Source organism: Hippocampus bargibanti, linkage group LG02 (genome assembly GCF_051943395.1).
Source record: "Hippocampus bargibanti isolate YZ-2025 linkage group LG02, ASM5194339v1, whole genome shotgun sequence".
NCBI classification, from domain to species: Eukaryota; Metazoa; Chordata; class Actinopteri; order Syngnathiformes; family Syngnathidae; genus Hippocampus; species Hippocampus bargibanti.
Window position 1 is genome coordinate 7,670,405 of NC_142735.1, and position 144,179 is coordinate 7,814,583.

The 144,179-nt window shown below is 41.8% G+C and overlaps 4 protein-coding genes and 1 long non-coding RNA gene across 14 annotated transcripts; 4 read left to right on the top strand and 1 right to left on the bottom strand.

Annotated features, from left to right (window-relative positions):
• The first annotated feature begins 464 nt into the window (after positions 1-464).
• Positions 465-20,804, top strand: LOC148901409 (C-terminal-binding protein 1-like). Of its 3 annotated transcripts, none has more exons than XM_089023259.1 (11): positions 465-574; positions 2,279-2,327; positions 4,459-4,593; positions 11,123-11,277; positions 11,374-11,518; positions 11,603-11,809; positions 11,969-12,183; positions 13,428-13,558; positions 13,649-13,776; positions 14,941-15,058; positions 16,851-20,804. In XM_089023259.1, the coding sequence occupies exons 3-11, from the start codon at positions 4,533-4,535 to the stop codon at positions 17,035-17,037; spliced, it is 1,347 nt and encodes a 448-aa protein (XP_088879385.1). In that variant the 5' UTR covers positions 465-574; positions 2,279-2,327; positions 4,459-4,532; the 3' UTR covers positions 17,038-20,804. The 3 variants fall into 3 exon arrangements, with proteins under 3 accessions (XP_088879385.1, XP_088879394.1, XP_088879402.1); XM_089023268.1 differs by lacking the exon at positions 465-574 and adding an exon at positions 813-931; XM_089023276.1 differs by lacking the exons at positions 465-574; positions 2,279-2,327; positions 4,459-4,593 and adding an exon at positions 6,469-6,520.
• Positions 19,767-22,391, bottom strand: LOC148901410 (uncharacterized). The gene is made up of 2 exons (XR_016118616.1): positions 22,156-22,391; positions 19,767-20,290 (listed from the first exon to the last, which is right to left on the bottom strand). It is a non-coding gene; the product is annotated as an uncharacterized LOC148901410 (long non-coding RNA).
• A 3,896-nt stretch (positions 22,392-26,287) lies between these two features.
• Positions 26,288-51,260, top strand: spon2a (spondin 2a, extracellular matrix protein). 6 transcript variants are annotated; one of them, XM_089023319.1, is made up of 8 exons: positions 32,391-33,246; positions 34,825-35,179; positions 35,794-35,838; positions 40,002-40,230; positions 42,297-42,517; positions 46,779-46,970; positions 48,252-48,423; positions 50,475-51,260. In XM_089023319.1, the coding sequence occupies exons 4-8, from the start codon at positions 40,002-40,004 to the stop codon at positions 50,660-50,662; spliced, it is 1,002 nt and encodes a 333-aa protein (XP_088879445.1). In that variant the 5' UTR covers positions 32,391-33,246; positions 34,825-35,179; positions 35,794-35,838; the 3' UTR covers positions 50,663-51,260. The 6 variants fall into 6 exon arrangements, with proteins under 6 accessions (XP_088879437.1, XP_088879445.1, XP_088879451.1 ...); XM_089023303.1 differs by having other exon boundaries at positions 32,392-33,246; positions 35,794-35,877; XM_089023311.1 differs by lacking the exons at positions 32,391-33,246; positions 34,825-35,179 and adding an exon at positions 26,288-27,114 and having other exon boundaries at positions 35,794-35,877.
• A 6,221-nt stretch (positions 51,261-57,481) lies between these two features.
• Positions 57,482-77,188, top strand: kdm3b (lysine (K)-specific demethylase 3B). Of its 2 annotated transcripts, XR_016118626.1 has the most exons (26): positions 57,482-57,970; positions 61,029-61,184; positions 61,986-62,099; positions 62,189-62,294; positions 62,470-62,594; positions 62,675-62,734; positions 63,114-63,812; positions 67,038-68,241; positions 68,314-68,533; positions 68,633-68,847; positions 69,526-69,678; positions 69,819-69,926; positions 70,012-70,139; positions 70,214-70,511; positions 70,591-70,844; positions 71,038-71,310; positions 71,429-71,600; positions 71,698-71,788; positions 72,084-72,214; positions 72,329-72,448; positions 73,322-73,345; positions 74,536-74,675; positions 74,782-74,958; positions 75,046-75,180; positions 76,171-76,332; positions 76,383-77,188. XR_016118626.1 is itself a non-coding variant. In XM_089023344.1 (25 exons), the coding sequence occupies exons 1-25, from the start codon at positions 57,767-57,769 to the stop codon at positions 76,249-76,251; spliced, it is 5,388 nt and encodes a 1,795-aa protein (XP_088879470.1). In that variant the 5' UTR covers positions 57,482-57,766; the 3' UTR covers positions 76,252-77,188. The 2 variants fall into 2 exon arrangements, 1 of the variants encoding a protein (XP_088879470.1); XM_089023344.1 differs by having other exon boundaries at positions 76,171-77,188.
• A 1,865-nt stretch (positions 77,189-79,053) lies between these two features.
• reep2 (receptor accessory protein 2) lies at positions 79,054-89,640 on the top strand. Of its 2 annotated transcripts, none has more exons than XM_089023371.1 (8): positions 79,054-79,300; positions 81,343-81,415; positions 83,778-83,854; positions 84,550-84,670; positions 84,873-84,986; positions 85,647-85,827; positions 87,043-87,182; positions 88,029-89,640. In XM_089023371.1, the coding sequence occupies exons 1-8, from the start codon at positions 79,269-79,271 to the stop codon at positions 88,095-88,097; spliced, it is 807 nt and encodes a 268-aa protein (XP_088879497.1). In that variant the 5' UTR covers positions 79,054-79,268; the 3' UTR covers positions 88,098-89,640. The 2 variants fall into 2 exon arrangements, with proteins under 2 accessions (XP_088879497.1, XP_088879488.1); XM_089023362.1 differs by having other exon boundaries at positions 79,058-79,300; positions 87,013-87,182.
• Positions 89,641-144,179: the final 54,539 nt, after the last annotated feature.

A 144,179-nucleotide genomic window follows, 5' to 3' on the forward strand; every position in this document is an offset into this window, starting at 1 on the left:
GGCATTAAATAACTTAAAGCCTAAGCTCCCATAATGATAGCCAACAAGGCCAATGTATTCTGTCTTCCTCCATCTCGAATCCAGAAAGTCACACGTATTGTATATAAAATATTGTTGTTGTTTTTTTCAAACTACGAAAAACAGCTAATTTAGATTTTTTTTTTTGTTCCTCGGTTCACAACGTTGGAAAACCCGATGAAACACTTGATAGCTTGACTAATAAATTTCAGTAGACAGTTTTTTTGTTACTTTTGCATCACTCTTTTTCTTTACAAAAGTAGATATACTTCGACTTAAGTACAGATTGTGAGTACATTTGCCACCTCTGGTAGCTCAATGGTAGTTTAATGAAGCTCTGTTCACTTCAATTCTGGGACAAGGTAACCGTTCCGCCATGAGAGGTGAGGGCGCTCCTTCCAGACCACCACCGCTCTTTCTCACTCGCACAATCACGCTCACGCTGCCCCCACCAAACACAGCACTTCCTCTTTTGTGCAATTTCATGGCGATCTGTGGAGAGGGAACCGCCGACGCACGCACGCTGTCTCAGCACTCTCCAAAGAGTTTCTTCGGGGTAAATAACGAGCAGTTTCCTCCAAGATTCGAATACCGGGTACCGCGGTTGTCCTACTCGAATTCAGTCATGTGGGGAATGCTCAGTATGTCTTGAAGAAATGTTGGTTTTGGTTAAAACCCGCCAGCGCCCAACCGAAGCGCCACTCGTTGATAACAAATCGAGCGAATTGGGCTCCCTCCTCGCGCATCTTCTCCCCTCACAGCGGCGCGTTCGTTCACGGCCAATATGCAACTGCTAACTAGCTAGCGTTAGCACTCTCCTGTGTGGTTATGTAAATAGCTTCCTACCATCATTTTTCGCTTAGAAGTCACGTCAACCTTAGATGCTGAACTCATACGAGGTCGCTGCGCTGTGGTACTTCCCATTCAAATATCAACTACTTTGACCCTCGAGATGTTTGTTTTTTTGTGCTAGCTCGCTGTTATGCTATGTCGTGAGTTAGCGCTAGTTCGGAGATGAGGTGACCACGAAATTTATTCATCAAAATGATGTATTTAAAACACGATTACAATCAAACACACATAACTTAAGGAAATAACGTCCATCATTCATTGTATTGTTGGTGTTGATCGACGCTCTGGTAGGCGGTCGAGCTAGCGTTCTCGGCTAATTGGTTAACGGTAACTTGTCTGCTAACAAGGGAACTTTGTCACCGCGGTAGCTTGCAACTTCGTGAAATTCGTTTAAACTTTCCTGGTGCGATATTTCACGCCCAGTGACTTTAGGAGAAACGTGTGACTAAGTTTCAAATTGTTGTCGGGTTTTGTCTGAGGTATGATAAGCTAACTTCGCACTTAACTCTGCACACTTAGACCTACAACATAATACACTTGATATCGCGAGTAACTACGAATTGCGTACAAGATGTGATTTATTGACTATCGGTATCAAACACACGAATAATATCTCAGATTAAATTATATGAGACCAAAATTATTTGGCATCATCTTTTCAAGACGGTTTTAGAGACCAGCATCGTTTTCTAGCGCCAAATATTAAAAAATATGAGTCCTTAAGACTTAAAAATTTCTGCTTAACGTTTCAATACGAAGTCGGCAATCGGAATTTGTCGAAGTATCTTTGTTTATTTAGTTGGAATTTCTAACTTTTCAACTTTTGTTTTTATATTCAAAACATTTGTATTGTTAGAAAACAGTATACAGGCGACGTAATAACGATGAACTCAAAGTAATAGTCGAAAGCCAAGTACTTCAAATTCTATGACAGCAAGACCCAAACACAATTTTCAAATGGTGGTCAGATATCATGAGGTTTCATTTGGCACTGACACATTGACAGATAAACTGAGTTGACAATACACTGACACCTTATGTTGTTAAGATACATGGATGGACCTGAATGCATATGGCACAATTGAGAGACATTTGCAGTTGATAAAATAACATTAGCATTGCAAACAACGGAAACTATCCACCAATATGCACTGAACAACATCTTAAGGGACTTGGCCATTAGTGGGTTCAAAATGCATGCGGTTTTGCAGAAGCATAGAAAAAGGAAGATGTGCTCATGGATTTTGAAAAACAGTCATTGCTTACCTAGAAGCTTTTGAGAGAGTGTCTCAATATATTTTCATGACCTTTTTATATCACCTGCTATTGATAGGCTAGCTAAACACATGCAGTGGTGTCAGAAGCATGAGGTCAATCTAAAGTCTATGTTCGTGTTCTTTGTTTACAGTATAAACTACTTTGACAACTGAACTGTCACAACAGACACTGCGTTTCAGGTGAGTGCTGTCAATATCCCATTTCTTCTATATTTTTAGGTAGCAATTGTTAAGGATCCCTCGTGAATGTTTTGCGGCCAGGATAATTTTTGTTGTTTAACTGTGATCACAAGTTTAGTTCACACCAACATTTTATGCAGAGAAAGGTTGCCTCAAAAACATACAGACAAAATGAAAGAACAGTAATGTGAACTTTACATGAATGTGATTTTTTTCCTTGGGAAATTGCACTTTGAAAGTATCACATTATTAGAATTATCTTGCAATGACAAAAATTAAATAAAATATAAACTCTTGCAAATATTGATTTTATCTGAACATATTTTGCATGTCTGCATCCCAGTTCTAAGGTTTCGTGTTGAGTCTTAGGTCTGACCTTCCTGTGTTGAGTTAGCGTTTTTTGTCCAGTGCTTGTTGAGGTTACTTTGGCTTCCTCCCATATTCCGAACACGTTCATGTTAGTTTAATTGATTACACTAAAGTGTCCAAAGATGTGAACATGAGTATAAGTGGTTGCTTGCCTGGCCTGCAATTCTCTGTAGTTGGACTTCAGCTCTGTCATCACCTGAATGAAGATAAGAGGGGTAAAACCTGTATGAATGGGTATTTTGAACATGGGAGGCAGATAGTTTGATGAGAATGCGGGTATCAGTTTAAAGAAATTGGATGTTGTGATCATACATTAATTTCTAAATCAACGTACTTTTAGAGGAGCTTCATCAGTATGAACAGTATTATGTGATTGCGCAATGTTTGCTCAAATGAAAGAACTGTGGAATTGGCCTCTTTCATCAGGTTTGTTCAAACATCAGCCAAAAGTGTATTTTAAAAGAATTGTGTTGCAACAAATTTGATGAAACCTGTGTTTCAGTTACAATTCCCCTCATGGTGATTCAGAATAATTTCAGGCATGTGCATTCCTGCACACAACCACAAATATCCATCACATTGAATAAAATAGGAAAGACAGGGAATTTTAACGATAAATGTTTTCATCTTCCTGCCGAGTAACAAAACAACCCCGCACACTGGCAATTTTAAAGTGTTGCAGCAGTTAGCATCTTAGTGCTGAAGTGATTTCAATATTATCATTATTGGTAATAATCCATAGTATGCACACAATGCAGTATTTTTTATTAAAGCTAATTCAGGTTGTCCTGGTTAGCCCAACATGGTTGGAATTTGAGACCAATCACGTGGTTTTCAGATGGCGTACCATTATTTTAAAAAAATATTCCTTTGCTTCCATTACAATAAAATTGATGAGGGACTGCACTTACTCAAAATCAAATTACTTGGACTCAGGGTGCAACAAATGTAATGGGGACATCCCCAAAAATAATCATGTTTGACATATATAAAAGACCCCAATGTCAATTGATTTTCTGTCTTCATGCAACTCCTGATAGCTGAAAGTCACAACAACCTCCCAAAAATCTTCTTTCTCGCATACACTAACCCAAACACGGGATAAAACATAGATCAGAGTGTATCAGAAGAGACAACAGCCCCTTCCAGCTTGTCAAACCAAACATTTGACATTGTTGCTATTGTATATAAAAAGCTGACATGATAGAGACATTTTCTCTGTTGTGGACATATCTGCGCTGTAACAGGGTATGGTGGGATATCATCTGAATTGAAGGAATTTCTACGATAACCAAGACAGTTCAACACATTTTCTGTCCTGCACGTTCCGAAAACCAGCTACTCCACAAGTAGTTGAGCACACCAGACGATGACGAGGTCGAGGATCTAATCCTGACGCCAATGCTGTGTCAAAGTGGGTTGTGAAAAGACAATAGCGGATGAAATGTTACAGCCTTGATGTGGGATTGTGCATTACTTTCTTTCGTTAAAGTTAGATAATAATAATAATAATAATAATAATAATAATACATTTAATTTATAAGCGCCTTTCAAAACTCTCAAGGACACTTTACAGTCACAGGATATCATCAAATTTCTCTTCAGAGTATTCCTTGTAATTTTTGTTCTCTTCCTCCCCCGTTCATAGTTTATTTAAAAATATCTAAACATTGCAAATCAAACTGCAGTCACAGAAAAATATTTATATTGGCACATAGTGTCTAATGTTTTGTCTAATGTTTTGTTCATGTTTTGTTTTTAGGTCAACGGGTGTGGAGACCATAAGGAGACTTTTATATTGGTTGTTCGGTGTTCAACATCCAGCCTGCTCAGTCTATGGCTCTGATGGACAAACACAAACAGGTCAAGCGCCAGAGGCTCGACCGCATTTGCGAAGGTGAGTTATGATGAGATTGTCATGATATCACAAAGAGAAACACATTTAGAGAAATAAAAAGCTGCAATCATCAACTGCAGTTTTTTTTTATTACTATATCGTATTATTAATGCTCTTTAGAAATTTTTATTCTTGTTCACGGTGACTATATTCTGTACATATTCTAAAAACAGCTGAGACTTGAAGTGTACACTTTCTTAGCATGTAAGGTCCACTTGCATCGAAGATGGCTCCACAAAAGACTTAAATAAATTTTTGCTTATACAGCAGACACTGCCCAGTTTTGATTCATACTGAAATAAAAAGCAGAGCAGACAAGCAAACTCAAGATTGGATCCTGTGTGTGTTCACAAACCACAGCATTACGGTCATCTTTACACTCTGGTAAAGTTAGAATTACATTTCTGAATTGAAATTCCTTCCTATACTTTGAAACTTTCTGATATTTTATTTGACCTCTCTAGCTATTTATGAGAGCTTTAAATATGTGCTGCACACACACACGCAAGCACGCACACACTCATGCATGCACACACGCACACTCACACACAAATAAAATAAAAGCCGAGTGAAATTCTTGATTAAATATCCCCCAATATAAGAAATGCTGACATTAATAGTTTAAATCAGAAATACACCACAAATTGGCATAATAAAACAGTGAAATATAACCCTTGAAAAGAAATGACTGCCAGATGATGCACCGAAAGTGTTTTTACATGTGACAACGACTGTAACTTTCACCAACAAGTCGGGCTAAACTGAGCTTCTCCCCACCAGACAAAGATCTTTACCTTGCACCTTACCAATTGAAACTTTCCCATGAACAATTGCTTTTGCATCATCCAAGGTGTTACATGAAGAGCACATACATACATTGAGTTTGTTTTTAAGCTTGTTTTTTTTTTTTTTTTAGACAGAAATGCTTTGAGTGAATTTGTGAATACCGATCTGGAGTGGGGGTTCACGGAACAGGATTTGATTGGATTAGTGATTTTTTTTCCTGCTCCCCTTCATGTTAGACTATTGGAAGAGTTTGAAAATGATTAATGAATTCTGGGCTGCAATAGATCACTTTGAAGGACTTGGATTGGATTGGATTTACCTTTATTTGTCTCGCAGTGGAGACATTTATACTTCATTTACATTTGTAACTTCAATGTGACTATTCAATTCGTGCTATGGGCGAAAAAAATCATAACAACTAATTGTTTGAGATGTGCCGGACTACTGACATGTTACCACCAAGCTTGAGCTTAGCCCTAACAAGAAACATAGCGCTGTTTTTACTCTGACGACATCTCCTTGTATTCCTGCATGTGATTGTCTTCTCTGTGTGGTGCGTAACATAATACATAAACATCCGTGTACATTTTTGTTCCCCATATTAATTCGTAATCGGTATAACAAATTAAATACAACTGACACAATATGCAGAACAAGAAGAGAAAGAGAAAGTGTCTGAATTTCTTTTGCTGAAAAGCAATTTTGCTGAAAAGCAATTTTAGTGACAGATGTTGAAGTGTGGTGAAGTCACTCGGACATGACCAAGTTTTTTTTTGTAGTGGTATTTCAAATTTGATGAGAATTGAGACGACATGAATGGCAATTTTAAATGGAGCGAATATTGTGGGAGACAGATGAGAAGGAGAGTGCAAGGTGAAGGGTCACGCCCGCAGCCGTAGGGAAACGGGACAGCTGTCTCTTTAAAAAAACGACAAACCGCCTTCAGGCCTCTGCTATATGCAAATGAAGTTAGTGCTGGTTGGCTGGCCTACAATAGAACCGCCTGTGATTGGGTCACAGATGTTGGGGGGGAGTTCTGGGCGTGGATGACAGCTGAGAGGGAGCTGTGAGGGAAAGTGAAAAGCAATCGAGGGAGGGCGAGGGAGAGAGGAAGAAGGGCTGACAGACTTCATTATGCAAGGTTAGCCCTTGTGCTCATGCGTTTCGATATTTTCAATTGCATTTTGTTAAATCTGGGCTCTGTGTGAGAAGGTTGACGTGTATGATTTAGGGTGTGGCACAGCTAAATATAAAAATAAATGTGTTTCTCAGTGCGCGGTTGCGTTTTTTTTGCAGCTGTTAAGAAGGAACCGAATAACAGTGTGTGTGTATTCATGCGCGCGCCCGTCTGGGTGGAGTACCTTTTCTTACTGCATTATCATCATCTGCTGCCCCTCCCCCTCACCCCTCACTCCAACTACAGCCAGAGGGAGCATGGAAAGGAGAGGGGAGGGGGGAGAGAATGAATGAATGAATGAATCACTGAATGAAATGTATTGTGTGCGGCCATGCTTGCATTTTGTCGGCTCTGCGATGCCAGTGTCATTTACTCAAATTACCCCGTGTTGTGGGCCTGCTTGTGTATTTCCCCAGCAACTTATTCTGAGGCCTTCTTTGTCTTGAAGCCTTTTTGAGTAGTCTTTGTCCTCCCAGTGTGTAACAAGTAAGCCTGTTTGCATTGTCAACCCATCTGCAATACATTTCAGTAAAAATGGGAAGGCCTTGTTTTACTAGTTTTCTGTGTGCTTTCACATCCTTTGGTGATAAATGTCCTACATCACAGGAAATGTGAACATTTGTTTTCCATCCTTTACTACTATCTGTCTTCCTTTCTGTGCACCCTCACTCACCACTACCCATTTTTCAAGTCAATGTTCCGGCTTGCCACACCACCCTTCCTCCTCCTCCCCCTCACAACAGTCACACACAGACACCTGTCAAGCAGCAGAATCAAGATGTTTCCCTAGGGCTCAAGGCAAGTGAGCGACAAAAATTGGCCTTACTGTTTAAGAAGTTCAATTCACTGCTTGTTTTAGAAGCGATACTGTAGTTCAGGTCCTTTGGTTTGCAAAATCTGAAAATTCTTGGCATGATGCTGTTGTCAGAAATTTGTTTGTCTCGTGACAGAGGGAATAGGAGTCTGTGCATAAAAATCAGGTAGAGAAAGTCTTGTACATTGGCGAATTTAGGTCATGACTGAGACACTAATATGAACCCTCTTTTCTGCCTCCATTCTGAGACCCTGCACATTTCTAAACCCCTCCCCCTCATCCCCAGCCGCTGCACTCCCAGTCTCCTCTTCCCATTGCCACCCTACGCTTCTGCCTGGTCACCCTACATAAAGTCAGGCAGGTTAAGTGCTTTGCGTAGGGACCTGTGCACCTTTTTTAATGATAGAAAACCCAATCTACGAACCTAATGCCATTGAAGTTGGGCCGTTTTGAATAAAAATAAAACTTAAGCATTTTCCAATCATGTTTAAACTATAATTAAATACACTACAAAGACATGATATTTAATGTTCAAACTGATCAACTTTATATTGCTTTTCGCAAATAATCATCATGAATTTTGTGCCAGCAACATGTTGCAAAAAGTTGGGACAGTGTCATGTTTATTTCTGGTTTATCACCTCTTCTTTTAACAATTACGACACATTTGGGGACTGAGTACACCCGTTGTTGAAGCTTTGTCGGTGGAATTCTTTCCCATTATTGCTAGATGTAAAGATTCAGCTGTTCAACATTTTGGGGTTACTGTTGTTATGTTTTACACTAAATAATATGCAACAGTGTACGTACCTCCACCTCACAGTCCGGAGGATCAGGGTTTGATTCTGGGCTCTGGCCTTCCTGTGTAGTTTGCATGTTTTTTTGTGCCTCTGTGTGTCCTGCGATTGGCTAGCAACCAGTTCAGGGTGAACCCTGCCGATTGCCCGAAGACAGTTGGAATCGGCTCCAGCACGCCCGCGACCCTCATGAGAAGCGCTTCAGAAAAAACGGATGTACAGTTGCAAGACAGAGTATATGAACCCTTTGGAATTATCTGGATTTCTGCCTAAATTGGTCAGGCCGTCCGTGATCAGTCTCCGACGACCGAGCTGTCTGATGGAAGGAACACACAAAACCGTATGGAGAAAAAAAACGCACAACACGTCAGCATCAAAACCTCAGCATCAAAACCTCAGCATCAAAACCTCAGCATCAAAACCTCATCCCAATTGTGAAGTATGGGTGCGGAGGCCTCATGCTTTGGGGCTGCTTTGCTTACTCACAGCCTGGACAGCTATTATTGAAGAAATAAACGGATTTCTACGTTTACCAAGACATTTAGAAGAACTTAACTTGAAAAACAGCATGCCTTCAACAGAACTAAATATGGCTTCTGGAGTTCAGAGTCCTGGCCTCAACTCCGAAAGAGATACTGTGTCATGACCTCGAGTACGGTTCATCCTAGACATCCCACGGATTTTGCTCAATGGAAACAGTTTTGTAAAGACAAATGCTGGAAAATTCATCCTAACTGTTGTGCAGGTCTGATCTGCAACTGCAGGAAATGTTTGTTTGAGATTCTTACTGCCAAAGGAGGGTTAACAAGTTATTAAATCCACGGGTTCACTTACTTTTTCTACCATGTACAGCGAATGTTTACACGGTGTGTTCAATAAAAATACTTGAACATGTTTCTTATTAATTTTATTGTTATGTTTTACTTGAAGCATGTTTGTCAATTGTGACTTAGATGATCAGATCACATTTCATGACCAATTTATGAATCAATCAAGGTAGTTTCAAAGGGTTCGGATACTTTTTTTTTCAACTATATATATGGATCAATGGATACAATAGCACCCATTTTAATGGCACTCAAGTCAGGACTGCAGGCAGGCCAGTCAAGTCCTTCCACTCTTTTACGGCAAAGACATGCTATTGTAACACACGCAGAATATGGTTTGGCATTGTCTTGCTGAAACCGGTAAGGGCGTCCAAGAAAATACATGGTTGGGGGGCAGCATATGTTTCTGCAAAACCAGTATGGGCCTTTTGGCATTAATGGTTTGTGTTACCCATCCAATTGGCATGAAGACAGTTCCACACTGTCACAGATGTGGATTTGTTAGACTTTAGTACACTCCTCCACTTTGCATCAGTTCATCTTAGATGGGCTCAGGTGTTTATGGCTTTCGCTTTGCATAGTAGAGGTTTAAATTGCACTTGTGGTGCTAAACTGTGTTTATTGACATTGCTTTCCTGAAGTCCTCTGCAATCCTTGTTGTAATGTGTTTTTCATGTTGATGTTCAAAGGTCACAGGCTGGTTTGTTTTTGGCCTGTGTGTGTGTACTGTATATACCGTATTTTCCGGTGTATAAGGCGCACCTCCAATGAATGCTGCATTTTCAAACTGTTTCCATAAATAAGGCGCACTCTGACTATAAGGCGTGCCTTCAGTGAATGAAAAAAGGTTTCCATATACTGTGTGTATGTGTGTGTGTGTGTATATATATATACACCCACACAAACAAAGCCTGTGTGGGAACAATGACTGGAACGTGGGCATTTTGGGACCTTCTTTGCCTCCTTCTTTTTGTAACTATGTGTCAGATCTTCCAGAATACTTCAGTGCTATGCGACATGTTGCAAAACAACATAGTACTACACTGAAGGCTCCCAAATCAAAAGTTCCTGCTTTAGTCTTATATGCGCTCTGCAATGATACTTCTTCCTCCCGCGCATGACATCATCAGCGTAAAACTGCGTAATACTATCTCTTCCTGGTTATAAAATACGAGATTCTTTAGAGGCAGAGTGACAATTGTACTACGGGAAATTGCTTGAGCTGACGTTAGGTTTATTTTGGTTTTGTTAGGTTTTCTTTGTCCCAAAATTCAACTGTGCTCAAATTATTGACGTGACTGCCAATGTTATGTAATCCATGTTAGTTGTTTACATATGTGCGTCTGCAGCATTACTTCCAAAGCAATGATTTGTTGGAATATCCCCAGACGTGGTAGAGCGGACACTTAAGAACCCACAAAAACATTTTGTTTTAGGGTTGGTAGAGGTCTGCATTGTTGAGTCTCATCTGTTAATGTGATCATGAAACAAATTAATTCAGTAGCGGAGAACAATTTGGTCCTCCCTGCAATATAATAAGGGCTATGTCAACATTGTTCATGACCGGAGTTACTTACTCCACTGGCTTGTTTATTCTTTTCGCCCTATTTAGCTACACAAGACAAGGATATTGACAAGGTAGCAATAACCCCTGAGTGTTATATTTTGTCATCTTTATCATACTGCAAATATATAACAATACACAATTGCCACAACATCTTTTTTGTGCAAATCACATAATTGGGTTTTGTATCCAATGGATACCCTCATAATTGCAGTCTGGCATGTACAAATGTATTTATTTGTAGATTTTGTGTATGTGTGTGGGGGGAGGGAGCTATTCTCCCTTATTTGTAGAGGTGGGAATCAATTTGTTTTGGGGGAACTCTCCTGGTACGCTGTGCAGTAAAATGTTTATTGTAGTAAATTGTTTTTGACAGTCAAACTCCAAAAGTATTTGCAGTTGAACATTGGTGCCCTTTAATACAATGGTGCAGAACCTCCTTTTCCTCTGAGCCATGTCAGTTGCTGTGAAGTCCTTCTCCAGCGCTGACTATTTTTATGAGACAGATCAAATGCTGGCGCAATGAACACGTATATTTTATGGTTTTCTTTCTCCTTGGCTCAGGTATCCGACCCCCAATCCTCAACGGGCCTATGCATCCACGGCCACTGGTGGCGCTGTTGGACGGGCGCGACTGCACCGTTGAAATGCCCATCTTGAAAGATGTTGCTACTGTGGCCTTCTGTGATGCCCAGTCTACACAAGAAATTCATGAAAAGGTAAAGAGTGGCAGACATTTAAGTTTTCAAGATTTACTGGTGTCTTTAGGGTTTTCACCTTATAGATATAATTGGATGCTCATTTGCTCTTTGTAGGTGCTGAATGAGGCTGTGGCCGCTCTGCTTTATCACACCATCACTTTGTCAAGAGATGATTTGGAGAAGTTTAAAGGCCTCAGAGTGATTGTCAGAATTGGGTCTGGCTTTGACAATGTTGATGTCAAAGCAGCCGCTGAGCTTGGTGAGATATACAACTGAAAACCAGCTTTGTCGTTTTTCTAATTATCAGAATTAGCAGTTTGCTATGTTCATTTTTTATGTGCAGGCATTGCCGTGTGTAACGTTCCAGCAACCTCAGTGGAGGAGACAGCCGACACTTCGCTATGTTTGATCCTCAACTTGTACAGGCGAGTCACGTGGATGCACCAAGCTCTGCGGGAGGGAACCCGAGCCTCCAGTGTAGAGCAGATTCGAGAAGTGGCAGGTGGTGCTGCTCGTATTCGAGGAGAGACACTCGGCATTATAGGCCTTGGTAAGAGCACAGCTCCCCCTCACCCCCCAAAAAATGCTTTGAATAAGAACGAGCAACCTGAGCTTGGTATATGTGTGAAATTATATGACTATCTTTACAGCTGCTTCAGCTCCTTTTAATGTGACATGCTCTTCTGAAATTATCATTGTGGCTTTCCAGGACGTGTGGGTCAAGCGGTTGCACTGCGCGCCAAGGCTTTTGGGTTTGGCGTCATCTTCTATGACCCTTATTTGCCCGATGGCGTGGAGCGATCCCTGGGCTTGCAGCGCATGGCCACCCTCCAGGACCTGCTCATCCACTCGGACTGCGTATCTCTGCACTGCAGCCTCAATGAGCACAACCACCACCTTATTAATGACTTCACCATCAAACAGGTGAACTCGAAAACTGAAATTATTGGGTCAGCAAGTTTATTGAGTATTAAAGAAATAAGGGTTTGTATTTGTCAAGATACATATGGTGTATAATATTTTTTCTGAAATCAACCGCGTGATATGGGCTGTTCGATCACACTGCCACGATGTCAGAATTAGATTTTCATTGCTGGCAGTAAGTCGGAATCGTTTCCAGTGAGGATTGGACTCCGCCAAGGCTGGTCTTTGTCGCCAATTCTGTTCATAACCTTTGTTGACAGAATTTCTAGGCATAGCCAAAACATGTTGGGCCAACAGCGCCACCAGTCCTCCGCTTTTTTCACATGATGTGGTACTATTGGCTCCCTCAAGCAGGGCTCTCCAACTATCGTTGGAGCATTTCGCAGCTGAGTGTGAAGCGATTGAGATGAGGATCAGCACCTCCAAATCTGAAACAATGGTCCTCAGTCGAAAGCAGTAGCTAGGAATTTGCCCGATGCTTCGAGACAAGCGAAGGTGCAAAAAGAACAAGCAAGGAAACCGGATGATATACAGTATTTACTTTTTTGAGTGAGAAAGGTCTTAAGCAAATATTGTGATGGAAAAATACAAACTAAACGGAAGCTGGACTACATCAAGTGACAAATTCAGCAGAAAAGTCATTTGAATGATGTTGGAATTATGCAAAGATTCAAGATTGATAAAACATTGCGGGAGAGCGCAAACCAGCTGTCGCACTGAAAAAAAATCCATCCCTGGGCAACTTAATTTTCTAATTGACTACAGTATGTTTCACTTGCCATTCAAATGAATGCACCAAGTATTGGATTTCTATCGATTTGATTCTATTCAATGTGTTTTAATATAGCATTATTTTTAATGTTTAAAAACTCTTATCGTAACAATATAACACTTAATTTTTAAAAAAACACTTTTTTCTCACATTTTCATGTGGTGTGCAGGGGGATTTTTTTTCAATGAAAAATGTGCTCTAGTTTGAAAATGATTTAAAAACTAAAATAGAAGGCAAAAAAAAAAAAGGTGTCCCTATGTCCAGATTTGTTTCAGGCTTTTCTAGTAGTATTATCTTTTGTCCAGCCCCATTTCTTGAGTTTTTTTTTTTTCAGTAATTCTGTCGAACCACCAGTCAAAAGCAAAGTGTGATATTCATTGGTGCCAAGTTACCCCAGCACTGATATTGTATTCATGGTTGTGTGAAAATGGTCTGGACTTTGACTGAAGCACTGCTCACTCCTACAATGCAGATGCGCCAGGGAGCTTTCCTGGTGAACACATCAAGAGGCGGGTTAGTGGATGAGAAAGCACTGGCTCAGGCCCTAAAAGAGGGTCGGATACGAGGGGCTGCTTTAGACGTACATGAAAGTGAACCTTTCAGGTAACCAATTAACCAACCATCCTTTACCCTCAGAGAGATGCGTGGCACTCAGTATTAACTCAGTGCTCCTTTTTATCACAACCTTGACAGTTTTTCAACCGGCCCCCTTAAAGATGCCCCCAACTTGATCTGTACTCCACATACATCTTGGTACAGCGAACAGGCCTCGGTGGAGGCTCGAGAGGAAGCAGCTAGGGAAGTGCGCCGTGCTATCACTGGTAAGTAAAGATTTAACGGTAACAGGCTACAGTTACAAAAATATTTCTCTTTTTTCTATTGGATTTTAGCACATCTGATTTCCCCGCTCGCGATAGAATTCCCTGCTTCCCATATAAAGGTTTCCAGAAAAAGCTTAAAAATGTAATTTAAGCCATCTGTTGCGCCAACAATCAATCAGTTTTCCTCCCATAGAAAGGTCTGTAGTTTTGTTTGCATAACAGTAATGCACTTTTCACAGTTGACACCACCATCCACTGTATTTTTCAATGTATAAGGCTCACCGGAGTATAAGGCGCACCCCCAGTAAATGGTGTATTTTCATATATAAGATGCACTGGACTATAAGGCGCACCTTCAATTAATTATTTTTTTTCTTCCAAATATAATATATAAATAGATACGTTTTCCAAATATAAGGCGCTACAGTAGAGGCTGGGGTTACATTTTATATATCCCAGCATGGACCGCACACTACTGGCGTCGGTAACTGCTGTAGTTGCGAGACTTGTTGTGGCTCAATATTACTTCACATATAAGGCACACCTACGCATATATCTTTTAAAGAAAATCAAGGCTTTTGTGCCCACCTTGTACACCGGAAAATACAGTACTTTTTAAGCACTTAATCTGAAAGGCAACACCTGAGCAACTACAACTGCTCTCTTGAAAAGTGAGTGAAACAAGACCTTTATTGGACTTTTATTAAAAGCACTTTAAATTGTACCAAGTGTGTCCTGACTCCCATTCAACACGAATTTGAATGTGATTGGTGAATTGTGAACACATCCGTAGTTATAAAAGTGTGAGCAGACATGTTAACATTCCTCTCCAACATTTCAATTTCCCCGATTTGAGAAAACCTGCTTTATCTTTTATATCCATTGTGTATGCCGTTTCACCCCGGGTACTCCTTTTTAAGTAGAATCAAACATTTATTCCAATGTAATTTATGTTAAACACAAATGGTATACTTTATACAGAAGTGTTGGCATGAGTAATGTGACTCATGTAGTCACACAACTTATTGTTGCCAATACAAGAATAAAGTGCCTATTTTAAAAGGATCCAGAAGATGGGTGCAGCATGCTGCAACTCTCTGCATGGCTGGCACTGCTGCATATTGAGTAAAATGCACCCTGTAAAGTTTGGTTATTGTCTTCTAGGGCGTATCCCGGACAGCCTGAAGAACTGTGTGAATAAAGAGTATCTGATGGCGGCATCTCAGTGGCCTAGCATGGAGGCTGCCACTGTTCACCCTGAACTTAATGGCGCAACCTACAGGTGAGAGAGACAAGTGACTGTGCATGACTAGAATGGGGGGTTTATGGGGGGCGCGCACGGCCACTTTTCAACAAAATGTCAGAATGTATTATTTAAAATAACTTTGATAGTACTCACCGTTAACATGAATGGTTTACCGTTCCTCATGATTGGTAAAAATCCAGCCAAACGATCGGAATGAAAGTCAACTTGCCGGGTCCATAGGCGAAGTTACTGCTAGCTAGTCTGCACACGGCTCATTAGCTTCCACACTTGCTATCTGCAATATACTTCTCGCATAAGTATATTGATGCTAACGTTAACATGGAGCTTGTTAAAATATCAATGACATTCGACTGTTTCATCGATGTTATTGTTTCATTGCAAATTAGAATCATGAATCCTCCGGTGCATTCAAGCTGGAGCATACTCGTCATTTTTTTTTACTCGGGCTCATTTAAAGGGGCGTTTACCTGTTTCAACATGACGGCCAGTATCATCCAATCAAAATTGCGTTTTCCGCCAAACTAAGTCATCCAAACAGTGTCATCCAATCAAAATTGTGATTTCCGCCAACTGCAGCCCCAACAGGAAATGAACAGCGAGAAGTTTTATCGGCGAGCCACATGGAATCATAAAAAGAGCCATATATGGCTCGCGAGCCATAGGTTGCCGACCCCTGATCTAAGTGAATAAGTCATCAGTAGGTCTTATTTTTCCAAACGATTGGCTACTGCTAATGTTTGAAATAAGATGGTGTCTTGAAAACAGATTAATTTGGATGTACAGTGATACCTCAGCTTACGAACTTAATTGGTTCCCAGAAAGTGTGTGTATGGCGAAAAGTTTGTCTGCCAAACATTTATTTCCCATAAGAAACCATTAAAAATGAGAATAATCTGTTCCCAGATACCCATAAAAATAATTTTCTGCTAAATTGGCCTTAAAACTACACAAAATATACCTTATTTTACGTATAATAAATGTGCTATTGTATTGTAATGAAAGAAATAAACTACTGTATAATAGTCGTTTTATTTACCTTTGTGATGGTCGTTGATGTAGACGATAATACCCTCACTCACAATGTCCCCTGCTAGCTGCTTTTCGTTAATCCAAATCAACAGAAGTTTTTCAACCTCTTATATTGCCTGAGACCATTGCTTAGACAACACAGAAACACGCTTAGCCACATGGAGCAATGGTCGATTTAGCGCACATGTACTGGGACGCTAAGTCAAACAAACGCACACCTCGTTCGTGTTTTCCGATGATCTCCTTCTTCTGCTCTACCGTAATTTTCTTTTGTGGCCTCTTCGGCTTAACACTAGCCTTTGGTGGGGTCTTTTTCAGTCCCATAATACCAAAAGTACTCCAGCCGATAACAAACCACGGGCTGACAAAAACTAGTCCGCCAGTCACCGTGATCTCCTTCTTCTCCTCCATCGTAATTTCCTATGTCTTCTTAGGTTTAACACTAGCCTGTGGTGGGGTCTTTTTTGGTCCCATAATAGCAAAGTTCTCCACTCGATAACAAACCTCATCTGCACGGTGGTGACAAAAACTAGTCCGCCAGCCACCGTGGTGCTGTGCGGTTTGGTTTGTCCGCCAAAAACTAGTTTGTATACCAAGATTATATTCTCGCGAATTTAATGTTTGTAAGGCGAAAGGTTCGTGAGCCAAAGCGTTCTTAAACTGAGGTATCACTGTATAAGGATTCTGCTCGCTACTTGCGATATGACACCGTGGACAGAGTGAAGATGACGGAAGGGGCACGTCAAATAAAATAAAATCGATTGAATCTGTGTTCCAGATTTCCTCCAGGTCTCATCAATGTTGCCGCAGCAGGGGGTCTCCCGGGAGCTGGAGCTGGGGTCGAAAGCCTGGTTTCGGGAAACCTGGCCCACGGCATAGCCCCCGTCTCGCAACCACCACACGCCCCTTCCCCGGGGCAGCCAAATAAGGCGGAAGGCGACAGAGACATTCCCTCCGACCAATAGCCCCCCCCCCCTCCTTCCACCTCTCCGCCCCACATACACCCCAGCTGCTCATACTAACAAAGTCCCAAATACCCCACCTCACTCCCTCCCTTTGACTCCCTGATCCAGCCAACACATTCCATCACCTCTGGAAAAGCAGGTTCCAAACCCATCTTCCTCCCAGCATCAGACACATTTCGACCTCCCGCCAAACACCACGATGACCTGATGTAACTCCATGTGGTCTCAATTGACCAGCCCAGACCCCCCGCCCCCACACACACACACATCTCTTCTCATTTCACCGACCCCTTGGCTCCCACTCACTCCCTAACGTCAGCAATAACTTTGTTCTCAAGGATTCAGTGATCGGATTGGAATTTTTCCATAGTTGGCTGTTGTGACTTACGGTGTTAATGTTTAGGAAGAAAAAAACATTTCTGCCATCAAGGCTTTCCAGTTGGCTGCACCCTCAACTGACTGATCAGTTGGGGTGCTCAGGCAGAAAGTGCCCCTTTGTCCATGAAAGGCTCGTGTTTCTGTTTTCGTTGTCTTTTCTTTTCTCTCGCCCGCCCTCCATTTCCTGTCCAACCTTCTTGTGACGGGATCATGTGTACTTCAACATAAACCAAACCCAATTGGTTAAAAGCCTCATCTGCCCATTTTGGCATGGTGTTTAAAATCATGGCCCCAATGATCCGTCTTCCTTTAGGTTGACTGACGTATCCATTTCTACTCAAATCCACCCTGGTTCATGAACTTCTGTCTCATGCCCAAAAGCTGTATTTTGTAGTGCCAATAAGTGTACTCCATCACACACGCGGGGCCTCGCCAGCAGAGGGCACCGCCTCACCACTTTTTTTTTCAATCTGAGCAGGAAAATGGTCGCTATTTTAGCTTTAGTGACGCAATGACACCACCTGACCTAACCAGGTCATGCATCCCACTCCTCCGCGGTCACTGCCGTGGCCACCGGCCCCACACATACTCACGAACCCATTATGCACCCTTCCTTTAAACTTTTGGGGAAAGTCACATTAAATTCCTCAGTTGCAACAAATGGGATGTTATCTTTTGCATGCTAGCTTTGTTCACAACAGTGGTATAGACAAGAATGTGTGTGCGCGTGCCGGTGTGTGTCCCTTCGCGCCGTTTTCTTCCCAAAGGTATAGTCCCGATGAGTAACTCTTTAACGCCGTCGCTCTGGTGTCAAGAAAACACCTTTCTAGTACCTCAGTAACAGATATTGAATGTACCGTGCATACCCTTTTATTTTTGTGTACAGATTTTCTAGATTATTCTTACTGTTCTTTACCAGAAGGGTGATGATATTGTAGCAGTAATGGTAAAATCAACTAAAAAAGAAACAAACAAAAAAATACCCCCCCCCCCCCTACACGGCCCGTTAAACAAAGCGACAAATGGGATTTCTCTCTCTCTCTGTCTCTCTCTTTTTGTCTCTCTGTTACTGAATTCTCAGGCTTGGAAACCAATGCTCGTCTTTTTGCCTTGACCTTTGCCCCTTTTGTCCTCCATCTTACTGGATAATGATTCACGAGGAACAAAGAAAGGTGGTACTTGTGCTCTTGCTAGTTTACGTTCATTAGAAGTAGATGCTTCATTTTTGTTCTTTTTGCATCCCTTTTGTCATTGCCCTGCTGCTCTGTTTGATGTACCTGTGCGATTTTCATTTAAGCGGATAACAGGAAAAAAGTACAAAAAAAGTAAAAATTAGTGGCTATTTCTCCTACTGCTGAGTGTTTTTAGACCCACTAGCCATTTATCTCATGGTCAATGTCCAGTAATGTGCAGTTTTGCCCTCTGGATTACCCCCTTGGCCCATCAGTCTAAGTGACTTGGAGCATGTGATGCTTCGCTCCTCTGTCATGTGATGAGTATATATTTTTAAGAAGATTAACCCCCCCCACCCTCAAACCAAACCCCACCCGCCCACATTCCCCTATAGTTCCGTTGATGAATAATCTTAAATTTTGCTGTTGATGATGATTATATATATTTTTTCATTTCAGCTGTGCACTGTCGTGTATACCAGTTAGTTTTAATGTAGATGACAATTTGTTTTTATGGATAATTGCTGTCTGTGCTCTATCTATCTACATGTTGTACTAAAAAAAAGTATGAAACCTCCCCCTCCTCCTGCTACCCCCAACTCTGTTCCCATGTAATGCCCCCCCCCCCCCCCCCCACCTCACCATGTCCTTTCTCACTGTAGCCGTTGTAGAAAGTCGCCATGGAACCACTCACTGCCTTAATACAGTTGACCACTGAAAGTGAATGACCCCACCACCTCATTAATAAAGAGTAACAAAAAGGCTCCCCAGTCACACAGCAGGCTGAATTCTACAAAGGTGTATTAAGGACACACTGAAAATGAGACAGAAATCTTCAATGACAAGGAACAATTACATTGTTATGGATGAATTAGCAATTTTCCAATAACAAAACAATACTTTTTGCCATGTGTGAAACTGTCATTAGCTCACAGTTGGCTCACAAGTTTTCCGTTGGGTGCATGGCTAGGTCATGCAACTGGCCTTAATTGGATGTTTTTTTTAATAGCAAACTGGATTTTTTTTTTAAATCGTACTTCCTTGAATTTAAATAGGACTTCTACAGACTGTTTTACTCAATTGACCTGTCATATATGGTGAAATCAGATAAACTCAGTGTTTGTTGGAAAATCTGATGATTGAACTAACAACACATAAGAAAAAAATAGTACAAGCACATTAAACTGTACACGCTGATGTTAAATTTTATTGTGAAACTATCGTGACAACAATCATCATAATCATGTTTATGTCCAGTGACAATTGATTTTTACCTCTCATATTATGACATTTATTTGTCACTTCATTCTCATCATACCGGTTTTTTCCCACCTGCCCAGTGTGACTCTAATACTCCTTTGGTGAATTCTATATACACGGTGTTGAAACTTTTTATTTTTGGATCAAAGGCATCATACACATAAATCCCCCCCCCACCCCTTGCTTCTAAAGTCACACCAACTGTGTGTGTTTGTGCTCTAGCTAAAAGATAGAAGCATAGTGTGTGTCTTTGTGGTCACAAAGCTCCAGCTGATATTTCACTCTTGGTTGTTAGAATGCAGCCAACGCCACCCTTCCCCCTCCTCCTCCTCCTTCTCCTCCTAGTCCTGCTACTGCTCGGGGCTTTCGAAGGGTCTTTCACTCTGCTGCCGGAGACCCCAAAAGGGCTGGAGTGCTCGGGGCGCAGCAGACACTGGTGTCATCTGTCCAGAAATCAAAAACAATTGGTCACTTGTTCTCTCTCAGGGTTGAAATGAACACATATCCTTTAGCAATTGTCCTCCTTCCGAATGTAGAACAACCTCATGTGTTTTTAGAAGCCACGAACCTCTTCTCTTGTTCCACACCTCCCTTTTCCTGATCTCTTGTTTTCCTTTTGGCACTGACATGTAACCACCTAGCAAGGAGTGAATGAATGCTCAAAAGTGACTGTGTGCATGTGTTGTTTGATGTTAAGATTGGGAAATGTAATTTTACACGTGTACATGTTTTTGCCCCCTTCTCCCTCTCACCCTCATTTGTGAACTGATTTTTCAACAGACTGCAAAAAAAGGAAAAAAAAAACATCTGTAAACTAGGCTCTTAAGCTTTATTTTTTTGTTTTGTTTACTTTTTTTATTAGAAACAATCCTTTTTGTGATGGTAACACTCAATGATAAACCCAACACCGTATTTTAAATAAAAGTTTAAAAATTAAACCCTTGTTTACAAGTTTAATTTAAAGGCTCACTGTTCAACTGGTTCTTGCTGTGTACGTGGCTTTTCTAGCTCATTTGATCTGAACAGTCTGAGACGGATTGCCAGCATGTTGTCCCCCCACTGATTACACCTTGCTGCTTTTGGACACAGACTTATGTTTACAGACCTTGCTCTAAAAACAAAATAGTTTACCACAGTTTTTATTGAGCATCGCAGGGTGTTGCAGTGCCAAGATGACCACAAGTTTACGAGCACGCGGGGTAAGCGGGAAAGGGGCTTCTGCTTCGGCCCACAGGCTAGATAGTGTCGGGTGAGGGGATTATCAAGCTTAAAATTGTTACCACATGTACATAACCGGAGGCTACCAGTTTAAATAACGGCCCACTAAAACCACAGACTCAATCACAAGGCACCTTTGGTAACTCGCTGGTCGTGTTTTGACACCCACAGATGTAGCAGTTGTTGATTGAGCACATTTTTTATTGTGAATCTATACTATTGATTAAAAAACAAAATCTCTTGAACAGCCCTTGTGTGTGGATATAGAGATATACAGATGCTCCCCTACTTATGAACATTCGAGTTACGAGCAACAGTACATACGAATATTTCTCCGCGTATGTTGAAAAATGTTCGGAATGAGATGCTGCAAGTTAGATTTAGTATTGCACGCCTTCTTCTGAGTAGTATATTTTCCAAAAGTAAGTTAAACAATTTATCTTATTACGTACATACATACATACATACATACATACGTACATTCTCTCTCTCTCTCTCTCTCTCTCTCTCTCTCTCTCTCTCTCTCTCTCTCTCTCTCTCTCTCTCTCTCTCTCTCTCTCTCTCTCTCTCTCTCTCTCTCTCTCTCTCTCTCTCATTCTCTCTAACATGTGTAGTATTCTCTCCAGTTGTACATGTACATACCTTTAGAGAACATATATTTTATTAAATGTTTATTTTTCTGCGATTGGCTGGCAACCAATTCAGTGTCCCCCTGCCTCATGCCCGAAGACAGCTGAAATAGGCTCCAGCACCCCCCCGCGACCCTAATGAGGAATAAGCGGTACGGAAAATGGATGGATAGGTTTATTTTTCAGTACAAACCAATACATGTTACTTATACACGCCTTAAACATACATCCCATACAAAGTATAGCACTGAAACAACGAACAAATTCACCTTTGTATCTAGTCGTAAGTTGGGAAGCATCTGTATATATTATCAGTGTCTGAAACTCATGACAAAAAGTTACCGGTCCCAAGTTGCCTGCCCCATTTTTCACAACTTGAAACACAATAAAATGACTAATCGCAAAAAAAAAAACATTGTTGCAAAGTATTAAGGTTTTTTTTAAATTGAGGATGTACCTACCACAAATGCTCCCTTGCTTAATTGATCGTAAATATCCCTTGCTGATGATTATGCTCCAGTTGTCGCTTGTCCATACACTATTCGGCATGTTGCACAATGCAATGTTTGCCTTGAGTTGTCTGCTACAAGCCACGTGAACTCGTCTCTCCATGATTTTAATGTACATTTACGTTTTTTAGCGTCATAAATTTTGTTAGCTTCTTTTGAATCTTTCTTCCGGGGCTGAGGTTCTGTGAGTCTACTTTGGAAAATGATACACAAATGCACAACCTTATAACGCTCGGGAAAGTCCGGAAGCAGGAAGCAGGCTTCTGATTGGCTGCCGTGCTGAGTATGCAAATTGCCAAACGAACCGAAATTCTGAAATTTCCAAACCGAACGAAGATTTTGAAATCGGAATAAATATCTTTTTTTTTTTTTCTTCTTGAAAAAGTTGTTGGCCACCCGGGCGGAGACGTTTTGCAAGTTGTACGCCCGACGTAAAAGTTGCACGCCCCGGGCGGCCGGGCAGGCATTATTTCAGACACTGATAATAAGCAGATGATTACAAACCATTTTAATTATTAATTTATTAAAATAATGGATAGCATGATGTTCACACTTAGGACTGTGGTTTACTCGTAAGCGTGCTGAACACTTAAGATCGAGTAAACTAACAACAATGTCACACCCATTAGTGATGATATTGCTCTAGCTCATCTTTGGAGTGGAGCTCCATGCTGGCATGGCTGCTTTCAAGTGCCTCGTTGTTGGCCACGAGCGCATGCATGCCGTAGTGGGAAAGGTGTATGAGCCAGGAGAGGAAAAGGAAGAAGAAAAAACAGTCCCCTTTGACCGCCATTTTTTTTTGAAGTTTTAATCATTCCAATTCGGCAAGGGGTGTTTTGAGTTTTTCTTCGCCCTCCTGGTGGTTAAGATCTGCGGATTTTGTTAATATTTGTCAACTGGGGGGCACATGAAGCCCTTTGAAACCTTATGTGACTTATAAGTCAGTAAATGTGACTTGACCAAACTGGAGACCAGGGCTTCCTACAGGTGTGACAATTCCAGGGTACCTTGTTATTGGCTCTGAGTGCATGCAATGTGAGAAAGGTAGAAGTGACGGGAGTGTAAGTGTGTGTGTGTGTGTGTGTGTGTGTGTGTGTGTGTGTGTGTGTGTGTGTGTGTGTGTGTGTGTGTGTGTGTGTGTGTGTGTGTGTGTGTGTGTGTGTGTGTGTGTGTGTATGCTACCTTCACCGCAATCTTACACAACTTCTATTTTTGTACCGTGTGTGAGTATTTTTACTCAATGAAGACCTCGTGTCTGGAGGAGAAAAGCAGACAGATTGCATAAGACCATGCATATATAGGTTTTGGTAGTAGACAGAGGCCCAGGATGCATGCTGTCCTTTAATAAACTGGATTCAGGCCGACTTCAGACGAACACTAGTTGCCTCATTGCTTCCAAAAGTCCCACTAAGGATTGTGCAATACATACTGTGCTGTCAGCTACCATGGCGAGCTGCCAGATTATCTGTATTTATTTGTCCACTTCCACAAGGGATGAGGAATTATGGTGCTGAAAGCCCAGCGGGTTTTAATCGGGTGTGAGATACTGCCAAAGCATTGAAATAGGAGCACAAATCCGTGCACTGCTGCTTGTCTCACTCTTGTACCTTCTCCCCAATAAAAGTCTCATCCCGATTGCGTAACCCTTCTGGTGGCCTGTAACCGAACGGCTCGATGCAGATCAAAGGTCGGATCACTTTTATCGTTGGAAGTTTTTAATGTGGAATATAGCGCTCACTGTTTGGACTGAGGGGAAGAGTAATTGTTCGCATCATAAATTGCGTGCATGTGTGTGTGTTTGTGTGTGTGTGTGTGTGTGTGTGTGTGTGTGTGTGTGTGTGTGTGTGTGTGTGTGTGTGTGTGTGTGTGTGTGTGTGTGTGTGCGCACGCAATTTTTTTTTATACTGGCTGTGTGATGCATTAGTCTCCTGCTAGATGGTCTGACAGACTTGGATGGATTGTCCCACCAGCTTCAAAGCTAAGTGGATGCATTAGCTTGCAATAACTTAAAATAATAGCAGCTACTGAACAACACAGTTGTTAGAACGCTTTCATTCTGCAGCAACTTGATTTACCATGTCACAAATTAATTCGGTGCAGCCTGTAGGTACAGGCTGTTCTGTGTAAACCAGGGGTGTCAAAGTCATTTTTTGCCGCGGGCCACATTGTAGTTATGGTTCCCTCTCGAGGGCCGTTATGAATTTTGGGAACGCATTAGAATGTTTAAATCCCTTCAAACATTACATATAGAGCACAAATCGTTTTCAAATCTGAAGTCAAGAATAATGACTTTTATTGTGGTTGACATCCAAAAATATGAAATTTTAGTCATCATCATGGAATTTAACAAGTTTGATTTGCTTTCGCGGGCCGAAAAAAATGATGTGGCGGGCCGGATTTGGCCCGCGGGCCTTGACTTTGACACCTGTGATGTAAACTGTCGCTTCCATACGCAGCATAGGGAAGTCATTAGAAAGTCGAGTGACACTTCGGCAGAATGAATTCCGCACCACTTTGTCTGGCAATATACAGAAAAACCTCTTAATTAATATGGAGGGACAACAAGATAATGACGTAAACACACTGACAACATAACTAAGGATTGCACTGCAGGTGGAAGGTCTTGAAAGAACCGTGACAATCACCTGACCTTAACCTGATACAGCCTCAATTCTAGCTCCTGCAAAGAGGAGTGAAGGGATACTGAAGGAATACGTCTGTGTAGGCTCTCAGTCGTACAGGATTGGTCAATCAATGAACAGGTTTCTTCAGCCGTCATCTGTACTTCGTCCGACACTTTCAAAGAACTACAGATGACGGCTGAAGAAACCTGTTCATCGATACTGAAGGTAAGTCCTACATTACATCTTTCGGGTAAAACAAACTGACAACAGTCTGCTGAAGTCCTGAAATGAGGATACCCCATTCATGTACAAATATTTCAATTGAATATATAGAATGTATTTGTCGCAGGACAGGAACAAAATCCTCAAAACAGCTAAATGACCCATTTGGCACTGTGATGTCATTTTCAGTCAACAGCAATTTTTTTCCCTTGACTGAAATTCTCCCACCATTAACTCATTCCCTGCCAAACGATGTGCAAAAATGTGTCCACTCCAGTGCCAGGGTTTTTGTCATTGTACCTCAAATTCCAGGAACCACAGAATATTGAGTTTTAGGACTACATAAACATTCAATGTAATGTAAGAAACCTTAATAATAATAATTCATTTAATTTATAAGCGCCTTTCAAAACTCTCAAGGTCACTTTACAGTCACAGGATAAGTTTTTCTGTGGGTGAGCAGCGGCAGCCACACGCACCAGCGTTCACTCAACCCGGAAGTAACTCAAATAGATGGAAAGTTAGCTAGATAGCTAATACATAGCTATCTAGATAGCCGGCCAGGGAGCTGAATAGCGAGGTAAATCTCCTTCTTATCCTTTTTGACTGAAAAAAAACGACCATGTATAGAAAGGCGTTTTTGGGAAGATAATGCCCTCCAACGACGTGCCGGTTGTCACCCGTATTGTAGCAAATTAGTTTCGGCGGGTTTTCAAAGCAAGTGAATATGACGAATATACCATAACACATAAATATTTGACAACTGTGAGCTTGCCTTAGACTCCTTAGACTCTTCCTTCATCAGAAAATATAGGTAATTCCAAAATTATATTGGTCTGGTGTTATATGAGCTTGAAATGAGGGTGTCTGTCCAAAATACATTGCAATACATATACGTATATTGGTTTATATAGGACTTTAACAACAGATTAAGCTGGAACAAAGCGGTAACATGGAAAAGGGGAAATGCTGCCCCCATGTGGAAAGGAATAAAACATTGCCAGAGGCCATGGCCAGCGCTTTTAGGCACCCCAACAAGAAAAAACAAAACCCGGACAAATTTGGGAATGGCGCTCCGTCATATTTTCAATTGCTGAATAAAATCAGGGTGTTAGTTGCGACAGTCAGAGTTTACCATCCATCCATCCATCCATTTTCTGTACTGCTTATTCCTCATTAGGGTAGCGGGGGGGTGCTGGAGCCTTTCTCAGCTGTCTTCGGGCACGAGGCGGGGGACACCCTGAATTGGTTGCCAGCCAATCGCAGGGCACACAAAGACGTACAACAGTCACACCTAGGGACAATATGGAGTGGTCAATCTACCTGCCATGCATGTTTTTGGAGTGTGGGAGGAAATCGGAGGACCCGGAGAAAACCCACGCGAGTCCGGGCAGAACATGCAAACTCCACACAGGGAGGCCGGACCGGGACGCGAACCGGCAATCTCTGCACTGTGAAGCCGGTGTGCTAATCACTGGACTACCGGGCCGCCCAGAGTTTACCACTGCCTTTGTTTTCTGCGGATGGTAAGAATGACGCACTGCAACAATCTCAAAGCAATGGAATGCCCTGAGGAGAGTAGCATCCAGGAATCAGGGGATGTTTCCACTAAATGAAGTTGCTCTGCCAAAGACGCATTTGGAGCACTCGTTCTGTTGTGTTGGCAGTCTATGACGGTAGCAAATCCTTCTATAAATTTGTAATTGCATTTGAATATGTGAACTATCAGTTTACATGACTTTACCTGAAATTCATCTAAAAGGAGTGTGCCTTAGCAGGGGTTTTTTTGGTCCACTTTGAATGGACTGATTTAATTTATTCACCTGGCCCTCACGTTGCAATAATGCTTATACCATCTGCCTCACTGTTAAAATATTCTGTTCTTTGAATCTATGTTGCAACATCTGGATGGAGTACGTCTAATTGCTCTGAATACTCCCATCGTCCAAAGGTGTGAATGGCAGTTTTGTCTCTGTGCCCTGCATTGACTGGCATACACTCAAAAGCCGGACCGCTGAGAGTCTTCACGCGGAGGAAGCACACGCATTGTCCATTATCTCAATTGGTATGTACAATATTCTTCCTCTGCTTTGTGACTCATGTTTCTTGTTAGCTTCTGCCTTCTTGCGTGGTTTTGGAATGAAAAAAAAAAAAAACAAACAAGCTTTTTCATCCATTGATGTGAACTTTAGATTAGATGACCTTCAATGGAGAAATTCACAAATTGCATCATCCATCCGTTTTCTGATCTACTGGTCACAATGTGCATTATAATAATAATAATAATAATAATAATAATAATAATAATAATAATAATAAAATATATAATAATACTATTATTATTATTATTTTTATTATTACTATTATTATTATTATTATTATTATTATTATTATTATTATTATTATTATTATTATTACTGTACTGAAACCCAGCCCAGCCACCTTTGGGCAGTAGGCAAGGTGCACACAGAGACAAAATGCCATTAATGATCACAACAAAGGACCATTTGGGGTGTTCAATCACCCTTCCATACACATTTTTGGAATGTGGGAGGAAAGCGACGTACCCAGAGAAAAAAAAACAAGCATGGGGTGAACACTGAGGCTGACATGCGAACCAGTCGACCACTTGGCCGCATCACTTGAATGAAATACTTTTTCAAGTGCGGTGGAGATGCAAAGAATGAAGTACATACAAGCCCCCACAAAGTATGAATGGATTATATTTTCCTTCAAGTAAACACTTGAACACCTAGTTACTGATTCACACTTGTCAAATAGTGTGGCCAGATGCAATTGACTGCCATCTGTGTTGCCAACTTCACCGAGCCGGGAAGTATGTGCTGTTTGTCAGAAGTTAACACTATTAGCTAAGGCTAATCTCGGCATCCAACCAAGCTCAGTCCAGCAATGCTTGCCCTCTTGACCTTGATAGCGGGGCAGGCAGGGTATTTCCACTGCGGCTTGAAAGTAGCAGATTTTCATTCATCAGAACCGCCAAAACATTGGCAGAGAATCTTGGTTTTGGTTACAGAACGTCCTGCCATCAATCTCCATCATTTGTCAAATTATTGAGCTCAAAAGTTCATTCGACATAAGATATGATTCAGATTGAAATCATTGCACATTAAGTTAAGGGCGAGTGTTCATAGCCAAGCTGCTACTATGTGGCTGTTTAAACTCAAGCATGATAAGTATAATGAAAATAATAAACCCCTTGATTGCTACTTTGGCAGTGTTTTCACTGACTGCTGACATTTAAGTGCAAGAGCAAGTAATGAATTTAAATACCACTGAAAGGCTGCTTGCTGTGCCATACGTGCCAACCAGATGTACAGTGTAATTCTAGATCTGCTCCAGCTCAGTGTCAAAGAACCCCCCCCCCCCCCACCCAAAATGCAATTAAGATTCAACATACTGTACATCCAAGTCTCCACTTTGTGCTGCCATCTCACCATGCTGCCAAACTTACACCCATGAGGCCACAGCTGCTATCATAACATTACATTAGATTGCATCGCACACGTGTGCTCAGCCTTTGCCCAGAAAGTCATTTCCCACAAAGGTAATTGCCGCTATGGTGGGGTTATAAAACTCGCCCATTTCCAAAAACGTTCTTAGTAATGACAAATGCAAAGACTCTAGATTACCACGTCACCATTTTTTTCAATATCCTGCTAGCTTCTCAAACTTTTCTTCCTTCATATTATTATTGTGATTAATTTATGGTGGTCACGTGTTACGGTGGTTTCAGCATGTTGTCCTCACAGTGCATAGATTATGGGTGTGATTCTTGCTGCACTCTTTCTGTGTGGAGTTTGCATGTCCTCCCGGGTCTACATGGGTTTTCTGCGGGTCTCCTCCCAAATTCCAAAAAACATTCATGGCAGGTTGAGCGAACACTCCATATTGTCCCGAGGTGTGAGTGTGAGCATGGATGGTTGTTAGTCTCTGTGTGCCCTGTGATGGGCTGGCAACTGGTTCAAGGTGTCCCCAGCCCCCTGCTTCAAGACAGTTGGGATAGACTCCCCCACCCCTCACGACCCTTGTGAGCATAAAGCAGATTGGAGAATGGATGAATGGATATTCAAAAAGTGAAACTTGTGTAATCATTCATTCATTTTATACAGATTGTTACGTTGCAAGTGTTAATTTATTTTAATTTTGATGAATATATCTGAAAATAACCTTCAATGTCGATATACAGTAAAGTCTCGTTATATCGATATCGGATATATCGATAGTCCCGGTTATATCGATACTATTTCTATGCACGCACGGAGAAAAGTACATGCAAACAGGGTCGGATATATCGATAGTCCCGGTTATATCGATATTTTTTCGGACTCCCTTGAATATCGATATAACGAGACTTTACTGTATGTCCAAAAGGGGTATAGGGATTTAAAGAAAATACATTACATATCATGACATTTTATTTAGACCCATATAATGAAAATTATATTTTCACTTTGAAACTGATTTTGGGCAAGAAGCAAGGTAGACCTGGCACTGTATGTTCATTGAAGTCTAAGAACTCAAATTATCTTGTAGCTTGTCTGCGAATTTTAATGGTTGCTTATTTTTTTTGGGCCCCGACAACTGGGTGTCTGGGGAAAGGCTAAAGAAAACCAAGTGATACTTGTACCACATTGTCACCCAGCTTGACATAATGTCACCTTGCAATGCATTCCATTCCAAGTGACTGCCTCTAAAATGTACCATGTGACTCATATTTTCCATAGAAAACGAATAAAAAAATATACATTTGATGTTAATGTGAAATTATCATCATGGCAAATTACCAAAGTGTAAAAGAAATATGTCACATTTATAAATTGTTTATTTTTTTTGCCTTTTTAAAAATAAACAAGTCATCCAAATATTCAAATACGGTATCTAAAATATTCTTTTTCATAAATCTCTTGATAGTACTGATAAAAAAGGCAAATAAAAAAATCATAAATTGATTCATGTAGTGTTTACCACCCCAAAAAGAATAATTGATTAATGTAGGATTTATCCCCCCTGAGGCATTGTCTTTGCATGTTTTTCAGGCTACATTCTGAAAAAAATAACGCTCAAATATGACCAAAGCTAAGGCACTGCCAGAATTTGAGCTTGCTGTTGACAACACAGCTCTCATAAAACATGTCATGTGGGATGAATGAATGACAGAGAAGTATTGTGAGTTCAAATAGTGTCTCCAGGCTTTAGAGTTGGTTTTCACTGGCTTTCTTTGTCACCTGTCATTCACAGTCAGTTGAGAAGGGCTACCTATCACCCTTGACCCTTAAGTGGACAAGCTGTAGGAAAATAAATATATATGGGCATTGAAAACATGACTTAAAACAGCTTTTTCCCAATATTTATAAAGCCATGCAAATAAATATTTAACATGAAAAAAAGCTGATGGCGCGCTAAGTATATACTTAAATATTGACAGATTCACGGATCTGGTGGAACAGCTTTTGATATGACATTTGCATAAATGGACGAACAAGGACTGTACAGTTGTTATAAATTCCCTATTTTCCGGATTATAAAGCGCATCCTCAGAGAAGGGTGTATTTTCAAACTACAACCACCTTCTGAAGCAAAAATGCTTTAGCATATGTGCTTACATCTAGATTTTATATTTTACACTGCATTCTGTATTGTGTACAGTTCTTTTTCGGAGACATTTATTTTTGTTCATGCCGTACTTTGTTTCTCTTTTCTCCCCCCCACCTCATTCAATTTTGCTGCTGGTGATTACAAAGTTTTTTTTTCTTACTTTATCTAGGTCAGCCAAAATTTATTAAGAGAACACAAATCAGCTTTCTGACAACTTCTTTCACTGCCAAAATGTTTTTCTTGAGACACTAAATACAAAAACAAGCAAAGCGCCAAATTTTCCATTTCTAATCATTGTGCCAAAAAATCCACCTTGCAAAGTAATTTTAAGAGATTATTGAATTGAAACGGTGTTTTATATATTCCAACATGAACCCTGCACTACTTCTTTTACAGGGGGAAATGGAGACTGACAGTAAATACGCTCCCCATTTTACGAACATTCAAGTTACGAATAACGGTACATACAAACATTTTTGCGAGTACAGTATGTCGAAAAATGTTCATAAGGAGATGCTGTAAATTAGATTTTGTATTGCGCACCATTTCCAAGCCGAGCTCGCTTGTTATTGGCTGCGTACTGAGCTTCATGGTTTCAAGGGCTGGATGTTTACGCGACAGACACCAAGGCTGACCAATCACCGGCCAGCCACGCTGAGGTGTGGCCTACGAGTTCAGTCCCTGGTCCGCTGAGCTCGTTTACGATTGGCTGCGTAGAGTATGTGGGCGGGGAGATAATCCCTCTTCCCAGTTGTTGCGGTAGAGCGCAATGCATTGCAAAAAGTAATGGCTAAATTACTTGCCAGCAGCTTCAGTAATAGCTTACTGAAGACCCAATGATATATGTTGTGGCACTACAGTCGGTGGAAATGTTTTTACGTCTGTGTTTTATACCTTCCCGATCAGTGTTTGACTTAAACATACATTTCATACAAAATACAGCACTGAAGCAACTTACGAAGAAATTCACCTTACGAACGACAGTTTGGAATGCACCACGTTCGTAAGGTTGTGAGCATCTGTAGTTGTGAGACTTGTGGCTCAATATAACAGTACTTTACATGTAAGGCACATTTGCGTATAAGGTGCAGGGTCATCAAATCAAGGCTATTGGATTGGATGTACCTTTATGCGGCTCGCAGTGAAGAAATTTACATTTCACAGCAGCAAAGTCATGAAAGGAAGAGGTGCGCCTTATACACCGGAAAATACTGTCCAGTAGTTATGTTAATTTGCATCATTTTCACCAACACAAAGCCTGTTGATCTCTTAAGGCACCAATGAATTTTAATGACTGTCTTAAAACTTCAACAGTTTGACCTTGGAACAAATTCATCCATTTTCTACGATTTCCTATTGGCCAACTTTCTTTAGCTGGCATTCAGGAATGATTTTATTTACCTCAATGGTTCTACTCTATTCTGACATTCTGCCCAGAATGCCTCGAAGGTTTGTGGCACTGAAGCGTTGAAGTAATTGATCAGCGTCAGTTTCCCCTGCAATGCCTCACTGACTTGGCCCGTTTGGCAATGACGCGAGTGCGCCATTGACAGGGAGTGGCCTGAGAACTAGTTTGGACATACAGTATGCCTCATTTGCACGGTTGAGTGTGTGCGTGCGTGCGTGTGTGTGTGTGTGTGTGTGTGTGTGTGTGTGTGTGTGTGTGTGTGTGTGTGTGTGTGTTACATGTACAGTAAATGACCACAGTATTTCAGGTAATCATTACAATCTAAACGCCCTCTCTTTATATACCCGAGGTCACAAAAGAGTTCAGATCATGATTCATTTTGTGTCCCCACACTTGTTTATTTGTACAGTTTCTCATTAAGATGCTGAACTCATTGACATTCATCAAAAACCTAAGCTTGTTTTAACCACCTTTGTATACTGCATGTATTCTTACCTACAGTATTTCATCAAAACATTTCCACGTACGTATTTAGTGTGAGCTTTGACATGATGATGAGTGAGGGGCCGGCCTGTAAGAAAAACCTCTTTTTTAGTTGACCATGTGTGTAGCAGCTGGGGGAACTGTTGACCACACGTCTGACACACGCATGCACACACGCGGTCCTGAGAAAAAGCAGCACTTGAGATGACATCACAGCTGGATCTGCCACATCATTCAAGCTTTTCTTCTCCAATCATTGAACAACTGCTGACTGTATTTTAAATTTCTCCTGCCACAGATCCCTGTGATCCCGACACCTGCACATAAATACACAATGCAGGGGAGTAAGTCCAATGTGGTGGTGATTAACTTGGTTGCAGAGACAGAAAATAGGGCCGAGATGGAGGAGGTATGCGGTGGAGGAGAGGAGTGAGCCTCTTGGAACCTCCTTCCCATACAAGGAAAGGTGGGGGAGAGGAGGGGGAGGAGAAAGCCAGAGAAGGAGGTGGGCGACAGCTGGAGAAAGTGATGAGAGAGCGGACGGGAAGGGAGGAGAGTCTGGGATAAAGCCGCTCAAGGTTGATAAGGTTGCACCAGTGACAGTCTCGGCGAAACGTGGAGCTTGTGTCTTCGCCGGGTTATCCAAGGCAGCAGCGTGACTCTGCCGCTGATTGATAGGAACCAACACGGGTAAGATACACGACTCCAACACCTCCATTCATTCCCTCCACACAGAGACAATTTTGCTCATTTCCTTTAAGGAAGCAATTTGGAAGAAAAAAAACAGCTGCTGCATTTGAAATTCCGCACAAGTGAATGTGCTGTGTTCATGTTGTACTGAAGAGAAAAGTTGCTGGAACAACTGTGCTGGTTTTTGTGTGTATATTTTTGTATATATATATATATATACAGTGGGACCTTGGCTTACGAACTTAATTGGTTCCCAGACAGAGTGTGTAAGGCGAAAAGTGTGTATCCCAAAAATTAATTTCCCATCGGAAACCATTAAAATGAGAATAATCTGATTACAGGTCCCCATAAAACATAGTTTTCTACTTTCTAATTTTCTAAGCCTTAAAACTACACAAAATATACCTTATTTTATGTATAATAACTGTGCTATAGTATTATGATTAAAGAAATAAACTGTATTGTACAATAAAGTCATTTTATTTACCTTTGTGATGGTCGTTAATGGCTTGATGGAATGGAGTGTCCGGTTTCCTCAGCATTAAACACTTGATGAAGAACATAGGCTTCTTTCACCATCTTGAGGAATGATCCCTTGTAGGTGCTTTCTCTGTGATAATTGTACCTAGTTCTTCATCAATTGTGATCTGTTTAGCTGGGTTGATAGCTTTTTGCATCAAGTGTACAGATGACTTGTGCGGGTTATTTGAGGAACCTGATTGATGGGATATCTTAACTGTTTTCTATCCATTTTCTCACTATTCTCACACTCTTACAGTTTTTTTTTGTTTTAAGCTCTGTCATCTCCCATTCGTGTGTGTGTTTTCTCACTCCCTCTCTTTCTGCCTGTCTCTTTAATGTTTAACCCCCCCCCTCACTGCTGGGTTCTTGACCAATCACGTGGCTTTAACCGAAGACTGGGGGCGGGGAATAGAGGACAAAAACAGTGGCCACCATTTTCTTGTTAGGAGAACGGGCTTGTTCGCGAACGACACATCACTCATTGTGGGAGCTCCGTGTGTATCCCGAAAAATAGTTCGTGTGCCAAGGTAAAATTTTCATAAATGTAACATTCGTAAGCCGAAAAGTTCGTAAGCCAAGGGGTTCGTAAACCGGTTTCACTATATATATATATATATATATATATATATATATATATATATATATATATATATATATATATATATATATATATATATATATATAGTAAAGTCTCGTTATATCGATATTCTCTGGAGTCTGAAAAAATATCGATATAACCGGGACTATTGACATATCCGCTCCTACGCGCATGTAATTTTCACCTTGCGTTCATGGAAATAGTATCGTAATAAGCGGTACTATCGATATAACCGATATCGATATAACGAGACTTTACTGTATATATGACATTGTACACACGCACTGTACACACCTGCGTATAAGGTGCAGGGGCATCTTTTGTAGAAAATGAAGGCTTTTGTGTGTGCCTTGTACACCGGAAAATATGGTATATTTCTTTCAATTTTCTTCTGTGCTTAGTTGCAGTGACGTGCGTTGTTTAATTTATTTTTTCATTTGATATTTCCATGATGACAGGTGAGGTACGACCTTACCTGCCTACCCTGACTGCACGCCACTGCTTAGTTGCAACGGAGGCTTTAAAGAGCTGCCATCTTCTCACTCTCCTCTCTGAAGTCTTACCCACTCTGTCATTGTTTCCCTTTCTACGACTTCATGAGACACAGTCAAGTTTAGCTCCAGATTCGTGTGTATTTATCTCTCTGCGGATGTCAGAACTGGCCAACTTGGAGCACATCTGAGGAGGAACGCAGCAAACGACCTTGACATCTCCTTGTTAAAACCCAAGATCTGAGCAGATTTGGCACGTGTGCAAATGTGCTCTAGTGCTCGCATAATTCCCTGCTTTTGTATAAGAGCTGCGGTCATTCAGGTATATTATCTCAGCATGCGTCTGCCGTAATTACACGGTGAGGGGTTCCCATGTGGCGACACGTTTAGCCCTGTGCCACTACCCTTGTTTTTATTGTGTCTTCTGTCTGGGTGGAAAGAGCCCCCAAAAATAACTTTTTGTATCTATGCAAAGGAATTGAGCAGCTTTTAACGTGGAAATGTGAAATAAAAATAAAAATATAAATAATAATATAAAATAAAAAATAAGCATACACCTAAATACGTCCGAGACCGCATCTGGTGCATATATTTTTAGCAGCAGCAGCAGTCATCAATTACTCTATGTCACTCATGTCTGTGTCTTTAATGACAGAGTTTAATGTGGCAGTGTAGATATTAAAGACATATCTTTGAAGTGTGTTACAGTCTGACACTTTTAAAGGCACGATTAAAAGACACCCTGATTCTCATTAATTAGATTGTTATTCCCGCAAATTGCCTGAACAGACTTCCCCTTTGTTTATGAAAAGGACAAATTGCACCGACAATGTTGTGCGTAAGGAATTGCCGGGGTGCATTTATTTCAGACGTGTTTATGATTGATGAGGAAAAACATCCTGACGGCGCTGACCTCCTTTTCCATCCCTAACACAGAACAGACGAAGACAGTGGGTGTTCGAGGAAAACCTCTGACTCCAGGTGGTGAACTTTCATTAACCTCCATCACTCAAAATCCAGGTCAGAACTTGTTTGTTGAGCTTCTCGCTGTCTGAAGCTAACAAAAGCAATGAACCGTTTTTGCAGCCATATTCACACAGTGTTGACTTTACTTCTGATACCCATATTTGTTCCAAAGGCTGACTGGATGAAGAATGTTGCCGCAGGTTCTCAGATCTCAAAGAAGAGCTTATTACTAATTCTTCTCATCCAAACATGACGAAGTGTGTGGTGAAATTGGCATGAGCCCAACTCCCACAGCTGAACAATCTGACAAAAAAACAAACAAAAAGAAAAACAAAGGAGGAGAACAGAGAATAGAGAGTGGACAACAGACTACAAAACACAACATGAGATGCTGTTTGTTCCTTATCCATTTTATATTGCTCCATCAATGCTGTTTTTATGCCCTCATTGTACTCCATGTCACGATTTGCAAGGTTGTGGTGGTGGTGTGGACTCCAAAACGTTTTGTTTCATTAACAGCGGTCAAGATACAAGTTAAAAGAGATGGAGAGCAAAAGTGATCCAACATCTACTTCAAAACAGTTTCATGTGTATTCCGCAAAAGTCACCTTCCGGAGTTAGTTTTACCACTTAGCTTTTCACCATTTATCTTCCACCCGTTGCCATAGAGATGATCATGTGACTGTTTTTTTGCATCTACATCCTGCAAGCATTTTTGCAGCAGGCTCTTAAAACACTCTTGATACACTCGTGACGTGCAGGACTGTTCTCAAGTAAAAAAAAACAAGTGTCAAGACTTGGAGTTTTGCAGCTCCAAGAGCCGAGTAACACAATCTGACCCCTAGAAATAGCCGTTGGGGACAATGTGGACACAGGCGTGCTTGTTTGTGTGCTGACTTCACCAAATTTAACTGAGGGCATTCCACAGCTGCTCCCAGGTTTAGTTATAGTAAGGTAGCTTGCTGAAACGGCACAGCAGGTCGTCGAAGGCCGGCGAGCTCCTGTTTCTCCATCGTATGCATGCACACAGGCAAGCTTAAAACATCTGCTAATAATACAACAAACACATGCGATCGCATTACCAGAACGATGGTTGGACTAGAGGAATGGGATGGCGGGGTGACAGGTTAAAGGAGGGAAAAGACCGGATGACGACGAAAGAAGAACAAGGAGAACATGGGAAGGGACGATGTAGGATAAATGAATGATGCTGGAGTGAATGAACGATGACAGAATGAGTGAAAGGGGAACATTAAATGGTGAGATGGACGGTAGCCGATTCTGAGAAAGTGGCAGGCTGACCATTGGATGGCAGGTTAATCATGGGAACGAATGAATAAATTCCACTAGAAATTAAAGTGTCGAATGACTAATGAGAGAAAAGAAAATGATGAGTGGGTGACCAATGAATGGATAACGGTTGAGAAACGGGCATTGTAGAAGGAACAAAGCAAAAAATAAGATGATGGTACTGTAAGCGGCGAAAATTGGAATTGATCCCATGACAGCTGCACTACACTATGTGAATGCATCCTACATAAAAAAAACAACTTCTTTTTGTTTCCGTTTTCCCCTTAAATGGGTCGCCACAGCAAATCAGTGTCCCTCATCTAACCCTGTTTTGTGCATCCTCTTCTCTCACACAAGCTACCTCCATGTCCTCTTTGACAACATCCATAAACCTCCTCTTGGGCCTTTCTTTCGGTCTCCTGCCTGGCAATTCAAGGCTCAACAGCCTTCTCCCAATATCTTCACTCGCTCTCCTCTGGACATGTCTAAACCATCTCTGTTTGGCCTCTGACCTTTTCTCCAAAGTCTCTAATATGAGTTGTCCCTCTCATGTACTCACTCCTGATCCAATCCAACCTGGTTACTCCTAAAGAAAACCTCAACATCTTCAGCTCTGCTACCTCCAGCTCTGCTTCCTGTATTTTCTTCAGTGGCACTAACTCCAGTCCAATCATCATGGCTGGTCTCCCCACAGTTGTATACACTTTTTCCTTTCAGCTAAGCTGAAACTCTTTTATCACACCTGACATTTTTCTCCAGCCGTTCCAGCCTGCCTGGACACGCTTCTTCACCTATTTTCCACACTTTCTACTGCTCTGGACAGTTAACCCCAACTACTTAAAATCCTCCACCTACTTTATCTCATCTCCCCGTAACCTCACTCTTGTACTTGGGTCCCTCTCAGTCAAACACATATATTCTGTCTTGCTGCGACTGACCTTCATTCCTCTCCTTTTCAGGGCAAACCTCCACATCTGTAGTTTCTCCACCACCTGTTCCCTGCTCTCACGACAGATCACAATGTCATCTGCGAACATCAGCGTCCAAGGAGATTCCTATCTAACATCGTCTGTCAGCCTGTCCATCACCATAGCAAATATGAAGGGGCTCAGAGCTGAAGTCCCGCCTCGACCTTGAATTCCTTCGTCACACCAACAACACACTCCACAGTTGTCTTACAGTCATCGTACATGTCCTGCACCACTCTGACATACTTCTCTGTCACACCGGACTTCCTCATGCATGTCATATGCTTTTTCGCCAAATCTACAGAGACACAATGAGCTCTGTACTTCTCTATCAGCATCCTTAAAGCAAACTCTGCATCTGTCGGACTCTTTTTTTTTGCCATGAAACCATAAACCATAACCATAACCAAAAAAGACCAGAACAACGTGTATAAATTAGGTTTAGAATGTACTTACGTTTTTTAAACTTTCAAATTTCAACTTTCAAACATTGATGCAAAAATGATAGTTTGCACAACAAAGAGTTTTTTTCCCCAAAACAGCATTGGCCCACAGCCATATTACCTTTTTCTGTGTTTGTGTTTTGACTTTTTGAGTTCAGCTAATTTTTCTTTTATACAACAGCATGCTACAATAAGTAATCAGGTCACATTGTCCTGCTGAGGGAATTACTGCAGGTGCATGAAAATAAAGACAAGAGCAATTTGTATGGTTTGCACCCGATGAGAGGATGCATGGTTAACCCAAATATTTAAACATCAAAGACATGTTCCCGTTCTCGCTTGTTAAAGAGAGCCAGTATGAGTCAAGACTTGGCGGCCAGCGCATGACCAGTCGCTGAGGTCAGTAGAGCAGCACAGCAGAGTGGATTTGAGACTATCATTAGGGATGTTGTCTTATTTTGGTATGGCTTTAGCACCATACCACCCCCCCCACACACACACACACAGAACAATGGGCAAAAGACGAATTTAAAAAAGGCAAAGCAGTTCAATCGGTGCACAAGGCTTAGATAAGATGGATGAGGTGTTTTAGGAGCTCATAGAAGCTTTCTGTGTCAAGCCTCGGATTGATTGGCAGCTCTCGGTTACCCAAATTTTCACAATGATATCATCTCTTTATGTGCATGACACTTTTACGAGGTGAATCTCCATGATGATCCCTTCACGAGGTATTCCTGCTATGCGACTTTCAGCTAGTTCCCCCCCACCAGGGGTTGCCGCAGTGAGTCACTGGCATGATTTCTTTGGCACAGTCGTTACAAAGGATTCCCTTAATGACACAACCCACCCTTTTTTGTTTGGGTTGGAAACGACATTCGCTGGGATTCAAACTAGCAGCGTCTGTACTGAAGTCAGCTACATGAACCACAGCACATGCGGTGCCTTTTCTGTGTCATGTTTATAGATACACATTTCAAGATATGACATTTTTACAATTGTGTTTAAGCAACAAAGCAGAGCACAGAAAACAAGAAGATAACCCAAGTAAACATAACCGACCGTTTCAAAATGGTCGTTGGGGCAAAACATTTGTAGCTCCAGCAAGTTGACAATTTGATTGGGATTTGGTCAGTCCCATCTAAGTCGGAAGGAAGCCATCTCACCCATTCCTTTGTTTTTTTGCCCACTATGTCTTAATCACAGTTACATTGAATTCCATTGAAATATGCGTTTCGACTGTGAGCAGGCGACACATGAAGTGAGATGGAAATGTCACATACAGCCACCTTGACCTCATTAATGGCTTAACTCACAGAAAAGGATAAACGGGAGTTAATAAATAGAACATATAAACTAACATTTCTAGGCACTATGAATGTTGTTGTCTTTGCAGGATTTGCCGCATGACCAGAAGCGTGAAGTTGTTCAAAAAACACATTGACCACATGTAACCATTTTACCCATCTGTTTCTCCCAGATGATGTTCTCACAACAATTGAAGAGCGGTTGGCTGAGGCAGCTTCTGGTCGTATTTTTGAAGCTCAGCCTCACTTTTGCTGGTCCTCTGCGTCCACTCAACGGGACCGAATGCAAAGCCAAAGGCCCTGCTTCCTACATTGTGGTATTTACCGGTCACTGGAGCCCACAGGCCTTCCCAAAGCAATATCCATTGTTCAGGCCCCCTGCTCAGTGGTCCAAACTCATAGGTGAGAATATACTCGCATCATAAGAATTTCTCCATCATGAGAATTAAAGGGTCACTTACCTTATCTTATCTTAAAATACTACTTCTTTAGTCTTTGAATCAATCACCTGTCAGTTTTATGGTTTGTGTGACTTTGGTGTTGTGTTTCCTCCCCAACGTTGGTGCCTTGAGATACTAACACATAATTATTTGTTCTATGACAATCAAATCATTTTACTTAACTGAAATGAATGGAAAATGCCATGAATCATTTCCAGCAGTTACATCACCCGAAAACACCCAAAAATGTTATAAATTTAAAGAAAAAATAGTACTTATCATTTCTAAAAACATATGGGTGGTCCAGTGGCTAGAGCGTCAACCTCACGGTGCAGAGTTACCGGGTTCACCCTGCGATTAGCTGGCAATCTGTTTGGTCTGGTGGGTTATTTTACTACTTGCTCGCTTGTGCCAACTGCAAAATCACCACTTTGCTTAATTGAGTTTGTCCTTTTTCAATACAAACCGTCCAGATTACCCATGAGTATTTTTGCTCTCTATGGAGTATCACTTTCGGTCCTTGCTGTCAGCAGGTATTTCAGACACGAGCAATGGCGAGATGTTAATGAGCTAAGTGGTGAGTAGCAGACAGTCCAAATGCTACCAGATGGTTTTCTGTGTTTGTCTAACTGTCTTCTGACTGTCCATGCATATCTATGATATTTTTCAATTACACTCCATCCTTCCACACCCCAATATTTCCACTGACTTACCACAGTGCTGGCGATAAAGAGTGCAGCGGAGGTTTGGCACTAAGGGAGGTGGGGGGGATGATTCTTTAGGCGTGCTCGGGGCAGACCCTATTTTAGGAGCTCGGAGCGGAATGAAAATCAATTGAAGCTAATCTCTAATCTCCCCCATGTCTCAAACAACGAGGGGTGGCAGATGTTTATGCCTGTATGTTTGTGCCAAACCACTGTTGTGCGTCAGTGACTGTGGCGACTGCGGCTTTCTTCAGTTTCAACCACACCAGTCCTACTTTGCCAAAAACTGATGGCCTACTTACTCTATAAAGAAGTACAATCAGTCGCTTTAAATCGAGCTGTAGTGGCAACAGTGTGTTATCTACAGATGGAACAACATGTCATGGTGTTCAGAGATTGGTTTGCGGTTCCTTTACTCACGGGACAAGGACACTTTTCTGGGAGAATGGAGTATTTCAAAGAATGACCAGAGTACGGGATGCCTTAATGTCTTGGTGAGGCTTAAAAAAAACAACACGATAGGTTCTTGAATTTCAAGGTCTTGATGCTTGTGGGAACCTAGTTGGGATGGAAATGCAATTCAGGGCATAAGTAATGACAGAACGGGAAGAAACAGGATCGTGTGTAAAGCGTTCTGGTCACGTTGTGTGTGCTCCTTACTGGGTTTTGTGCATTAATACATGTGTCAAGAGGGTTTAAGTATGACTGTGCGAGCTCGTGTGTGTGTGAGAGAGAGAGACAAAGAGACAGCGAGAGAGCCTTGCAAAATAAGTATGTATAAGGCAGAGCCATCAGAGCATTTGTCAGTGTGTTTCTGGCTAACCTCACTTTGGCCTTCAAACCACGGGTCCAGGAGAGTGCTTCTGCGGTTTACACTAAGGAGCGCCATTTATGCCTCAATATGAATCCCTTCATGGATGACCAGGGCTAAATTCAAGAACATGGAACTTGTGTTTTCGTTGTCTCGGAGGATGACAAAAATCGTCACTAAGCTCATGGCTTGAAGAGGGCTTTTTAGGAATGAAATACATGTGAACCCGTAGTCTAAAACCTCTTGACAGCTAAATCCCATTGGTTTTATCTGTACAAGATGTAGAAATTAGGCAATCATTGGTAGGTATGCATTGAAGCAGTTTTTGGGGAATTATCTTTTTAAATGCAGGAAACTGGAGGCAGTTGTTTGAAATGTCTACAGATTCCCAGAACGGTGGAAATGATCTCAGTGTTTGGCAAAGGCTCTGTGGTCCTTCAATGACATTGGGAAAATTCCAAAGAGTAAGAATTTCACCGCTGTCTTCTTTCTTGTGTGTCTTTCTCACTTCAGCGGTGAGCCATAATCCCCATTTTCGGCTCTGGGAGGAGGGTGCGATGTCTAGTCAAGGAGTGCAGAACTTTGCTGAACTTGGCGTGACGGTGGAGCTGATGAAGTCGGCCAAGGAGGCAAGAAAGAAACGCTTGGTCGGCACCATGTACCGGACGGCCGGCATCCCCAACGGAATCGGGCATAGCTCCACAGAGCTGCTCATGCTGCCCAGGAACTCACTGGTAAACTTGAAGCAACACTCATTCAGACACACACTTAAGACAAAAAGAAAAAAAAAGCATAGCTAAAAAAGAAAAAAAGCACATTTCCTGCCAACAGTCTAGTTCAGCTCGGAACGCTATGGTTTGGAGCCATAAACCTTGATCCTCACTGAGATTTTAGAAGGAAAAGCTAATTCTGGGTCAGCTGTTTAAATAGTGTGACATCATTGCAGTGTGACACAATGTAGCTGGCCTGTAACCCTGACTGAAATCAGCATCCAAATGTCAGAGTTAAACACGTTTCAAGCCCGTTGAGTTGACCAACTCAACTCACTCTAGAAGAAGAATCACTTTCAGTGTCTAATCGGGTATTATCTTACATATTCCAGGACTCGCCTTGTTATTCAAAATTGTTTTTAATATTTTTTTCCCTTCCATTGCTTTTATTGCACTGTAGAATAAGAGGAAGTAGGGCAATAGGCTTGAATTTGTCCAGTCCAGAAGAAAGGCAGTTATATATTGCATGCATAAACACCACCAAAAACAAATACTGCAATTAGCGTGCTAGCAAATGATGGCCTGCCCCACTTAGTTGTAATTGCTTTACCAATTGATGACGTCATCATTTCAACCGATCAGTTCTTGGTCAAATCCTTGTACCAAGATCTCAGACTGCGCCGCAAGAAGTGACAAGAAGTTTACCTGTTTTCAAGTGACTAACCCTTCCATACATTTACGAAAATGAAAAAAAAACATCCAGCCCTCCAGTGAACTGCATTACTGGGCACCAAAAACGCAACCAGTAATTTCCATGACCCAATAAGACTTTTTAACCAGTGTAGCGACAGGCCCCCACACGTATCATCAGCAGACTGGGCTCCGTATGCCTGACGTTTGTCCCACTGAATTCGGTCAAATTGTCAGATGACTTGAGAATAATAGTTATGCTGCATTCATAAGTTTTCCTGACAGTTACATTAAAAGAGAAATACACCTAAGTAATTGCGTGGAAACATTCGGCCATCTGGTGCTGCGAAAGCTTTTGAGGTATAATGCATTTTCTCTGGACTATATTTAGATATGAAGACTGACACCAATCTGATTTTTGGATTAGCAAGAAGAAGGCACAACCACAAATGTACAAAGATTGTGTAATACTTCAAGAAATAGACATGATCCAACTGTGATGGCTCTTTGTGTACACGAGTCTCAAGGCTTCTGTAATGTCCCACTAGGGTGCCAATGTCAGATAGTGTTCCAGCATTCCTAAATAGTTAAAGTACCTGGATTAAGTTGCATGCTGTTTAAGCCACTCATCTCATTGGTGTCACACTTCTAATTGACAGAGGAAACTATTTGTACTCATTGCACATTAAAATAGTCATTCATTCTCCAAACTGCTTTATCCTCACTAGCTTCGCAGGTGTTGCTAGAACCTTTCCCAGCTGTCTGTGTCACAATAACACACTTATTTCTGAATATTATGTCGGACATGTTTTATTATTTACAGTCCCAAGAAAATTAACCCAGGATTATTTTTTTTTTGGGGGGGGGGCATTGTTTATCAGTGATTGTTAGCGTGAATGGTTATTGCATTTTATGCAGTCTGGTGAGTAGTTCACTTTGGGACGATTGCTGAAAATTTGATTTTCCGCATCTGCAGCTATACTGAAAAATAAATTAAACAGGTCAACACAGAAACTCTTGAGTGTCTGGAAATACACTGAATGTACCACTGTTTTCCATTTTCTGTTTTTATTTAACAATTAAAAACTAAAAACTCACTACACACAGGTTTATATTGAAAAAATGTATTTTACTTGTACGTTATAGCCCATGTGGCTCATGAATAAGAGGGACAGTGGTGTTTTGCGTCATAGGTATGAGCCTAGTGACCTACATATTTTTTATTGGTTACTCCACTGCCTGAACTCGAGAGCCTTGAAAACCATAAACAATCTCAAATCTTTTCATCCGTGTACAATATCTGAGGCTCCTTTCAAATGACCAGAAGACGATGTGACGGAAAGGCAATGTCGGGTCAGACAGTTGTATGGTTTGTAGAACATGACAGAATGCGTCTGTTGACAGCTTATTCTGCACTTCAATTTTTGTGCACACATTTTTTTCCAGAGGGTATTCTTTTCCACCACAAATATGTCAAACGCAGACAGTACGACATGTATGTTGTTTTATTTATTATACAAAGCAGACTGATAAGACAACACACTTGCCATTGTGAGTAGCACCCACAGAAAAACTGATCCTGTGATTGTAGAGTGACCTTGAGAGTTTTGAAAGGTGCTTAAAAAAAATGAAATATTATTATTATTATTATTATTATTATTATTGAAATGGCAGAAAGCACGACCCCCTAATATAGGATGGCTTGTATACCCAGCTGGAAGATTTTTCTTGCCGAACAAAAAAAGAGACCTGTGGTGGGACTTTTGACATTGAACCACTGGAGACTGCAGCATAGCTCCTTGGTGATACAGTAAAGTCTCGTTATATCGATATTCAAGGGAGTCCGAAAAAATATCGATATAACCGGGACTATCGATATATCCGATCCTGCGCCGAACTGCATTAAACAAAAGCCGCCAAAAGAGGGCGGCCAAGCGCCATATAAGAAACGGAGCTGGCCATTAGCTCCCTTTTTTTTTGGGTGAGAGATGTTCCCCCAATGTTGCCTCAAAATGGCACATATAATTATTTAATGATTGTAAACATGTATGCTTTAATCTTCAGAACTACAGTGTATTTGAAACATATTCATAACTGGATGTGTAACAAGAAAGCATATTATCCGAATCTGAAGCCATTGTTTGGATTCACAAGCAATGCAAGACGTCTTGGCGTGAAGTCATTTTTATTTGCATTTGAATAAAAAGTGACATCGGCTGTCCTTTAATACACAGTATGGAATGTTAATAATTTTCAAAATCATCGCGCTTCAGCAGACAAAACAAGAAACATTGTTGCAAAAAACGATTGCATTCATATACAGTACAGTGGGCATGTACATAACACAACAGGGAAACTGCAACGCTTACATCTTACTGTATTATGTATACAATTTAAAAAAGTCATCAATCTTCTGCTTCCCATTTTTACCTTTTAACACAAACACTTCAATCTCGTCTGCTACACACGAGCTAGCGTCTGAAAATGAAAATGGCTCTGCTACACGGGTGCTGGGCACGTAACCAAGTCACCTGACCAAGTCGACCAATGGCGCCACTGATGGCGTGACACGTGACAAAGTCACACGGCCAAGTCTACCAATAGCGCGACCGATGGCGTTTCACGTGACAAAGTCACACGGCCAAGTCGACTAATAGCGCGACCGATGGCGGCTCATGTAACCAAGTCGACCAATGGCGCGACCGATGGCGGCTCACGTAACAAGACACGTGACCAAGTTGACCAATGGCGCGACGGATATATCGATATAAACAACAAAAATGGCCGGCGGGGAATGAAAAGGAGCACCGTAATAACCGGATTATCGTAATAACCGGGTATCGTACTAAACGGTACTAATTATACATAAAAAGACTAGAAATGTGCAAGGGAAATGAAAATAGTATCGTAATAAGCGGTACTATCGATATAGCGGATATCGATATCACGAGACTTTATTGTATTTCTGACTGTGAGCAATTGGAGAATCGAGGGATGTAAACAGATGGATTTTTGAAATGCAACAAAGCCACATAGTGCTTGTTGAAGTCATTTCATATCTGGTCCAGTGCCACCAAGTTGTCCAGAGAAAAATGCTATAAATCCATTCAAGAAAAGCTTTGGAGCAGCTTTTTTGCTATTGGTTCGGAAGATTCCTGGGTGTCAACCAGCAATCCCTGACCTTCAGGCCACTTTCCTGGATGAGGTCATAAGCTTAGAGGGGATCATTCACTACACGTGTGCCAGTTGAGTGGGGCATACATGAATGCGTGTGTGTGTGTGTGTGTGTGTGTGTGTGTGTGTGTGTGTGTGTGTGTGTGTGTGTGTGTGCGTGTGCGTGTACTGTATGTGAGGGTTAGGGGGGTAATTATTGTTGGTCTCATTCCAAGTACATAAAGTCAAAATACATTCTTGTACTTGGACAAAAGAGGCCAAACAGTGCCTCCTCCCTTGCCCTTAGACATTTTCAGGCCTCATTGGCAGTGTGAGAGAGCCATTAGTTTCAAGAATTACCCCCTGGTATTCTTTGTTCGAAACATTTGTCAGTACGATGCAGACAAACCTTCAATACCTTCTCGTGATCTTATTGTTTCAGCTGTCTCTGATGGTGAAGATGATCCCTAGCCCTGACTGGTTTGTTGGTGTGGACAGCCTAAACCTTTGTGAGGGCAATCAGTGGAAACAGGACGTGACCATTGACCTGCAGCCTTATGACGCCGGGACAGACAGCGGCTTCACTTTCTCCTCACCCAACTTTCCCACCAGCCCCCCAGAAAACATCTCAAAGGTAAATTGCCGTTTTAGAATTCTTACTCCTACCGGTACTCATTGTGGAATTAAGAGTATATGGAAAGGAATTCCAAGATGGCGCCTGAGTAGGCAGCTGTCAGCAAGTGCTCTTGTCTGTGTTGTTTTGTGTTTTTTTTTTCAATTTGTGTTGTTGTGCGTCGTGTGGATTGTTTTTCAGCATTTTTGGCCACAACATTCATGAAGGAGGAGACTGTGTTGAGAGGTTGCGCCTTTTCGGCAGCGCGAATATGCCTGCACTGATTTTGATTTGGAAGGAATGTCGGTGCCATTTGAATGTCATCACTGGACAGCTCTGGAACGATTGTGCTTTTTTTTTGCGCCTGTAATGGGCAGCATTTTCACGGCTTTGTTCAGCGAAAAGGTCGGTGCTTTTGGACAGTCTGCGGCTGGATGGATACATGGCTCGAAGGCCCGCGTTGAGAAGAAAGGAGCGTCATCGCAGAGCACCGATGCACATGTAGAAATGTCGTGGCTTGGAATTGATGCGGATTTACGTGGGATTGGAGACGTGAGACAGTCTCTTCATCAATGGATGCTACAGCTTCGTGTTTGCTTTCAACATTTAGTTTGTAGTAGACGTGCGCATTTCACCATGACGTGCCTGGTCCGCTGGTGAAAAGGACGTTTTGATTTTCTCTTTCTTCTAGAACTGCTTCATACAACAAACAGGGTGCAGAATGTGCTGAAGATTGAATGACTGTGTCTTTGTGTTGTCTTATTATTATTATTATTATTATTATTATTATTATTATTATTATTATTATTATTATTATTATTATTGTTGTTGTTCTTTTGACTTCAAGTGGCTGTGTTTCTAGAAGCTCCTGTATTTTGTTTTTCTACTTCTTCTTTTCCTTTCCGCTTCCTTCCATAACTTTGCTACTGTGAAATATAATTTTCTCCACTGCGAGACGGACATGGGCTCATCAAATCCACTCCAAAAGGATTGGATTGGATAATGGTCTTTTATTTCACATTGGGAGTTTACTTGTTTTGTTGGCTACTATGCTGTTGTTTCCATTATGTGACAAGATGAGGTCAATGTCTTTCATCACATCGTATGAAAAATACATCACAAAGTAGGATTTCACCACATTTCCCCCTAAAAGTGAAAACTTGGCACCTGACCTGGAGCATTTATAAAAACAATCATAATAAAATGATCCTTCTCCTATAAAAAGGCGGGTCGTTGGACATTTGTTGGCTCTTCCAGTGAATGATGCCTGACTGTATGTTTTTGTTTCTATGTGTCTTTCAGATCACCGCTCAGATGCCAAACCACCCCGCCAACTCCTTTTACTATCCACGCTTGAAAGAACTTCCACCCATTGCCAGCATAAAGATCACGCGACAAAGCAGATCACTTCACCGCCAAGTCCCCATGTCTAATCATATCCTCCCAAACTCCTTCCGTCCTCAGAGATTGTCAGGTGAGGCCCCCAGAGGAGAATTAACTGTGAAAAAAAAACAACCCGATTTTGTGTCACTGTGAAGCACCGGTTAGTAGCTTTCCAATGATGTCATAGTGTTCGCTTTTGATGGACCCTTCCCGACACGTAATAATTCTACAAGGCTACGGAAAATGGATGGATGGATGTTATTGTGTAATTCAAAGTGTCGGAGTATTGAACTGCTTCTAAAAGCTAAAGTGATTTCCATACTTTTTAACCATCTGAAACGATTTTTTAAATGTGAGGGAAAAAATGGAAAGTGTGGGTTTATTACCCTTATGTGTGGTGTACTGGATGACTAAGAGCACACCACACACATAATGATTCGCCGATGATTAAAAGTATACTAATATACAGTATACATACTCCTCCTAACCAGATGTCTGTCTTAGGGAAAAGACAGGCCTGTGAGACGTGTGCACAATTCCACAAGGGCCTTCAGACTACCAGAAAATAAAAAGCAGTAGCGCCGTTGCCAATTTAGCACGAGACTTTGTGACCTTTTACTATCCTCTAGCCAGAATGTTCCCAAAAAGTTGTCATCACTGCCTTTAAATACCTCTTGTTGCACAGATAATGCGTCGGGAGCATCTTTTAGCAGCATCAAATGTCAAGCTTTGCTGACTAGTGTGATCAGAAGAAGGGGCCTATTGTATAGATAAACAGAGTATGCTTATATATTCACATAATGAACGGGTTCAGGACTAAATAATGGGACACAGTGAATGTGACTGCATGATGAGCAATAATCAACTAAATAGCTATGTTTGTCCATGTTTTCCCAGACAGCTTGTCATGGTTCCAAACAAAAGGCTCTCTTATGTGACTATTGGCCATATTTTATAAACCGGGGCAAAGGAAGAAAGACAGTTATCTTTTCTCCCAATCTGAATAGCCCTCATTATGAGCGAGGTTCATTTATTTGTAAACTGCTGACATTCGTAGCATACTCATTTATGCACAATGTATTCCTCGTTATAAAAATCGAGCAACATAGTGATATGTTGTACCACAAAATGGTGGGAGAGCAAACAAAAAGCAATATAAATAAACATTTCCTTGCTTCCGTTGACCACAATGTAACCCTTAGATTCAATCTGAAGTGGAAGCTACACACCTCACTGTTAGTCTGTGGAAAAGTGATTTAATGCATTGATCAGATTAGGAACATGGGAGCGCGTGACTAATGTGCTGCAAGAATTTTCCACTGTTTTTAGGTCAAAAGAAATGTGGTGGCCCTTTTCTGTATACTGTGTGTTGAATAGTTCGGCCATACCATGTGCTTGTTGTCTCTCAAAATAAACTTGAATTTCTATCTTTTCAAATTCAAATTTGATAATTCTAATATTAAAAATGCACAAAATACACCATAGCTCATGCCCAGGCTACTTTTTTTAATATATGTCATTGTTTTAGTTTTATTGAAACCTGCGATTTGAATAACAGGACTTAAAGTTAGATGAATTTCAAATACAGTATATGTATTGCAGCCACATGGCATTTATAGCATGTTGGCACCAAGCACATTGCAATGATTCAACCAAAATGTATTAAAATATACCAAATAATCTTAAAATCATGCACTTATGTCTGAATCAGGATATTTTCTCCCTAGGATCAAAGTATATCCTGATTCAGAGGAGTAGTGCAATTATATTCAAGTACATTCAATTAATAATTCAAGGAAGCAATGTGACTCATGGTTAGCACATATGTACATTATAGTTTAGGTTTGGGGCTCTAAGCTTTGCTTTAGCCTTTCTGTGTGGAATTTGCTTGTTCTTCCCATGCTTGTTTTTTGTTTTGTTTTTTTGTAATGGGCTCCCTGCCACATTCCAGGTTAAATGAATTGAAGACTGTACATTCACTGTTAGTGTGAATGGTTGTTTGTTTATACCAATAACCAATATCAACGGAATTGTTATTCGCCATATGCGTGTTAAAGATTCTCAGGATAATTATAATTTACTGCATATGTGAAATCGTTGAATATTCATTTCATCAACATTTCTGGTTTTCCACGAACATAGTGACTCCACTGGACTGTGAAGTGTCTCTTTGGTCATCATGGGGCTTGTGTCTGGGTCCCTGTTCCAAAGGCGGCATCCGCCATCGCACTCGTTACATCCTTCTACGGCCGGCCAATGCTGGCGTCCCTTGCCCGGAGCTGGAGGAACAAGCTGAGTGCGTACCACACATTTGCATGAAGCGCCAGTAACCCACCAAGCACACACAGGTGCTGGCAGTATTCAACACTGGGACTCATGTTATTACTGCTGGACTTAGAAAACTTTCTGCATTATTGCCTCTGTAATGCAACCGATTTTCCTCACTGTTAAGACTGCATTTAATGTGTTACCTATGATTTTTTTGTGTGCTTCTCCTTTGATATCAAACGTAGCAGACGGTTGGACCAATGGTGAAAGAAAATATGTTTCATATGTGAGTTGAGCAAAAATATAATTAGGTTAACTCCATCAATTCAGTCAAGTACATTTCCCACTGCAGCACTGTTACACAGAGAAAATTATTTTAACTGACTTTAAGAATGAAGGCATTACTGTACAGCATGCATACATGCTGACCACATGCAGAACTTTCAAAAAAAAACAACCTCATCCCTATCTGCTGAACATAATGACCTGAAATATACATGTCTGCAGTGAAAAAAAAAAACCAAATTTGTTTTTAAAACAAGATGCCATTTAAAAAAAAGGGAATACGTATTTATACAATGCTCTTTTTTATTTCAAGTTTTGTATATAATGTATTGTAACTCATGTATTATTCATGACTAAACGTTAAGTGTTTTTCAAAACAAACATATCCCTGTGATTGTCAGTTTGGGTGTTTACACACACACACTGTCTATATACAGTAAAGTCTCGTTGAGAAGGTTTCTTCAGCCGTCATCTGTACAAAAGTGAAGGTTTCGGACGTTTCGCCTCCTATCCAAGAGGCTTCGTCAGCGAACTAAAGTCTGACTGGTCGTATCGGCCCCATTTATATATCCCTAATGTCCAGCCCTGGTGGCGCCGGACACAGCTATGATAGGTCCCTACTCTCAGGTTGGGGGGGGGGGGGCGGGACCCCCCCCTGTGGCCCCACTGATTGTTCCTACATTCCTGACTAACGATTGGCCTATTACACCCACTCCCCCCGGTATCACCTCATCAGCATAACGACCCTCATCAGCATTGCGAAAGTTGCCTAACCTGTTTTGCCTGAGCAGGCTATTGTATGAACGATCCAAATTGAACCTCACACCACCAGACCGGTTTAATGAAGGATTTTGTTGTTTTATAAGAATCGCCTCTTTTACCCCCCTTTCAAACCATCTATGTTCTTTCGCTAAGATTTTAACCTTCACTTTTGTACAGATGACGGCTGAAGAAACCTTCTCATCGATGGACCACTCCTGTACGACTGAGAGCTTACACAGACGTAAAGTCTCGTTATATCGATATCGGATATATCGATAGTCCCGGTTATATCGATACTATTTCTATGCACGCACGGAGAAAATTACATGCAAACAGGGTCGGATATATCGATAGTCCCGGTTATATCGATATTTTTTCGGACTCCCTCGAATATCGATATAACGAGACTTTACTGTAGTATCGATATATATATATATATATATATATATATATATATATATATATATATATATATATATATATATATATATATATATATATATATATGTGTGTGTGTGTGTGTGTGTGTGTGTGTGTGTGTGTGTGTGTGCGTGTGTGCGTATGTGTGTGTGTGTGTGTGTGTGTGTGTGTGTGTGTGTGTGCGTGCGTGTGTGTGTGTGTGTGTGTGTGTGTGTGTGTGTGTGTGTGTGTGTGTGTGTGTGTGTGTGTGTGTGTGTGTACATATCGATACTATATAGAGTCTATATAGTATCGATATGTACACACACACACACACACTGTCTATATAGTATCGACATGTACCCTGTGTATAGGTACTGTATATCCGCTGTACAGGTCCTTTACTCCATTGCGCTGCTGCAAGATTGTGTTTTTGTTTTTAGCGCCGTACAGTGGACGCGTATAATAGGTCAAGTACAATCACCTACATGACACCGTTTTGCAAATTCATTTGAGCTACGACACATGCAAGTAATTTACATGACAAGAAAACTATACAGCCTCAAACATAATAAAACAAAACGTAGATTTACGTATGCAATTAAGATTTCAAACATAAAAAATCCTGACGTGTGAAATTTGAGCCGAGTTAAAAAAGATTTTTTTCCCTGCCATCTAGTGGAGGAACATTCCATTGCCCCCGTCTTTTTTGCTCGAGCCCATCCCAGCTGTCTTCGGGCAGTGAGCGGGGATGAACCCTGAACCGGTTGACAGCCAATTGCAGTGCACTTAGAAACAAAACAACCACCCACACAAGGGACAATTGGGGGTGTTCAATCAGCCTACCATGAATGTTTTTTGAATGTGGGAGGAAACCGGAAGACCTGGAAAAAAACCACAAAGGTGCAGGGCGAGCTACAAAGAGCACACAGGGAGGTTGGACAGGGGTTTGAACTCACAACTTCTGCACTGTGAAGTCAACGTGTTAACACTCAATGACCAGATTGCCCCAAATATTCATTTCTTGTAAATAATTAATATCTTCAGAAAATAAGAAGTCAAATACGTTTTCTTAGGTAAAATAATTTTGAATTAGATTTGATTGGAATGGCCTTTATTAGTCTCGCAGTGGAGAAATTTACATTTCACATCAGCAAAGTTATTGAAGGAAGAGGAAAGGAAAGACAGAAGTAGGCACGGCGCCATCTTGAAGTCAACAGAAAAAAAACCCCATAATAATAATAATGATGTGACATAAGACACGGACAGCCATTTAATCATAAACACGTTCTGCACCCTTTGCTGTATAAAGCAGTTCTAGTTGAAAAGAGAGGATCAAAGTACAGTGAGACCTTGGCTTACGAACTTAATTGCTTCCCAGGCAGAGCGTGTAAGGCGAAAAGTGTGTATCCCCAAAAAAAAAAATCCATAGGAAACCACTAAAATGAGAATAATCCGTTCCCAGGTCTCCATAAAATATAATTTTCAACTAAATAAGCCTTACAACTACACACAACATACCGTATTCTATGTATAATAAATGTGCTATTGTATTGTAATGAAAGAAATACAGTGAGACCTCAACTTACGAACAACTTATATTACGAACTTTTCAATTTACGAACGTCAAATTTATGAAAAAAAAAACTTATAATAAGCACTATTTTCATAATACACACCCACCACGGCTGGTCTATCAAGCACACGACCTTCGGATCTGGCGGAGTGATCTTCGGGGGTAGCACATGACCGAACAGCGCTCCAGCCGGCGCTACTTTCCACACCCCCTCTCTCTGAATTCACACGTCCATCGCCTCCGAGGAGCTTTTTGCAGATAATTTTACTATTATGGGACCGGAAAATAAACACCACAGGCTCGTGTTCAGCCTCAGTTCAAATGTGGTGCGTTACTATGAATAAATTGAAGAAACTACCAGCCGTACACGTCTACTCTGCTCTGTTTATTTGTCATCCAAGACTTTGGGTGCGTTCACGTTCGAGAGTAGCGCACAACTTCTTATGACTCTAGGCTGTTTGGAAAGCATTGTCTAACTGAATGAGCAGGGACAAACACTTGCCAACGTTTCTGTGTTGCTACACTTGAACGCACCCCCTGTCAAGATGCGATAGAAGTGATTGTGATTGGCTAAAGGGTAGAGTCATGTGTCATGGTAAGCCAATCAGAGCTAGTGTTTTCACGTGCGAGTTGACAGCTGGGGCGGGGCTGTCGCTCACGACACTTCAATTTCATTTCATTTCAACCTTTTGTTGTAATAAAATCTCTGCCAGCACCGACGGGACTCCAAGTGAATGCAGATGACATCGAGGAGCTTGTTGCTGACCATAATGAGGTCATCAAAACAGAGAATTTGATTTGCCTTCAAGAGGACAAGCAGAAACAGGCCATTCAGCAGTTGATGTGCAGGCTTTTATTGAACAGTTCCATCCAGAAAAGGCTATGAGAATCATCAACATGATGAATGATAATGTGATGCCTCAGTTTCGTAAGACCTTACAAGTCAGAAAGCAACAGGTGTCAATTAAGAGCCATAAATGACCATCACAAATGTAAATAAAGTGTAAATAAAGTGCTGTGCAGTGTATTTCTTTCATTACAATACAATAGCACATTTATTATACATAGGATAAGGTAGGTTGTGTGTAGTTTTAAGGCTTATTTAGTTGAAAAGTATATTTTATGGAAACCTGAGAACGGATTATTCCCATTTTAATGGTTTCCTATGGGATTTTTTTTTTAGATACACACCTTTCGCCTTACACACTCTGTCTGGGAACCAATTAAGTTCGTAAGTTGAGGTCTCACTGTACACTGCACTGTATAATAAAGTCACTTTATTGACATTTGTGATGGTCGTTGATGGCTCTTAATTGACACCTGTTGCTTTCTGACTTGTAAGGTCTTACGAAACTGAGGCATCACATTATCATTCATCATGTTGATAATTCTCATAGCCACAGTCTTTTCTGGATGGAACTGTTCAATAGAAGCCGGCACATCATTCCACTTAGCAAATCAAATCCTGTGTGTTGAGGACCTCATTACGGTCAGCAACAAGCTCCTCGATGTTATCTGAATCCACTTCGCGTCCCATGTTCTGTCCAATGGAAACAATGTCGTCCAAAACAACAGAGTCATGAGGATCAAATCCTTCAAAGTCCCTCTCAAGGATGCATGCGGGACACAAATTCTTCCATGCTGGTTTCAAGGATTGAAGGGTAACATCATGCCAAGCCCTTTCTATCAGCTAAACACAATGATACACATTGAAATGGACTTAGCATATCCGCGAAGCGGCTAAATCAGACAAACGCACACCTCGTTCGTGTTTCTCAATGATATCCTCCTTCTCCTCGACTGTAATTTTCTTTTGTGTCTTCTTAGGCTGAACACGAGCCTGTGGTGTCTTTTTCGATCCCAAATAAACAAATGTATCTGTAAAAAAACTCCTTGGAGGAGATCTACGTCTCTCTCTCTCTCTCTCTCTCTCTCTCTCTCTCTCTCTCTCTCTCTCTCTCTCTCTCTCTCTCTCTCTCTCTCTCTCTCTCTCTAACTCGCTCGCTCTGGATCGACGTGTGCATTCAGAGAAAGTGGGTGTGGAAAGGCAGGCTGGCTGGGGCGCTTTTCGCTCATGTGCTTTGGTGTTCTTCCGCGGAACATTACTCCGCCAGTCGTGGTGGGGGGTGTGTATCGCGAAAAGTAGTGCGTAATCCAAGGTTTAATTTTCATAAATTTAACGTTCGTAAACCGAAAAGTTCGTAAGGCAAGACGTTCGTAAACCGAGGTCCCACGGTACCCTTTTCATTTCACCAATGGACCAGGGGTGTCATGGTGAAATATGCACGTCTGCTCCAAGCAAAATGTTGAAAGCAAACACGAAACGGTAGCATCCATTGATGAAAAGAAATTGTCTCACATCTCCTGTCCCGTGTAGATCAGCTTCGATTCCAAGCTACGACAGTTCCACACACGCATCGGCTGTCTGTGCTGATGCTCCTTTTCTGACACATCATAATCATTCGTGACACCTTGTGGTTGGGAATCATTTACATATTGTTACTTAAAAAGGCACAGTGCCGTAGTTTTATTGTGAAGCCCATATGTAGTACCGTATAGGAAAGGATGATAGACAAAATCTGCTCATCTGCTGTTTAGCTGCCACAAATATATTATTGCAATGTTTGTATATACAACAGGTTTGGGAAGACTGATTGCTCTAGAGCAGGGGTGTCAAAGTCGCGGGCCACATTGTAGTTATGGTTTCCTCTCGAGGGCCGTTATGAATATGGGAAAGCCATGAGAATGTTTAATCCCCTCCACATACCTGTATTACATATAGAGTGGACAACAACTTAATGAATAACTAGTTTTCAAATCTGAAGTAAAGATTAATGACCGTTATTGTCCCCCATCCAAGAATATGAAATTTTGGTTAGGATTTTAGAAAGCATCATGGAATTTCACAAGTTGCATTTGCTTTCGCGGGCCGAAAAAAAATGATGTGGTGGGGCGTATTTGGCCCCGGGCCTCGACTTTGACACCTGTGCTCTAGTGTCACCGCCTTGCCTATTTGAGTTTGTACTCCAACACACCTGATTGAATTATGATTTTTTTTCAGGCTCCAACAGATTTGCCAATGAGATGATTGTGTGAATCAGGTGTGTTGAAAGACGGAAAGACCAAATTCAGAAAGGAGATGGCTGTCGAGGAACCAAAATTTCCCATAACCGATATATGTCCAACATATGTGTGTGTGTGTGTGTGTGTGTGTGTGTGTGTGTGTGTGTGCGTGCGTGCGTGTGTGTGTGTGTGTGTGTGTGTGTGTGTGTGTGTGTGCGGAGGGGGCGGGGGGGGGGTTAGCTCCGCCCTCTGCACGCACCTGCTGCCTTTGGCGTCAAACAGGTACAATAGATTTTCCCCCATTAATGAAATATGAAAACGAATATATAACGTCCCTCAAACTATCGGTGTCTCTTGCAAACACAATGAAATGAAGAGGAAATGGACTGTTGGGATCAGAATCAGAACCAGAAAACCTTTATTCGTCCCAGAATGGGGAAAGTTGCAGTCCACAGCAGCAATTTGAAAGGGGATGGGGATTAAATTGATCGTTTGATGGAACACATCTAATTTCTGATGGAGTGTTGGCCAGCCTGGCCTATAACTGACTAGAAGTGTTGCGTTTGTAATAAGATCATAGAATCGAATGCGTTCAGCGTTCCTTCACCTTCATGTGTGACGCTGGTTTCCTCCATCATATAGAGAAAGAGGAAGTGCTTTTGAAGTGGGGGAGGTGCGTTTCCCTGCAACAAACCAGACACCATTCCGCAGTGGTTCACATTGTAATTCAGAATATTTCCGCTAGAGATCGCTGCTCGCCCGGACAAATCCGCGTCTCCGCAGTGCTGGTTGCCTACGAGGAGTGCGTTTGATTGTTGCAGGGCTCAATGGCGGACGTAGCAGGGTAGTCGCGTTCACCACCGAGGACAATAACATCTACGCCGTGTTCATTCCGTGCCGCCCGGTGCACGGTTCGATTTCTAATTAACGGCGTGTTTGGCGATATATTTAGCGGCCGTCATCGGCTGTTTACCTCTTCCCGTGTTTGTCTTTTCAGACTTTCGAGTTCGTATCCGAGCGAGGAAGTTAACAGCGTTCGTTCATGCTGGGTCCATAGAGGCAGCTAGTTTGCGGGCAAAACATGGGGGAGTCTCTTGAATTGATCGGGAAGCGTCTACTCTTGCTCCTCGGTGACGGCGGGGCTGCCAACGGATCTGAGTCGGAGCACACAACGCGAACCCGGGACTGGTTGCGGGGGACCGTACGGGCGGTGAGCGTCATCGGCCTGGCCGCCCCGGAGGCTAGCGGAGGAGAGCCGACAACAACTCCTGCTGCTGGACTGACGGTCGGTGTCTACATACGGTGTGGTGTCATACAGTGCAAACAAACCACAACCTCCTGGGGTTTATGATCTCATAATTGTTATTTTTCCTCATTCGACTGGCGCTTGTGGTAACGTGGCTACATTTGTTGACAGAGTACTAGCATTGCCATGTACCACCCGCCAGCTTGCTAACATCACAGGCAGCCCCACTTGACGCTTTAAACTCGAGACCGAGGATTCTCTGGCCTTCGGATTTCTCTCTTTTTACCACATTTACTAGTCTCACCCACCTTTGGGAATATTACTCAATCGCCACCCCCGGATAGAAGTAGTATAGGTTGGATTAATTTGTGGCCTAAAACAGACCATTAGATCGTTTTTGCTCCCCTTCTACGTTGACAAACAGCATTAGCTTCTTGCTTACTAGCTGTCTTAGTGCAATTAGCGGCCTTATAACTTGCGAATCAATTGACTTTACGAGCCACTCAGATCATCACTTCATAAACTAGGATAGTTTAAATTTGTCTTTTGTTTGCATTGGAATTGGTTTAGAAAAACGGTGATTCTGCGCTGTGTAGGGTTGCCAAAGAAACGTTGAGTTGGGTGACCTACATAAGTGAAACCCATTAGAAATAATACTCGATATAATACTTTTGAAATCTATCAAAAGACGTTCCACGATTTTTCAATTTGCTCTACAGACTCGGATTTTACTAAATATGTCTACTGCATGCATCCATAGAAAGTAGGGACGCTTGACCGTACATATTTATGAGCTCTACGATTTCTTACTTGCTCCTTTATAATTATTTGTATCATCCACACATTTATATTCCGAACTTGCCTTTACATTTATTTTCGTCACCGAGTTCTTATTGGAGAGGTGTTGTCAAAGATCAGTTTATTACTTTTGTAAGTCCTTGTGAAACATGAACTGGATAAATGAACAGGAAATAGATACCCTCAATGTCAAAGTGTGCTTGAGTGCAAATACAAGACTCCAGAAATGTGTCAAAGGCCACTTTAAGATAATTAGTAATTGTCCTTGATGGCAATTAATATCTATATATATTTTTTCAATAAGAAAAGCTGAATCTTGACTTTGGCACCTTGTATGGTGTTAGCAGGCATATGCACAGAATTGTTTAGCATCTAAATTATGCAAAGAAAACGTGAGTGCACATATTATTTGGAGGAAGGCATGCATTCAGATGTCACTGTGGAAAATTCTCCACCTTTACATGTGGGATAACAGCATCTATAGCAGGGGTGTCAAACATACGGCCCGCGGGCCGCAACCGGCCCCCAAGGAGGTTCGATCAGGCCCGCAGGATAATTTGAAAGTGGAAAAATGCATAAAAGACATGGAATTGATATTTTCAATTCGCTGCAATTCATGGATTATCCTCTAAGGGGCGCACTTGTTCCATCAGAGTAGAAGACACGCCGTATCACTGAGACAGACTGAAAACAGCAGACGGTGTCAATGCGCCATCTGCTGCTTGTTTCGACGTTGTTAATACCTTGGTGTCTACCTCTCCGCTACACCCTCATTAGCCAAAATGTCGTTATCCAAACGAAGAAAAGTAGATAAGGAGTGTAGAATTTTCAAAGAAAAATGGACCACGTCCTATTTATTTACAGACATGCACGGAAAACCTTTGTGCTTGGTGTGTTTGCAACAAGTTTTGGTATTGAAGGAATATAATATTCGACGCCACTACGAGACTCATCACAGCGAAAAATATGATGGGTTGCAAGGACAACTGAGAAGAGAAAAGATTAACGAATTGATGGCGGGTCTGAGGAAACAGCAGTCAACTTTCATCCGGAGCCGAGAAGTCAGTGAAGCAGCAGTAAAAGCCAGCTATCTAATTTCTATTCGAGGAGTTGATGAGACATTGACTGTTACTGAAGTTTCTTGAGTTGGTGCCAATGATGGACACCACAACAGCCGAGGACATTTTCGGCTCTGTTGTTGCTCTGTTGGACAGAGTTGGAATGGACCGGTCCCGCGCTGTCAGCCTGGCTACAGACGGCGCGTCATCCATGGTCGGAAAGAAAGCAGGTGTCGCGACAAAGTTCAAAGACAAAGTACAAGCCCTTAATGGAGGAGATCGTTTCTGGACATTTCACTGTATTTTGCACCAGGAGGCATTGTGTTGCAAGTCGCTGAAAATGGACCACGTCATGGATGTGGTTGTTCGCACTGTAAATTTCATCCGGTCCAGAGGTCTGAACCATCGTCAGTTTGACGAACTACTCAGCGACAGCAACATTACCCACAGCCTGCCATACCACACTTTAATGTTAGTCAGCAGCTTCAAAACAAAAGTTCTGTGATGGAATTCTACTGTTCATACAAATCCATAAATTTTCAGTATGTATTGTATGTGTATGTATGTTTCATGTACGAAGTTTACAGATTTACAGGACAGGTGAACACTTTCTTCATTACACATTTAAAATCAATCTCATTAGTTTGGATTGGATTGGATTGGATATGCCTTTATTAGTCTCACAGTGGAGAAATTTACATTTCACAGCAGCAAAGTGATGAAAGGAATTAATGTAGAAAATCGAAATACATGAGCTGCTGGAAAGGCAGGTAAAGTGTACGCAGGGATTACATTTAGATTTTATATGTGTATGTGTAAGTGGTTTAAAAATTCCCTTTAAAAGTCTCATTTAATCTTAAAGTGCATTACTATATTTTTCAGTACCAATTAAAGTTTTGTGCCTTTGTACAATCAGTGGGATCAGTTGCAATAGCTGACATTAGGTTGAAACCAATGCCCAAATTTGTTTCATTTGTTCTTTTCTCTACAAGGTCATTCTATTAGCCAGACCCCACATTGGTGGGTAATTTTTACAAATTACTGACCAGTGTTGAGTTGGATTGCGCTCATTGAAGATGCAATTTGAGGACTGCGCCTGACACTAACAATAGATACTATTTATTTTATACTATTTGTGTCAACATATTTTCATTTCTTTAATCCATAATAAAGATGTATGACAAGTCTTTGATCATGACAAATACTCATTGTGTGAGTAACTGACTTGTTGTCAACTGCAGGTGTTTGTGGAGTTTGAGAATGCGTCTCAACGGTGTTCGTGGGTGCAGGTGTATGATGATGCCGTTAAAGCTTTGTTAGTGGAAGATTCTATCGTTTGGGCCAACCGTACTGCTGCTTCTGCGTCTTCCGGCTCAAGCACAGCCCGGCCTGCTCTGGTAAGTTTTAGGCAGTGTTCACACTTGAAATTGAATGTATATTTTGACACAGAAATTTGGGGGGGGGGGGGGGTACAAAACAATACATGGTAGACATACAGTACAGTATTTACTACAGTCTGCTTAGCGTTAGGCTGACTTTTTAAAAACCATCAATCCACAAGTTAAAGGTAAAAAATTGAAACAAAGGGGTAAAAGGAAATACCCAACTCCACTTTCAGTTTTGTCATAGGGATGCACCGATGTACAGTATCCATTGGTCGTCATCACGATACTAATCAGATCTTATAATTGTGAAGAGAATGTCTTCTTTTTAAATGAATGCATTTCTTGAATATGGCCAACGTGTATTTGAAATAAATGCTTTTAGATGAACAACTTGGCGGGACTGACATTGAAAATTTCAACCTCATGTTTTTTGAACAGCCTTGCTTCACATGTTGTGTCTGAGAGGGATAACAAGCAAGTAGAATGCATCTATAGTAGAACAACATGGCTTTGTGACGGGAGTACGGGTAGCTTGGCCAGACCCGAGCAGTGAAGGGCAGATTTGGGATCAGGTCTTGAGGAACTTGAACCCCGAGTGCCGTTATTGTTGCATCCTAAGTTTATACCTTTGGCTTTCAAAAATCAAAAATGTACTTAATTGTTGATGTGTGTTGTTGTTGCCTTATTGTGATATTACTATTTAATCAGATTGGGTCATTTGAATTAAAACGTGTGTTTTGCCATGTGCAGGTTGATCCGTTGACTTTCAGGCTAAATTCAATGGTGTATGTTTTTCTTTCTCTCTTTTTGTAGGCTTTCCACTCAATAGTGGACAGAGTGGGTTTAGGATCTGTGCTTCCGGTGCAGTATTTTGGAAGCAACAATCTTGAATTCCTTCCTGATAAAAAGTCTATCTACAGGTTTGAGGTGTGTAGATGTTTGTTTTACTTGTATTTTTGCCTTTTACCTAATTTTAGAGCTTGAAAGCATTGAATATATTTTGTGTTCTTTTGCAGGTTGAAAAAGATATAAGACATCCGCTGCTGTTGGAACAGCCCTCTGTGCAAACGGCCATTTCCAGCTGGCGAAGTGATTTTGAACTGCAAGAGATTCTCAGAAAGGGTAAAAACTTGCAAGCTTTTGTATCTTCTCCCTTGATGACTGCTAGAATTGTTTTTTACATTGTATTGTATTATTTCCTTTTACCACACCAAGTCAACCTGAAATGTGGCATATACCATCCAGATCTATCTTTCCCGACAAAGATCTTCAAAGGTGGTCACTTTTCTTTGCGCAGGTTCATACTCAATTCAAGGACGAAGGGTGTGCGTGTACCAACCAGAGCTTGAAGAATGCTGGGCCCTGGGACTTGTCTCACAACATGACCTTATGTCACACATAATGGAGATTATGTTGGATAAGGTGATGATTTTAGTTGTCAGTTGACTTGAGAATTAGTGGGGAAATCAGGCTTTCACTAATGTGACACGTTTCTGCTTTAGAATAAAGAAAAGCAACTGGTGGACCCCCGCGTTATACATGTGATGCGTGGAGATGAAGAAGTAAGTCTTTTTAACTCAAAGCATAGATTTTCTTTATGTACATGGCTATCTTCTTGCATATTCTCTTCTCTGGGCCGAAGTGCAAAGTAACTCAGAAAATTGTTACACATTTTTCACAAGTAATAATGAGTCACTTTGATGAACACGATATAGACCCAAAGTAAGACTTCCCATCACTTGAAAAAGTCTGTGTGCATTGAAAAACTGTGTGCATTTGTGCATGCGGTTTCAATATTCTTCTGCCAGTGGTACTTTTTTTTTTCAAAGATAAATGATACAATATATTAATATTTTGTTCCACTCTCTACCCCTTCCCATATTATACCTTTGGATACTGTTAAATTCTTGTATTGAAATAACTTCCAATTACTACTTACAGCTTGGCAAGAATGGCCGCCGTAAGATGGACAGTGAAACATTGAAGGGTGATAACAGTCGCAGACGCAGAACTGCCTCTGAGGAGGAAGACATGAACTTAAAGCGTTTTAAAGGAGCTGGAGAATTGGGACCTGACGAGCAGAAATGCGGTGATTCTAACAAAAACGTGACGGATGGGCCAGATGTGTGCAGAGGCGACTCTGGTGAAAGAGTCAGCAGTACCACCAAAAATGGTGGCACTATGGAGGCAAACTTTCTGCAAAGCAAAGTGTCACCCCCCGCCAATCCCTCAGTCCAAATGGACCAGTCAAATGCCAACCCAACACGTTATTACGCCCATGTGAAAGAAAATGGTCGGTTGCTGGCCACCCAAGGGGCAGCGGACTCAACCACCTCAGTTTCTCATACTCCAACCCCTCCACCCCTCAAACCAGCGCCCTCTCCTTTCTCCGCCACGTCTTTCCCCTCCTTAGGCCAGATGCCAAGCCTGGTCCCGGGAGCCCCAGTCCACAAGGCTTCATCATCCCAACAACCAGTCAGAGAAGATCCCTCAAAATCATTTTCCAAAACTGCAGCCCTCGTTTCCCCCGGGCCTGTCACCATTTCTTGGTCTTCGCCTGACAACAACCCGAGTGTGGCGCTGTCTGCCTCTGGTGGCTTTATTGCAAAGGCTCCCCCTGCTTGGGGAAGCCAGACGGAGGTAAGTTTTTGCCTAGTTCTTACATTTTAAATTGTATCTATGAACATTTTGCTGTTCTCGTGAAGAGACAAGATTGTCTATCTTGTTATTCTTTTGCTCAATAATCGTGGCAGGCCATACGCACTTATGGGACACAGATATCTATCTCGATTAACACAGTAAACGGCTGGGACTGTTGAGCTACTCTATTTCTTTTTTTTCTAAGGGAGATATCTGTAAGGTCATGCTTGGAAGGTATCTTTGGATTATTATAAGATGTCGTGATCACATTTTTTTGGGGGGGGGGGGGGGGGGGGGGGGGGGGGATCAGGGTCTTTAGTTTAAGTATTCATCGATACAGAGTCCAGAGCCAATATCTCAGCATTACATTTCAATGTGTATTGGTTCATCTCAGAGCTGGTTTTATCATGTAGGTTTTTTTGTAATGAGCCTCTTACTGGGTCTTTAGCATAAAGTTCGCACTATAGCCATGACTTTTGCACTAGTTGAATGTTAAGTTTTCAGCAGAATACATGTCAATGTGCAGGAAGCTTCATAAATATGTATTTGCGGATAATTTCCTGGCAGTGCAAATTGCACCAGTTTGGTTGAATGGCCCATATTGACATTGCCACAGAATGAGGCAATCCTCTGTTCCATTTGGTTTACAGGAAGGCAAAAAAGTCTTAAATCAGCCACCAGTTGTGCCAGTTCTCCCACTTAGATGGGATGTCTGTGATTTTCAAAGTGAGGGAGAGAAAATGTAGAAAATCACATTGTCTGAAGTTTAAATACATTTATTTGGAAATTATGGTGGAAAATACGTATTTGGTCTATCACAAACAAGCGAGACTTCAGGCTCTCACTGACGTAACTTCTCCTGAAACAGGCTCCTCTGTCCACCCTTCATCGCCCGTTGAAACTTCTTAAAGGACAACAGACGTCTCGGGACAAGTTGTGTCCATAATTTGTAAAATGGCTTCAAATGACTTCTACTGAGCGTATTTTACAAAGATTCCACCGCACATAGCTATATTTTACGTTTTAAGACTTGCGCTGAATATTCCGGAAGTCTTGTCTTTGAGTTGGTGACGAGTCCCTACGTGACGTCACTGAAGGAACGCCCCTGACCGAAAAAAAGGACACATTATAGCACTCCTTCCATCACGTTAATGCATTTTGCTGTGCTTGTTTGGTCTGAAAACGTCATGTTGCACCAAAAAGAGCCAAAACAGGGCGACCAAGCTCCATAGAAGGAATTTATCAGCCTGTGGAAACGGTCTGATTAATTCCTCACAGGAGCTCGGTCATCATTTTCTGCCTCTTTTTTGGTGATCCATTTCCCCCCAATGTTGCCTCAAAATGGCACGGAATAAATTATTTAATCGATTGCAAACATGTATGCTTTCCTCTTCAGAAGTATTTGAATCATATTCATAACTGGATGTGTAACAAGAAAGCATATTCTCCGAATCTGAAGCCATTGTTTTCATTCTCCAGCAATGCAAGGCGTCTTGGCGTGACGTCACAAACTGGGGGCGGGACTTTCTGAAAATGCCCAATTCGCAGCTCAATTTTTTTTTGCAGATTTTGGAAACTTTAAGTCATTTTTATTGGTGTTTTGCATTTGAATAAAAATACCATACTGCGTGTTTTGGGTACTTTAGATGCTCTAAAAAGTTTTTCTGATGTCAGTTAGTAAACAAAAAAGTGACGTCGGTTGTCCTTTAATCGGTTTCAAATATGCCATTGCACAACCAAAAATAGTCACTCTCTCAACTTCATTGTGGCCAAACCTAGAGAGCTGTCAAAGTACACCAGAAACAAAATTGTAGACCTGTACCAGCTTGAAAGACTGAATCCGCTATATGTATGCAGCTTGGTGTGAAAAAAAAAAAAAATCAACCGCAGGAGCAATTATTAGCCAATGAAAGACATACAAGAGCACTGATGAGCTACTACACCCCGGGGCTCCAGAAAGAAAGGATGAGGCCACGAATCGTCAGATCTTAAGTGAAAACCTCCTTCCACCAGGATAGGCATGTAGGATGAAATCTGTCTGGGTCTTTCAGCATAGCAAAGATCCCATACACATTGCCCAGGTAACGCAGGGAGGGGTTTGGTATGAAGCATTTCCATGGCCTTAAGTGGTCTTGCCAGTCACCGGGGTTAGGTTTAGGGTATACAAAATCTTTTGGGGGGTGTTGAAATATCGTACTGCCCAGCTACTGCCTCAGAACACCACTTGTCTCAAGGAGATCTGCTTGATGGAATGGCCCAAAATCGTGTGTGAAAACCCTGTGAAGACTTGCAGGAAACCTTTGTTCTATCATTCCCATTAAAACGCATATAACAGTATCAAGATGAACTTTGATGACTGACCAAATCTTTATTTTCCAGCATAATTCATGCAATTGAGTCCTAACTACATACTCTTTGCCCTCGTGTATTTAACAGAAAACAATTCATTCACCTTATTTATGGGCTTGTGCGGGCTAAAATGAAGAGCCTACACAGCCTGCGCAGTGGTTGGGTGCATGTCTGTCTTCTCTCATAAAGGAACGACAGTCTTGATTTATGACGCGTCCATGCAACCAATGTTGAACAATTCTGGTCTTCACCAAATCATTTAGATATCTGTCATTTGGACATGTCAGAGTTCCTAACTTCTGTCGCACTCTCAGCTCTCAATTGCTTTGACGGTGCCATTTATCTAGGAGGCTTCTTCATTTCAAGCAAGGAAGTCTTAGTGAGGAGATTCTTTTGGCTTGCCTCTCTCTCTCCAAACAAGTTATGAAGACAAACCCACCAATCTGTCTCCCTGCAGGAAAGCTGTTCACGGCAGAGGAGACATGTCTGTGGGTGTGTGCGTGTCACACAAACTATCGCTCCAAAAAAATAACAAAAATAACTTCGTGCACAATAAAACTAACCTACTATTTGGACATTTGGATTATTTTGTAGCCTTCTAACCGTTGTTAAAAAATTACGTAAACATCTTTCTCAGATGAAAATCATGTGCTCGATCCCGAGTTTCGTTCGCATGCTCAGGACATCTCGATTTGATTTAGTTTTTTCTTTCTCAAACCAAATTGTCCAATCAGCACAAGCCCCTCTTTGAACCTGATTTTCCATATGCCTAATGAGTATCCAGAATTATACACGGATATTTCACTACTCAGGATAATAAATGCTTATCATTGCTATCAAGCTACTGCATCTGCAATGGACTTTCCTATCTTACAGGCAACTAAGACTGCATTGGGTTATCGGCTTCCAGCAGCTGTTCCTGCTGCTCCTGTTTTTGGAGAGGTTACCTCACAGACCAATGGAGCCGCGACTGCTTCTGCAACCTCCAAGGACGCTTCTAGGCCCTTTGGATTTGGCTTTGGTAGAGATAAGACTGAGACTCAATCCAAACAAGACCAAAATTTGTTCTTCCAGTGCATGACAAATAGTCCTGACTCTAACCCAGGCCTAGCTGGTTCTCAAAGCCAGCCCAAGGACACAAATTACTTTGCTGCCGTGTCAGAAACCCTTAATAAGGAACCGCCAAGCCTTTACAAGTCTGCCACAGAAGGGATGAAAAAGCCAGAGCAGACCAAAACTCTTGACGTTCATTCAACAGGTAATGGTGTGCTGAGCAACTCTTCACCGGCCTTTCCAGGCATGGATAGCTCTTCTGCTGGAAGGGGAGCCGTCATCGGGGCTCCTGCAGCAGCATCTGGACAACCGAACCTTTTGAAGAGTTGTAATAATGGTACCTTAACAGGGTCCGTGGTGATGCCGTCTAATTTTAATCCCTCAGAGAGCCAACACAACCTCTTTCTACAGGGCTCGAAAGAGCCAGCAAATCCGTTTTTGGCCTATGGGGACAAAACGATACATACGCCATTTGTTGGACTCCCCAGAGTTGAGGGCACCTCGGACAAGCCCAATCTTTTCACGATGGCAGAGGCCCCCAAAGGCATTTTGTCCTCCCCTTTTGCTGCACTCTCGTCTGCTGCTTCCCCCAGCTCTTCCATCTCTCCAGCACACACTACCACCCAAGGGGTGCAGAATGAAGACATGCAGATAAAAGAAGAAAGGGCAGTTGGGGAAATGCCATCATCCACTTCAGGCAGCTCTGTTTTTGGTACACCTGTTCCTGCCGTAGCAGGCGGCTCTGTCTTTGGAACAACTGGCCCCGCTCGAATAGATCAGCTGCCTGTGTCTTTTGACCACAAGACCACTCAGAAGTTTGCATTGGAAGAAAGAGCACAATCAACCAAGCGGGACTCCGACCTCAGCAGTAACAGTGACTTGTCAGACCTGAGTGAAAATGACGAGGGTCCAGACAAAGTCCAAGCCCATGGAGTATCATCACAGTCTGGGAAGAATGGAGCCATGATGCAAAAAGCTAAAATCCAAGGCGCTATTAAAAGCCGTCCACGAAATAAGCCTTTCAAAGGTAACCTTGGTCTCAAAAAGTCACAAGCAAAAAAGTCGATCAAACCAATTTAACATTGATTTTTTTTTCCAGTGGGCCAGTCTATATTGAAAGACCAGAGTAAAGTGCGCCGTCTCAAGCAGTCTGGTGAGTCGTTCCTCCAGGATGGCTCATGTATCAATGTGGCCCCTCATTTGCACAAGTGCCGCGAGTGTCGCCTGGAGCGCTATCGTAAATCTCGCATCGCTGATGATGATGATAGCGAGGATGACGATGATCCAAATGTGGCTTGTCGTTTCTTTCACTTTCGAAGGTACACCATTACATTTTATTTATTTATTTATTTTTTGTACACCAAATGAATTTTTCACCAATAATTGGTCATTTCCCATCCCTCTCTAACTTGCACCAGGTTGGCTTTCACTCGTAAGGGTGTGTTACGTGTTGAAGGTTTCCTAAGCCCCCAGCAGAGTGACTCAATGGCAATGGGTCTGTGGCTACCTGTACTCACTGTACAAGAGGGGCTCGACCTTGATACATCCAAGTATATCCTGGCCAATGTGGGTGACCAGTTCTGCCAGTTGGTGATGTCCGAGAAGGAGGCCATGATGATGGTGGAACCTCATCGTATGTAGAAACATTTCATATTTGTTCTTGGGACATACACAAGATGCCAAGTGATAATTTGCATGTTCTGTAGGGGAAATAATGCGAGCTGGATTAATTTTAAGCTAACCACTGAGTGAGCGTGGGTCGCGAAATTTGTCTTTCGGAATATTTTTACTAGATGTCTTGCTGTAACTGTCAAATAATCATTTATGAACAAAAAATTACTCTGTGTCAAGTGGAAAAATCTAAAAACACATCAGATTTGCACCACCATTGCACCATATCTTGTTTTACTCATTTTTCCAAATTAGTTTACCAGTAGCTTTCCTAAAGGACAATACAACCTGAACATGTTTGTAATGTGTCATTCCATTAACCAAACTGTCGCTACATTCTTGTATATTTAGCAGTAAGTTGATTGACAAGGCATATCATTGAATAAATCATGACTGATACAACAAAAGCAAGCCTCAAAACATAAAGAAAATATCCGTTTGTTTGGAATCTTCCCAGTGGCATTTTTTTTCGGCTAATGTCGAAATAATCCTGACAAAATGAAAACTGTTACTGACAAAATAATTGGAATGTTCCTGATAGGCGATGACAAACGGGGTTACATCAGTGCATACAAGTAGTCAGATTGTCCAAATGTCAAAGGACTCTCCTGTTTTACTTTTTGTCCTGTTGCTTCTACAGAGAAAGTAGCATGGAAACGTGCTGTTCGAGGGGTGAGGGAAATGTGTGATGTGTGTGAGACCACTTTGTTCAACATCCACTGGGTGTGTCGCAAGTGTGGATTTGGCGTATGCCTGGACTGCTATCGGCTTCGCAGGAACAGACCAATACAGGGTAAGTCTTCATAGAACGCAAGTTTTATTTACCGGCAAATGTTTCTTGTCACTTTAGATTCTCCATTTTACAGGTGCATGTAAATTGAACCTCAAATACTTGGATGTTTTCCAAGTTTAACAAAATTCTATATGTTTTAGATTTAGAAGATGGTCCTGTGGATGATGTTTTCTCTTGGTTGAAGTGTGCGAAGGGCCAACCTCACGAGCCAGAGAACCTCATGCCGACACAGATTATCCCTGGGACAGGTAACAATTTGTGTCGAAACGTTAAACTTCAACTATCAATTTTCTGTCCTGTTGTTTAACTGCTCGTGCTCATTGTCTCTCTTAGCTCTTTACAACATAGGTGATATGGTGCACTTAGCAAGAGGCAAGTGGGGTATTAAAGCCAACTGCCCCTGTGCCAGTCGGCATATTAAATCCCTTGTCCGCCATATTGCCCCCAACGGGATTACCCAGGTGCATCATATTGTCACGATTGTCTCATTTGGCGTTGGAATTTGTTCTTATGGTTGATTTGCTTGTCTCAACAGACAACGCCAAACAATGGTGGCATCCCTGGAGCTACAGCCTCTGCTGTTGGTACAACTCCAAAGCCAGAAAGCGATACATCAACGATCAAAACTGAAATTACACAAACTGCAGTATCGTCCAGTGGAGTGATAGGGGAAAGTGTGGGCAGCACCGGCAACTCCATCAGTGGTACACCATCCCTCAGTAACCTTGGACAGTCCTCCTCCAAGGAATTACGGCCTTCGGGAGATGGCAACAGCTCCGCTCTGCACTGGCTTGCGGACTTGGCCACACAGAAATCCAAGGATGACACAAAAGGTGAAGCAAAAGACAAAATAGGAATGGCTGCTATGAATGAATTTGAAAGCATTGACCTCATTGTTTTCTTACCATTAAGAATCTGGTTCACTTCGCGCCATTATGAATCGGGAAAGTCGACCTCCTTTTGGTCTGGACTCACTCGGTGCCCTGTCAAGGCCTTCGGCTTCCAGCCCAAAGCTCTTTAATAGCCTTCTACTGGGCTCCAGCGTAATACAGTCCAAATCTGAAGGTTCTAGTCTACGGGACCTGCTCAACTCTGGACCTGGCAAGCTTTCTCAAGGACATGGAGAGAGTGTCGTACCGTTCCCATCTGTATTTACCTCTGGAGGCGTAAGTGTAAACTCTCTTGTGTATCTTTGTGCACATTTGTTTGTGTGGGAAAACTACTAGTTTGGTTGCCATGAACTGGTTAATTTATGAGCCTGAAAATGTCAATATTTGGAAATTGTTGAGCATTAAAGCAAAGTATGTTAAATGAGTGCATAGCGTGTAAACTACTGTATATCTCATTGTCGCTCCTCAGAGTGACAAGCTGAAGAGCAGCCTTCCCAACTTCTTGGACCACATCATTGCCTCAGTAGTAGAGACAAAGAAAGCAGAAAGTCGCCGTACCGGAACCTCTGAGGGAAGTGAACTTGGTGTATTGGGTGCCCGCAAAGAAGGAATAATGGGGCTCAGTGTTTTGGAGCCACACACCTCGCATTCCTGGCTCTGTGATGGGCGACTCCTTTGCCTCCAAGATCCCGGCAATAGCAACAACTGGAAGATCTTTCGAGAGTGCTGGAAGCAGGGACAAGTAAGAATAAAGATGAATATATATTATGGTGTTTTTTTTCCTTTTGTGTGGAACGGGGACATTTTATCATTAAAGTATCTCAACATTGCTTTGGCAATTCCTTTTCCCTTCTGCCTAGCCTGTCTTGGTGTCAGGCATACATAAACGACTGAAAGCTGAGTTGTGGCGTCCTGAGGCCTTTAGTGAGGAGTTTGGGGACCAGGATGTTGACTTGGTCAACTGCAGGAACTGTGCCATCATTTCTGATGTGAAAGTGCGAGAATTTTGGGACGGCTTCCAGATCATCTCCAGTGAGTTCCCCAATAGTGCTTTGTGAATTGAGCTTATTTTCCCCCCCTTTGGACTGCACAGTTCCTTTCAACATGTTGAAATGTTCATCACCTACAGAACGACTGAAAGACAGTGAAGGTAACCCAATGGTTTTGAAATTAAAGGACTGGCCTCCTGGAGAAGACTTCAGGGATATGATGCCCACACGGTAAGGACAAAGAGACAAACATCAAGGGGAACAAAAAACATTTGAAGTCTACAACTATTTATTCATTTTTTACATTGCATTTTAAACAGACTTATGTAGATTTGGGAAATGTGTGTGTGTGTGTGTGTGTGTCTGTGTGTGTGTGTGTGTGTGTGTGTGTGTGTGTGTGTGTGTGTGTGTGTGTGTGTGTGTGTGTGTGTGTGTGTGTGTGTGTGTGTGTGTGTGTGTGTGTGTGTGTGTGTGTGTGTGTGTGTGTGTGTGTGTGTGTGTGTGTGTGTGTGTGTGTGTGTCACAGGTTTGACGATTTGATGGAGAATCTTCCCTTACCCGAGTACACGAAAAGAGATGGCCGCCTAAACCTTGCTGCCCGCCTGCCTAACTTTTTTGTACGACCAGATCTTGGACCTAAGATGTATAATGCTTATGGTGGGTCGACATTGCCAAGTTTAATCAATCTTGGCTCTCGTTTCTTGTTCCAGAATTGCTTTGTTTTCCCCATCTGTGGTGTTCTTACTTATACATGTTTGTTGATTTTCTTAGGACTGATCTCAACAGAAGATAGGAAGGTGGGCACCACCAATCTCCATCTTGATGTGTCAGATGCCGTAAATGTCATGGTTTATGTCGGAATACCTCAACCAGAAGGAGAGCTGGAGAAAGGTTAGTGAAATGAGTACTCTGCTCGTGAAATGAGTACTCTGCTCATGCTATTAGCAGTGTTTGAAATAACGTTTGCCCGGAGGCCCAGGGCGTACAACTTTTACGTTGGGCGTACAACTTTCAAAACGTCTTGGCCTGGGTGGCCGACAACTTCAAGAAAAAAAAATCAAATCAAACGTTTGTTTTATTTAATAAAGCAAAAGCTGCAAGCAAACCACTACAAACCACGTGGACTCCTCTTTCTAAGCGCCTTTCAAAACTGAAGTACACTTTACAGTCATGTTAGAGTCCTAAACACTAAACCAACGTTCCTTTGGCAATTTGCATACTCTGCACGGCAGCCAATCAGAAGCCTGTTTCGTTCTTTGGACTATACCGTGACTGTAAAGTGTACTTGAGAGTTTTGAAAGGCCCTTACAAAGAGGAGTCCACGTGGCTTTTAGCAGATAACGCAACGCAAACATTGCATTGTGCACTATGACGACAAACGACAACTGGAGCAAAATCTTCAGCAAGGGATATTATCCGATCAAAACAGACCATGGACATCATAAATGAGAAGTAAAACAACAATTCCCACAGAAATCCTTGTGCATTGTTTTGAGTTATACCTGTTTCAACCAAAGCCACAATCTAGTAATCCATTATGTTCAACGATATCATTGGGATTGATAATAGTAATTAGAGCCATGCCAGTCCAATCGGTGGTGAATTGTAAAGGGCAATTGGTGATCGTCAACACTAAAATCATACACTGCGGTTGACACACAGCCAAGGCATACGTTATTCCTTGACACTGTTGTTCATCGCCACTCCTGGTCTCGTAAAAAACAATTCAGTCAATTTCATTACGGCAACATTTCTCATTCACAGAAGCAGATATCAATGGACGCAAAGGTGTGTAGACTTTCAGTTATATCACTTCACAAGCATGCATTTCTTACCGACTAACTCCCTCTTGACACTACCTCTCTTGGCTTTGCAATAGGGCTGGGCGATAATGACCTCAAAATAAATACAACCAACCCTTCTTATTCGAAAAGAAAATGCCCCTCACGATACTCAATATAGCTTATTCAATATACCTTTCCTAGCAAGTTTTCTTTTCCTACCTTGCATCTCTTTCAAAAACGAAATTCACAATTGCCATTTGTTTATTTCTTTGAACGATCATGTAATAACAGTTGATTTCTATTGAAAGGTTTCCCTATTGTCTTTGTATTTATGCATGATCCTCAATGAAATTTAACACTAGTAACAGTTACACATCCCTTCCTTCGCATTCTCATGGCCCCACTAAGATTGTGAAAAAATATATCAAATATATATTACAATTACAGGAGTAAAAAAAATGTCACAGTTGCTTCATTTGCCTATCATTACCTTCATTATATTTCCAACCATGTTGCTAGTGGAAGCAGTAGAATAGTAGATGTAAGTGGGGTTGAGCCGTTGAAAAGCTGATGAAAAATATGAATGCAACAAAATTGTCCTGATGATTCAACTTTAATTGATGGATTCATCGCCTTGCCCTGATATGCAATGATTGGGTTATATGATATTCTCCATGCTGCATTATAGTAATGCCACAAAACAATAATAATCATCAAAATGTGTCCCTGTGGTTGTCACATTCTTTCATATCAATCGCAGAACTTCCTCAACCCCATTCACCTACCCACCCACCAGCAAAAATATTGCTTACACTTTGCAGCTGCGGTTTGTCTGATGTCTGTGAACTTGATGGTGCAATCACTGTGGAAACAAGTTTGAATGAAGGGCATCCTGGCTTTGTCTCCATTTTTTTCTGGCATTTTTTTACTTTGAATTTCCCTCCGAGGGTCCAGACATTTTACGGAGGTCTGGATTACAGTACACAAATATAAATCCTTGTGCGGCTCAAACAACCATGACCACCGTTTTGAGGTGGTCATGGTATCAATTGATTAAAGGCCATTTTGCAAAAGTGAATGGCAAATAGGCAAAAAAATCCTATTGTCAGGACATCTTTAAAACAAGACGGAAGGAGCAGGGAGGCAAGAAAGTCCACTGATGTCATTGCGCTGGTGTTTTGTTTGGACGCCCAGAGGTCATGACCACTATTGAGGAGGGAGATGTGGATGAGATGACAAAGAGGAGGGTCTACAATGGAAATGAGAAACCTGGAGCTCTCTGGCACATCTATGCAGCCAAAGACGCCGAGAAGATCAGAGAACTCCTCCGCAAGGTTAGCAGCCATTGGATATGGTCTCGAATACCCTGCCTGGATGAATCAGTTGCATCATTGGTACCCTGGCACGCTTACAGTTGTTACTCAGAGTTTTTCTATCAAGGTTGGAGAGGAGCAGGGTCAGGAGAACCCACTCGACCACGACCCCATTCATGACCAGAGCTGGTACTTAGATCAGGTTCTCCGCCGCCGACTCTTTGAAGAATATGGCGTGCAGGGCTGGGCCATTGTGCAGTTCCTGGGCGATGCTGTATTTATCCCTGCTGGAGCACCACACCAGGTAATGATGTGCATATGGAGGCGCATGTCCCCATGCATCACTGTCCGTTTTAAATGAACGTAACATTGTTCGTTCTTCTGCACTCAGGTGCACAACTTGTACAGTTGTATCAAGGCGGCCGAGGACTTTGTGTCTCCAGAGCATGTAAGACACTGTTTCCGACTGACGCAGGAGTTCAGACACCTTTCTACCACTCATACGAATCATGAAGACAAGCTGCAGGTAGGTGTGCCAAATATGAGCTGACAAGTAGAACTAGACCAAGGGATGTGGTTGCATTCGCATAACTGTTATGCAAAGCCCACACAAACAATGTTGAAAAAAAACCACATTTTGATATTGATTCAGGTCTTCTCTTTGTTTCTACACAAATAATTTTTGAAATCGATAAGGTACTGACTGCCATTATAATGTTATTTGTTATCCTATTTGTGTATATATATCCACAAACACTGTCACTGTGAGTTACCAGCATTTTTGGGTGGTAATTTTGCACCAGACATCCCCCTTGAGCAAACTACCCTTTTGATGCCCAGCCCTGCGATATGCAGCAGCTGGTTTTTGGGACACTGGCCAGGAATCAAACCGTGACTTGGACATTATAGTCCTACAGCCCATAGTCCTACAGCCCATAAATTAAGTCAAAGCAATTTATTTTATATGTGGCGATTTCTATATTGACAACGGACATTCTGTTCGAAAATACTTCCTTCCCACTTGGAAAATGATGAGCGAGCAGAACTGAACTATCACAGGAGTATGTTTGCGGTTCATGACTGGCCCCTAGTGGTACTTTGTTCGTGCACCAGAGACCGCGGCATCAAACATCAGTGACCCAAATTAAGTCAAAATAATTTACTGCGGTAAGTGCAGTATGTTACTTTCGCAACTGTCATCAGGACAAGTACACCACTGAATTAATGACATTTCTTTAGAAACAAAAATCCATATTATTTTTGAATATCTGGTTAGAGACTCTAAATCCCGATCCAGAAAGTATAAATCCTGCCCCAACTTGTTGAGTCAAACACCTGTGGTGAAAATCAAACTACGGCAGTTTTCCTGAATTTCCCATCTCTGTACATCGTACACATGAGACTGAGATATTTGCAGGAAGGTCACGAATGATGCAAAGCATTTCTGTGCTTGTTGCAATAAACATTTTTTGCCATTTGCTTCTATAACTGTCATTTTTTCTTTTTTCTTCAATAGGTGAAAAACATCATTTATCACGCGGTGAAGGACGCCGTCGGCACACTGAAGTCCCATGACCCGAAACTAGCCCGCCCATAGTCACTGACCCATGCGTCATGATGGGACCACTCCATTCCATCAGATCTCGACCTGCGCATACACGTTATATATACACAATAGACACACACACACACACACACACACACACACACACACACACACACACACACACACACACACACACACACACACACACACACACACACACACACACTCAAAACTGCAGAGTAAGTGCAAGTGTAGTTTTCTGGGGCAGGGACAATTTGGACATTGCGTAATAGAATGTCGAACTTGGGACAAGAGTTCAACCTGGTTCAGTTGCTTATCGGCGTCAATGAAGAAGTCCTTTATGACTGTGCACAGTACGCACAAACTTGTCGATTCTTTTTTCATTTGTTTGTTTGTTTTGATTAAGGCTGTATTTAAGGTCAATGTGTTTTGTCGTTTCCATTGTATATGTATGATGTGCAAGCAAGGGAGGTCAAAGCTGACGTGCCTTCAAAGCAGATGTTCAGCAACCGTATAAGAAGCTGCGCGTTCCAGACTCATTTTCCATCTTAATGACGTCAGTGTATTTCAATAGATGAAAGGTTTAACCTGTTTTTGTAGATTTTCGTTGTTGTTGTCGTTCTTGCAGTTTTCATACTGGGTGCTCCTACACTCAGTGGCTGAAAATGTATTGGTGAAGCAGCCAGTGAAGGAAGCAGACCAAAGTTTTGTATTTTTAGTTTTCACTTCAAGGAGTTGTTTCTTTTGTACACCTCTTCATCATTGCACGAGTAATGATTCGGAGGATTTCATAGAAGAAACTTTTTTGGGTTATTTTGTTTCACAGGCTGAATAACTGCAGATTTCCAACAACAAGTTTGAAAATCACATTTGCAGCTAAACAGAACTACTGGCCATTAACATTGTATCAATATATATTGATTTTAGCAGTCTGTTTAATTTTTCACAATAAAGTCAGGAAAAATGACAGTGTGTGTGTTTTCATAATGAAACTGTCATTGGCTAATTGCTTGTTTTGGTAATCATCAATAAAATGTGTTTGGATATTAAACTCAACTTGCTATTTTGAGCATGTGACTATTTGAAATGTTATTTTAATATCATTTGGAATTAACTTAAAAATATATAATATATATATATTCACTTAAAATTGGATCTTACCAACCGAGAAGGGGCCAAAGTTTTACAGATTCACTGTATGCTGTAGCAGATATATGTTATTAATAAAATAGGACCTGAATGTGGAGCAAGAAAAAGTCACTGAATTTCCCTCAGAAATTGTTCTGGGAATTGTAAAAAATAAGCAAACAGAAATGCAAATATGGAAAGAAAACTTCATGTCATCACAAAGGGTACAGCAAGTCCTGAAGAAAGGAATGACTCTCTGTGTCTTTGTTTTGTCATATTGTCTTTTTGCTGTCATATTATTTGTTACTTAGGTTTTTTTTTGTTCTTTTGACCTCAAGACAGCGCCGCGAGAGTGGCTGCCTTTCCAGCAGCTCATGTATCTGGTTTTTGTACTTTCATTCCTTTCATCACTTTGCTGCTGTGAAATATAAATTTCTCCACTCTGAGACTAATAAAGGCAAATACAATCCAAAAAGGTCCACAACACTGAATAGAGAAGACAAAAGATCATTTATGACCGCAAGGCTTGAAATCAGGAATGTAAGAACTATATGATTTGTTTGAGAAATTGCATTAATTTCTTGAATAGATGTAATTTGATAGTTTTTCTTGGTTGAGTCTGATTTGTTCACAGAACTACCCCAAATAACTGAACCAAGAACTCACTTGAGGCCATGTGACCACTATAGATAACATTTTTATTTGTCACCTTGTTTCGCACACTTTTGCAATTATCATTTGATACACGTATCTGAGCGGTTGCACCTTTTCGGCAGCATGAATATGCCAGTACTGTTTTTGAATCGGAGGAATGTCGGTGCCATTCGACTGTCATTGCTGGACACCAAAGGGGCTATTGTGCTTTTTTTGCGCTTGTAATGGGCAGCATCTTCACAGCGCCGCTTTGTTCAGCCGAAAGGTCAGTGCTGTAGGACAGTCTGCGGCTGGATGAATGCATGGCTTGATGAGCCCGCGATAAGAAAGGAGCGTCAGCGCAGTGCGCCGATGCGTATGTGGAACTGTCGCGGCTTGGAATTGAAACGGATTTATGTAGGACAGGAGATGTGAGACAATCTCTTTTCGTCAATGGATGCTACAGCTGCATGTTTGCTTTCAACATTTAGCTTGTAGTCGACGTGCATATTCCACCATGATGTCCCTGATCCACTGGTGAAGAGATGCTTTGATCCTCTCTGTCATCTGGAACTGCTTTGTATAACAAAGAGGGCACAGAAAGTGCTTAAGAATGAATGACTGTCTTTGTGTTGTCATGTTATTTGTTATGTATTTTTTGTTTGTTAGTTCCTTTGACTTCAAGACGGCACCATGAGAGTGGCTGCCTTTCCAGCAGCTCCTGTATTTTGTTTTTCTACTTTCATTCCTTTCATCACTTTGCTGCCGTAATTTTTTTTCTGTATTTTTTTCTTTGTAAATTATTTTCTTTATAAATTCTTTATTTGGGTCTTGATGGCTTTAGTTCTATGATTCATTTGCCTCTTGATAGCTTTGGTTCTATAATTCCTTTTTTTATTGATTACTATTATCCCCCTCCCTTCGTTATGTCACACCCAGCTACAGTAGTCCCAATGAATTTATGATGTACAAGTTGTGAACACAATATTTAAATCCGTGTTAATCAATAAAACTTTCAGATTGGTGCCGAGCATTGCTGCCCCTTTAAGAACCACACAGTTGAAGAATCCACCCGCCCTGACGCGAAACAGCTTGGAGCCAGAGACTGCAGCACTTATTCGGCCGTTGCCTCCACGCACCTGACTGTCAACCGACCACCGAACGGCCAGTTTCTTCAACACCAGCCGCGTCCAAGAGGGTGATGGCGGTGCCCTTAATTTAGCCCACTAGCCCCTCACCGTTTTAACCTCGAGGCGCAGAAGGCAAGCGGCAGGAGGTCCAGCAAGATGGTGTCTTGGATGATTTCGAGGATGGTCGTGTGAGTACCGGACTGTTTTTGTTGTGGTTGTGGTGATGGTGATGGTGGTGTTGCAATGTTAGCACATCAGAGCGGCGGCTCCATTCATCGACTGTCAGTCTGATGCGAGACGACGAGGCTGTCTCCCCTGACAACTGTCATGCTCTGCTCCTACTCAGCCCACACAGACGTAAACACTTCAAACTGCGGATCGTGTAGTTTATTCAACCTCTCATTAATTAACAAGACGCGTCGCGAGCTAGCAGTCGCTGGTGGCTAATAGCTAACCAGTAACTGTGCCAACTGAGTATTATTTGGCCAGAGTCGTCCGCGCTTTGTCGAACTGAAACAATTAGATCAGGCATCTCTGGCTGAAGGACGCAGATTGGAAACTTACGAAGAGTATATTTGTGTTCAAATAACCCTCCTCACATTATGGATAACAATGCTTTTGATATGATGGCAAGGTAGTAGAGTGTCATGACTTTAGAAACTTAGCTGATAAAATATTTTTAACGCAACGTTTTGAAGAATAGATGACAGAAACGTCATAGGGTGATTCAAGCGTGTATATAGGCCGCGACATCAGCAGAGAATGACTCGACTGAAGTAAGCAGCTGTCACTACTCCTGCATTGCTCCTCACAGAATTGTGTAGCTAAATAAGGTGTTAATACTTCTGGCAGTGACTTGTATCATTATCTTCATCTGATTGCACAAGCAGAGCTTGCAAATGGTTACCTTTTGCCAGCATCCATCTAGCTCAGGGGTTTCAAACATATGGCCCGCAGGCCGGAACCGACCCCCAAGGAGGTTTGATGAGACCCGCAAGATAATTCAAAAGTGGAAAAAAATGCAAGAACGACATGGAATTCTTTTTTAAAAATGATGTACAATTCAAGGACTGTCCACTCGGGGGCAGAGTGGTGCTTTTTCAATGCGGTTTCAACACCCTCATTAGCCAAAATATCATTATCCAAACGGTGAAAAGTAGATAAGGAGTGTAGCATTTTCAATGAAAAATGGACCACGTCATACCTTTTTTAGAGATACCTGGGAAACCTTTGTGCTTGTTGTGTTTTCAACAAGTTTCAGTATTTTTGTTATTTATAGCATGTATGGTATAATTTTAGTGGTCCGGCCCACTTGACATCTACCGAGGCCATATGTGGCCCACAATGTGAAATGAGTTTGACACCCCTGATCTAGCTATTCCACATTTCTGCACTTGAGGTGGAAGTGCCTGACAGGAAGAACAAATGGTAACAATGGGTGTGTGGGTCAATTTGCTCGATTCAAGCTCTTCAATCGGTGGCCTCGTGCAATGCACATTACAGGTTTCATCCATACCTGGGACAGAAGACCAACTGCAAATCTGAGCAGTAAACATGCTATGAATGCCAACAGCTTGGTAGGAAGAGTATGATTTGTGCATATTTATCCATGCACAAAATGGTCAGAACTCACTGTGTGTCTGTTGTTTTAATCTGGTCTCCCTCAAACTTTGGAGAAAAGAATCGCCTTAGGTGATATTATAAAATTAGGGATCATTTTTTTGTGATCTATCCAAATCCCTGATGACCTTGTAAGCATTGTAAGCAGGATTATTTATTATATACATGTACACTTATTATGACTTTGGCAGTTGACAGCATTGTCACAAAATGTTGATAAATTTAGGGAGCTCTTAGGATAAGCAGGTCCCATTTTGGGATAATCTCACCTGTCTTTTTCTGCAGTCATCTGCTTCTGTCATATAAGTAACGGTCACCACTTTGGCTGAATGAATTTCAATAAAAAAAGCTTCCAATCATACACCACCTCACCCATGGCAGACATCTTATCTCACTTCCTGACTGTGTATATCAGGTTTGTCTGTTTTGACCAATCACCGGCCATTATCACCGGGCAGATAATATAGAAAGCTACAAGATAAAATATGGCCAACAAGCCTTTGAAGCAGGAAGTCATTTGTTTGGGTTTTAGAGTCCACACCAAGAACCTCTGTGCTCTTATTTTTTATCTCCTCTAACACTGACTTTTTTTTACCACCTACCCCTTCAGCCTGGCCTTTGGGACGCTCTACCCAGCATACGCGTCATACAAGGCTGTCAAAACGAAGAATGTGAAGGAGTATGTGAGTATCACCGCTGGTTACAAACTCCAAATGCATCACTTTCCGTTATACTGTTCCACTTTGAAGACGTCTTGCCCCAGGTTGCTGCCGACTGTCTTTTTCATGACTGATGAGCTCTTTCTTGCTTGTGTTGGTCAACCCGTCAACAGTAATGAACAAAACCGCAAGACACTTGTTTTGTTGTTGTTGTTCAGCGGGCATGCTGACCTCTGAAATTTAAATAGTGTTAAATGCATAAAGTTTCATTTGCCAATAGTCTCTCTTAAGAGTCGTGATATGTCCCCATAGTTGCTTTTGAACTAAAAAGCAAGACTTCCACAGACATCAGCTTTAATGCACACCACCGATAATGACATTTACATACGTACATTTGCGCAATGAAATAAATGTACAGTAGTCTTTAATAAGATCTCCGCCTTTGGTGAAAGAGGAGGAGCTTGAATACAGTCAGATGGGGGGTTCATTTTACACTTCTTCATTGTTGCTGCTTTAGTTGCTTACATCTGTTTATGTATTTTAGCCCCCCAAACTGAACTCTTCTTGTCTCATCAGGCCAAAATTGTGTAACTAAAATTACATCATGGAATGGCCAGTCAGTGAACACACACCCGAGTCAAAATACAGTAAAGTCTCGTTATATCGATAGTCCCGCTTATTACGATACTATTTCTATGCACGCAAGAAGAAAATTACATGCGCGCAGGGTCGGATATATCGATAGTCCCGGTTATATCGATATTTTTCGGACTCCCGAGAATATCGATATAACGAGACTTTACTGTAGTTGTGTATGCACCCAATAAAGAGATCACTGTAAAGCATTGATGAGAAAGTATCTTAAAAAATATCTATACAGTGTGAGATGGTTTCATTCACTTTTCCCCAAACAGTTGTTTCTATTTTTCCCCTCAATAAAGAGATCACTGTAAAGCATTGATGAGAAAGTATCTTAAAAAAATATTTAGACAGTATGGGATGGTTTCATTCACATTTCCTCAAACAGTTGTTTCTATTTTTCCTTATCGCCCTTTTTTAACTCATTCACTGCCAGACTTGCAAAAATGTGTCCACTCTAGTGCCAGGGTTTTTGTCATTTTCACACAAATTGCAGGACCCACAAAATATTGAGTTTTAGGTCTACATAAACATTCAATGCACTGTTAGAAATCTTCGACTTTCTCTTTTGTCAGAAAAAAAGAGTTAATTCCTAAATTCTATGGGTCTGGAGTTATATGAGCTCGAAATGAGGGCGGCACTCCAAAATACAATGCAATACATAGATATTGTTTTTTAATAGCGCTTTAACAACAGCTGAAGCTGGAACACAGTGCAAACTTGGAAATAAAAGGGAACTGCTGCCCCTCGTGGAAGAGAAAAACACTGCCGGAGTCTGACCAACACTTTATCGGCAGTCCCGCAAAAACAAAAAAACAAAACCTGAACAAATTAGGGAGGGGCGCTCCACATCATATTTTCAATTCCGGAATGAATTTGGGAATGGCAATCAATACGTTAAAATGAAGTTTTGAAGTGGTATACCTTTTTTCCCCATTTTGTTTTAGTTGGCTCGTGGTGGATGTACAGTATTTTTAAATGAACAAAATGTTCTTATTACACATTGGATTTGTCAAAGAGGACATGAAGGGAAAAGCCGAAAGGAAAAGAAGTATTTTGCCAATTCTTCCAAAATAATAAAACGCAGAAGGTAGTCAATTTGACTAGAGTTGTATTCACTTTCTATCGCCATTGTACAATGGTACGTTTATTGTTGCTAGTTGAGTGCGTGGCTGGATCTTAAGTCAAACGGGATCCTCCCTGCTTACCTCATCACCGCAAAGGATGAGAGCAAGAGGAGGAGGCGTAGCGGCAGCAGCGTGCTGGCCTGGCGCCTGGATTCGCACCCGAGAACAATCTCCCCCTCCTTGACTCGTTACTGTAGCTCCCTTCCTCCCGCTTTCTCTCTTGTCTCAACTCAAGCAGACGCCAACAGAAGGAGCACAGTGTGTGTGTAGGATACCATTTTTAGAACTGTTCTGATTTGTGTTTGCTCCAGTTTGGAGTCATTGGATTCAACAGAATTTGTTATGTTCTCGACTCCTCGGTTCACTTGCTGTTGTTTGAAGCACGTTTTGTATAAAAGTGATCCTATTTTGTGATGCCCGACATTCCATTTGTGTCTCCGGCAAATGAAACCATGCATAATGATATTCATTCGCATGAGTCACATATGTTGCATTTCATGTGAGCACATCTTGTTTGCCTTGGCACGTGATTCACAAAAGGCAGAGAGTGTTCAGCTACTATCCTGTCCCCCCCAACGACCCCCCCCCCCCCCTCCTTGTCTGCGTTTGTATGAATTCAGGTCAAATGGATGATGTACTGGATAGTATTTGCCTTATTCTCCACAGTTGAGACGGCGTCGGACTTGTTCTTCTCATGGTGAGTTAGTAGCCGCACATCATTCTCCGTGTGCTAGAAATAAAGAAGCGCTTATATAATATCAATTGATGCATTCATGTGTTTCCGATGCTACTTGAGTTGGATATTTTTAGATTGGGTTGGCCTTTAATAGTCTTGCAGTGGAGAAATTTACATTTGACAGCAGCAAAATTATGGAAGGAAGAGGAAAGGAACGGAAGAAGTAGAAAAACAAAATACAGGAGCTGCCACTCTCGCGGCGCCATCTTGAAGTCAAGAGAACAACAAAAAATAATAATAATAATATGGCAACACAAAGACACAGTCATTCAATCTTAAGCATTTTCTGGACCCTCATTGCTGTATGAAGCTGTTCTAGATGAAAGAGGAGGCGTCCTTTTCACCAGTAGATCAGGGACATCATGGTGGAATATGCACATCTATCTACTGCAAGCTAAATGATGAAAGCAAACGCGAAGCTGTAGCTCCATTGATGAAAGATTGTCTCAAATCTCCTGTCCTTTGTAAATCCGCATCAATTCCAAGCCGCGGTAGTTTCACATTATGCCCTGGTGCTCTGCGCTGATGCTCCTTTCTTCTCATCGTGGGTACCTTTTTAGTTTTAACACCATCAAAGGATGATTTGCCTTCTTAAAGTGAGCTCACAGTGTCCGAGGTTTCAAACCACATTCTCTGCGTTGGTTTTCATTGTACAGGTTTCCTTTTTACTTTGAGTTGAAGATCGCCTTTGTGATCTGGCTGTTGTCCCCATACACCAAGGGCTCCAGTGTGCTCTACCGCAAGTTTGTCCACCCAACCTTGTCCAACAAGGAGAAGGTAAAGACCGTCACTCGGTCGCTTTCTTAAATTGTCATTGGATTGGATTGGATTGGATTTGCCTTTATTAGTCTCGCAGTGGAGACATTTACATTTCACAGCAGCAAATTTATGAAAGAAATCATACATACATCATACAGTATTTTGTTGCATTTAGCTCCGTTTGTTTCCCTTTCTGCTTGTTCATCACCACATGCTGCAGGAGATAGATGATTACATTTCACAGGCCAAAGACAGGAGTTATGAGACCATGATGAGGTTTGGAAAGAGGGGTCTCAACTTGGCTGCCAATGCTGCAGTAACTGCAGCCACCAAGGTGAGGGCGCCGTGCTGTGTATCACATTATCTTAAGGCAGGGGCGTCAAAGTAATTTTTTGCTGCAGGCCACATTGTCATTGGGGTTTCCTCTGGAGGCCGTTATGAATTTGGGGAAGCCATGAGAACTTTTCACCCCCTCCACATATTACATTTAGAGTGCACAACAAATGAATGAATAACTAGTTTTCAAATCTGAAGTCAAAAATAATGCCTTATTGTGGTGAAATGGGACAATTTGAAATTTTGCTTCGGACTTTAGCAAGCATCGTAGCACTTGACATGCTCGATTTGCTTTCGAGGGCAGAACAAAATGATGTGGGGGGCAAGATTTGGCCCCAGGTCTTGACTTTGACGCCTGTGTCTTAAGGCCTTTTCACTGCGCACTGCTATTTCAAGGCCGTGGGGAAAGTGTAAGGTTAACAGTTCCAAAATTGAAGTGATAGAAACTGCAGTTTGTTTAATGTATTTACTTCGATTGACTTTGTGACATTTAAAATTGTGTTTGATGTTCTGAAACATCCAAGTGTACCATGTATGAAAAATAGTTTTTTTTTTCTCGGCACTTTTTGTATCCAGTACATCTCGATATTTGGCCAATCTATTTCTCAAATCTTTTGTCCAACATTTGACTCATCATTTTTTGTTAATTGCTATGCAGGGACAGGGTGTGCTGTCAGACAAGCTGCGCAGTTTTAGCATGCAGGACCTGACACTCATCAACGCGGAGGATGAGCTGTCACTGCATTCTTCAGATGGCCGCATGAGACGAGACTCTGTGGATGATATGAGCTCGGGGGCCAGCACGCTGCCCCGGGCCAAGAGCGCCACTGCACGACAAAGTAAGGCCACACAGAATAATCAACCAAATTTCGTGCTGTGGATACCTGTTGTCTGTGTCATTTTCTCTTTTTGTCCTGCTTAAGAAACTTAAAATGGCACGGATGGCGATAGACAATGAGTGTCTCTGTGTCAGCCTCACAAAGTGTAGACGGAATGTGGAAAAGGCAGACAAAGAAACGTACAAGAGTAATTCCGACACCTTTAAGAAATACAAAAAATGGATGTAAAAGCAATTGAAAGGAAATTAATATACTGTATTTCCTTTTGTGGCTCTTCCACAATAGTACTGTAGTAACAATTGAGAGACCACAGTGAAGCTCTGCTGTTTGTGGCCAATAGGGAGCGAGTTTGCCTATGGGGGGGGGGGGGGGGGGGGGGGGGGGGGGGGGGGTGGGGGCTAAGTAAGTGCCAGTCATTGACACCCCTTCTAAAAAGGTTTACAATTGGTTATGGATACCACAAAATAAAAACAAGCAAAAGGCAATAATAATATATAATTATTATTACTATTATCGTTATTATTGTCTAAACATAACTCGTCGAAATGATGTCTCGGCATTAGTATGCCACCAGATGGCGCCAAAGTATTATATAATTGCTGAAATTGTATTGAATTTGAGTAAAATTTAAGGTGGGTGATATATTGTGACCATACCCATCTAGATATGAACAGGTATTGAAACATTCTGCCAAACCTTATATACTGTCCACAAATAGAAATCCATTCATCTTCTGCCGCTTATCCGGGGTCGTGTCGCAGTGGGAGCAGCTTCAGTAGGGAAGGCCAGACTTCCCTCTCCCCAGCTACTTCTTCTAGCTCGTCCTGGCGGGTTCCCAGGCCAGCTGGGAGACATAGTCTCTCCAGCGTGTCCTGGGTCGTCCCCGGGGTCTCATGCCAGTGGGCAATAGAAAACATTTTAACAAAAACTTAAACTGTTGGTTATATTTTCGATTTTTGTGGTTTGGACATATAGATACTCCGGGCATTCCCACAGTAGCCTGAAAATCTTGTTTTGGAGCATTGACTGCAATTTGTGTACATTGTGTACATTTATAAAAATGTCTACTGAGCTTTGTAACTAGCATGCAATTGATGTACTGTACTATTGCATCTAAAAATAGATCCACAGTAGAAGAGATAACATGTCCTGATGACATTTGTTTTTGTACAAATAAATCCACAGCACGCTCAATGGCATTGGCGTCCCTTTCAGACGAGACATCGTCCCACCACGGCTCAGACCAATCAGATGCAAGAACTGAGAACTCTGATGAGGACGGTGGCGAAAAGGCCTCCAAGCGGACTACCACTGCCGCCGCCAAAATGACCAGGAAACCTGCTGCAAAGACGGAGGTACACACTCGCATTACCAGTCTTGCAGGTGTCAAAACTAGTTAACCACCAGCAATATTGCAGTAAAAACAAAACACTCGATTCCTACCATAGCAACAAAATTGTGAAATGCGATGGCGATCGTGTTGCAAATGCACTGGACATTGAATCCTCACGACCCTCATTTGTGCAGTGGTGGGAAGCCTGAGTGAGGAAGATACACTAAAATTTAGCCTCCAATCATCTTATCTGCCCAGGTCCTTCAAAATCCAAACATCATTAGCGATTGGACCATTTCTTAAATTTATTAATTTGTCATCACAGGATCAGAATACTGGCCCTCAGTCACTACGTGATAGGCAATTTTGACGAGCAATCAATTGCTTAACAATCTGAACAGATCAATGCATCACTAATGTTATCATTTATTTGATCTGAACATTTTGTTTATCATTTTAACTGGTCCAGATGCTCCCGAGGCGCAGTTGCGTGTTGTTTTTGTGATTTGTATACTTGCGATGTGATATTGGCGGGATGAAGTCGAGTCAACCCCTACTACAGAAGCAAGATGGCCAACCACTATACTTGAAGTTGGTCACAAATGTCATTTTGCATTGAGGCTTTCCAGTTTTGACACATTCCAAGCGCATTTACTCGACCTTGTCAAGTGACAACAAAAATGTCTTTCGTACTCTCAGTGAGAATACATTTGAGTTTCACAACTTTCTTTGAAGCTTGCAACGTGGTCCTCGTGTAAAATTGCCGTTCTGAGACAGTGCGTTCACTGATGCCTGTACATTGTCCTTCAGTGTCACCGACCGTTGTTGACTGTCTTTGTTCTTTTCTGTCCCGCCCCTCCTTGGGAAGACGCAAAGCAAGACAGTGAAGAAGGCACCAAAGAAAAAGACCACATCCAGTGCAGAGACACCTCCGTGAGGGCCTCTGTCGCTGTCCGCGGGCAGACACATTCCACACCCACCGCCTAACAGCAACCCCTCCTCCGTCCGGTCTCCACATGAACACAAACACCACATGAAGCACCAAATGCTGTTTACATTTAGTTTCAGCTTTTGATAGTTTTCACTTTTTGGGGGCGGAGAGGGAAGGAGGGAGGCTTCTCTGTGGTTCTCTTAATTTGTTTCACTGTGTATTGTTGTTACGGTCTTTTAATTAAACATTTTATTCATGTCCTTTTCTTGGTGTTTATGTATAATGTGACTGGACTAGCTGAGAACGTAACCTGACTGGTAAAGTAACCTGCATTAAGTGTGTAGCACAGATTAAAAATATATATTTATATAAAATTAGATGTAATCCTTTGACCACCCAGCCAAGATGCGGTCTACTCAATGTCTGGTTTATTCTGCAGCACCGACGTCCTTTAACAACTATCATTTTGTGTACTTTACTGTAGTTGCAGTGTAGTTACTGTTTGTTGAATGACTTTTTACGTTTGGAATAAGATGATTATGTGTCTGCTGGACTCGTTTTTCATGCAATTACTGCAGCTTTTGTATACAGTGTGATTTGACTTGGGATAAAGATGTGGTTTTGGCAGCAAGATGGTTGCTATATGGAGCTTGCGTGCGTTTTCCCCCCAGACTTCTTTGGACTTTCTTAAAAAAAGGCCTCTTGGGTTATTCAATAATTCAAAATTAGCCATATATGTGTGGTTGACTGGTTGTCTAAAAGTACCCTGTAATTGGGTGGCAACCAATCCACCCATGTATCTCGCCTCTCGCCAAAAGTCAGCCAGGATATGATGCAACATGACCCTAATAAGTAAACTCACAATGGAAATTTTGCACCCATGATACTACGAATGCTCACTTGTGCTGTATGTTTAATTTGTCTATTTAATGGCGGTTTTAGTTTCCCCTTCCCCAACTTTGTTTTCTATCGGGAGCGAGTGTCTGGCTTGCCTGTGTTATTTCTTATGTACCCGGCTCCACAAGTGTCCCAACACTGTTGCGTTTAGTTTTCTTCGGCTGTTCTTCCCAATTGATTATTTCTATCTAGCATGGCGCTGAAAAAATGGAAACTAGTTAAAAACGGCAGGGGGAGACAAAGTCCGCCTGTTGTACTGACAATGTATGTAAATACATGTAAATGACTGTAAATACAGTACAATGCGACCTTGCCTTATGCTTTGTTTGGGTATTCATCTGTTGTCCAGCATTTTCAGTTCAATTTCTCAAGTGTGGTTTATAAATGGGAGATGATCCAGTTTAGTAGTGATTTACATCCTCTATTAGACAAATGTTAATCAACAGAGACTTTTCCCACCGAGGTTGTCTGAAAGGTCTTGCAGGCTCACATTGCTGGAATTTTTTAATACTATCTATTTCTTGTTAACATTATGGTTTAAATTATGTTGTACACCACGATTCTAATTTTCAAAATTCCATGTGAACCACAAAGACGTGTGTACTGGAACAGTATTGTCGCGTATCAGTAATAAATCCACTCCTAAAGGAGAGTTGGTGGACTTGTCGTTTCATTTTTTACATTTTATTCAGGAAAAAAAATATTGAATATAAACAACCCGAGGTCAACCATAACTGTCGAAATACTAAATTGTTTAGTTTGGATGAGAAGGCTTTCATATCAATAAAAAAAACTAAATTCATGTAATTTTGTCTTCTTCAGCAAAAGATGTGGACTTGTTTTCATAAGTTAACTTTCCTCTGTTTCTAATACAATACAAAATTAAAATTTGGTTTGCACAGCAAATTATTTTCAGGTGGTAGTTGATCTGCCAAGTTAAGAGTGCTAATCACACGTCCACCGTGCTGCCCACCTTAAATGTATGCTTTGGCTCAATCAAGTTTGAGACACGCTGATATCTGTCAATTCTGTACACGTTGACGACCCAGGACAGAGTTGCAGTTGCATGGTTCAGGGTAAAGGAGATCTAAACAACCCACACCACGCGTTGTGACAAGACCCAGTGTCAAACAATGCGTAATGCTGGTTTGGTCACTCAGTGGCGCCATCGAGCCAATAAAGACCACAATTTCTGGGTGCGCTGAGTTTGAAGGGGGTGACCCCATCCGTGATGTAGGACGAACCCAGAATGTGAACACTTGGAGCAAGGAATGTAATTCCCATTTAGTATGCCGTGTGCCACGCGGTGCTTGCGGCCAGTAAGTTCATGTCTTTTAACCCCAACATGCCTCGCGATGTGACCTTCGATGGACCGCTGATGTGTAAGGACACCCCCCCCCACCCGCTCTACCCCCGCTGTGTCTCTCTCTGCCTTTGAGATGAACAGTTTCTGACAGCTTACGTAACACATCATGTAAACGAGAGGGACATTTGTGTGTCCGTTTGAAAACGCACAACAAAGCAATAATTTTGTTCAGGATGTCTTTTCCTGCATTGGTTAGCGTGCGGTCCATGTTAATTGAAACTTCAGAATCACCATTACCGTAGTCTCAAAGCGGTGGTTCATAATTTATTAAAATATACCATAGGAATTGACCATTTTAAGTCATTATTTATTATATTTGGAAATAGGCATTCTCTACTGATAGTTTAACTGACAGGTGTCAAACTCCGGTCCTTGTGGGCCACCGTCCTACATGTTTTCCAAATCTCCCTGTTGCAATGCACCTGCTTCAAGGGAAAAGGCTCAATGTGGACACCTGATTCAAATGATCAGATCATCAGTAAGCTCTGCGGAAGTCTGCCATTGAGCCTGTTCCCTTGAATCAGGTGCATTGCAACAGGGAGACATGGGAAAACATGGAGGATGGCAGCCCTCTAGTTAAACTTTAACTCATCCACTGCCAGACGTGCAAAAATGTGTCCACTCCAGTGCCAGGGTTTTTTTTTTCATTTTCACTCGAATTCCAGGACCCACAGGATATTGAGTTTTAGGACTACATAAACATTCAATGCAGTGTAAGAAACTTGAGACTGTCTTCTTTCATCAAAAAAAAGTTTATTTCTAAGTTATATGCGTCTAGAGTGATCTGAGCTTGAAATGAGGGCCTTCAAGTTACAGCCTTGCATTGCTCACCAGTCTTAGAAAGGATTTACAGTGATACCTCGGCTTATGAACGCTTTTGCTCACAAAGTTTTCAACTCACGAGCATTAAATTCGCGAGCCTATGGTCTTGGCTAACAAAGTAGTTATCGGCGGACGAACCAAACCACACATTGCTGGCGGACTAGTTGGCTGGCGGACTAGTTTTCCACACCCCCTTTGAGTGCAGGCATGGTTTGTTATCGAGTGGAGTACTTTTGCTATTATCGTACCGAAAAAGACCCCACCACAGGCTAGTGTTAAGCCGAAGACGACACAAAAGAAAATTACGGTCGAGCAGAATGAGATCATCAAGAAACCCGAATGAAGTGTGCGTTTGTGTGACTTAGCGTCCCAGTACCAGTATGCTAAGTCGACCATTGCTACGTGTGGCTAAGGGTGTTTCTGTGTTGTCTAAGCAACGGTCTCAGGCAATAGAAGAGGTAGAAGAACTTCTGTTGATTTGGATTAACGAAAAGCAGCTAGCAGGGGACATTGTGAGTGAGGGTATTATCGCCGAGAAAGCACGGCAACTTCACTCGGATATCATCAAGAGGCAACGACATCAATGACCATCACAAAGGTAAATAAAATGACTTTATTATATAGTACAGTTTATTTCTTTCATTACAATACAATAGCACATTTATTGTACATAAAATAAGGCATATTTTGTGTCGTTTTAAGGGTTATTTAGGAGAAGATTATGTTTTATGGGGTCCGGGGAACAGATTATTCTAATTTTTAATGGTTTCTTATGGGAAATAATTGTTCGGCAGACGAACTTTTCGCCTTACACCTGCTTTCTAGGAACCAATTAAATTCATGAGCTGAGGTATGACTGTATTTTATTTCCTTTTTTTTGTCTAAACACATGCGGCTTTTGCCAGGTTGTGGGAATCAGCGCTCATATGAGGGAAATTAGTTTTCTAGGCTCTTTTCTTGGTTGCATAAACACATGTTGAACTTTGCCGACGTGCACGTATCTGATATGCTCTGGTCGGCAGCTGGAATGATTGTGAGCCGCCGTCTGAGCACAAAGCTGCGATTTCAGTGTTTCCCTCGCTAATGCACCTGATGACTGCCTTTTCAACCGTCATTCCTCGACAGAGTTAGTTGTTAAGGCGGATGACATGCCGCCAACCGCCCTCTTTGAACTAAACGTTGTTACTTCTTGCTTTGCCTTTGTAGCGCCTTTGTTTGTCTTTGCTCTGCCTCCACTTCTTGCCCCCCCCAACTCTTTCATCTATTTCCATCTTCTCTGCTTCAGTGCCGTGATATAGGATGGGGAGGTATCCATAGCAACGTGTGTGCGTGCGTGTGTGTATATCGCCTTTTGTGCGAGACACAATGTGGTAATTACCAGCGCTTACCTCTGCACTAATTAACCGTCACTGTGGTAATTGGATGGGTCAAGTGAGCAGGAAGTTTAGCTCACCTTCTCAGCATCATGTCCTCCATCCACCCCTCATCCATTTTCCCACCGCTGACAACCTCTCACCCCACTCCCTCTTTTCATACCTGGCCATCAACCACCTTGACTGCAAGATGGCCTTTTATCTGGATTGGGAGCGTCATCGATTTTAACTTGTTTTGGTTTGTTTTAAAAAAACAAAACAAAAAGAAAAACATTCAACGGAGCCAATGCTCCACTGGATTGGAACTGGTTCCCAAGCAGGGGTGGAGCTTTTGACCTTCACAGCCTCCAGGAGCCTCCAACACCATTTGATTGGCTTAACTTGGAAAACATCCATGTTTATTTTGTGCCTTTCGGTGACAGTGATGAACCGATTATTCCAAACAATATGGAATGCTTACAAAACCTTTAGAAATTGACACTTAAAACATTGACGAAAACGTCTTTGACTTGCAATTACAAAAATATGAAATCATGCTTCTTACTCTGAGCGCAGAAGCTCATTGATACCTTAACTCATTCACTGTCAGACATGTGCAAAAATGTGTCCACTCCAGTGCCAGGGTTTTTGTCATTGTCACTCGAATTCCAGGACCCACAGAATATTGAGTTTTAGGACTACATAAACATTCAAGACACTGTTAGAAACCCTAGACTCTCTTCTTTCATCAGAAAAAAATAGTTAATTCCAAAATTATATGGGTCTGTTATTTGAGCTTGAAATGAGAGCGGCTGTCCAAAATATAATGCAATACATATATTGTATATTGGTTTATACTGTATAACGCTTTAATAACAGCTGAAGCTTAAACAAAGCGCTAACCGCTAACATGGAAATAAGGAAAATGCTACCCCCTTGTGTAAGACATTGCTAAAAGGTCTGGCCAGCGTTTTATTGGCACCCAGCAAGAAAAACCAAAACCCGAACAAATTTGGGAATGGCGCTCTACGTCATATTTTCAATTGTCGAATAAATTCATGAATGGCAGTGAATGAGTTAAACTTTCTTGCCTCTCACTGACTGGTGATGTCATCCATGAGCGTGTGTGCTAAATATCTGCTGGCCTGCTAAATTCCTAGCAACATGTGTGTTTAGTGTTTTTTTCCAACACTTTGCTCATTCCTTGAAGGGCGAAGAAAAAAAATCTTGCAACTCTTACGATTGACGAAAGCAGTTTCCTGAGAGTCGGAATTCTGAGAGAACTCGGAATTTCTTGTGATTCGGGCTCACAAACATCAACCCACCTGCCCTTTGCAGGAAAGAACACAAAGTAGTCTTGTGTCTTTAATCAAGCGGCAGGATGAATGTCCTTTGGAGAGGGCAAAAAAAGGGAAACGGTGAGGAAGCTTGGAAATGGTTGTCGATCGAACGAGGGAGGTACTGACATTACACACGTGGTGGGTGGGTGTTAAAAGAGGGGTCAAGAAAGAGTGATAGATGGTGAGGGGGGTTACAATGAAAAATGTCCAAGAGGGAGAAGAAACGGAGATGGATTAGGTAGATAATGGATGTGTGAGTGATGAGCAGCCTGAAAAACACCAGCAAGGGTGCTGTGTAACTTTGACGTCCTTCTTTTTAGTTGGGTTTAAATTCATTGAATTGCATGCGATGAGTGGACACATACACAGACACACACACGCGCGCGCGCGCACGCACACACACACTCGCAAAATTGCAGCAGCGGCCGTAGTGCTCTCCTTGGTGCTGAACCCAAAGTGAGCCTCGCATCACAAGCCAGGAAGGGCAGACGTCCTCTGTTCTCCGTATAGAAAGATTCTTGTTGGAAACAAGAGCTATGAGGCAAAGTGGGAAGTTCTGGTGTGGTGGTGGGGGTGGGGGGGGGGCGTCTATATTTAACCACTCATAGTTTATTAATGAGCCAGTGTTTAGTCGGACCTGGAGTGCTGTTTAATGTATGATGACAATGTTGCTCTCAGGGGACCTTTCCCATCCTCCACGAATTGCGTTTTACATAACTAAGACCGATATAAGGTGGTGGTAGAAGCGGGGTGGGTGTGGGGGGGGCAGTCTTGCTAAGGGTGGTGTTGGAGGGGGTGAATTCCAGGTTGGGCATTTTCTGCATTACACGCTCAGAGCAGAGAATATTCACTCCCCGGAGTGCTGAGCACATGGGGAGGTTTAACACGGGGCCACGCTGAAGTTGCCATCTCTTCCTCACGCTGCGAGCGATCCAAAAATGTTGCTGTAAGACCTTTTTCATATTGAATGCATGCACAAAGCTAACTACAGTAAATGGAACTTGCCTTAACTCACGCTCTACAGTTCAAATAGACATGCATATATATACTGCATATAGTATATGTATATACTCTCTCTCTCTCTCTCTCTCTCTCTCTCTCTCTCTCTCTCTCTCTCTCTCTCTCTCTCTCTCTCTCTCTCTATATATATATATATATATATATATATATATATATATATATATATATATATATATATAATACATATATCAAAGTTATATATATATATCGTTATATCGATATTCTTGGGAGCCAGAAAAATGGCGATATATCCATACTATCAATATGTCCGATCCTATGCCGTACTGCATGAAGCGGGGGCAATAAATGGGGGATCTTTGATATGGCATGTCATTTTCTCATTGGGTTCATGGATTGCGTATCTGGCATGCTTTTGTACTGTAGTGAAGTTATGTGAAAAATAAATAATAAAAATACATTTATGCATTAAATAAAAACGTCATTTGTTATTTTTATAACGCACTCTTCCAATCCAAAACTCTCAGGCTCAGTTACAAGTTTTCGGAAGCGTGTTAGAGATTTACTGGTTCATGTGAGAAAATGGTAATTTGGGCCTATACCGCACCTTATCCGCAACGCATGGCCGTGCCTGCTGTCACCTGAGCTGCCAGAATATAAATGATGGAATCCTGCAGTCGTGTTTGAGTGACACACACTTGTTTTGATCTTTCTGGGACGACCTCCCTGGGTGTGAAGCGCAAAAGTGAACACAAGCCAATTTGTTTCCTTATGCCAGAACAAACACATGCACGCACGCACGCACGCACGCACGCACACACACGCACACACACACACACATATACATACATACACACGTGCGAACAGGAGAGGTGAGCCCCAAGAGCTAGGTCTTGGATTTTTACGAGATAATGTCTGGTTTAATTATAGCATAAATACATAATAATATAATGTGAATCAGAATTTAATTAACATTCCAATAAGTGCTTTAGTGTAAGGCCGAGGGATATACGACGAGGGCTTTGGATTTGCATGACAGAAACAAACAGCTTGCACCAGAAATCAGGAAATAATGGCGGCGGTGATCATGAAGAGAATTTGTGTGAGTACAGAACAAACAATTCACACTGTTACACAAAACACAGCAGACAAATGGCAGTATTAACACATTTGAGGGTTTGAGTGCGAGCATAACAAATGGACATTAAAGCGGTGTAAGAATAAAATGGCTGTTAGCAAGCAGGATGGAAATGCACATCCACTGAAATAAATGCAGAGGAGCTCTTTGGTAAGCAACTATGACTTCTTTTCCTTTTCGTCATTACGTTTTTTTGTGTATCGTACTACTTTTTTTCATTGATTTTTTTTGCACGGCTGTCCTCTTGTCGCTCTGCTGGTGTGCGTGCATGTGAGTATAGATAGCTGTGTGTGGTCGCAAAAAAAGAGCCTTTCAATGTTTCTTTATGTAAGAGTTTCAGGCTTTTTACTGTTCTTTGTCATTGGGAAAGCCCCTTTCCGCCCACATCTGCTGCTTCAGTAGTTTAGTCCCTACACACACACACACACACACACACACACACACACACACACACACACACACACACACACACACACACACACACACACACACACACATTGCAACTTATGTGTTGAATAATGAAATAAATATGACCTTGATATGGTTTCATGAATATTTTATTGTAGATCCAACTTTCATGGATTTTTTTTCTCAACATAATCTTTACAGTCTAATATGTTGGAAGCAGTCACACGCACCTATGCACACACGCACACACACACGCACACGCACATGCGCACGTGCACTCGCACGCGCACACACACACTTACTGTACACATAAATAAAAAAAAGGAATCCTGAAAAGCTTTCCTTATTTTTGAGGATTCATGGGCAACCTATAAAAATGCTATGGCTCTGCATTTACAGTATAAGTTTGGCGAATGTAAAAATGTTGTAATAATTGCTAATATTTATAATAACTACTTTGTACTCATTACAATAAATAAAAAAAACTTCACTTAAATTTTTCATTTCTTAGACTTTGTTGTATTGCATGGTTGAGTGAACCCTGGCACGTCTGGCCGCCGCTACTCACCTGCAGAAAAACCTATCCTGTGACTGCAAAGTGTCCTTGAGAGTGAATGCGCTTATGAATGAAATTTATTATTATTATTATTATTATTATTATTATTATTATTATTATTACTGTTACTGCTGTAATTGCTGTTACTGTTACCATGATATTTTGATTGTCCAAACTCTCACGCCGAGTCATTAATAAAACCGTGGTGCAGACAGAGTGGACAACCTTGTGAATAATACATGCTTTTCCCTCTACTCCACCTTGGTGTTGTTGTTTGCTTTGATATGAGGCATGTTACAGAAAAAGGGAAGCCCTTTGTGCATGTGTGTGTACTTTGTGTCTGCATGTTTGCTTTTGTAATGAGGTTGTTGGTTACTTGAGGGTGAGGGTGAGGGGGGGGGGGGAATGCCCAAGGGCGAACCTCCACCCACTCAGCATTGCTGGATGCGATAACACTGAGTCAGTGTGTGTCTCCCTCTCTCGAGGGGGATGTGTTTTCGGGTTATTTAAGGTAAACTGTCACTTATTGTAACAGATCTGCCAACGTGTTTCCCAGTCAGAAGCAGGCTAATAATATTAATCAATAATAAATAAATAATATTTGTGTGGCGGTGTTATATCACTTAAGCAATGGATACACAGTATGTAAACAAATAATTGACAGACACACAAAGACAGACAATATAACTGCTCACCCGCACAAAAAAATATCCTGCGACTGTAAAGTGTCCTTGAGAGTTTTGAAAGTTTTTTTTGTGGGTGAGCAGCGGCAGCCACACGTGCCGGCGTTCACTCGACCAGTAAGTAACTCAAATAGATCGAAAGCTAGCTAGCTAGTCAATAGATAGATAATACAGCAGCTAGATAGCTAGCCAGTATGCCAGCCAGCCAGATAGCTATATATCTAATAGATAGCTAGGTAGAGAGCCAAACAGGGAGCTAGATAGCAAATAGATAGCAAATAGCTAGCTAGCGAGATAGCTAGCTGCATAGCTAAATAAATAAATCAGGAAATATTCACACTAAATGCTGATTTCATACCTTCCTGATTTATTCGACTTCCAACGAGACGACATTTTTGGAATGTGGGAGGAAACCAGAGTACCCGGAAAAAACCCACGTAGTCATGGGGAGAACAAGCAAACTCCTCACCAGAAGGCCAGAGCCGGAATTGAACCCTTCACCTCTGCGGCAGACGTGCTAACCCGTCGACCACCGTTTGAGTTAGAGCTTTATCGATCTATCAATCTATCGGTCTGTCTGTCTATCTATCTGAATCAAGTATTTATCTTTTTATCCTCAGTGTTACTGTAACTGGCGGGTATCTTGTCGTTGGTTGCCACGACAACAAAAATATAATTTATTTAGACTTGTTCTGTAAAAGTGTTTAATGTTTCTATGCGAAACTTTATGTGTGTGTTTTTCTAAAAATCGTCTTCGATACTTTATTTAGAATGTTTGTCATTGTCACGTCCGCTTCCGTGTCAGGTGTTTTAGATAAAAGCAAGTACGGCAAGACAGACGGAACGAAAGTCTCGAGAGAGAGACACAAGGAGAGCGACCGCTAGATAGGGAACGAAAGTCTCGAGAGAGAGACACAAGCAGAGTAACGAAAGTCTCGAGAGGGATACAAGCAGAGCAACGAAAGTCTCAAGTCTACGTCAACGTTTATCTACTTTCGGTTAATAAGGTGCACACGTTTTCACGGTGTTCAAGTGTTTCACAATAAACGATGTGACATCAGTACGAAGCGTCATCCTTGACCGGGGTAGATACAGTTACAGTATTAAATTTTGAATCGGATCAGTTTTTTTCACATTAAAAATAATCTGTCATACTGTAATGTTTTGACTTGTGTAATGGGAAAATTTGAATTGTCATGCAGGAGTAGGGACTTGCTGAAGATTGTTTTTCACCGATTGAAGATTGTGAAGATGACTATGTACGGCCACGCTTTTCGTCTTTATGCTGTGAGTTGACTCTATCTTGAAGATGTAACGGTATAAAATAAAGGACCTCACTCCGTCAGGGGGGAGACACACTGTTACAGTTATTTCACATTGTTTCTCAACAGTTGCAGCTGAAATAAATCTCATTGTTGGAGAAAGACTTTTGCTGTCTTGATTACCCTGAACATGACCATTGTGACATAAAAATCAGCATTTCTGCTGAGAATTTGGATTTTATTTTATTTATTTATGATTTTGTCAGCTTAATCAATATTTATTTATTCTGAAATGCTCCAGAAAATGAAAGTGACACAATTACATGAGTTATGTTGTTGCCAGGTTTATTTTTTGAATGCTATTGATGCTTTTTTAATTCAGAATTGCTGTGTGACAGTGGCAATATTAGGTTGGTTCAGTGAGCGCTAGTCATTTGGAAGGCCCTTGTACCAAATGCATGATCCTGGTTATGAATAATGATGATGACAGAGACGTCTGTGTAAGCTCTCAGTCGTACAGGAGTGGTCCATCGGTGAGAAGGTTTCTTCAGCCGTCATATGTACAAATTTGAAGGTTTCGGACGTTTCGCCTCCTATCCAAGAGGCTTCGTCAGCTAACTAAAGTCTGACTGGTCGTATCAGGCCTATTTATATATCCCTAATGTCCAGACATGGCGGCGCCGGACACAGCTATGATAGGTCCCTACTCTCAGGTTGGGGGGAGCAGAGGACCACTCCCTGTGGCCCCACTGATTGTTCCTACATTCCTGACTAACGACTGGCCTATTTGCCCCACTCCCTCCGGTATCACCTCATCAGCATTACGAATGTTGCCTAACCTGTTTTGCCTAAGCAGGCTATTGTATGAACGATGCAAATTGAACCTCACCCCACCAGACCGGTTTAATGAAGGATTTTGTTGTTTTATAAGAATCACTTCTTTTACCCCCCTTTCAAACCATCTATGTTCTTTCGCTAAGATTTTAACCTCATTGTTGTCAAATGAGTGGTTGCTAGCTTTTAGGTGCAAATGTACTGCCGATTGAGGCCCACTTGTTTTATCCCTGCGATGTTGATGAAATAAGTAGGCATTTTGTGTTGCCAAAGGACTCTTTGTAGTTTTTCAGAAACTCCTGCAATGTAAGGTACTGCTACTCCTCTCCTTTTTGTATCTTGAGAATTTTTGGTTTCATTCCCTCCTCTCCTGATATGTTTTGACTCTAGTCAAAACATTAGGGATATATAAATTGGACATTAGGGATATGTAAATAGGGCCGATACGACCAGTCAGACTTTAGTTCGCTGACGAAGCCTCTTGGATAGGAGGCGAAACGTCCGAAACCTTCAAATTTGTACAGACGAAGGCTGAAGAAACCTTCTCATCGATGATGACTGATGCATAAAAAAGCCTGACTGCGCTGCACTGGGATTGTGCGGTGGTCTAATGCGCGACCGGAACAACCACAAATGCACCGTCATTGAGCCTGCATCACACATGAGGCTAGAATTAGTGTGTCAAATTGACACCCACGTTTAATAAATCCAAGTGGCTGACACCCCCATGCCATGTGACATCACTTTTTGAAATTCATTGTCATTTTTAGTGTGGAATAATTCGGCCTTTGTGTGTGTGTTTGTGCGAGTGTGTGTGGGTAGTTGAGGTAATCGGTAGAGCCTGCAAGTCACCTTGTGGTGGGTGGAAAGGTGCTGCTGCATGTTTCTGGATGAAGAGTGGGAGGCAAGCCGGGCTCCCCTGGCTACTGTTGATCTGTGGGTGGCAAGCAGCAGCCGGGCTCTCCTCCCTCTTCCAATGTGGAAAAACTGAGGGGGTGATGGACTACCTCATCTCGCACTCTGTCTGTCTGTCTGCCTCTCTCTCTCTCTCTCTCTCTCTCTCTCTCTCTCTCTCTCTCTCTCTCTCTCTCTCTCTCTCTCTCTCTCTCTCTCTCTCTCTCTCTCTCTTTGTATTTGTTTCTCTCTTATTCTGTCTGTCTGTCTAAATCTCTCCCTCTCTCTCTCTGCGTCTCTCTGTCTGTCTGCCTGTCTGTCTCTCTCCCTCTCTCGCTCTCTCTCTGTGTATTTCTGTCTCTCTCTCACTCTCTCTGTATCTCTGTCACTCTGTCTCTCTCTGTCTGTCCCTCTTTGTCTCTATGTCTCTCTCTCTCTCTCTCTCTCTCTCTCTCTCTCTCTCTCTCTCTCTCTCTCTCTCTCTCGCTGTCTGCCTGTCTCTCACTCGCTGTCTGTCTCTCTCGCTGTCTCTCTGTCTGTCTGTCTCACTCTCTCTCTCTGTATCTCTGTCTGTCTGTCTGTCTGTCTGTCTGTCTGTCTGTCTGTCTCTCTCTCTCTGTCTCTCTCCCTCTCTGTCTCTCTCTTTGTCTCTCTCTCTCTCTGTCTCTATCGCTGTCTGCCTGTCTCTCACTCGCTGTCTGTCTCTCTCGCTCGCTCCCTCCGTCTGTCTGTCTGTCTGTCTGTCTGTCTGTCTGTCTGTCTGTCTGTCTGTCTGTCTGTCTGTCTGTCTCTCGCTCAGTCTCTCTGTGCATTTCTGAGTCTCGCTATTTCTATCTGTCTGTCTCTGTCTGTCTCTCTCTGGCTCTCACTCACTCTGTCTCTCTGTGTCTGCCTGTTACTCTCTCTCTGTTTTCCTGTCTCTCGCTCTCTCTCTGTCTGTCTCTCCCTATCTGTCTGCCTGTCTCTTTCACTCTGTCTGTCTGTCTGTCTCTCTTTCCATAAAATACATCCATATTTTTGTTTCCTTTTGGGTTTTCCGCAGTCGCTCTTCCATGCCGGACAGACCCCCCACTCTCAAGTCATAGCAAGATCCATACTGGTACAGGAAGCACCTTTTCAGGGTACATGAAAACCTCACCACCCACTTCCTTGACTCACTTGCTCCCAAACATCACTGGTATATATGTGTTTACTCATTCTGCTTTTATATCGACTCGAGCGCCTCCTCCGTGTGAAAGGTGCCACTTTGACCTTTTCTCTTTCTGGGCGTTCTTTTTCTTTTGACTTGCTGCATCATTGCTGTATAGCGCTGACTTTGGTCGTGCTCACTTTATTACTGCTTGCTTTTGCGCTCATATTTGTGTGTGCGTGGTCAGCTGTTGACGTTACATAGTTGATGTCAGTTGGAAAGTCTCAAAGCAATAAGGAAGTAATCTCTTAAAGGCCCAGAGGCTTATAAGTCCACAACAGTCTCATAGTGTTCTCCTTTCTTACTGTGGTGAACGAGGCCCTCTAAATGGATGTTGAGGTGCAGCGGCGCACCCGATGGTTCCCGCACGGTAATGCATACATGTGTTAAACAAAAAGTGCATGAACACACACTTGCCCGCTTCTGAACGTTGGTCTTTATGAAGCTGAGAATTATCTCACCATAGGTAATCATAACTTAGAATACCTGGGACTCGTACAAATGCGCCCTGGGCCCTTTTCTCTTATAATGTCTATACAATGATCTAATATAGAGCAAGCCAGCACTTGATGGTCATGAAACTAGTGGGAGTCTTCAGTGACGGAATGCTCTTTTTACACTTTTAACTGTGTCACTTTTTGTGCGTGTCTGTGTGTGTGTGTGTGTGTTAGAGAGACACTCATCCTCACGCGTTTCCTCTGAAGGGTCGCTTTTGAATGCCCTTGTCTTCTTCATTGCAGCATGTACAGAAATAGAAGCATGCTGCGTCTTTCAATACAAAATGTGCGCATTGGGGCAAAATGAAATCAGCGCTGGCAGACGTTGGAGAGTGGGAGCTGGCCCCAAGCTAGCAATTTCATGATAATATGTCTAGGATATATGGCACACAGCGGATCCATAGCGTGGCTGGTCAACAGCAGAGTCATTTAATTCGGGCCTGTCGGAGTTTGATGTGCTGATGTGCAGATGATGCGTCTATCTCAAAGTTTACAAGGAACTTCTGCTGATGGCAATTCTGCCAAAGTTTGAAAACCTGAACTGCGCCGGCTAATAAGAGGCCTCCGACTGAATGCTTCGACTTTCCTTTTTATAGCTGTCGCTATAGCAACCACTGGAGGCAGTTGCTGTGGTAATCACTTCCTGCTCATGCCCCTGGCATAGTTAAGTGTTTGAAGATGTCTCTGAGGTGCTTCACTGAAGGGGTTAATTCCCAGCTCCCCTGATAGGTGCGTTAGCCAGCATGTTCATTTGTCTCTTTGAAGTTTGTCCGACTCCAACGTTTCTATGGAATCCGGGGGTGTTTGGAATGAACACGCATCGGGCGGCTGTCTGACGTTGATGCTAAAGCCAAAAGAATAGGTCAATGTGTCTGGCCATTTGTAGATGCGGCGCACAAACAAGATGCCCACCAATCAGCACGGCGCCATGCCCCGGAGGTTACCGGAGTGTCAGCAGTCATTAGCTGCCGAGACACAACGGCCGCTGACACCAGTCAGAATGGCAGATGTCCACACGAGTAGGCCGGGTGGCACGTGAGGGCATTGGACAGGCCAGCGCTGTTGCCCTCGGACATGGCGGATTGTCATGAGATGAAGGCTTTTCTACCGTGCACCTTCCATCTCTCCTCAACTTAAAGCCATGTTAGCAACTGATGGAGTTGTGTCTCATCAACGGTCCAGTTGTGGATGTGTCTTCTTTTTGAGACACATTGATTCACAGGATGGATTTATGATATAAAATGGTATCGGTTGATCTGTTTACAATAGAAACACACCCATTCCATGGCATTTCAAAGGTTTAAAAAATGGATTGAACCAAAATTCTCAACTGTGTAACCCATGTGATTGCTCCCTTCTCTTAGAGTTTGTCAGAATGTTCATTTAGCATATGCCAGTGATTACCTCATTCACCGCCAGATGAGGTGCAAAAATGTGTCCACTTCAGTGTCAGGGTTTTTGTCATTGTCACTCAAATATGCAGGAACAACAGAATATTGAGTTTTAGAACTGCATAAACATTCAATGCAGCGTAAGAAACCTTAGACTCTCTTCTTTCATCAGAAAAAAAGAGTAAATTCCTAAATTATATGGGTCTGGAGTTATATGAGCTTGAAATGAGGGGGGCTGTCCAAAATACGATGCAATGCATATATATTGGTTTATATAGTGCTTTAACAAGAGCCGAAGCTGAAACAAAGCACTAAAAAAAGGGAAATGCCCCCTCGCGGAAGGGAAAAAACATACTCAGAGGTCTTGCCAGGGCTTTATCGGAACTCAAGCAAGAAAAAACAAACTGAACAATTTCGGGAATGGCGCTCTGCGTGATATTTTCAATTCCTGAATAAATTCGTGGATGGCAGTGAATGAAATAAAATAACGGTAATTGACACACTGCAAGGTAAAATGCCCGTTATTGAAAACTTGAAGAATGACTGCATAATCGAGCTGGCAACTGTACAAAAAATACACACAAAAAAAGCAAAAACAGACAGATTGGCTTGACCCGATTGGGTTCAATCACTGTTTTCATATCATACAAAAAAAGAAGCTAAGCAGAATTTGGTTTGAAACATTCCCAGGAAACTCTACTATTCGAAAATAATACAGACACTGAATACATTTTGGCTTTTAGTTATTCAAATACTCTCTAAACAAACTTTCCATGGAGATGACAACCTCAAGGTTTTTCCATTGAATTTCTATTGCCTGACTTTGCTTTCTGCGCAGTCATATCGGCGCTCTATTCTGTAGTTCAGCTGTGCGCTTCACAGGTTAAACACACTGCTTGCTTCAGCTTGTATTACCTGCGCTGTGCTCGGGTCTGTACACAAGGCCTGTCAGGCTGGGTTCAGCTTGGGCGCACTTCAATTGAACTTGGCTGCGCTTGCTGGCTTTTTAAATTTAATTTAATCAATGTATTTATTTTACACGATTGGCTAAATTCAAGAGAAATTTTGCTCTGACAATGAAAAATATGTTGAATTCGGATTTATAGTCATTTTTATTCACGATAAAACGGCCTTTAGGCGTTTGGGAATTATTTTATTAATTCAGTTATTCAAATGCATTCAAAAATATTATTATTATTATTATTAATAATAATAATAATACATTTTATTTCAAGTGCCTTTCAAAGCTCTCAAGGACACTTTACAGTCACAGACAAGCAGATACAATAATAAATAAAATACAATTATAAATAGAATACTAGGTTACTATAGATTGGCCGGTTTTCATTATGCACAAAGTCATCAAAGATGTTGAAGTCCCAGTCAAGCAAAAATAAGTTTCTTTTCAGTTTCAAACATGACAGATAATTGTTTTTTTTTGCAATTACTGTTTCTTCAAGCATATTGAATCTATTTATTTGGAAACATAGCTGCGTACATTCTGTGCCGGATATTTTATACCACGTGAAACCTCAACATATTGTACATGAGTCAGCCTTTTGAGAAAATTATTCCACAGAAGGTGCATTGTCAGCACAGGATGTGAAGAAAAACAGGTACGCCATTTATTTGTACACCGGTTTGTTTACATCTTTGTCACTCAGCGGTAACGTTGAGGCTGAGTGGTTTGTTGTTTTTATATCTATCAATTATGAGCTGAGGGTTGCAAATATACTGAAACATATCCCAGATGTTTTTGGGTGAAGGATACAGAACCATTCACACTCACACTCACACGAATGGGCAATATAGAGTCTCCAGTAAAACTTACATTACTGTTTCTTTATTTAACTGTGAAGGAGTTCAGCTCCGTATGAGCACATCATTGAGACATTTTTCCCCTAGTCCTTTGTTTCTAAATAAAAAAAAGAGCCCCAACGAAACGGGAGGTTTGCTTGGATTATGGTTTTTTTATTGTCCCTCTCCAACATGCAAGCACATGCACAGCGTGACACGTGACAATGACAATTTCGCCAGGCAATCTATAAATAAATCATCTGTTTGAGATCAAACGTAGCAAATTTCAGTTCAAATAACACTCCCGTGAAAGTTGAACTGCATAGATGAATCATTACATATGGCAGTTCCCATTTCATGTTGTTATACCTTCTTCAATTATAAATCTATAGGATGAAAAGCACTCACTTTCCCCCCATTGAATTCCTGTTTTCACATCATCCATCAAGACTGATTGGCTCGTAAATTATTCCTAAGCTGCTAATACGGAAAGAAGAGAGTCCATCATCTTGCCAAGTGTAAAGAGAAGCCTTCCAATGCAAGCCCCTGCTTTTGTTTTGCGCTGTGATGTAAATAGCAGCACGCGGGCCATGTTTGTCTTGAGGATGGCACATAGCTAATCCTGAGCCAAGCTCGGAGGGATCTCTTCAAATACTCATGTCAGTGTTGATTTGTCACCAACGGGCCTTTCATTCCCTCTGTAAGATGACACCATGTTGACAAGATGGCGTGATCGAGGCCTTGGGAATCGGAGGCTCTGTACCTTGAGGAAAAAAAAAACTAAACTATCTCACCAACAAGAAGTTTGTTGACTGAACTGGGCTGTTTTGCAGGATGCCGCAAGGGGAAAAAATAGCTCTTAAACACTGCTGCCACGTTTTATCTGTGCAATTGTTTGAAATAAGGGGACAAGTATTGAAGGTAATTAAAGATTCCAACCATGGCTTATAAATTTGGAGCAGGGAAAAACAGACAACAACAATTAAAAAACCTCAATAGGAACACCCGGCTTAACGCGAGCAATCATGTCCAAGATGTTGGGCTTAAATGAGGATGTTGTATTCTCTTTTCTGTTCTGTCAATCTCCAGCGGAAAGCGATTTCCTCCTGAAGAGTGGCGGCCAGGGCTAAAAGCATGTTTTAATAAGCACGCTGACACATCCATCTTTGTTTCTGAGAGATAAGTCACAAACCGCGCGCCGCAAAAGCATGCCGGGCTAGCTGGAAGGATGCCCATTGCGGCGCATCAGTCGAATGTGCTTATGCGCACAAATCACACACAAACACAAATGGGAGCATACACTGAAGCCAACGCGCACGCGCTCGCACACAAGAGCTGTCACCCCAACTTAAATCCTATTTATCACCAAACCGACATTTTTTTTTCCTCTTTTGCTTGGAGCCGAAGGTGGTTGGCATGTTCACTTTATGCCTCCTCGGAGATTAGTGAATTCAGTCCTGCTGTGTTCTCACTGAGTCTCCTTTTAAGTCTTCCTTCAGCAACCCCCACTCTCCACCCTCACCTCCTCCTTTTCCTTCTATCAATTGCCCACTACACTAAATGTGTCTCTATTTGTTTATTTTCTTAATGCATTGGTTGGGGAGGAATGATGGGGGGGGGGGGGGTGCTACCTGTGACTTGGAGATGGTCGAGGGTGGCAGCTGTACGGGTGAGATTGAGGAGCGTGACAGAAATGTCCTCATTAGGTCTGCATTGAGGAGCAGAAAGGAGAATCGAGGAGTGGAAAAAAGGAGGGAAGAGGAGAGAAGGAGGAGAAGGAGGAGAGGGACAAAAGTTTGCAAGTTCTTGACACACTGTGCCTTTTATCTAGGCGGGACTGGGTTTCAAGTATATGGTTGCCCTAGTCATGCGCAAGCACGCTGACGCAGAATGCACACGCACACATACGCAATTAGTCACAGAGTGCAGTGGAGTAACTCTGTCATTATTATACACTATTAATTAAAGAGAAATAGAAGCCAGATGAACTTGTGTTCAGCCTAATTATCATGTCTTTGATAGCAAATTGTGCAGAAAAAAAGACAGCGAGAAAGGAATAACGCTAATGCACGCACAGGGAGAGAGTATATAGGTTCAGATAAGGACTTGGGATTTTGGGAGTAAAAGTTACACTCTATTCCAACATGGCACCCATAACCCTTCCTTGAAATCAAAGTGGAATTTCATAATTGCAGGGAGATGTACTAATGCAGGAGAGGGATGGACTGTGGGGAGGGAGTGGGGGCAAAACGGGGTTGGTGTAAATACAGGGGCGAAGTGGTGGTGGTGGGGGTTGGGAGGCAATTGTTGCTCTAGGGAACAACGGCAACAACAAACAAACAACAATCGCCTTGTTTTATCTTGTTTGCCTTATTTTCCACACATCTCATCCTCAGCGTGTGTGTAGTGATCTCTGAACTGCACGCTTCCACGCCAACTCCCCTGTCGCCTTGTTTACATGTTGCTGGTGTCGCTGTGTCGGCAGGGCATTGATCATTATCATCATTATGTGACTATCATACGGCAGTGCCGAGCACAAATCAACATTGCTACAGAGCCTTTCGGTTTGATGATCAACACTAACTTTGCAATATTGGCTTTTGTCAGGGGAGCTCTCCACTCATTGCCACTGCGATTTTCAAAAAAAAAACACACACCCCTGTTTACTGTTATTAATACTGGTGTACAAAGGAGTAACAGTGCCATTTGGATAATGAGGGCGGAAAAAGACATGAATTAAAAAAAAAACTATTTTATGTCATTATTAAAGATGATCAATACAACAAAACCTTTTACATCTAAAAGTCATACTGTTGTGGGCCAAAATAAATAAATAAACAAACACAAACACCCCCCAACTTACGAAAGAGATGCGTTCAGACTGGTCATTCGTAATTTGACTTTCGTAAGTTGCTTCATTGCTATATTTTGTATGGAAGGTATGTTTAAGATTTATATGAATATGTTTAAGGTTTACATAAGTATGTTTAAGGTTTGTTGGCAAGTAACATGGCATTGGTTTGTACTGAAAAATAAACATTTAATACAATATATGCTCGATAAAGATATGTACATGTACAACTGGAGAGAATACTACATAAATGATAGAGTGTTTATGCACATTAGTAAACATATTACGTTATTTCATGTTTAGATTAGTAAACATATGTTTTTTCATGTTTATCTTAGCATATATTATGGATTGTGCACGTTTAATTTCAGTCTAATTTAGTTAAATAAAACTATCAGTCTTATTAGTTCAATAATCGTTGCAAAGAAGCGACCCGCCCAACACTGAGCTGTTCGTAACCGATTGGACGGGAAAGATCGACTTGTTCGTAACCGATTGGACAACAGATCGCCACTGTGTATGTTTAAAAACTTGTCAGAGCGGGAGCTCGTTTTCTTTGTTCTCTCTTTGCTCGTGTGCTCATGTCTTCGTCCCACCGAGACGAGAAGTGCTTTTTCTGTCCCATTAGAATAAAGTAGTTTTTTGTTCACCATCTATCGTACTTGCTGATATTTTTATCAAGTGAACTTCCGACAATACCGAACCAGGAAAGACAAACAAGAAGTTTCAACCGAACAATATGTACTACAAAAATGGTTGTATGTAGCGTTATTCGTAACTCGAATGTTTGTAAGTAGGGGAGCGTCTGTATTTGTAATTTGAAAAAAAAAGTGATACAAAAGTAAAAGTCAAGAAAAGTAAAGAAGAATTGATGTATTTTCTGAGGAAAATAGTTCTATCACTGTTTTTTATTACAATCAGGAAATTGCATTGGTGTTAAAAAACAAAATATTGAAAATCACATTATGAATATCATTCAATCGATCCGTGTTCTCTAGCGTTTGTCCCACATAGAGCGCAGCTCTATTGCGGCTCACTTTGAACAAGAAGTGGGGAAGAATATTTGATGATGATACTAGTGCAGCGTGTTCGACCGGAAACAAATTCCTTGTGTGTTCTACATACTTGGCAATCAAGATGATTCTGATTCTGATTCTGATTCTGATTCGTCGCCAGTCAGTCATGGACTAATTGAATGGAATATTCATTTAAAAAGTTAACAGTACAACTTTGATTGTATGGACTAATGGGAGGAAATTGGGCTTTGTTTGTTACATTGAAGTACTTTTGTACATTTGTGGCCTAAAATAAAAATCAATATAGTTCAACATTATTATTTGGTTCTTATTTTTATAGCCTCAAAGTGTACAGTACGGTACAAGCTGATTTTAAATTACTGTGTTTTCCGGTTTATAAGGCACGCTGGAGTATAAGGTGCACCCCCAAGAGGAAAGCATACATGTTTGCAATCAATTAAAGAATTTATTCCAGTGATTTTGATGCATCTGGAGAGAAATGTAGTGACAAACTCTTTAGTACTCACAGTACCCAAAAAAGGCAAAAGAGGGCGACAAAGCTCCGTGTAAATTGTCTCCTGGGACGTTTTGTAAGCGAACACCAAATACACTGTAGAAGTCTTAGCGCAACACACCACACGCGATTCACCATCGCGTTATTTCTGTGTTTTCCTTCTAATTTCGCCATCAACACGGATCAACGCGAAGTTTTCAGACCAAACAAAGTACCGCAAAATGCATTGAGGTGATTCAAGGTATGTCCTTTCTCGGTGAGGGGCGTTCCTTCAGTGACGTAGGGTGAGGACTCGTCACCGACTCAAAAACAAGACTTCCCCAATTTGGTTTTACGAAATACATTCACTAAACAAGGGCGCAAGATAAATGCAGGGAAATAACTAAAAGGACTGCACCAAATTTGAGGAGGAGAAATTACTTTGCAAACTGAATGCAGCAAGTCAGTAAACTCGTTAAACACAAACGCTATGCATTCAGAACAAAAGAAGGTGGATGATACCAAGGCAACTAACAACCGTCGACCAAAATCCAAACAAAAGAACCAAACTGTACAAAAACGCGAACTCCGCCGTGTGCTTCGAAAGTAAGAACTCTGAACATTGAACTGTAATCATCTACACTCTAATTATCAACAAGACCTACACCACATGGAAGCAAGCAATGCAATCATTTGGCACCAGCATCCTGCTGAAGCCGCTCTGAAATAGCTGCTGGATGAAATAGGAAACTGGTGTGTTACCAGGGCAGTGCCCACTCAAACTCAGCAGTACCCCTGCAATCGAGGGACAATAAAAAAAAATAAATAAATAAAAAAAAAAGAGTCTGACAACAGACGTAAGAGTTTGTTTGGTATGATGGTGGTGCTAGGGAGGTGAAATAATGCTGGTTCACCATGTTAGTGCTTCCTCTTTTCAGCTTCATGATGATTGCATGCTATAGATTAGATTACATTGAGATTATATGTTATTTGTCTCCCAGTGGCGAAATTTACATTTCACAGCAGCAAAAACAAAATACAGGAGCTGCTGTAAAAGTAGCCACTCCCGCGGCACCATCTTAAAGCAAAAACAAACAAAAAAAAAAAAAATAATAATAATGTGACACAAAACACAAAGGACAGTCATTCAATCTTAAGCACTTTCTGCGTCCTCTTTGTTGTATGAAGCAGTTCTAGATGAAAGAGGAGAGGATCAAAGCGTCCTTTTCACCTGTTGATCAGGGACGTCATGGTGGAATGTGCATGTCTGCTACATGCTAAGTTCTGAACGCAAACACGAAGTTGTAGCATCCATTGGCGAAAAGAGATGTCCTGTCCCACGTAAATCCGCGTCAATTCCAAGCAGCGACAACGGGCTCCTCGAGCCATGCATCCATCCAGAAGCAGACTGTCCAATAGCACCGACCTTTCCGCTGAACCAAGCGAGGCTGTGAAAATGCTGCCCATTACAGGCGCAAAAAAAGCATAATCGCCCCAGAGCTGTCCAGCGATGACAGTCGAATGACACCGACATTCCTTCCCATCAAAAACAGTGCTGGCCGAAAAAGGGCTACATCATCGACAACAAACTGCGTACAGTGGCGCATCTTGAAGAAAATCTTGCCTGAGTACAAAATAGCCATTGACACGACCAGATGAATATGACATGCTGTTGATGGGGAAACTAAATGTATCTTTGTTGGAGCTGTCACCCACGTAAGAAAGGCTTTTGAGTTCTTTCATCGACTCTAAGACAGAAAGAGCATTATGAGTGGATTGAACGCTTTCTTCAGTCCATTCTTCAGCCTTCAACTTTATTCTCCTAACATTACTGTTCGATTCCGATGTTTTTTTTCACATTCTTTTCTTTATATTCAGCCCTCATTCGCCCTTGTAGCAGTTTGAAAAAGTGCTCTCTGTACATACTGGAGGCGATTTGAAGCAGCGGGTTGAGCGATGTCCAGGCGCGGCAGGAGTGATGACAGGGGTGATCAGCGTCCGCTTTTGTGGAAATATTCAGTAATAAATGCCGTGTGAATAAGTCAAAGACGTGGGGAGTCAGAGAGATGGAGATGCGGAAGGAGGAAAAGTCAAAGAGAGACGCCAATGAGGAAGAGGGAAGGAGAAAGTGGTGGCACAGCTGAGGTTGACACTAATGAGCAGCCTTTGTGATGGGACCTGACACAGGAGAAGAAAGCAGAATCCCCCGACACCGATGCTCCACAACACTCCTCCGCTTAATTGGGAGAGATGGAACCCACAACCAGTCAGTGTGTGTGTGTGTGTGGGAGTGAGTGTCAAAAAGTGAGTATATCTGTTTTATGAGCAATAAGTGAATGTAAGACAAATGAGATGTGTTCCTGCTCCCGTAATTAAACCTGCCGCACTTGGCATGTGACTTAAAGTTATTGTGCTTATGTAGATCTTCACAGCTCGCTCCGTGTTCTTGGTGGATTTTCACACTTAAGGGTCCAGGATTTCACGCATTTAGTTGATGTTGGCAAGACGTGCCGCATACAGCATTACATTGACGCCGATGGCTTTGTGGTTCACACGTCGGATATCTGCGATCTTCTCACATTCTTTTCAGCTGACAGGAATCCGGCGTAATAAAGCCGCCGTTCGGTCTCGCAGCGAGCGTACATGCAGATGAGACCTGCACACTGTAGTGGAAGACGCACGACACGCCCGCATGCAGCAGAAGGACCGCGCTCCGTGTTGCGAGTCAGCACACAAAAACATACAAACGGAGACACTTGCTCACTCCCTGCGGTGCACTTTCCATCTTTGACTCTGAATCAATCATTTTTAATTTATCAGAGGGGATTTGTGTCATGAAGGCTGATGCCAACTCCAATAAGAGGAGGGTTGGTGGTGGTGGTGGTGATGGGTGGGGGACAACACAACAGCAGTGAAAAAGCTTGAGCAAATCCCTGCTTTGATGCGATTAGAACGCACAACCAAATCAGGGCTGACTTGAATAGAGACAGAACACAAAATCATATTAAGGAAAATTCGATGTGCATGGCATTACATTGCTCTCACCCCCCTCCACACAAACTCCTCGTCTTATTTTTTTCTCATCTTTGCTCTCAGTCTATTTCTTCCTGCTTCGCTCTCTATCTGCCAACATCGCAATCTTTAAACATTTCAATGCTAGTGACCTGAAAAATCTGTTGCCAGTGACTTGCGCGGTTGCTTCCTCAGTGTGATTCTGCTTTCTTGTCATAGACGAGCTCCTGGGGTCACAGCTATCACCTGGACTTAACTGTGGCTGGATGCAATACAGTTTTTATTAAATACCTTTAAATTGTTGACAGGTAACGGTCAAACGACAGGAACACAGGCGATGATGTTGGTCGGTTATGATAAAATAGCTGCGCCTCAACCTCGTCATCTCGTGAAAAATTGCTTTGCGATCGAGAAAAAAGAAAGGTGAGTCAGGGTGAGGAAGAGGGCCAAAAATCTGTACGGCGAGTGCGAACGGGAAGAAGCTCAAGAGATAGCTAAAGTAGGGTTGTTATGTCAGAAGCAGTCGAGTCGCTCTCATCTTGCCATTATCTCAAGCACCCTCACATTACCATAATAATGGCTTTTAACCAAATGTAGCACTCTCCAAAGCAGCACATGCAGAATCTTTTGGAAGCAAATGTAAAACACTCATCTGCAGGCAGAAGCAGAGGGGCTTAACATTAACATCACCAAAGAGTGCTGCGTGAAAGGCATGTGTGGGTTTGAGTGGGAGCATCCAGCTCAGATATAGTCTACTGATGTAGTCTTGATTATACATATAATGTACAAAGATCATTTTGCATGTCATATACGCACACACGCGCACATGTACAGGCAATCATGTACAGGCCAAACAATATCCACACCTGTTTAACCACTCAAAAGATGACACGTCATCATCTGTAAAGGGCCTTGAGAGCATCAAATGCTTTGAAATACGCAATCAACTTCAAATAACCAAAAGAAACTATTACATTTTGTAGGTGACGCTGCGGTTTTCATTTGTGGCTGATCTCAAATGGACATAGCGTCGTTCACATGCACAGAAAAATTTCAAAACAACAATGTCAACCACACTGGCCGAATATCATGTGAGTGGATGCTTTAACAAGGTTGGTACATTTCTACAGTGGCCTCAGTAAATGTCATCGGTCCAACATTCACCAAGGGTGAATAATAATAATAACAATAATAATAAAAATAATAAATTGTTATATTATTATTATAGTATATATATATATATATATATATATATATGCTTTCTTGTTTCTTGCTTATATATATATATATATATATATATATATATATATATATATATATATATATATATATATATATATATATATATATATATATATATATATATATCATCTCATCTCATTTTCCGTACCGCTTATTCCTCATTAGGGTCGCGGGGGTTGCTGGAGCCTATCTCAGCTGTCTTCGGGCACGAGGCGGGGGACACCCTGAATTGGTTGCCAGCCAATCGCAGGGCACACAAAGACATACAACAGTCACTCTCACACTCACACCTTGGGACAATTTGGAGTGGTCAATCTGCCTGCCATGCATGTTTTTTGGAGTGTGGGAGGAAACCGGAGGACCCGGAGAAAACCCACGCGGGTCCGGGGACCCGCGTGGACTCCATATATATATATATATATATATATATATATATATATATATATATATATATATATATATATATATATATATATATATAGTACAGTGGAACCTCCGTTCTCGACCATAATCCGCGTTATCTCGGACCCACGCCTTTTGTTAATAAATCATCTGCCAGCACCAACGTCTCTGCCACCTGCTTAGCGATCCTCCCCAACAATTAACGTTCCAACTCGTCAGCTGCCATTGTCGACATCGGAACGTGACACAATTGGTCACGAAGAGAGCGATCTACACTCGTACGCCGCTCAGCATCCCACCCTCGCGTACGCACTCACGCGTCGTATCGGCGTTTGAACTACGAAGCAAGAATTTCTCAAATTTTTTGTTCGGACTCCGATTTGTTCGAACTGTGAGTCGTTCGTAAACCGAGGTTCCACTATATATATATATATATATATATATATAGTAAAGTCTCGTTATAGCGATATCGGTTATATCGATAGTCCTGCTTGTTACGATACTATTTCTATGAACGCAAGGAGAAAATTTACATGCCGCAGGATCGGATATATCGATAGTCCGGTTATATCGATATTTTTTTCGACTCCCGAGAATATCGATATAACGAGACTTTACTGTATATATATATATATATACTATTTTTTCTCATTTATTTTATTCTTATCTTCTTATTTGTATTATTATTATTAGTAGTATTATTGTCATTTATTTTATTCTTATTTGTATTATTATTAATATTATTATTATAAATATGATGATGATATCATTTCTTGATTCTGCACTATGTACAGTCTTGTTTATAGAACGGTTTTTGCACATCTACATTTGCACAGTATATAGTTGACATTTTTATTTTGTTATGCTAGAATATCTTGTTTTCTATCCTTTCACTCCCACCCCAACCCCATCCCTCTTCAATTGCTGCTGTGGACTGCAAATTTCCCCATTGCGGGACGAATAAAGGTATTCTGATTCTGATTCTGATTCTGATTCTGATTCTGATATTTTCCAGTGTATAAGGCACACCCAAAAAACATAATTTTCATCAAAAGATGACCCTGCGCCTTGTACGAGAATTAATATTGAGCCGCAACAGGTCTGGCAACAACTGTCAGCAGCCACCAACTCCATTTCCATCCCATAGAAGTTGTGCGTAGCACCAGCCTCATAATGTGGTGTGCCTAATCTATGGAAAACCTTTATATATTTATATAAATGTATTATATTTGGAAAACTGTTTTCATTTATGGAAGGTGTGCCTTATACATGGAAAACGTTAGAAAATACACCATTCATTCGGGTGCGCCTTATACACTTGACAATACTGTATTATTATTATTATTATTATTATTATTATTATTATTATTATTATTATTATTATCATCAAAGCTAATGGGTTATTTGGAACCCAAGCCCCTCCCAAAAATAGAAACGTTTCCTTGCTAATTTGTTGACCAGTCTAATTTTCTCTCTTTTCGTTTCTTTTCCAAACATTGCAAATGCTCTAAAAATACACAGATGTACAATTTCATCCAAAATAGAATTATGAACGCCACCTCTATTTGAGAGTGGGTGGGGGTGTGCATATGTGCAGGATTGGGTAGGGGCATGTGCTTACAGTATTTCTCATCATGCCATACCGCTGCGTAGATGTGTGTCTACATGCACGTATCTCTGTGCACGTTCCTTTGCGTCGGCCAGGTCTGGCCACGTGCTCTGCGTGTGTTTCCCCTGTCCAGATGGCCTCGCGGCTGGTGAGAGCAGGGGCACAGGGTGTCCTCTTGGCCTCCCATCAAGCCAGCGCAGAAGGTCGACACGACCGTGGAGCCTTCGTGAGGAAATGATACTGAAAGCCGTCTTGCTCGTTAGACAGGTGTAACCACAATGGCCTCTGTCCAACCGAGCGGACAAATATAAATGCTGCTTTAATTATTTCAAGCCCATTTTTGTCTTTTGATGTCACATTCATCCCTCTCATCGAGCTCGGTCCTCTTTCCACCAAAGTGCATTTTCTTGTACTTTGCTGCACTCGAAGAATATTCATTGTGTTATTGTGCAAACGTGTTTGTCGCGCACGGTGCCAAGAGGGTGTGCGGACCCACAGATGGCCGGGTGCTTTCCACTCAGTGAGATCTGGGCCGAGGCCCACTCTCAGATTAGTGGAGCTCTTTTGTGAAGCACCACCCTCACCTTTCTGGGCAGACCTGGATCTGACACAGACTTTTTCTTCAGCTCACTTTGACTATGTGCTCGCATTGTTCATCTCTTGAAAACTGGGATGTCGCCATTGAATGGGATGGGTATATGGACACATATGAATTCAATTGAAAATCATGACCCCTTCAGTGTTGTCCATCTAGCTTTTTATGTTCAAATTCTGTTTAGGGATAACCATATATTGAAATGCTGCCCATAGGCAACTGCTAATGGAAAATTGACTTTTCAATTGCTGGCACTGTACAGTGGGTCTCTGGAGTACCTGCCCACCCAAAAAAGCGAGCAATTAACCAACCAAGTCTTCGGTTAAAATGTCTCAATGAGTGAGTCCTTTTAAATATATAACGACACAAATCATTTTACTTTACATTATAACGCCCGCCACACAACAGAGTTAGTCGGTAGCTAGGCTGACAGAAGATCTGCTACTTTTAAGCGAGGATTACACTTCCACAGTATTGCGTCAAAAATAAAAGTAAACATCTCTCCAATGAGTTTTGGTGGATGACCAGATGAACTTTGGTTGACATCATCAGCATTTGATAAATGAGACTAACAATGGTGGCTATTTTTGGCCACATACAAGGATCTGCACACAAATTTACAATTTTGGAGGATAAAGTGCTATACCTCTGTCATGATGCTAAAAGAAATGTTAAATAATTTTGTGTGTTCTGGATTTTGGATGGGAGAAAGGTGCACATTTCTCCCCATCCAAAACAGTAGAGTTGGGCGACCACTAATTGATTTAGACTGATTGAGAAGGTGATTGCAACCACCTGGGAATGGCCAATTGCCGCTGGGACCTGATTGGCCAGAAGCTCAGGTGAAGCACCTTTAAAGCCAGCCTGAGCCAGTCTCTTGGAGGAGGGAGAAGAGGGACAAAGGACAACCTGGAGAGCAGTGTTACCTGGGGTCTGCCGAAAACTGATATCAACTTCAAATAAAGAAAACTCACAATACCCTTCCTGCATCTGGCTGAGTGAACTTTTATCCTCTTTCCACCTGCTTGCTGTCTCGCCGCACGACAACCTCTGTCTGTCCATCCGTCCGGCCATCCGTCCGTCCACCCCCCCCCCCCCCCCCGCCCACTCCCTTCATTGACATCGCCAAAGGACTTCATTCATTTCTGATAACTTTATTTCCAGCGTGTATTCACGTGCCTGATCTGACCGTTTGTTTCAAGATATACTCTTATAAGGCTGATATTGACAAACTGTAGATGTAGTAGCGACATTGGCTTTGCCTATTTCGGTTCTGCTCATTTGACTGCATGGAGCCTTGAGCTAAAACAAACAACTATTCTCTACTTTTCTTTCATTTTAAAGCTAAGACTGCTCATTATTTCTCTCATACTTATGCCAAATGCCTGTGACACAAAGTTGATCAAAATACCAAACAACAATAAGCCTACCCATGCGCAGAGTTAGAATGCACATCTCGTCCCCTTTAAAGATACGCCAAAAACAGTGACATCAAAGCAAAACAATCCAAATTCTTAAACCAAACATTTGCACTTCATTATGATGCTCTTCAGCAGATGCCATGAAGATGGCCAGTTACTGAGGTATGCTTCCCAAGTAGGCATGACAAGGCTTACGGAGGGGTAATGGAGTCACAGTGAGCGGAGACGTAACCTCTTGGATTAACCCCCAGCATGACATTGCGCACACACATGCACAAGCACACACACACACCCACACCCACACACACACACACACACACACACACACACACACACACACACACACACACACACACACACACACACACACACACACACACACACTTGTTTTAGCGTAAGCCACTGAATTAATTACCGCTCCAACCAGTGTGTATGTGGAGCTAATAGGAAGTGACAGGGGATGCGGTGATGTCCTCATCACTTCAGGCTTCCTGCATTTCTTCTCCCTCCACCCTTTCTTAACCAGGACCAGTTCTGCTGACACACCCCCTCCCTCGGTATGCATCTACCCTGTTCAGATTGATATTTCTATCATTGCACTTTGCTCACTTGTCCTTCTTTGAGCAGCCAAAACAATGTTTTGTTGTAAGTGCATGAGTATGCAAAGTCAGTTGGCAATATTGTATAAGATGGAATCAAACAAACCTCTTTTTAAAATAAAGGCTAGAACATTTTCTGAGAATATTACCCTATGTATATGTATAGGGCGCACCGGAGTATAAGGTGCACCCCCAATGTATGGTGTATATTCAAACCTTTTCCATACATTAGGCACACCGGACTGCAAGGCTAACCTTTAATGAATGAAAAAACGTTTTCAAATATAATATATGCAGAGATAAGTTTTCCAAATATAAGGCACACCACATTATAAGGCACTACAGTGGAGGGTGACTGCTGAAGGTAGTTGTGAGACCTGTTGTGGCTCAATATTACTTCACATACTGTATAGGGCGCACCTGCGTATAAGGCGCAGGATCATCTTTTCAAATCAAGGCTTTTGGGTACGCCTTATTCTCCGGAAAATATGGTAGTTCTGTCACAAAGAACATCTTCAAACAGAGGCAAATATTCAGAAGTTCTGATGTACTAATCTTCATTTTTGTCTTTTTACAACATTTCAGGGTATAACATGTTCTTTTTATGTAAAAGTGAATATATGTAACAAAGGAGAATACTTCATTTTGAAATATTGTATTATGATTCCCACTGACTCCCTCCTTTGACTTTAAGCAAAGATATTTTTTGCTGCGGAATCCAGATCTAATGAGGAGAACTCCTGTCACATTTTGTTTCAGCCACAGGTGCCTTTACTCTATTGTGTGGTTAACAAGTTGGCTGCTCTCAAACGATTCTGGCATTCTTTGCACCTCCAACTGGTGTAACTTAACTTAACTTTCTCTTCCCGTCACTCCTCACACAGCTTTAGTTTTTTTCACGAGGGTATCTATATAGTATTTCTTAACTCACATACACTGGAGGCAAACAAGATCAAAACTTTTGTTTTAGCATCTAGATGATGTGGTTGCCTTCTTGTGTCTGTGATTGGATGACTGTTGACAATTGTCAGACTTTTCAGCAAACTTGGGATTTGTTATCACACTCGTCATACTTCTGTCTTATCAGAGCTATGATTTGCAACATACAGTAAAGTCTCGTTATATCGATATCGGTTATATCGATAGTACTGCTTATTACGATACTATTTCTATGAACGCAAGGAGAAAATTTACATGCCGCAGGATCGGATATATCGATAGTCCGGTTATATCGATATTTTTTCCGATATAACGAGACTTTACTGTAATATACAGTAAGCTGGACAAATATATAACATTGTATGGTACTGACCTCTACAGTGTAGAGGGAAGGTTTATATGGTATATATGGTGGTTCACGGCAAAGTTTTAGTCTAATTTTTGCGAACAAATTCATAGGTGCGGCAGGGGCATATCCTTGGTACGCTGGAAGCATAGCATGGCAGAGTGATGAACCAAATTCCCAAATAAGTGGCTTGTATCGGCACTAAAATCAGAGTGCATTGTTTTAAATGCTTGAGCGCAGTTGCGCTTTCAACGAACAGAGTGCTCACTGTAAGTGGCGTGCAAATACAAGTTAGTCATTCTTAATTTGAAATCGTGAAAACAATACTTGAGTGTGAGTGTGCCTACTTGATTTAGCCTCTTCTCTTCTTGAGTGCTTGATATTTACTGTCACATTTCAGTTGTATTTTTTCTTATGATGAAGGTGACTCAGGTCAGTGGGAGTAAAAATGTAAGGGGTATCAAATGCCCTTGAAGTACAGTCTGTATGTGACAGATGTTGCTTTTGCTTGCTGTAAGAAAAAGCGGAATAAACGTGAATAACACAGCAAATACCTCGAATGGCCTCCTAATCAATTCATTATGTAATGTGTTAGTTTTTCTTCCCGCCACCTCTCCTACTCCTCACAACCCCCTCCCAGCCCCCACCTCTCCCAGCCTTCACCTTCTGCTCACCACCTGTACAGGGAAATGTGTCCCTCCTCTCTCTCTGCATGATGCTTCAAGCTGTTCCACAACAGCTCACAGCATTTGATGTTGGTTATTATATTTTATGTCTTATTTGCCACATTTGATCTTCTGCATATGGCAGGCGGCCATTTGCATGACTGGATGCCACCTCGGGCCAAATGCAAAAGGTTAAAGGTCTGACATTTGAACACAGCAGAGACAGCAGGGTTGATGCTCATCATGAACACGCAATGTTGTCTGCTTGAACACACATACACACACATGCTGAGAGGCATGAATGGGAAATACATGCTTGTCAGAATCAGAATCATCTTTAGTGGCCAAGTATGTAGAACACACAAGGAATTTGTCTCTGGTAGAACACGCTGCACTAGTCGCATCATAAAAAAGACATGACAAATAAGTATGGAGGACACTAATAAAGGATAATCCAATCTAATCAAAACAAATTCCTTAGTGTAAATGGTACTTCTCAGGAACAACGGTGAGACAATGTGCAAAGTATCGAGCAGACTGTGATTCAAGTGAATACAGACCTTTAGCTACAATGATTATAACGGGATGTTGTTCCACAGGGTTGTGCAAAATTGCAAAGAGGCACTATAAAGTTCTATTTTGGTTACTGTTTCGAGAGTTAATGGTGACGGGGGAAGAAGCTGTTTAAATGTCTCCTGGATTTGGTGCACATGGATCGGTAGCGCCTGCCTGAGGGGAGTAGCTGGAAAGGGTGCGGAAGGTCTAGTAGGAATTTCTTTGCCCTTGTCTTAGTTCTTGCAGTGTTCAAGTCCTAGAGCAGGGGTCGGGAACCTTTTTGACGAAGAGAGCCATAAAAGTAAAATATTTAGAAATGTTTTTCAGTGAGAGCCACACACACGCGAGCAGGCGCGCGCACACACACACACACACACACACACACACACACACACACACACACGCACACGCGCACACGCACACGCACACGCACACACACACACACACACACACACACACACACACACACACACACACACGCACACACACACGACACGCGCGCACACACATGCGCGCACGCGTGGCCACTTTTTAAAAAAATGTCAGAATGTATTATTTAAAATAACTTTGTGAGAGTACTCACTGTTAACATGAATGGTTTTCCGTTCCTCACGATTGGTAAGAATCCAGCCAAACGATAGGAATGAAAGTCAACTTGCCAGGGCCACAGGCAAAGTTACCGCGAGCTAGCCTGCACACGGCTCATTAGCTTGCACACTTGCTATCTGCAATATACTTCTCGCAGAAGTATATTGATGCTAACATTAACATGGGGCTTGTTAAAATATCACTGACATTCAACTGTTTCATCGACGTTATTGTTTAATTGCAAATTAGAATCGCGAATCCTCTGGTGCATTCAAACTGGAGTGTACTCGTCATTTTTTTTACTCATTGGGCTCATTTAAAGGGGCGTTTACCTGTTTCAAAATGACGGCCAGTATCATCCAATCAAAATTGCGCTTTCCGCCAACCTAGGTCAGTGTCATCCAATCAAAATTGCGCTTTCCGCCAACTGCAGCCCGAAGAGGAAATGAATGCAGAAAAAGCGAGACTATGTATTTAATTTTATCGGCGAGCCATATGCAATCATCAAAGAGCCATATATGGCTCGCGAGCCATAGGTTCGCGACCCCTGTCCTAGAGAGTGTAGGGCGGTACCAATGATTTTTTTTCCACTGTCCTTATTGTTTCATAAGAATCTCTTCATCACAGACATTTAGTCGAACAAAAGGAATTTCCCTCAAACCTAATCCCCAAATTTCCGTTAAAATTATGACAATACATGATGTGTTTATGGCCATTACGTCTGCTTTATATTTCAACTTTGAAGGTGCAAGCTCAAGAAATTGTCTTGGCTTGTTTTTAAACTGTCAGTTACCAAACAGTAATTAAAATGGACAGGAATTAAACAATTTATAGATCAATGGTAATGGTAATGGAAAAATCTGTCGCCAAAGTAGCCTAAACCTGCCCTAAAGCTGCAGTAAGCTTCAGCGATCGCCAAAAATTACTTTAGTAATCGCATATTTATTTATGCGCCGCTGATTATTGGACATGAAGTATAAGGTCGAACAGCTTTGACTCACACATTTAGTTGGCTCCTTTGATTGGATGATGAGTTTATAATTTGTTTTTATGTAGAAAGATTAAGCAGGAAATGACTGTGATAGATGGAAATCCAGAAGAAGAAAGAAAATCAGGTGTAGGGACAAAATATTTCCAGACTGCCACTCAAACTGCATGCTCAATATTATGCAGGTGTGGCAACAGAGGAGCAACACTTTCAGCTCCTTACCAAAAATTACAGTTTCATGGAAGCACTTTTCTCACTTGTTCTCCGTCCTTTTAAAGATGAAAGGCCTGCCTTATTCTGTCAAAGGCCTCAAGTCATCTGAATTAAACATTGATTTTATCGTCATTTTAGTCACTGCCTCCATGACGGCCAGCTGCCTCCTTCACGTCTCATTCAGGATGCATGCGGAGTGAAGGCGAGGAGTGTGAAATAGATGAGAGAGAAGGCAGAGAAGGAGGGGTGAGTAAGGGGAGGCGATTGTGAGAAGACATGATTAGAATAAGAGAAAGAAGGCACATGGGGTGGCCAGGAAGAAGATGCAAGGGAGGGGAAGAAAGAAGGAGGAATTGTGGGAGCATCAATTAAAAGAGGAAAAAGGGCGAGGAAAAAAGGAATTCAGGAAGGAATTAAGGGGGAGTTTACAAACTCCTCTGCTTTTTTTAAACAAAAAAGTATTTCATGTTGAAACATTTCTCATTTTACTGTTTTGGGTTAACACTGACCATCTCTTTTCTATTCTCATTGTAGCTCACGGTAAACATACACAGAACCTTTTACGAATTGATCACATATAGTGTCAGTAAAAGGAAAATTTACTTTCACATCTATAACCTCTATGATTTAAAAAAAAGACCCCTGATGAGCCCAGAAAAAAAAATAAGTTGACCCCTCACTGGGATGCTTTACTCGCTCCCTGCTCTCCTGTCCTCAATGGGTGTTTTTTGTTCCTTTGCTCACCCTGAAGAGACAAGGAGATGAAAGGGAGTCTGTCTCAGAGGTGAACCAACGTGGTTGAACTAGGAACCCGTGCACTCTTGCAGCATATATCCCCGTAGAGGTGCACCATCTCTGAGAGGTGGAGACAAGTTCTTTGCTTCACTCTTACCCACACTTAAAAGTGCAGCGGATGCGCACTAGGTCCGGAGAATATTGTCGCTTTACAATGCATGTTCACAGTGGGAGCCAGATTTCAGTATTCACATATTAAAGCAACAGATGTGAAAGACCTTGACTGAAATAAATGGCGTAATTTTTCTTTGATGATTGAATATTTGCCTACATGCTCCTCTTCACAGGGGTGTACAGTAGCTCAAAAAGTTTCATTTGGACACTGTTCAAGTAAGAATATACTCTTTACAATAATGTCCTCAAGCAAAAGTGAAAGTCGTCTTCCTGCATAACTATTTGAGAAAGAGTCTGCTTTCAGTAAAGTCACCTCAAGTTAGAGTAACTTCAGATTAATTGTTTGAAAGAGCGCATGGAGGCCAAATCAGAATCAGAAGCATCACTTTGCCTCAGTGTATAGAACATACAAGGAATTTGTCTCCGGTAGAACACACTGCTCTAGTATCATCATAAAAAACATTGCAAATAAGTATGGAAGCTAAGAGGTACCTCTCTGGAACAACTGTGCAAAGTATGAAGCAGAGCTAAAGTGTTCAGTAGCCGAATGAAATATGATAAGAGTTGTTGGTGCAGAAAATCAGTGAACCGTTTTAAAGTGATCAATCGCTGTATTTGTAGTACAACATGTGTGCGATTATGTAGATGTCCTTGAGCGCCTCAAAGTGTCCGGTGCTGGAGATTAGATTGATCAGTAACAGTGATTCAAGTGAGTACAGAGCTAGAGCTAGATGGTAATTGTCATTGATGCTATTCCACAAGTTTGTGCAAAATTGCAAAAAGGCACTACATATATATTTGGGTTACTGTTTAGAGAGTTAATGGTGAAGAAGCTGCTTAAATGTCTGCTGGATTTGGTGAGCATGGATCGGTTGCACCTACCTCAGGGGAATAGCTGGAAAAGGTGGTGGGCAGGGTGCAGAGGGTCCAGTAGGATTTTCGGTGGCCTTGTCTTGGTTCTTGCAGTGTGCATGTCCTTGAGAGTGGGTAGGGCGGTGTCAATGATTTTTTCCGCCATCCTAACTGTCCATTGATATAAAATAAGAAGATTCAAATTCAAGTATGCCCAACAATATATCATTTTTAAAACATTATCAGAGGTAAGACAGCTCTTAAAAGTGATTTCAGGAAATGGAAGTGAATCAATATAGCTTGTTATAAGCTACCTTTACTCTTGTCTGAGGTGTTTCAACAGTACATGGTGATCCTCTGAGGGTGCACCCCAGTCCAATGGGAACATACTATCTCCCATTTGGGACAATCACCTACACTCTATGCATTTCTCCTTCGTTCGGGTTCTTCTGCAGTGCTGTAGGCCTGAATAATTCAACCTGGATTTCCTCTCATGTCATGTCTCAGCATGTCACCCCAACCCCTCACACTGTATGTCTCTCAGTCATGCTCAAGTGTTCTAACACAAGTGAATCATTTAGAGGTGGTAAAAGGCTGCTGATCAAGGAGTCGAGTTCACTTTGCAATTCGGTGTCTTACATAAACTGAGAAATGATGAGCGGAAAAGAGGGAAGGAGAAGTAATATTTCAAGTGCAAATGCAGTATTTTAACATATTTTAAATTAAATATGTTTTGATACGGAAGTAACTCCTGATATATATATATATATATATATATATATATATATATATATATAATTTATGAAGTATTTTTTTCCCAGTGTTTCATTATTTTGAAATAAGATTTCTTTTTCCCTTTTTCCCTTTTCCCTTTCGACTTTGGAAGCCTAAAAAGTCTGAGACCAGTCGGATAGTTGTCCAAATTGAAGACACTTTTTTTTGCAGAGATCACCTGAAGAGTAATGTGCCGATTAAACTTGTTGCTTGCAACCATTTTTCAAATGTACTGCAATTAAAGCACACAAACGAGCACAAAAAAAAAAAAAATATGTCCTTGTATCCGACTTGCACACTCACTTTCCTCCTGCCATGTTTCTTTTTCCAACCATTTCTTTGGTTGCTCTCTCTTTTTTGCCTCAGGTGCTGTATTACCATAATGGCTCCCCGTGATGGTGATGTATAAAGCATGCGTATGGAAATATAACATGCTAGGACGCACACTATCAGAGCTCAATGCATTAGAAGTCATTTGTGCAAACATACTCCCGTCCAGTCGTTACGTGATAAACAGTCAAGCGGCAAACGGCATGAGTGTCCAGACAATGTTGGCATTGCGACGTTTGCATGCAAAGAGCAGTGAGAATTAACCAAAGGGATGAAAAATGTGGAATCAAATCACCCTCTCATCTTGACATGCATATTTACGCGGTGGGTAAAATGGTGGCGTGTTTAGCCGCTGAACTGAAGTTGAATTGGGTGTGAGAGCACACGTGATATAAATTTGTTCATCATGGTGTCAGACGCATTTGAACAGGAGTTTGCAGGACATGCTGGTTTCGAACAAACTGATAAATTTTCAATAAGTGATTGTATACTCTACCCAGACAGAACAAAAACAGTGGTTCAGTATCAGGAAGTTGAATTGATCATCTATCTATACCATAAAAAATTGCTTCTACCCTGGCTGCAATTGTCACATTTGTGAGTTGTTGGTAGACCCCAGAAAAAGCAAGATGGAGGGAAGAGCAGGATCTACTTGACAAATTGTATGAAACAAATTTGGCAGGAACTAAAGCTTGTGTGCTGGTGGAAAATGGACTACTGTTGGTCGAAGAAGGAGAGGAGGGAGGTGTGCCCGGAGGAAAAGAGAGCCAAGAGTATAGAACTAAGGGTAGGAACTTTGAATGTAGGAACAATTACAGGTAAAGGTAGAGAGCTGGTTGACATGATACCGAGAAGGAAGGTAGACTAGGAGACCAGGAGGTGGAAAAGGAGCCAGGCTCGAAGCACAGGGTCAGGGTTTGAGTTGTTCTATCATGGTGAAGACAGAAAGAGAAATGGAGTTGGGTTATCTTAAAAGAGGAGTTTGTTAGGAATGTCTTAGAAATAAAAAGACTATCAGATAGAATGATGAGTCTGAAGCTATGAAATGAAGGTGTGATGTTAAGTATTGTTTGTGGATATGCCCCACAAGTCGGATGTGAGCTGGCGGAGAAGGATACATTTTGGTTGGACTTTAATGAAGTCATACAGAACATCCCGAGAAGTGAGAGGTTTGTAATTGGTGGAGACTTCAATGGACATGTTGGCGCAGGAAACAAAGATGAGGATGTGATGGGCAGGTTTGGACTCTAGATGAGTAATGCTGAAGGACGGATGGTGGTTGACTTTGCTAAGAGAATGGAAATGGCTCTTGTGAATACAGTGGGGCCTCGGTTTACGAACACCTTGCCTTACGAACTTTTCGGTTTACGAACGTTACATTTATGAAAATCAAACCTTGGATTAAGCACTATTTTAGCGATACACACCCCCCACCACGGCTGGTGACAAATATAAATAAAGAGACTATATTATACAGTGCAGTGTATTTCTTTCATTACAATACAATAGCAAATTTATTATACATAGGTATAAGGTATGTTGTGTGTAGTTTTAAGGCTTATTTAGTTGAAAATTATATTTTATGGAGACTTGGGAACGGATTATTCTCATTTTAATGGTTTCCTATGGAAAATTATTTTTTGGGATACACACTTTTCGCCTTACACACTCTGTCTGGGAACCAATTAAGTTTGTAAGCCCACTGCACTTTATTTCAGAAGAGACAGGAACATTGAGTGACCTATACATATATAAATACAGGTAGACTACATTTTGTGTCAACGGCGCCGGAAATTAGTGACTGCAAAGTAGTGGTTGGTGAGAGTGTAGATGAGATAACTTTTATTTGTCTCAACTCTTACAAAATGTCATGCGTTATATCTCGGACAAACCGCAATCAAGTGGTGCCTTGACTTACAATTTTCATAGAAGGTATTATGTATCACCAAACATATCTCAAACGATACTTGAAATAAATATTGATGTAATAAAACATTTTCAGCCCCACAAAAACAAAACGAAAACATCCAATTTTGCAAAGGATTCTACACATAAATATCATCCCTTAAAGTATTTTATCTTTAAAAAAAATCACAATTATACCACAATTGAATGGAATGCAAAGAGTTTGTGCATCATGTAAAAGTGTATTCATTGTATGGCTGCTTCTTGTGTGCCAACCTTAGCCACCAGGGGGCACACTGGGAGGGGGGGGGGGGGCAGGTCAGTATAATATACTGTGCATCTATGTGTACAGGAGAAAGAATACTTCCTCTTTTGACCTACATTGATACAGTACAGGTAACATCCGATTCACGACCGGTGCGAGTCACGACCACCCGTACTTACGACCACGACCGGCAGACCCTTTTTTAAAATTCTACGGCTGGGACCGCTACGGTGGCAGCCCAGCAACGCTGTTGAGATCTGCAGCATGTTTGCGATGCATTTGGTATTATAAAGACTCAAGATGGTCCTTCTTGTTTACACTGAACAAGTAGGATTAGGTTTATTTGCCGGAGCCGAGAGAGCAACCGCTTCTCGCAGCATTGTATAAGAATTAATTTTTTCTCGCTGTCAAAGGACCATATGTAGCGTTGTGGCTGCGTTGCCAGATCCTCTCAACATTCAGCATGCCTCATATAGCTTAACAGAGAATATTACAGCATAGCACAAAATGTGGATACACAATAACTGTTTCTTCACAAACGCGTACGACAATTTTGTGATGGCACCAGTGGGCGGAGGTGTCCACCGACGCCAAGGTGGGTGGTCGTCGGCGCTCGGGTCCCAAGACGCCGGCCAGGATAATACGAAATATAAAATGATAACATGACACTAAAGGTGATAAGATATATAATTGAACTGTAAGCAGTTTTGTATATAATAGTATTCAATAGAAAACGTTCTTTAAAAACAACAGATTTACATCGTATACTATTCTGTCGTACAAACCTCGCGTCGGCCATTTTGAATGCTTTTCTATTTACGACCGTTTGACTTATGACCGTTTGTCGGAACGGAACTCGGTTGTAACTCGGATGTTACCTGAATGAATATATGACTGAAAGTATCATGCAGTGAAGGAATAATTGCCATTTAGGGCTACGGAGATGAGCAGTTTGAGGTTAATTGTCGGACGTTTACTTTTTTACTATTGGGCACCTATGATGTACAATCTATGCTGACATGAAACAAACAAACAAAAAAGTTGTATTGAAAATGGATACATGGGATTTTCTCCTCTCTCTCCCTTGTGTGATTTTCAGGAATGGAGTCCACTGCCCAGTCAGAATGCCCCACATTAGTAGATCTCCAGCCTATTACGCCACCGTTCCTTTTCCTTCCAGGAACATTGACCCCGGACATTCGGTGGTTTATTTCCTCCTCGTACGGATTTGTGTTGCGTCAGGTGCAAGAGTGAAACCCGAGGTCCATTGCCTTACTGCAGCAGGATGATCGGGATGAGTAACTGTTTTGCCGTGGGGACATGTCCTGTCCTCCTCATAAATATAGCAGAACTTAAAGTGCAGAAAAATGTTTCTTTTTGAAAGTGGACAAAAAAGAAAGGGGAAATATGTATGTATATCAATATTTCAAGATTTATGTAAGCACCAGGCTGTACTGCAGGGATGTTGAAGAATTACACGTTACACACCAGTTTAAAAAAGTGGCAGAGAAGGCTATACATATGTTTTTAGGGCTCATTAATTTTATTTTATTCATTTTTTTATTATTTCAATGCAGGTGAGGAAAGTTGTATTTTACGTACAAAAAGATATTTCGCAGTTCACCTGAGTAAAGTGGTTTTATTGTTTAAATAAAAACAACTGTTAAGGGGAATGTGGTGCTTCTATCGGCATTGCTCGAGGGCATGTCAAAAAGAGAGCCAATGAGAGAAACACTCTGTCACCTATCAATCTCGACTGAACAGGTTTTTGTTTACTTGACTCTTTCTCAAGTGCATCTGAATTGCTTTGCCTTCATTCACATAGACTAAAGTCACGTGGGACAAATGTGTTTTTGACTTTAAGCTGTCAAGATGTCACTTTTCATTTACTCTGCACTTACTGTTGACATTAGGACTCCTGTCAGCATTTCCCCCGTTTGTACACAAATGGTACAAGTTGTGGAAAAGCAGAATTTTATTCTATTAACCGTTATTTATTTTTTTTGCTTAAGCTTCACCTTCACTGCGAAAGTTAGAATTCCTTCACAATCCGTTTCATAGTCACCAGATGGTTTGAAAGGGGAGTAAAAGAAGCGATCTTCATAAAACAACTAAATCCTTCATTAAACCGGTTTGGTGGGGTGAGGTTCAATTTGGATCATTCATACAATAGCCCGCTTCGGCAACATAGGATTGGTAATACTGATGAGGTGATACCGGTCGAAGTGCGGCAATCAGGCCAGTCGTTAGTCAGAACGACAGGAACTATCAGTGGAGCAGCTGCAGGGAGTAGTCCTCTGCTCCCCCCAACCTGAGAGCAGGGACCTATCATAGCAGAGTCCGGCACCGCCATGTCTGAACAGTAGGGATATATATATATAGGGCCTAAACTACCAGTAAGACTTTCGTTTGCTGATGAAGTTTCTTGGATAAGAATCGAAACATCGGACACCTTCAAAGAAGTACAGATGACGGCTGAAGAAACCTTTTCATCAATGTATGTTTGAGTTAACACTGAACGGGGAAGTATAAAACACAGACGGTCTAACAGTTCTAAAATAAATTCACACCTACTTTAGTGCGAGGACATATATCCTTGGGTCTTCAGTAAGCCATTAGTGAAGCTGCTAGCACGTAATTACCGAATTACGTGCCATTACTTTTTGTTATGGGACGCCATTCCTCCTCCTCGGAGCCTTAATTGTGAACGTGGATTTTCTCCCCGCCCACATTCTCTACACAGCCAATCGTAAACGAGCTCTGCGCCTCCTCCTCAGAGCGCAACTGGGAAGAGGGATTTCCTCCGCGCCAACATACTCCACGCAGCCAATTGTAAATGAGTTCAACGGATCGGGCCTGAACTCGTTGGCAACACTTCAGCATAGCCAGGCACTGATTGGTCAGCCTTGATGCCCGTCGCATAAACGTGCAGCCCTTGAAACCTCCAACGTCTGTGTGTGCTTGCGTGTGAGTGAAGCACAGTACGCCGTCAATTGCAAACGAGCTAAGCCGGAAAAAGGCGCGCAATACAAAATGTAATTTACAGCATTTCTGTCCAAACATTTGTCGACATACTGTACCCGCAAAATGTTCGTATGTGCCGTTATTCGTAACTCGCATGTTTGCAAGTTGGGGAGCGTCTGTATGTACACAATATGTTCTCAACATATCAGAATTGTTGATTTCACTGAATGGATTCACATTGAAGTTCAGCAGTATAACTTAAAAGTGCCACACAGTTTAAAAAATGCATGTTGAAGACCTTTTTATTCTAACTTATTTCAGCGATTAAAATGTTATCATGAGCCTGTTTATTAAACTCAGAGTGGCTTTATTGTAAACCTGCTCCCATATTGTCAATAAAAACTTATTTGAGGTGTCAATAGGAAGTATTTTTGTTCTGGCAAATGAAGGATTTTTATACTTTCGGATTTTGTGAGAGCAAAAAAAAAAAACTCTTGTGAACGTGTGTCCTACGGTGACACCAGAGGAGAGGGAATTGTCAAGCCGGTGATTTTAGTCTCATGCCAAATAGTAAAATTAGTCTGTTTAAATATCACCAGGCACAAAATGAAGCAATTTTTGTTTCTCTTTTTCCAAATTGTTGTCATGTTGTTGTGTGCTGTTTCCAGTTTGTGACACCAAAGGGGACAGATGGAGGAATCCCATTCTCGTCGCCCACTCCTGCTTCAGCTTTCATCTCCTGGGGGCAACTTTCATCTCCCTCAGCACTGAGGTGTTTTCAAATTAAATACTACCTAATGAACTGGAAAACCTGCCCTTATGTGTGTGCACATCTTTGTGTGTGCGTGTGTTCCTTTGGAAGTGCTGTGGAGTAAAATAAAAGAAAAACTGCGTGACAGATTAAAAGAGAAAAGTATTTGCATTGTCATCTTGTGTGTGGCGTCACGAACGCACATGCTTCTTAATTGTACATCTCTGCAGCTGTAAGTGGTTTAATTCCCTGTAATTAATCAGTAATTGCAGTGAGGGGCCCTGCACAGCTTTGCCTCTGAACACACAAGTAGTTTTCAATATGGAGTACATAAATATAGATAAGCGACATGAGTCGGTTGACATGTTTTTCTGTGGGTGAGCAGCGGCAGCCACATGTGCCAGGGTTCACTCAACCCGGTTGTGTCACATTATTTGTTTTTGACTTAAAGATGGCACTGTGTGAGTGGCTGCCTTTACAGCAGCATTTTGTTTTTGGTGCTGTGAAATATACATTTCTCTACTGTGAGACAAATAAAGACTCATCTAATCGATTTGAATCAAATCAAATTGAAACTAAACTAATCTAATCTAATCTAGAATACAGGGAGAAATCTACTTGGAAGACAGATGTGTGTCGTCATATATGTGTATGTTGACACACATCTGTCTTCCAAGTGGATCGCTTCTCTATTAGTCCACCAGAGATGAAAATTAATATTTATGTCCATGAATATTTGGAAGGGGGAGGGTGTTTGGAGTCCTTCCCACTCACCATATTGTTGCAAGGTAATCCCCTCCCCTCTCTTCACTCCCATGCCACTGACTCCCTCATTAAGTCCCAATTATGACGGCAACCCGCGGCCCACACACCTCCTTATTGCACATGAATACTTTTCATGGTCCCACTTTTCATTCGCGCAGAGTTGAGCTAAGGCTAGGAGACTTACTCAAAAGTGTGTGCGTCTGTTTGAGAGAGATATGTTTGTATGTATGGAGGCGGTGTGGGTTCAGTTGGGCAGTATAATGATTGCTTTCCCCATTGCCAGATGAAAGCAAACCTTTTGTGAGTCGTTTCTCTAAATGAGAATTGGTAGCTGGTCTTGGGTAACCTGCTGTGACAGACACCCCCCGACCCCTGCCTTCTACTTGCTTTTGTGTGAGCCTCCGCACCCGCAAGTTCCACATAAATAGGCCTGACTCCATCATCAGTGCAAAGATGCTCACTGATCTCCATCAATTTGTATCACACCAAAGATGTGTCCGTCACATCCAACATCACAACCCATGCAAGGGCCATTAGTTCTGAAAAGAAAAGCCAGCCAACATCGCTCACCAAGCAAAAACACAATGGGTGAGAGAGAATAAAAACGAAAATAAAAGGAAAGCCGCTTTTATGTTAGTGCGGCCATGTAGGAGCTCCAGAGAATGTTAGTGATTCCGCTGTTAAGTTGAAGGCTTTGCTCCTGTCATTGTCCTTCTTGAAAAAGATTTCCCAAGATACATCCCATCCAGCCTACTTGCCGTGCTCTCCAGCATCATTCGATTACAGTCGAATACAGTCTGTCGCGTTTTGCGTGGTGGTAGTTGGAGGATCTGAAAAGGGAGGGGGAGATGCAGGAGCGGAGGGTAATCACAACATTTGCGTCGCCGGGCACAGCAATGGAGGGTGATCGCAACTGTTTCGTCGTCGGGAACAAGAACACAGGACGACCGCACACTAGCGTCGCCGGGAACAGGAACAGAGGGTGACCGCAACACTTGCATTCCTGAGAACGGGAACCGGTGGCAATCAGACCAGGCCTGTGGTCCTGCAGGGTCTAGTCTGGGTTGGGTCATTCAGTAACGTTTAGTGTGATGGTAGTGTAGACCTCAAATATCAGGTAGGCAAGGAGGGCCAGGGTTGGTTGACCGAGAACTGAGCTGAGTTTGTGCCCTTGGAATATATACCATGCACTTCCCTCAGGGTTTTGGAAAAACATGTTACCATCCAAGCATTGTTTTTTTCAAGGATGTCTCTGAAACTCCAAGCTACATTCTGGATACGTAACAACACCATTGCTTCATATTAAAATAAAATGAATATATGCCTGGCCTGCCAGCAGGCCAGACCTAAATCCATTTGAAACTGAGTGGTGCATCGTGAACTGCTAAATAAGATAATGGAGACGCTGGAATCTTGAGTAACTTCAGATATGCTATATAGTAAGCATGAATGGGTAGGAGACCTACCTGCAAAGCTTCAAGAGTTTTAGTCTTGTTAGTTTCCACCTGCTTCTTGAGTGTTGTTAAAAGGAAAGGTGACCTTAACCAGACCTGAACCCTATGTAAGACTTTTGGGAAGGTGTTGCAGGCATCAAATAAAAAAATAATGTGTACTTGGAAAAAAATGTAACAAAAACAACAAATAAATACATTAATAAATAAAAATAAATACATACATAAATAAAACAATTCAAGTTTATGAGCGTGTATTCTGTTTTTGTTTACATTTCAATGGAATTGGTGTTGTTTGTTTCCTAAATGTGTTCTGAGGAAATTCAGCCTATCATACTGATTGAAGTAAGTCAATACGAATGAGATATATGACTGGAAAATGGCTTTACCCAGAATATCATCATCACTGAGCATTTAGGCCCTAAAGTCTTTCATTTAGCAGCAGCAATGAAAGGTCATGAACTCCCATACTGATGAAATTGACCATATAATCCCTTCACAGCCTCATTTCCAACAACCGTGGCCTCACGCACGCACACTCGCCTCGAAAGGGTGCCTCTGCCGGCTCGACAGTAGCATTAATAAGATCAAACTTGCTCAGTGAAACCCAACCTTTGTTTTATCCGATGGAGGCATGAAATGAGATTCTATTAATAATCACAGCCCAATTGGGCTGACTGCCTGACTCCCAACGGAGGCAACGCTGAAAAGGTTAGGTGCAGCAATTACGCAGGTGGTGTTGCAGAGGAGATGACGATGAGGAGGAGCTGGCTCTCCCTTGATCACAACCTCTGAACAAGGCGTTATTAGCTGCAGCAGAAAAGGGGTAATGCCGGGGGGTGTGTGTGTGGGGGGGAGGGCGGGGGTTTAGAGGTGAGGTGTTTGTCGGAGCGGGTTAATGACGCATCTTGTTTTTTTTCAAGCGAGGAGGGGCCTTTTCAAAGGTGAGGTAATTAGAAGGGGACTTGTTGGGCTATGTTCGGTCGACTGCTATATCTTCCTAAGCTCTCACATATTGGCCAATCAATGCATCGCAGTCGTCAATGGTGACACACAGACAGCTATTCTACTGAATGTGACTCTATGCTGACTGGTGGTCATAATAACAAACACATCATTGGGATTTTTGTGTAATTTCTTTTACTGATAGACAGAGGTACTTTGTTTCTGATTTTTGATTACGACAGACATACAGTGATACCTCGGTTTACGAACCAGTTGGCTAACAACCTGTTTTTTTTTTTTTTAATTTACCTTGGCATACGAACCTCAATGAGTGATGTGTCATTCGCTCTTCTGACAACAAAATGGCAGCCAACTGTTTTAGTCGTCTATTCCCGGCCCCCAGTCGTCGGTTAAAGCCGCGTGTGGTCAAGAACACAGCAGTGAGGGGGTGTGGGGTTTACAGATAGAGAGAGACTGAAGCCATTCTCCAAAAAGAAAATTGCTGACGACTTTGTCCTCTATTCGCTGCACCCAGTGTTCGGTTAAAGCCACATGATTGGTCAAGAACGCAGTAGTGAGGGGAGGTGGTTTAAACATTAAAGAGACAGGCAGACGACAGTGAGAGAGTTTCAACTTTGATAGTTCAAAGGCATAGTGTAGACTGCAAGGTTAAAATATCCCATCAATCAGGCTCCACAAACAACCCGCACAAGCCATCTGTACACTTGATGCAAAAAGCTATCAACCCAGCTAAACAGAACACAATTGATGAGGAACTAGATAAAATTATCACAGAGAAAGCACCTACAAGGAATCATTCCTTTCACCACTTTGCTGCTGTGAAATGTAAATTTCTTCACTGCGAGACTAATAAAGGAAAATCCAAATCCAATCCAATCCAATTCCTCAAAATGGTGAAAGAAGAAGGTTACATTCCTCATCAAGTGTTTAATGCTGGGGAAACCGGCCACTCCAGTCCAGCAAGTCGACCATCACAATGGTAAATAAAACGACTTTATTATATAGTACAGTTCATTTCTTTAATCAAATGTTTGCTTTATTCCAATTTCGAAATATTCGTTCACTTTGAAATTTCGGAATTTCGGTTCGTTTGGAAATTTTTAATTTCAATTTGTTTGGCAATTGACATACTCGGCAGCCAATCAGAAGCCTAAATCAAATAACTTCTCGCCCGGACTTTCCCGAGCGTCATCAGGTCGTGCATTTGTATATAATTTTCAAAAGTAATGCACAGAACACACAAGACAAATGGATAAGTGGTTAGGAATCAAGCCAAAACCCCAGCCCCAGAAGAGAGACTAAAAAGAAGCTAACAAAATGGATGACGCTATAAAATGTAAACGTACATTGTGAGCATCGTGGAAAGAGGAGTTTACATGGCTTGCAGCAGACGACGCAACACAAATATTGCACTGTGCAACCTGCTGGGAAGTGTATGGACAAACGACAACTTGAGCAAAATCATCAGCAAAGGATATTTACGACAAATTAAGCAAGAAGCATTTGTGGTAGGTACATCAATTACTTAATTTTAAAGTGTTGTTCTGTAATATACAGTGGAACCTTGGCTTATGCACTTAATTGGTTCCCAGAGTGTGTAAGGCAAAAAGTGTGTATCCCAAAAATTAATTTCCCATAGGAAACCATAAAAATGAGAACACTTCGTTCCCAGGTCTCCTTAAAATTCAATTTTCAACTAAATAAGCCTTAAAACTACACACAATATACAGTAAAGTCTCGTTATATCGATATCGGATATATCGATAGTCCCGGTTATATCAATACTATTTCTATGCACGCACGGAGAAAATTACATGCAAACAGGGTCGGATATATCGATAGTCCCAATTATATCGATATTTTTTCGGACTCCCTTTAATATCGATATAACGAGACTTTACTGTACCTTATTCTATGTATAATAAATGTGCTATTGTATGGTAATGAAAGAATTACACTGCACTCACTGTATAATAGTCATTTTATTTACATTTGTGATGGTCGTTGATGGCTTGATGGAATGGGGTGGGAGGTCGGAGGGAATTGCTGTTTGGAAGGAGAGTCACATTCCATTAGGACTGTTATTAAAGAAATAAACTGGACTGTATAATAAAGTCGTTTTATTTACCTTTGTGATGGTGGTTGATGGTCGTTGATGGCTTGATTCGACATCCTCTTCTACATTACAGGAAGCTTGGATTTAAACACCTGGTTTCACCTTGAGGGCCTTTGGGTTTTCTGAATGATAAACCAACATTGGTTTTATCTAAGGCAAATCCAATCCAATCCAATCCAATCTTACAGTCACCACTGGCATTAGCCTACCTTTCATAGGTTTATGCCCAGGGACAGACTTCTCTTCTTGTGTTATGAAGGTCCGTTTAGGCATCTTTTCCAAATTAAATACTTGCTGAGGAAGGTAGCCTTCTTCTTTCACCATTTTGAGGAATGATCCCTTGTAGGCTTTGGCAGCTTTACCGTCAGAACTGGCTGCCTCACCATGACAAATAACGCAGTAAATCCCTGTACGCTGCTTAAAGTTCTCGAAACCATCCGTTGCTAGCTTTAAAATCATCAATAAACGTCGAACTTCCCTGTTGCCGCATGACGATATCAGAGAGAATTTGCCATGCTTTCTCGGATATATTGCTTTATTCACACTGTCGCTGGCTAGCTGCTTTTCGTTAATCCAAATTAACAGAAGTTTTTAAAGCTCTTCTATTGCCCGAGACCATTGCTTTGACAGAACGGAAACACCTTTAGCAACACACGCACCTTTAATAGCTTCTTTGTTCTGAAGAATGGTAGCAATGGTGGACTTAGCATACTGGTAATGGCCCGTTAAGTCAGACAAACGCACACCTCGTTCGTGTTTCTCAATGATCTCCTTCTTCTCCTGGACTGTAATTTTGTTTTGTGTCTTCTTCGGCTGAACACGAGCCTGTGGTGGGGTCTTTTTCGGTCCCATAACAGCAAAAGTATCTGTGATAAATCCTTGAAGACGAACGACTTGTGCACTCAGAGAAAGGGGGTGTGGAATGGTAGGCCGGCTGTGGAGCTGTTTGGTCGTGTTCTTCCGAAATTTACTTGCTGAAAATTACTCCGCCAGCCATGGTGGGGCGGCGCTCCGTGTGTATCCCGCTCAGTGTGTATCCTGAAAAGTATGCCAAGGTTTAATTTTCATAAATTTAACGTTCGTAAACTGAAAAGTTTGTAAGGCAATGGGTTCGTTAACCGAGGTCCCACTGTATTCTGATTATCAATCCATAATACTTTGCAACAATGTTTTTTTTTTTGCGAATAGTCGTCTTATTGTGTTTCAAGTTGTGAAAAATAGGGCAGGCAATTTGATGGCCAGGCAGGCAACTTTTCAGAGTAGTCTGCCCTAGTGTCCGGTAACTTCTTGTCATGAGTTTCAGACACTGATGTAACCCTTTCTCGTTACTTACTTTAGTTCTTTATATGGCACTGCCTCTTCTGTAGCTCAACATTAATAGTAATGTGCTTTGTTTTTTTCCCCATTCAATCCTCCTAAATGGTGTTGGAAAATGTTTTATAATTTTGACCAAGGATGACACAAATGGATCATATTGTAATTCCAACATTTTGGAAATGCACTTCCCCAAAAGTACCCTGAGCACACATTTTGACAAGATTGGGAAAAAATAATTTTGAATGGTGGAGGGTGATAGAACTAAACCCAACAGAGGGGATCGGAGCTGGGAGTTGGAGGGGTGCAGAATCTAACGCAAGATGGGATGGCCATCTGCCTCAACTGTCTGCTTTGTTGGGAAATGAAATGGTTTGAGAAGAGAACTGAGAGAAAATAATCATAATACGTATCTACCATAATAACTGATGAAATGAAAATTTGCCTTCCGGCTGTAATTGATCAAGTGTTATCCAGAAATTCCCAACCTGGGAGCCCCTGTGTATGATATATACTGTGCTTTGACAGATTCACAGAGGGATTGTGGGAAACTTTGTCTGAAAATTGAAATTTAATCATTATCTTTGTTTGTCTACTAGACCTGTACGAGTGTGACAAATAGAGATGGGGAGAATCAATTCAATACTCATCCATTAGAAGTACAGTAGAGCTGAAAATAATATGTACACCAATACTTTTTTAGCTTTTTATGAAATTACTACTTTGGGGCTCCACAAGTTATGCTACGCTAAAATAAAGATAAGAAGCATGAAATTGTTGTGAAACACTTTAACTAGTCAGTAAATTGAAACAGGATTGCCATTTTCCAGCAATTTTTATTCTGGGGCGTGTGGTGAGATTTTCCAAATGTAAAATGTGTTTTTTTTGTTTTGATTCAGTGTAGATTAGGAAACATCGATTTCACTGATTTAAGACTGCTGTTGCAGGCTGACAGTCTTATCGGATGTCAGTCTGGTGCTCATACACAGGTGACAGATAATTGGACCCCTTCCAAATCTTGAAACCCTGCCTTGCTCAAAACAAAAAAAAAAAGATACGGGGCTCTCCAAACCTTCTTATTTGTCTCTGCCATTAACCGGCAGCATAGCAACACACCCACAAATGGTATTCTGCTGCTGCTCACCCCGGTTGTTCAGCTAATTGGCTGTTAATTGCTATCCTCTCTACAAGACACAATGTATATGCACGGCTATATTTAGGCCCGCCACTTCAATGGCTCTTCACTCTAAATTACAACTTTCAAGCAGCCACTGAAGGCCCCATTGTGGTCTGTGGTAGTTCCTCCTCTGTGAGTGACTGACAGGAGACGTGCGCACACACACGCACGTAGACACACGCACACACAACCTCCCTTTAGCTGCCTTGCATTCTTCTTCTCCACTTCCATCAGCTGTTGTAGATCTCTGCGTGACACCTGGATCATGCGACAGCCTTCCTTATTTCTCTATCTGTCTGACTCTGCTACCACACCTCCTCATCTTAAAATGGCATCTGTCACAAGGGATTTTTTCCCCGTCAACTGCAGCATTCACACAGGTATTTTCACTGCCGCCCCCCCCCACCCCAAAAAAAAAAACAAACTTGGAGAGGAATCAATCACAAGGAAAATGATGATTTTGTATGTCTGGCGTGACACAATGTTGGTTCAAAATTTGAATCCGTATCGTTCCCGACCGTTCTGTTGAGTTTTTCTGCTATTCCCAGACTGTGGAGGTCAAATTGGACTACAGGCAGCAACTGCACCTGACTCATGTGGAATTGCAACACTCATAAACACAAGGGGGCAGAGAAATGCTTGTCATAATGTGAGTTTGACTGATGACATGAGGTTACTGACAACATCATTTGTTGGAAATCCCGGTTCAATCTGCCCACCTTTCCATTCATCATCTGGCCCTATTTGCATCTGCGCAACCTAGGCTAAAGAGACTAAAGAAACTTGGTTGCACAGAGGTCGAGAAGTGAATATGCATATCAAAGTGAATACGATAAGAGGGTAGAAAAAAATAACCAGTGGGCAGGTTTTAATCTTTTGACTTTTCATTCAGTAATACGGTCCCCTGATTAACCTTCGGGAACGAGAAGTGAGGCCAGGGACATCACGGTAACTGGAGGCCCAATCAGCTAAATGTGTTCTCGTCCTCTTTGTTGAGGTACTAGCGAAGTCAATGGCTTGATGCACTAATGAAGGGGGTAAGCAGAGGCCACCAAATATCATGATGCAAATTTAGGGTCTGCAAAAGGTTCAGTGTGTAACCTTCCTAATGCCCCTACACAGCTGGGATAGGGTCTCCCATGCCCCCGACCCTCATGAGGATAAGTGTACCAAAATTAATGCACATTTGCTCACATTAAAGTGAGTGGCTTGAAATAAAAGATGGTTTGTCCTGAAGGTTTAACAAGAAGTCAAAGCTGTAATTCTGAACTTCTGTCTGATGTTCATCCTGTGATGTGAAAGATAAATGTTGTCAGTATGCAAAAAGTCAAGAATTGACCTTGCTGTTCCACTCGTATGCAAGCCAAATTGCAAGTATGACTGTGGTGACAGTACTACGCAATGTCTAGTAACTTTTATTGCTTTATTGCAAAACTCAGAGTCTAATGCACTTCAAGAAACTGCTGGGTTAACTGCTGGGTTAACATGAACCCAATTTTGCTTGTCGGTTTAGTTTTTGGTTAAAGGTGCTGAAAGGCACCTTGAATGTGACATGACAGCATTCCTCCAACAACCAGTCTGAATCTCTGAAATGCGAACCTCCTTCTCTGGAATGCTTCCCCTCCACATACAAACCCAGGTTAGACTTAAAGGATTGAGCTTCTACTATATGTTTTTTAAGGTTTAGTTTTCCTAAAATATTAGGGAAACAGGTATACTACTGTGACTTTACCAATGAAGTCGTTTGGACCAAGTCTCTACAAGTAAATGTGACAGAGAGACTGTGTTACTAAAAAAAATCAATCAATCAATGGGATCTAGGCGGCATAGTCGTTTGGTTAGCACGCCAACTTTACAGTGCAGAGGTCATGGGTTCAAGACCCGGTCCGGCCTCCTAGTGTGGAGTTTGCATGTCCTCCCTGGGCCCACGCGGGTTTTCTCTGGGTCCTCCGGTTTCCTCCCACCTTCCAAAAACATGCAGAGCACGGTGATTGAACACTCTAAATTGTCCCTAGGTGCGAGTGTGAGTGTGACTGGTTGTTTGTCTCTGTGTGCCCTGCGATTGGCTGGCAATCAATTCAGGGTGTCCCCCGCCTAGTGCCCGAAGACTGGGATAGGCTCCAGCACCCCCCGCGACCCTAATGAGGATAGCGGCATAGAAAATGGATGGATGGATAGATGGGAACAAATTCTGTCTAAGTAATTTCTCACTGCATGTGCCCACTTATATAAATGTGAAGGTACACCAATGGTGTGCTCAAACCTGAAAAGTCCCACGCCCCCATCATTGTACCAATTGTCGAAATAATCATCATTCGTCGTTACCCTAATCAGATCTCTGGCGACACACGGTTCTAATACAATGCGGCATAAACTCTTCTCATAATAATTTGTGGAGAGGTTGATGCGTACAAACCGAGAGTGAGCCTCCAGTATTTATACGGTGTTATTATCCCAGTGGATAATACCTTGCTGATTATCTATTCAATGAAAGCGTTGCTATTTTAACAGTTATGATGATAGCGTGGCTGTGATAATCCCTACAACCAGAGTGCTTTCAGATGCTAATGCTTGAAAAGTGGGAGGTCCAAACACACTGGGAGTCATAGCTGCTTTTTCTAGTGACCCAATTTGCTGATGCATGGTGCTGAAAATTTCTTGCATGTTAGGCCTGCTGGTCGCAAACCTGGCTGGCGAGAGGGTTAAGTAGTGGGTGGCGTCGAATGTTGGACCCATTGCGCTGATTACACCTTTGCTTGCACAGATTAAACAGGAACAGTGACACCTGTTTGTCCCAATGTGTTGGCCACACATTCAAGAAGCAAGTGTCCCTCGAACTTTGTGGTCCTCTTTCTTTTTGTGATGCTCTTTTTGTGAGGCTATGAACACCTACACCACCGAAGACACACATACACACCTTTACGCCCCACCCCATGCCACACACATATACGTAAAGGGATGCACCTCTAGAGTCTGTCCATCCGAAGTTGCTGAAATAAGAAGATTGAGTTTTCCACTCAGTGGAGCGAGAGTGCTCTTACGTCTCTCCCCATGGTCCACCCAGCAGCACCTGTGTGTGTGTGCGTATGTTTATATGCCATCATGACATTTTGGGTCGAAAGTGGAGGCGTGCATAACACACAGGTTCATTTTGAATGTCTGGAATGTTTGAATCTAATTGTGTGTGTGTGTGTTGGAAAGGTATCAATTAACCAGGTTTTAGAGCTTTGCAATTCAACACATCATCATCATTATCATCATCCTCATCCCAGGCGAGACATCCTTGAGTTTGGCCTCAGCATGGTTCCAAAGTTGAACGCTCGTCGGTTCTTTTAATTGACTTTTCTTCTTCAAAGTTTGACTACTCTTTCTGCCTACCGCATTCAATCGTTCTCATCTATCCCCTCGCCTCGGTTGTCCAGGCAGTGTCTCTCAGTTTGTGCCTCAGCCCTTTTGTCTCACGTTTGCCTTCAACTGTAACCTGATAATGAATGTTCATTCGTTTTTTCTTGCCACTGCTTCGGAGGCCACACAGTACAAAAAACAATTTTAACGTCAAAAAAATCGGACGGTTAAAACGTTTCGGGGTCATTATTTTTCAACTGAGTTTTGTTAGTGGGGCCTGATCAAACGAATGCACATTATCATGCTCCAATGAGGTATTGGCAGAAATATCCTTTCGGTAGTAGCATTCAGAGTACGTAATGCAAGAAAGACAAAGAAAATGAAACATGAGTGACATCAATCGTTTAATCAGAATCAGAATCAAAATCAGAATACCTTTATTCGTCCCGCAGTGGGGAAATTTGCAAAAATGCTGCTTAAAATGAAATATTCGGGGATGGTGCACACAATTATTGTATGTTTTACTTTTGAACAATGCACACTTTTCTTGCACATTTTGGGTATAATTCTGACATGTGACAGCGTAAATTCAGAGTTTGCGCCATGTTGGTACATTAGATTATATTAGATGAGATGAGACACTCTCACAGAAACATCTTGAAGTAAAAAAAATATACAACAAATAATATGACAACACAAACGACAGTCTTCTATCTTAAGCACTTTCTACACCGTCTTTCTTGCATAAAGCAGTTCTAGATGAAAGAGGAGAGGATCAAAGCGTCCTTTTCACCAGTGTATCAGGGACGTCATGGTAGAATGTTTCTTAAGCAAACAGGAAGCTGTAGAATCCATTGACGAAACAATATTGGCTCACATCTCCTGTCCCATGTAAACTCGCTTTAATTCCAAACCGCGACAGTTTCACATACGCATCGGCGCTCTGCGCTGACACTCCTTTCTTCTCAATCGCTGGTTCCTCAAGCCATGCATCCATCCAACCGCAAACTGTCAAACAGCATCGACTTTTCTGCTAAACAAAGTGGGGCTGTGAAAATACTGCCGATTACAGCCACAAAAAAAGCACAATCGCCCCAGAGCTGTTCAGCGATGACAGTCAAATGGCATCGACATTCCTCCCAATCAAAAACAGTGCTGGCATATTCGTGATGCAGAGAAGGCGCAACCGCTCAGCACACTCTCCTTGATGAATGCCCAAAATGCTGAAAAACAATCCATGTCCGTTCGACACGATGCACAACAACA

Bases quoted from the DNA above. Each gene is read 5' to 3' on its own strand.
- reep2 (XM_089023362.1), top strand. From the start codon at position 79,269: ATGGTGTCTTGGATGATTTCGAGGATGGTCGT. The intron at 83,855-84,549 runs GTGAGTTAGTAG...TTCATTGTACAG, and splicing joins TCGGACTTGTTCTTCTCATG to GTTTCCTTTTTACTTTGAGT. The intron at 87,183-88,028 runs GTACACACTCGC...CTCCTTGGGAAG, and splicing joins AACCTGCTGCAAAGACGGAG to ACGCAAAGCAAGACAGTGAA.
- kdm3b (XM_089023344.1), top strand. From the start codon at position 57,767: ATGGGGGAGTCTCTTGAATTGATCGGGAAGCGTCTACTCTTGCTCCTC. The intron at 70,845-71,037 runs GTAAGTGTAAAC...GTCGCTCCTCAG, and splicing joins CTGTATTTACCTCTGGAGGC to AGTGACAAGCTGAAGAGCAG. The intron at 71,311-71,428 runs GTAAGAATAAAG...CCTTCTGCCTAG, and splicing joins AGTGCTGGAAGCAGGGACAA to CCTGTCTTGGTGTCAGGCAT.
- LOC148901409 (XM_089023259.1), top strand. From the start codon at position 4,533: ATGGCTCTGATGGACAAACACAAACAGGTCAAGCGCCAGAGGCTCGAC. The intron at 11,278-11,373 runs GTAAAGAGTGGC...TGCTCTTTGTAG, and splicing joins CACAAGAAATTCATGAAAAG to GTGCTGAATGAGGCTGTGGC. The intron at 11,810-11,968 runs GTAAGAGCACAG...GTGGCTTTCCAG, and splicing joins ACTCGGCATTATAGGCCTTG to GACGTGTGGGTCAAGCGGTT.
- spon2a (XM_089023311.1), top strand. From the start codon at position 40,002: ATGATGTTCTCACAACAATTGAAGAGCGGTTGGCTGAGGCAGCTTCTG. The intron at 42,518-46,778 runs GTAAACTTGAAG...TTATTGTTTCAG, and splicing joins TGCTGCCCAGGAACTCACTG to CTGTCTCTGATGGTGAAGAT. The intron at 46,971-48,251 runs GTAAATTGCCGT...TGTGTCTTTCAG, and splicing joins CCCCAGAAAACATCTCAAAG to ATCACCGCTCAGATGCCAAA.